The 144,179-nt window shown below is 36.8% G+C and overlaps 1 long non-coding RNA gene across 5 annotated transcripts; it reads left to right on the forward strand.

Annotated features, from left to right (window-relative positions):
- The first annotated feature begins 15,543 nt into the window (after positions 1 to 15,543).
- Positions 15,544 to 97,509, forward strand: LOC120300227. Of its 5 annotated transcripts, XR_005554605.1 has the most exons (5): positions 15,544 to 15,626; positions 91,462 to 91,644; positions 94,260 to 94,529; positions 95,567 to 95,709; positions 97,296 to 97,509. It is a non-coding gene; the product is annotated as an uncharacterized LOC120300227 (long non-coding RNA). The 5 variants fall into 5 exon arrangements; XR_005554603.1 differs by lacking the exon at positions 97,296 to 97,509 and having other exon boundaries at positions 95,567 to 96,277; XR_005554607.1 differs by lacking the exon at positions 97,296 to 97,509 and having other exon boundaries at positions 15,569 to 15,626; positions 91,506 to 91,644; positions 95,567 to 96,277.
- The last annotated feature ends 46,670 nt before the right edge of the window (positions 97,510 to 144,179 follow it).

Here is a 144,179-nt window from a genome sequence, read left to right on the forward strand (position 1 = left end):
TTTAAATCCTTCTGATGAGAGTATTAAAGAATCTGTAAAGTTATTAAGGTCACAATTTAATATGTTGATAGCAGACCAAGCTGCAACCAACTTATTATTTATGAAACAAAATACATTTTGTAATGCGATTAAGCCTGGGAGATGGTTGGCTTATCAATTAAGAAAGAAACAGAGACAAAGAATAATAGAGAAAATAAACTATAAGGGTAAATTAGTTTCTCAGAAGGAATTGATTAAAAAATCTTTTTTGGATTATTATCAAAACCTATATAAATCTACTAATGTACAAATGCTAGATATAAATAAATATTTAGCTGAGGTAAGTTTTCCTAAACTGACTGAGGATCAGAAATATGAAATTAATGGTTTAATCACTAAGGAGGAAATCGCCTCAGCAATTCAACAATTGAAATTAGGGAAAGCACCGGGTACGGATGGGTTAACAGCTGTTTATTATAAAGCTTTAATGGAGGAGATGATACAACCATTAAATGATCTTTTTAATGGTCTCTTACAGGGTTTAGAGATTCCTCCTTCATGGCGTAGTGCCTTTATATCATTGATTCCAAAGGAGGATCAAGATCTTACTTTACCAAAAAATTATAGGCCTAGATCTCTTTTAAACGTGGATTATAAGATATTTGTAAAAAATTTGGTAAATAGGCTTATGAGGGTGGTGCATCATCTTGTGCATAAAGATCAATCAGGATTTATAACAGGAAGGTATATGAAAAATAATGTCAGACAAATTCTTAATTTACTAGAATATTTAGACAAGAACAACCAAGTTCCTGCAGGGCTCATATTTTTAGATGCTGAAAAAGCATTTGATCAATTGAATTGGCATTTTTTGTTAAGAGTAATGGAAGAAATGAATTTTGGTGAAAAGATATTACAAGCCCTTACGGTAATATATCAAAAACAAACGGCACAACTTATTGTTAATGGAGGTCTGTCGGAGGTGTTTACAATAGAGAAAGGTACTAGACAGGGGTGTCCTTTATCGCCATTGTTGTTTGTTTTAACATTGGAAATATTATTGATCAAAATTCGAGAGTCTCAGGAAATTAAAGGAATAGAAGTTAATAAAAAAGAATATAAGTTGAGAGCTTTTGCGGATGACTTGGTTGTTACTTTGTCGCAACCTGATTATTCTGTAGTAAACTTATTACAGTTGATTCATCATTATGGTTTGGTCTCGGGTTTTAAGATTAAAGTAAATAAGACTAAAATTTTACCTAAAAATATGTCGAGTCAGGAGAAGCAGATTTTGGTCAACTTGACGGGTTTTGAGATTGTTAATAAGGTAAAATATTTGGGGGTGATGCTGTCTGTTTCTAATGCAAAATTATTTAAAAATAATTATGAGAGGTTGTGGGTCAGGGTACAGAAGGACTTGAAGAATTGGGAAAAGTTGCAATTATCCCTCATGGGAAGAATTGCAGTGATAAAAATGAATATTCTACCCAAGTTTCTTTTTTTGTTTCAAATGTTACCAATTTTGAAAAATGAGATTAATTTAAATGAGTGGCAGAAGGGTCTCAACAAATTTATTTGGGCAGGGAAAAAACCAAGGGTTAAGTTTAAAATTATGCAAGACTTCCGTGAGAGGGGTGGACTTAATGTACCAAATTTGAAATTATATTATGATGCGGTGGTTTTAACATTAATTAGTGATTGGGTAAATTTGACAAATTCTGAGATACTTTACTTAGAGGGATGGGATTTACTTTATGGGTGGCATGCCTATTTAATATTTAATAAAAAAATAGATTGGGCTTTTAAATCTCATATTTTAAGAATTTCTTTACTTAGGATTTGGAGAAAATATTATAAAAGTGATTTTAAAGTACCATTATGGGCTATACCTTGGCACTTGATAGAAGGAATAAAAAGAGGGGTTAAAATGGATATGGTGTCTTATAGACAGTTACTTAAATGGGATGGACAAAACTGGCAATTAAAATCACGGGAAGAGTTAGCACAAGAAAATTTTACTTATTCTTGGTTCCAATATAGGCAACTATTAGATAGATGGAAGATGGATTGTAAGGTGGGTTTTCTTAGAGAAGATGAAAATCTTATTAAGCAACTGAAGGATCAAAGACAAACCCACATTAAGAGAATTTATGGGGTTTTAGTTGAATTGGACTCAGAAACGGAACTAATTAAAGATTGTATGATTAGATGGGCGCAGAATTTTGGTGAGCCAGTTTCATTGGACACCTGGGAAACTATTTGGGTGAGAAATGTCAAATTTACTCAAGCACAGAACTTAAGGGAGAATTTTTATAAAATGTTTTATAGATGGCACCTTGATCCACAAAAAATGTCTTATATGTATCCTGACGTGCAACCCAAATGTTGGAGATGTGGTTATAAGGAGGCTTCCTATTATCATATTTGGTGGTCATGCAGAGAGATAAAAGCATTTTGGATTAAAATATGGTGGAATATCCAGAGAATTTTTAGAAGGAGGGTAAAATTTACTCCGCAATTATTTTTGTTAGGTATTGTTACAGATTGTGATACAAAGGAGGTTGTATTGATGTTAAACTTGATCACAGCCGCTAGGCTGTTAGTAGGACAATACTGGAAGAAGGAATCTTTGCCTACATTGCAGGAATGGTTTCTTAAAGTAGCTTATCTGGCAGAAATGGCAAAGATTTCGGCTTTCTTAAAGCAACAAACGCAAGAGAAGTTTTTTGCTGTTTGGGATAAATGGATAAAATTTATACAATTTAGATTGGGTATACAAAAATATTATATAGTTTTTTCATAAGTTTTATTTTCATATATATTATAGATAATTTTTTTATATATATAAATATAAAGTTTTTAATTTAATTTTTATTTTTATTTTTTAAGCCTATATTCTGCTCTGGGAAGCTCAGGGGGGGGGGGAAGGGAGGGTTTTTTTTGGGGGGGGAGGGCTGGGGGATGGGGTTTTTTTTATTATTTAATATATGTATTGTTTAGTTTTATTTTTCTGTATATGTTGTCTCTTGTTTTGTATTATTTTTCCTTTTTTGTAAAATTTATAAAACTTTTAATAAAAAAAAAAAAAAAAAGAAGTACACATCAAAGAACAACACAGGAAATATTTAGAGTTCTCCAAATTAGGAGTATTATACACAGCACTAGCTGAACAAAAACAGAGAGGATTAGTGGTTTATATTAGAAAAGAAATTAATGCCAAATTGAAATACCAAGATACAGATGGAAAAATATTAGCAATAGAAGTACAAACCGAACAGAAATCATGGCTGCTAGTGGTAATATATGCACCAAATGAGAACCAAAAAGAATTTTACTGCAAATTACATGAGAAACTTATAGAAATTGGACAGGGAAATATTTGTATAGTAGGAGATTACAATGCAATAGTGGATGTAAAAAAAGACTATATTAGTGATATGAAAAAGAAAAAGAAAACATTACCAAGGATATTTTTTGATTTGGCCCATGAATTTAATTTATCAGATCAGTGGAGAAAGCGGAATCAAAAAAAAAAAAAAGAATATACATTCTTCTCGAATCCACATAAATCTTGGTCTCGAATAGACATGGCATGGACAAATGAAGAAGTAGGGCAAGACTTTGAGACAATAGAAATAATGCCAAATACATGGGCCGATCACAATCCTTTGCAAATAATTTGGAAGGGGTAGAAAAAAGTAAGGAGAAGATGGATAATGAACTCTCACATTTTGAAAGAAAAAGAATTTATAGCAAGGAGTAGAAGGGAAATGGATTTTTTTTTAAAGAGAATATAAAACAAGAATCATCAGTACAAATTATTTGGGACACTGCGAAAGCATATCTAAGAGACTTAGTAATAGCTTACACAGCAAGAAAAAACAAGGTGAAAAGGCAAATGCAAAATATACTCCAGGAAGAGATTAAAAAATTGGAATCTAAATTACAAAAAGAGCCCCAAGATGAATCGATTAAACGGAAATGGTTTTGGCTAAACATAAATTAAATATGATAGATCAAGAGGAAAGAACAAAAGAATTGAAAATAGCAAAACAAAATTTCTTTGAACACGCAAGTAAACCTGGGAGATGGCTCTCTTATAAACTAAAAAAAGAGAAAGAGAAAAGAATTATTCAGGAATTACACGACAAAAATGGAGAGTCACAATATAAAATGGATAAAAAGAAAGAAATAATTCAGAACTATTTTGAGTCATTATATAAAAAAGAGATAGATGTGGAGAGCATTAAACAATATTTAAAGGCGAAGGGCTTGCCAGAATTAAAAGAAGGACAGAGAGAAATATTGAATGGGAAAATAACAGCCTTGGAATTAAAAACTGCTGTGCAAAAACAAAAAAATAATAAAACCCGGGGCCAGATGGCCTTCCAGGGGACGTATACAAGACTCTTTACGAGGACTTTGAAAAGATATTGTTGGATGTGTATAATGATGTGTTGGAGAAAGCTAAATTACCAGACTCCTGGATAGAAGCCACCATATCCCTGATCCCAAAAGAAGGCACAGACCCCAAACAGATCAAAAATTATAGGCCAATCTCATTGCTAAACACTGATTATAAAATTTTTACTACCATAATGGCAGAAAGATTGAAACTAATATTACAGGAGATAATACACCCAGATCAAAATGGCTTTTTACCTACAAGACAAATTAGAAATAATACAAGAACGGTGTTAAATGTTTTAGAATATTACAAAGTACACCCGGGAAAAACAGGTAGCACTATCTTTTTTAGATGTGCAGAAAGCATTTGATAGTCTCAGTTGGGAATTTATGTTCCAACAGATTGAGGACATGAAATATGGAGGGAAATTTGAGAATATGATTAACTTACGCTAGAATTATACCGTAAATGCCGGCGTACAAGGCGACCCGGCGTATAAGATGACCCCCGTCTTTATAGCCGGGCCACATTCCTAGAACGTCGTCTTATACGCCGGAAACTACCAGTATTTCCGGCGTATAAGACGACTCGGCGTATAAGACAACCCCCATCTTTGGCGCCGATTTCAGCGCTCGCGGAAGTCCCCTTATACGCCGGCATTTACGGTAAGACAAGGAGGCAACAGAATTTTATGAAATATGGAACAAATGTTGTGATTGGCTAGAACTAAGAAAGAAAAAGACATGATTACTGATGTAAATAAATTGTAAATAATATATATGAGATGTATAACACAGTTTTGTTAAGGGAAAAATGTATTTTTCAGTTTTATTTTGTTGTATAGTGAAAAAAGGAAAAATATAAATTAAAAAAAAAGAATGGGAGGAAAGGCTGCAGGGATTTGTTTTGCAAATAAATTATGTCCAGAAGATCTGTAGAAAGCATGCAGACAATAATAATAATTGCACATGGAAGTGGAGAAAAGCTGATGAGGAAGATTGTTAAAAGAGTAGCAACTCCCTTGAAATCAGAATTGGATAAGCCCTTGAAGAATGAGAGAATGAGGCATAGGGAGAAAAGACAATGGCATCTATCCCTTGGAGAAGATTAAAAGTAACACTTTTGTATAAATTAAAAACACATTTTTGAGGAGATATCTTTAAAAAAAAAAGTCCTTCAGGGAAACAAATGGATTGATTTTTCTTCTTAAAGAATACATGATCAATATATTTGGCCCAGGAAGAATTTTCCTTAAGCTATTATTTAAGGGTGATTTATTTATTTGTTTGTATGTTTGTTTGTCAAATTTACAGTACATAGCATCTGTATCACAAACAAGTGAATCTGGATAGAGTACAACAGAGCTATAAAAAAAAACACCCTACATATACTAAACAGATTGGTAACCAATGCAGAATTCTAGAAACATACAGTCCATGCCACTGCTTTTTGCACAAACTGAAATTTTTGGAAACTCTTAAAGGGCAGCCCCATGTTGATAGAGCACATTACAGCAATCCAACCAGGAGGTGACAATTTAATTATATTCTTCAATCTAAGAATGGGAGGAACTGATGCGCAATACAAAGTTGAGCAAAGGCCCTCCTAGCCATGACTGCCACATGCTTTTTGAGAAGGAATTGTGAATCTAGGAGGATTTTCAGATTAGGATCTGTTTAGGGAAGCACAACTACAACCAGCATCAAAGATGGCATAGACCTAGAACTGGCAGGCCCCCAAAACCAAAGTCACATGGTCTATTGAATCCTGTTGTTCCCCATCTGGACCCTTACAGCCACCAGGCACCTGGATAAGACATCCACAGCATCAATTAATTCACCAGGGGCAGAGATTATAACTGGGTATTGTTATCATGGCAATGATGGCATGGAAAAAGATGAGTTCACTTAGTGGTCACTAAATGTCTGATAGGAGTGGAGAGAGGCTCACCTTCAGCACTCCACACAGTAAGGGTTAATGAGGATTTCTTCTCCATCCCATCACCATTGATTGGAATTGACTATGGAGAACAGAGAAAAATCAGCACAACACTACACAACCCACCCTCAATCTTCTGAGCCAATCTAGAAGGATACCATGGTTGATGGTATCAAATGGCACTGAGAGGTCAAGTACAGTGAAGATGCATGCATAGTCCCTATCCTTACCATACTAGAGATCATCTAATAGCATGACCAATACATTTCCATCCCATAGCCATGTCTGAATCCTGACTGAAAAGGATCCAGATAATTAATTTTATTAAAAGTCCTTTGAAGCTCTTCCATGGCCATCTTCTCAATCACCTTCCCCAAAATGGGGAGGTTAGATATTGATCAAAAATTATAAGCTTAAACAAAAGGCTTAAACCAAGGTCTCCTTAATTGTTAAACCCCCTCACTCAAAGAAGAATTTACCACTGCTAGAACCTACTCACATGATACTCCCTAGGCTGCTTTAATAAGCCAGGAGGGCAAAGAATTAAAGACCAGTTTGTTGAGCTCAGAGGCCTAAGTACTTTGTCTATTTCATCAAGCCCAACATGTTCCCATATAGCTAGGCAAATCACCTCTACAGGCATCTCCTCTGGACCTGCAGAAACAACAGCATCCAACTGTGAATGAATTTGAGCAATTTTGACAGAAGCTGAACAATTTTTTTCCCCATGACCTTGCAAGGGTTCTTCAAGCTCCCTATATCCAAGACACATGTTACCCAATACAAGGCCACAGAATGACTATCCACAGACACAATAAGGGTAGAGAAAAATGCCCTTAATAGCAGCTCTAATGTGCGTCTGATTGATTTTGTCCCCTCTAAAATGCCAGCAATGCTCTAGATGCCTCTTCTTTTGTTTTATCTCAATTCCATCATGAACTACAGATATCTGTAGTTCTAGGAGAGGATGCATAGACATGATTGATCTAAGGCCTCAGATGCCCTCTTAATCTAAGCAGTGACCAATATTTCAAATGGATCATGCAGCAGAACAGCAGAACAACCCCCAACTGCCTTTGAAACATATTGCATGTGGGTCCACAATTGGGACAGACAGATTTAATTGGTTCAGCCTCCCTATAGTGGGTAGCAGTTCCAGAGAATGGCAAGTGGACTGGACAATTTGCTGGTTCTGTGAAATATCTGGAGTGACTAGGACCACCCGATGGACTGATTATTTGGGGAAATGGCCTAAGTAAGATTGGACCTTCTTGACATTCTCGGATACCTGGAAAACTCATGAGGGATGAGCCTCTCCTAATCACCTGGTTCGGAGAGAGGTTGGTGGGGCGGGAGTTGAAGAAGAGTCATTGAAGAAGGTGGTTGGTTCAGAGAAAAAGGGGGAGTGGGATAGGAGAGCCTGGCTATTGCTGGGATGTGGAATGCTAAGCAGAAGAGCTTCTGATTAAATCTATGCCTGTCTACCTCATTCATTTATAAGTGAATGCTGTGGATTCCTTTGCATTGGGGAAGAAAGAAGGGAGGGAGGGGAGGCTAATGGATGAAGGAAGGGAGAGGACAGGGACTGATACTACATTCTGGCCCCCTGTGCTCATTTCCAGGATCTGGTTTTCAGAGTTTTGGTGGCTCTGGCCTCTGCTGCTGCTAAATGCCAGGTCAGTATGTAAAAAAGCTTCCTTCATCTACAACTTAATCATGAATGAAAATTCTGACCAGCCTTGTATCACTAAACCCGGTTGGGTTGAGTCCCCTCTCTGAAATGTGCCTTCTAGGGTTTCAAGGGTGGCACCAACCATGGGTCCAGAAAGAGATGTCTGTGACTGTTGTCTTTGAGTTTAAATTCCAACAACATTTGACACAGCATTACAAAAGGGGGCTTGATCCCTGTGTTAGAAGTAAAGTCTTCATCCTGGTTCATCCAAGCCGGGAATAAATAAACAAACATGGCGACTGCTTTGGGAAGAAGGTTACAGTTTATTGCAGAAAGATGGTTCTTCAGGAAAGTGCAGAGAAGAAAGAAGGAGCAGAAGGGAGTGATCTTTAAACAGGGGTTTTTATATCCTTTTGTGGTTTCCAAACTTGTCATTTCTGATTGGTAACAAACTTACCATTTCTAATTGGTGAGTTAAAATTTGTCTTTCTTGATTTGCTGGTTTGTGACTATTGTTAGTTCCTTTTTCTTGCCTAAAAGGTGTTAATTACTTTTATTGTTGTGTCCTGATTGCTGCTAGCTGGTTCCTCATTGTGTGTGTCAAGTGTTTGCCATTTAGCCTCAGGCTGCTGTTGACCCAGTTTAGTTGGGGTTTTCCTAGGTTATTTCTTAGTTGGGCTGGGGAGGGGGTGTCCAACTCTCATCAATTCCCCCATTTTGGGCTATTACTGATGTATCAGTGATTAGCCCAACTGGTTCATATATACGGTAGTGGTGATCAATTTGGCACATCATGAGAGATGTTTTCTTGCTCTGTCCCTTGCTTCTGATGGGAGTTGTGCAGACCTTTAGGCATTTTAACCCTAAAGGAATTAATTGGCATAGGCAACAAAGGAGGGCCCCACCTATTATGACTGTGATTATACTACCAATAAGAATTTTCAACCAATGGAAGTCTGGTAACCATGAAAAGAGCCAGGAAAGGTTCCAGGATGACTGGTTGTGCCCAATGTTTTGTGCTAGTTCTCTTAAATGTTGGATGTCACCTTTAGCTTCCAGTCAGGTTTGCATACCCCCCAAAATTCTTCACAGCCATGGTTCTCCTTAGTACATGACCACTGGCTGCCCAGTTTCAAGGGTTGTTTCCTGCCTTAGCTCTTAATTCAGTGCATCCAGGTTTGTAATGCCCAACTGCCAGGCTATTAAATTTTCTTTAAATTGCACATAATGAGTTCTAGGAATCCCAATCTGAGCTCAACAGTGCAAAATATTCAGGGCATAAGTTTGGGATTTTTCCTGTTGCTTCCTTAGTCAGGGCATATGAATTGCAAATCACCTGAGGGGGCCTAGTTCCCTCCCCTTTGGAATCTGTTGGAAGTTGGTCCCACAAAGCTTTGGTGCAATAGAGCAAAAATCAGCCTGGGAACTTTACTAAAGGTAGGTGGAGGGGATAGACTCTGAATGGTGTGAATGGTGTATGTGTGCATATGCAGCTATTTCTACAAAACAGGCAATACAAACATTCTGGAAAAGTTTTCCCTCCCACCAGATAGAAGTCCAAGGTGTTCAGTACTTGTTCTGCCACCTATTCCCAAATGCCATCTCTCCATTAATATATTCAACGGGCTTGTTACAATACAAATGGGGCAAGAAAGAAAAGTTTACAATGAGTTTCCACCCTCCCCCCACAGTCTAATTCTCTCTTCTGAGGCTTCACATGGCATCAGTGGCTCCAGGACTCCTTCCTTCTGCAGCTCTCACAGGCATCTGGGTAAATGGTAGGACTTGGGAAGATGTTCCATTTAGATTGCATGGTGGCTTTTTAGTGGATGGCTGGATTCAAAACTCAATTCCATGGCTCAAACGGATGGAGGCAGCATCTGGGTCTGTGTGTTCTGCTTCCAAAGGTTTGGGAGAGGATTGCAGGGCTGAAAGATACAAGAACAAGGTCTCCCCCGCCCTTTCTGGATGGACTCTCCCAGGAGAGGAAGACAAAAGGTATGGAGAACAAAGGACAGGAACAGAATTGGAAGGGGGGTAGCTTGCAGGCAGTTTGAAAAGGGCATTAATACTGCAGTTATTAAACATAGACAAATGGGGAACAACAAAATGAAATGTTTCACCTTTGAACTTGACCATTTGCAACATATTATGGACAAGAACTTGCAACTTGAAAGGAAGAGGAGAAAAAAAATGCTAGGCAGCTTGAGAATGCTGAAAACTCCAAATAATTTTAAAAGCCTAATATTTTAATATGTGCACATTTATTCTAAAATAGACCACATCATTTTAGAGATTGAGAAATGCTTATGTTTCAGAAAGCTTCAAAGTAGTTTCACCAGTAAGTGATAGGATAAGAAAAGTAACTTAAGAAAATTATTTCCCCACACAATCAGACTTGAACTTCAAAATGCTCTTGTAGATAGACACACATTTTTCAGGAAAAGGATAGATAAAACACATACAGTAAATGCAAGTGAAACTTTTCCAACAGATAAATTTAAAACAATCCCTCCTGGTAACTTAAGGCTATTCTTTAGCGTACACAGAGAGAAAGAGGAAAACAAACAAACAAACAAACAAACACATTTTTTTTTTCTTCACTCTGTTTGTTGGCCAGACAAACAGAGTGAGGTATTTCCTTTTTGTGGCTTATTTTTAAGCAGAATTTCTAGCAGACTTTAAAATTCTTTTTCCTTTGGATTTGAAACAGTTAACAGTCACATTTACCTCTCACGCACAGACTTTGACAAACATATATACACAAAGACAAGAGAACAGAAGTCTTAGTTTTACACATCCTAGTCATTCCCACCATAAATTTCAGATAACTCAAGTTAGGGAAGGCACATATTTTAAGCATACCACGTGGTTGCATAGAGAAGAGAGAGAGAGAGAGAGAGAGAGAGAGAGAGAGAGAATCACTATTTCTTATTTTCCCTTTTTAAGTACCTTTATTTAGCCAAATTGGTTTCTCAGCAAGGCCCTAAGCAAAGTCTATTTTTCTTTCATACGCTACACAGTTGAAGTCTCCTTGTGAGACTTCTTTCCTAACACAGTCGAAGTCTATTTTTCTTTTTTTTCATATAGTTTCTTTACCTACCTCTTTTCCATTCCGGCCTGGACAGGAAGCTGATTCCTGTCCCAGGCTATGAGCAAGCTTTCGACTGGGAAACCTACCTCAGCCCTTGAATTGGAATCTCCCATTCTTATTTGACGAGATTTTCCCTTGACGCTAAAGGGCACTACACAGTCAAAGCCTCCTTTTGAGACTTCTTTCTTCCACCATGATTCTTTGTGAGTCTGGTAAAAATGGGACTCACGGAGCACTCTGGATCCCTCACAGAGTTCGTGGGCTCCTCCGAGGGATCCTCCACGTTTTCAGACCAAAAAAGGGTCTGCAGAGACCTTCCAGTTTCCCTCAGAAGGTACGGGCTACTCTTCCACCGGCCAGCTTTACCCCACCGTTTACGGACGCCTCTAATGTCCGTGGGCACCTCCACTTGCTCTCGGAGGTAGGTGGTCGCTCCCTTCTTGAGGCTTAATTTCCTAACTTTGCTTTGCTTACAGGGCCTTACCAGCTAGTTGCCCAAATCCAATTCTTTCATTCACTCATTCCATTTCATTTTCACACAGCCTCTCCCTTTTCCCTAACAAAAGGTTCTATGCTCTGGCCAACCCCCATGCTTTCCAGGTTCTGCCAATTAAACAGATCCTTTCTGTGGCTAGGAAAGACCAGAAGCAGAAAAATCTAACTGTGATTGTAAAAAAAAGTCTTCTCACTCACACAAACAGAAATACACACATTTTCTTTGTTTCCCTGGGCTTTAAACTTAAAATTTAGAGGTACTCACCTTCACCTTCTTTCCAAAGCAGCCCTTGAGCTCAAACTCTCAAAACTCCCTTTACTACCCTAGCTCCACATGGGCAAGGCCTGGGAGACCCATCCACAGACACAAGGGGGTCTGCTGCCGGCAAGATGGGGCTTACCAGTCTCAGTCCATTGGAGAGGTTAGCTTGGAGTCCCATCTCGGGGTGCCAAATTGTTAGAAGTAAAGTCTGTATTTTTTTTTTTTTTTTGGGAAGAAGGTTACAGTTTATTGCAGAAAGATGGTTCTTCAGGAAAGTGCAGAGAAGAAAGAAGGAGCAGAAGGGAGTGATCTTTAAACAGGGGTTTTTATATCCTTTTGTGGTTTCCAAACTTGTCATTTCTGATTGGTAACAAACTTACCATTTCTAATTGGTGAGTTAAAATTTGTCTTTCTTGATTTGCTGGTTTGTGACTATTGTTAGTTCCTTTTTCTTGCCTAAAAGGTGTTAATTACTTTTATTGTTGTGTGTTAATCCTGATTGCTGCTAGCTGGTTCCTCATTGTGTGTGTCAAGTGTTTGCCATTTAGCCTCAGGCTGCTGTTGACCCAGTTTAGTTGGGGTTTTCCTAGGTTATTTCTTAGTTGGGCTGGGGAGGGGGTGTCCAACTCTCATCACCTGGCATCACTGGATGTGAGACCTTTTTTGTGAGGTTGAGGATCAGTGGAGATTGCTGCTTACATATCTTCCTCCCTGCATTGTAGCAGCATCCCTGCCTCCACTCCTGGACTCTGTGTCTGAGCTGGCCATGAGTTTCCAAAGCTTATGGTTCTGGGGGACTTCAATCTGTCTTCTCTGCACTTTGGGCCTGGGGTCTATTTATTTATTTATTTATTTATTTATTTATATCCTGCCTTTATTTGTACAAATAACTCAAGGTGGCAAACATATTCAACATACCTTCCCCCAATTTCCTCACAATAACAATCCCGTGAAGTGTAACGCAAAAGTTCATGGCAGCCATGAACCTGGCCCAATGCAGCACATTGTCTGGCTCCCCTGCCCGCCCCCAGGCCCTCAGGTAGCCAAGCAAGTGCAATTCTGTTCTCTTTGCTATCTTACCAGAAATTCTTACTTATCTTTTAGTCAACTGAATGACAGATGGTCTTTAATAAATTTTAAGTTTATAGTGCATGATCTCCAAGGACTGGCAGAGAAGAAGTGCTATGACAGGCATCATGTAATGAAATTTCATTTTGTTACATTTGTCTGATATGTCTAGTTCTAGATTTATGGTAAACTGTGACTGTGTGAAAGTATCTGCAATGCTGGCCATCATGTTGGACTGCTATATTGTTTGAAGGATTAGACAAGTTCATGAGAGGTATGATTGTCAATAGTGATAGTCAGGATCAGAAACAACAGGAGACCATGGTCATATTAATATTGCATATTAATATTGTCACTGAATTGTATTGATTAGAGAATGTCCAAATGCTGTGTCAGCAAAGCAACTTGTGCACCACTTCAATTTATAGACTAAGAGCAAAATGGCCCTGTGAAAAGAAGCACGTGGATATTGTAAAGTTCTTTATGTATGCTAATATTACCTGATAAGTGTCATTTGTTTCTTTTAGAATAGTGAGCGCTACCTGTTCTGAAGTATTGCAAATCTCCAAAGTAATGACTGGTTCTCACATTGCATGAAGTCATAATCTGATTTTGAGTTTGCTTCTTGTTGTGCAATGTGATAATCTAGCCATTGTGGTTTCTAAAACATGTTTATGTGCTATTACTTCAGGTATTGTTTATGCATAGTGATTCAGATCTTTCTATCACATTGTAAATAAGTTGCTTTGTTTGGAAGATGGGCAACCTCCATATTTGATAATAAATAAAATAAATGAAAAATAAAAAAGTCTCCTCTGGGTAGGAATATACATACATAGACACACAAATATTCTCCATATAATTGAAATGGGATTGTTTAAATTGCACACAATGTTTTGACATTGCATTACAAAAGGGGAGGTAGCAGAAATCTTTAACTGTTATTAGTCCATGAATATGTTCTTCGAGAGCACAATGCCCTTTCTGATTTGCTTTTGTCTCCTCTAACTATAGGATTTGCATAGGCATACATATGCTGTTTATTCTGCTGCTGGTATGCATAAAACATTACAAATATATTCATCCTCCAAATGAACAAATTCTAAACTCCTGATATCCTTGCAGCTAGTCTTCTCCAGTTATTGAGCTCCAGACACATGTTTGAAGACAAAACATATTCAGAAAAAGTAACTTGAGCAATGGAGTGGAAAGGAAAGCTAAAGAAGGCCTTAGATGTCTCATATGCCTTTTTAATCCACTGTTGTTCCATAACTGCTGTTTCTAAAACATGTCCATGCAATCTGCATGAAATGTTATCAGATGCCAACAGATGGCAGTAGAAATAACAGGAAACAGCCCTAGAAATACAGATTTTTTTAGAGTAAAACAACAGCACGTAGGCATCATATTCTATTGTCTGCCAATAAATACTTCTTGGCGGATGCTACAATGGCTAATGAATACATATTATGTAGCATTTGAATAATGCTATGCTTGGAAAACATATTAATGATGTTCTTTAGATTACCACATCTGTATCTAAAACAAAAGTGTAGCATGCTAGTTGCCAGTTTCTGCAATCCATTAAAATAATAGTGATCAGTTTTAAGAAAGGTTTGTTCCTATCCAAAATCATGCAACAATATGCTTTTCATATTATTATATTTTTAAAAGAAAAAGATTATCACATGCAATGAGGAAGAAAGGAAGGAAGGAAGGAAGGAAGGAAGGAAGGAAGGAAGGAAGGAAGGAAGGAAGGAAGGAAGGAAGGATATACCAAGCTTGCCATTATATTCTGACATCAGATAGTATTAATATCACAGACTACTAGTAAGGAATCATGCAAAAATGCATGGTCCTAATTATGGGGGGGGAGGGATGATGCAGAATTCATATATATAAATAATTGGAAAAACATACCAGTTATTTTTTTGAACTGGAAAAAAAGGCATAACATAGTGTAAAAGACTAGACAGACCAAGGTAAAGAAAAATAATGTGAAAAAAAAAACATTCTTTGCATTTAAATTAAGGAGAAGCAACTCCCATTCCTAGCAGTATCCTGCTGACATACCACTTTTGAAGATCATTTTGTTCATAAAGGCAGCATCACACACAGCCCTTAATAAGGGATGGCATTTGCCTATGGGTTTTATTCCTGCATATTACAGTAGCATTTCTGTTGCAATTATTACAATTTTATTTTTTTTATTTATGCTCCTTCATAATATAATTAAGGTCCTTGTTTCACAAAATAAATAAAATTGAATGCACATCTAACAATACTTCTTAGATTAATGATAATTGTTGATTACCCTACAAAAAGCAAATATCATACAGGAGGCCCAAAATGATATGATTAGAAAAAGCTCTTTAAAGCAGTAATTTACATTGGACTTTTAATATTTTACAATATTCCATGTTGCTCTTTCCAAGTCATGAATATCAAGATTTGTTACCATCTCTTTCCTTCTCTCTCTGTATGTTTTTTTTCTTTTCCTGCTGTACACAGTATTTGTGGGCTATGGCAACCAATCCCCTTGGGCTTTCTTTTGCCTTAATTTGCATAAACACTGGCATCATATGAATATTCAGTGAGTGGCTTTGCATTAAGTAAGTGCCCTTAATCAGCTTTTCAGTTCAGTTTTATTGGTTGCACTACACTCAGTTATTTCATCCAGAAAATGTGAGGGCCCTACAAAGCTAAGCAGGTAAGGATTATAATTCTTTTTATGCATATAATGAAAGAGTATTATCATTTGATTATATAGGTTTTGGGGGAATGCTTAAAGATTGGTGCTTGGCTTTGGGTTTTGTTTTTCATATGCACGCTTTCGGGTTTCTGCCCTACCCCCCCTTGCCCACCCGCCTTCTTCTTACTATTATTAACCCATGGCAGTCAGGTGGGCATACGCTTCAGAATTTGCATAAACATCAACTCTCAATGAATAATTCATCAGGTTATTTTAAACACTAAGCTAAGCTTCTACTTTTGGATAGCTCTATAATACAGCAGTATGATTGGCTGTATGGTATTTTCATCACCCAACAGAATTCCTATAACATAAAAGCCACCCCACCCAAAAAAAAACCTAGATTGAATGTATCATTTAAATATGGGTATGATTGTGTCCATGTGGTGTCTATCTGTATAGAATTACATTTTTCTGTTTCTCCCTTCCATTGGGTTTTTCAGCCAGTTATTAGTATATTGTATTTTGTTGGAGAAGGAGGGACGTTTAAAATGGAAACAAGCCTTACAGTATTGATGTGACTGCTACTGGTAGATTTGTCCTAAGTCCATGATTGCAGTACCCACCATATTGGCCTTTTGAGACTCCTTCTGAACTTATGTTGCATAGTTCTCCCCCCCCCCCAAAAAAAGTGCTTTTACATTCTGCATGTATGCAGTGAGATCATATTTCAGCCATTCGGTGGGTGTCCTCATGATTGGGGTGGCGAAAAGGCAGAGTAATTATTCATAAAAATAATTGTTTTGGTACAGAGGATGTCACTAATAGAAATGGGTTAATGAATTTAGAAGGCACTGATAAATTAGAGGAAAACACCACCACTCATGTTTCGAGTACTGATTTGCATATATGCACATGTTCTTCTTTGTTGTGTAAATCAAAATTCATCAGCTGCAAAGCTGCAAGCTGATTATGTGAAAGTTTCTGATCCAAAACATAAATAAGAATAGTGTTGATGTAATTCAGATCTAAAGCATGTTGTGTGTGCATATATGTGTATAGATATGCATACTCATACATCATTTTGAATAAACCATTAGTCTTATTTTTCTGTACAACACAGCAAAATATGTAGATCTAGAAGGTTTCATCAACATAGTATTTACATTGATGTTGGTAGATAAAGTTGTTACTAATGTTAAAAGGAATTACATATGTTTCAGTAAGCTAATGTACTGGTGTAATGTAATACAGTAGATGCAGATGCGTGCAAATGCATTATTGTGTCCTTTTTTTTTTAATACCAACCTCACTCAAAAAGGTATAGACTTAATTTGCTGATAGAAAGAATTTTCCAAGATTGGAAATCACTATTTTTAAACAAATCTAAATATAAAAAAATCAATTCCCAAGAAAAACAATTGTTGAATTGATGCTATTGTTCATATATCAGTCACCTGGAACAATATTCTTTTAACTTTTCCTTAATGAAATTAAAATATGTGTTTCCAAGACATTTGACTAGAGATTTGTCATCATGATGCTATTTTAAAACTAATTACCTGTTTTATCAGTTCGTTCCTATCATTCCAAATACACAACTCATTTCAAAGAATATTAAGAAAAAAATAATTAAAATTTCAAATGTTTAAAAGAAAATAATGCAAATATCCTCTAATATTAGAGGAAAGCAGTTACACATTACGTTAAATGCTTAATTTAATTCAAATTCATTCTAAATATATTTTTCTTAATATGTAAATGTAATTCAACTTTGCAAGATTTAATGAGCCTTGTGCATTTATTTCTCATTCATTAGATGTTTACATCTTTAATAAAACACTGTCATTTTACATACATTAAATGAAAATTTTGCTCATGATCTTTTATACCCATATCTGCTTTCAGTTTAGAATAAAAATGGAAATAATCTACAAAAAAGATCAACAAATCTTGTGTATAAATATTATGCATATTCTCAAATTTATTAATCAAGATTTTTGTTTTAGATCTCTAAATCTCCATATGACCTCTTTACAATTGTAAATTATGAGGATATGTGTATAATGAAATCTAAAAGCAACACCTTCAAATTTTATCAGTATAAATCTGCAAACAGGTAACATTTTATTTATCGTATATAACCTTCTGAAAACTAACTGAGAACTAAATGTAGGTTAGGGGAAAGAATGGGCCATTATGATACTCAATCCTGCCATTTTTATGGTGAACCATGCACCTCACCCATGTATCTGGTAAGCTATTGCATATCAGATTTAGAAGGCTCACAATGAAATTCTTGTAGTTCAAAGGAAACTATATTAATTATTTTATTTGAAACATTTTAATATTTACTCTATAATAACAAAATGTTAATTCATAATCAATTTCTTATTACATAAAGTACTGTTAGCATTGCATCATAAGAACATTTCTCTATGTAACTAATGTATGAATCCTAACGTTGTCAGATGTTTTTCCCATATGGAAACCTTGTAGTCCTAAATTCATATTCCTAATTAATAACAGAGCTCATCGGATGAATTGGGCTGGACTATCCAAATAAAGCAAGGTTCTTTTTGTAGAAATCAAGATTTCTTCACAAATCACTTTGACTTCTGAGAGAAAATGCAATCAATATGATAAATAATAAAATAAGAAATACATTGTCTTGTAAAGTTGTTAAAAATTCATAAGAAAAGTATAAATGCAAATAATAATATGAAAAAAGGATAAAAGGTGGGGAAAGGGGCCGGGAAAATGATGCTATAAAATTAATTCTGACCTTATATTCAAAAGTTTTTTTTCCTTTGGTCTTTTGCTGAAAAAAAGGCTAATTCAAATGTTGACAAACAACAGTGAATATTCTTGTCTTTCTCATAAGCTATATTGGAGCACTTTCTACCATACAATTTTAATTAGGGGAGTGATTTCTCAGTTGGAGGTTTTCAATGGCTTTAAGGTTGAAATTCTATGCTACTCCTTGGTAGCATGTGCTTATTAAGGAATAAACTCAATTGAAGACATTGGAGCTTCTGAATAAACATGAATAAATCCTGAAATAGCAAACTGTTTGGCATTCACATGCAGCACTGGCAAAGATATAATGACTAATATCTTCAAAATGGGTCTCTGTATTTCTCCTTTGTCAGAACTGTCATGTTTCTTTATGAAGAAAAGAAAGCAACATATCCAGATTGTATTGTTTAATGTTTGTGGGGATAGTTAATTTATCAGTAATTAAATATTAGTCTTTCATTAAAAGATTATCAAACTCTATCAAGCACTCTATTCTAAGGTTAGAAATAGACGCCATTTAAAATGTAAGTGTGTATTTGTGTTTGTGTGTATGTGTGTAGACATATAATAGTTTGTTAAGAAAGACTAGAGATCAGCTAACTACTGAAGAAAGACCTTTTTTTTATTTTCCTAGTAACACATATATAACAGCTAATCACTACTGTGAATCTCTGCTCCAGATGGAGACAGCAAACACCATAAAGAGAAGTCAACCTGGGCTTAAGGAGGCCTCAGTTGTACAGAAAATATTGTATTAAAATATTTGTTGCCATTGTTAGAAATAAACTCTGAGAGATATCTAACGCAGGTATATTATCATAAACAGATTGAACTTAACTAATTTAGAATATTATAGATTAAAACAAACATTGGTTGTGGTTAGCCTTTGAAAACTATTTGCACGCGCACACACCCCTCACCATAAACCACTTTACTTAAAAGTTGTAGATTGTCATAGTGTATACAAAATGCACAAAAAAAATTGGGGAAAAAAATCAAATGCCTAGCATTGCTTTCTTCATCTATTTTTAATTCTATTTTTTTAAAAAGAAAAAAATGAGATTTAATAATATCTTAATCTTAAGATAATAATGTCTGATTATGACTAAGGCAGAAAGAACCTATATTTTTGCTAAAAACTAATGTTGAAAGGGGATTATTAAACTGATTTTTCTTTAAATAATAAGACTTTTGGTCCAATCCTCATCAACCAGTTGTCTTCCAGATGTAGAAGAAATTAACATATATACAAACAAAAATATCAGCTATACCATCTGTGGAAACTAACATATCTGAAGGGCAGTAGTGTTAAAAAGAGGTGTTAATTAAAAAAAATCATTGGATTGGTTCCAGATTTAGATAATTTCCACATTAGTCTTGGAGAGACATCCAAGTTCAAAATAACAGTAATATGAACCAGCTTTATATCATTTGAATAATAGCTAGATAAAGATATATAAGACACTAATGTGGAAATCATTTGCAATACTTGCTTTTGTTGCATTCTGTAATAAAACAATAAGATATTCATGTAATTCTATTCGCAAAGATAATTATTTCATTTTTTTCGTACAAGTTTGTCCATAGCCTTTATTGTCTTCCTTCTTTGCTGAGTATGACAATTTATTTGCTGTTCATGAAAAAGAAAGGATTAGAAGAAAGATTCCACTAGTTGTCGTCTGTTGCACACGTGGCCTGGTAATAGCATATTGAAATCCATATCATTTCCAAAAATCAAAAGTTGTTCACTTAGATTTATTCAGGTTTTCCAAAGCAGCTTTTGAATCTGAAAAAACATTGCAGCTTCCATTATTGCATTAATTTTTTTACTAATAAGTCAACACTTTAAAGGAGAGACACCTTTTTTTCAAATTCAGAAGCCTGAAAAGAGATAGGCTGTGTAAACAATAGCAGATAGGTACTGCATTCATCAAAGATCTAGGCACTTTTTTCAAACCACTGATTAAGTATCCTTGGCCCTGTTTTTCACGTTGTAGGTTGGTGCTCACATTCATTGCATACAAATACATTTATATACTTTCACCACTGAGAAGATTACTCTGACAGGGGAGATTTTTCTTAAATGCAGGTTCTTGCGACATTGGTTATACATAGATAGCATAACACAAATACATACGCACATGTTTTAAAAACATTCATGGATCTGCTTGAAGACATTAAGACACTTCTGGAGCTGAATTCCTCACACTGAAGAGGTTAGACCTGATGGACTACGTTGCTCCTCTGAGATACCTAAAGGTGCCTGGAGTGAGGACTTAACAGCCTTTTCTTTTTATCGTTGTTAATCTGATTATGATGAGCTACGTTAGATTTATTCTCAAGAGAACAAGGACATTGTTTTCAAAATATTTCTAGTGACCCCAAATAAGTGATACAAATAAGCAGCAAGTACAATAGTGCCAGGTAACATATAAAATTTGGGTGAGGTTTCCTCGCTTTTCCTCCCCTCCCCCCCTCCCAGCACACACACACTTAGGAAAAAAAGATTATTGGCATGTAGCAAGCATTTTCAAACCATTAACACCATTTTATTCTTTCATAATGCATTTGTAGTCATTTAATTTTCTGTTTAAAAAAAAACCCTCTATTTTCTTCTGACAGGATCAAAAATCTGAGTACCTTTGAAGACATTTTTCTGCAAACTGCTGATAATCAGGACTGAAAATGAAAATGCTGACAGATTATTAACAATGGAGAAATAGCAATGATGGGATGGGGAGGGGACATCTTACCATAATGAATGAATTGTTAGCATATCCAGAGTTATATAGCAGATCAGACTAGTATAATTTCAGTTTTTCTAAATACCAACAGTTCAAATTATTATTAGAGCTTTTCTTCTCAACAAGTAGAATAGGTCTTATTAAACAATATTTCATTTTAGTATGGGTATAATTCTGGAAAAAAAAAAGAAATGCAGAACTAGACCACCTAACAGACAAGCTTGCTATCTACCCAGGAAAAACAGAAATGCACTGTAAACTTCAACATGCCACATATTTATTTCCTTCTATTGTATATTTCAAAGGTTTACAAATAATGATATATAACTGGGAAAATGTACAAACACAAAACTAGTATTTTCTTGAAACATTTAATTTTAAAAATGCTACATTTTCCATGAGCCATTTCTACATCATTTGTTCACCTCATTTCTGGAAATATCTCTTTTTCCATTTTACAAATGACTATTTAAGGTTTGCATATAAATGCTCTTCTATGGGTGTACTTGAACTCTGACACTACATTTCTCATCTTTTACCTGCCTCTCTGAACAGTTCATCTACTCAGATAGCCTAATATCTAGAACAGGGGTGTCAAACTCAATTTCATTGAGGGCCGCATCAACATTGTGGTTGTCCTTAGAGTGGTGGGTAGGTGTGGCCTACTGGGTGGGCGTGGCTGGACTGGGTGTGGCCTACTGGGTGGGCATGGCCAGCTCTACATCGTTTACGTCAAGGTGCCTGTGGGAGTCTGGGCTGGAGTGGGACAGATCTGAGGGTCTTTGGGAGAAGGGGGTGGGACCAGGGCAAATGCCAAGACATGGTCTACTGGAAGAGCCTGCTGAAACCCCTGGCCCAGAGCCCATCAAGCCGGATATATGAAGTAGGCGAGGGCCATTTGCTGGCCACTTCCAGGCAATGGTGCATTTCTTCATTCCTCACAAAGGGTGGCACCTCCCCAGCGCGCGCCCAGGAGGTGGGGCCAACGCGGCAAGGGCTGGTCCCTTGCTGTTTCTAGACAGCCTTATGGAGCCAAGAATAAATGCATTTCAGCATAGATGGCCACCACAAAATTGTACATTGGCTCCTGGGTGGCCTGGGCTGGGGCCAAGGTAGCAGGGGCCATTCCCTCACTGTTTCCAGAATGGCTTCGCGGCCCACATGAAACTATGTCGCAGGCCGCATCCGGCCCCCGGGCCTTGTGTTTGACGTGTCTGGTCTAGAATATTGTTTTTGTAAGCATTGATTTATTGAACAGTTGCAGGATACTCCCAAAGCCCCAAATAGGCTTTTTTAATTATTTGACCATATCATGCATGTATTTGTTGACTTATACTAAAAACAAACATATCTTTAGTGAAAACTATGTCTAATTGGTTGTTGCATATGTTGAGGTATGAAGCTTTAATAATTTGGATGGATTATTTTCACAAATTCTGAAAGTTCTCAGGCTAAAGAAGTTAAGATGAAAGGCAAAATTATGAGGGGTAGGTAACATTTTCTTCTTTACACCAGTAAGAAAGACAACTTAGAATCATAGGGAAAAGTAGAAGGTTGAAAACAAGGAACTTCCAAATTTACCTGTAGAACTATCTTAACAAAATTTTAAAAAACTACTAAACTTTTGTTATTTTTGCAGATCACATTGTATCAGTGCTGGCATTTTTACTTTTGCATAAAGCATGATCAGATTAATAGCATTAAAATGCATCAATTTAGGTAGGATGCTAGCTGTTTAAGCATCAGATTGCAATATATTTAATGTAGTGAATCTCAGTTATTAAGATCACTTTCACTGATGTATTATGAGTATGATACTAATTAGCGTAGGCCAACATAGTAGCGTGTTTAGGTCACCCTTCGCCAAGTAAACTTCAAAGAGATCTATTCTACCTCTGTACCATCATCACACTTTAATCTTCAGAAATCTGTACATCACAGTTCAGATATAGCCATAGTATAAAAATATTGGCTAACTCTTTGAAAATAGTTCCTATTTTAACAATGGGACACATATTTTACACTCTCTTTGAAAATAGTTCCTATTTTAACAATGGGACACATATTTTACATGTAGAAGATCCCAATTTCAACCTACAGATAGTAGGTAATGTAAAAAAAAAAACCTTACTAAAAAGTGGAAAGTCAATGCTAATATGGGTACATAACAATGGTCTAAATACCCTTTCCTAATAGACTATTCTGCTTCCTATAATATCTCTCTAGTTAATTAGGTTAAAACTGTAGAGTGACAGAGTTCATTTTCAAAGATGAGGCTTTTCTTATACAATTGGCCTATTCATTCACAGACTCTTACATAGGGTCCAGACATAAGTCATTTCCACACTTATTACATAAGCTATCCAGTGTTCATGCTGTCTTGAGTCTAAGCTGTCTTAAGAAAATCCTATCAGGACCGAGATACTTTGCTAAGATGTTCTAGGCTACCATGTTCTCCCATGGACAGTTGCCTGCTACGTCCCTCCCAACATGCTAGTTCAGGAAAGCAATGGCCAATCCCATTTTTTGATATAGGTGGATCTTACTGGGCATATATACCCTTATATGTATGTATACAGGAAGAATAATAGATACAACAAAGACATATGAACACATATATACACATACACTAAATTAAATACACATATGTATACAATATATGAGACACAAGTAGCTTTAAAAAACTTTTTCAATCTGCATTCTGACATTTCAATTTCCACATCTACTTTTAACAGTGCTGCTAAAATAGCACAATGATTAAGATATTTTCTTAGCATAGAGAAAGTTGCTTCTTCAAAAATTTAAAAAGCGAATTTTTAATTACTTTTTTGTAGAATTTTTTTTAAAAAAATAGCAGAGAGGGGAAATTAAATCTAGGGTTTTATTGTTCTGTTTCTGAAGTTACCTGAAGTAAAAAAATAAGGCCATAGGGGAACTGGTAAATGTATTGTGCTAAGTAGTGCTCTTAACTATCATATATTTCATCAACACTACTGAAAGAAAGTATAAAAACATTACAGTGCATGATACGTATTGGTTTAGCTGATGGGGTAGTCTTTCTTCTTCAAAACAGCCAGTGAATTACTGACCTTACTTTGCAGCACAAACGGACAGGAGCAATTGAGCCAACAAAGAATGTATTTTGGAATTAGAGCAGAAAAATATGCTGTTTTGAAGGTAACTAGGGGATTGATTTCTGTCCTGCAGAAATGGTTCCTGATGGGTCAACTAGCTATGGCAAGTATTATTGGCTTGCATTGTAACTGGGAACCATTTTCAACACTTTCGTATTTTTTCTTAAGGATTGAATTATGGCTTTGGATCACTGTCCCTAGAAGATGTCCACATTAATAAATCTGATGGTTTATCTAATCTTTCTTCTTCTCTCCCTGATTATATTGTCTACTGTTTAGCCAAGTATTTATTGGGTTTCCTTGTTATATTGAATAAATTACTGTACTGTTTTAAAGTTGGTGAAATAAAAAAGAACCTAATTTGGTGAATATTCATGTTTATTAGAAATAAGCTGCACAGTAAAACATAGAATCAAGAAATAACATTGCCTTCTATGGCTTATATTCTCTCACTAGAAGTAAATGAAAATGTTCACCTATTTTTATTAGCCATGCAGATTTTCATAATTAGCACAGTAACACAAGGATTCTATCAGACTATTGTCACATAATCTTTATGTAATTATTTCTCATATTAGACACCATAGACGTCCACATTACATTCAATATGAATATGATTTCTGACATCTAAAGTGTAATATATTTTCTAGGAGCATATCTATTCAGAAATATGTATTTAAAATAATGTATTGATATTGTCTGTAGTTGTATCATTTTTTATTACAATATGCATTTTATAATATCAGTTATAAACTCTAAAACCTGTTTAAAGTATTCCTGACTGACCTAAGAAAACCTGTTTGTGCTTCCCTGTGCTTTAAAAAGAAATGTATTCAATTAATGCACACAAATGTAATCCCATATATGACCTACGCCTAAATTTCTTTATAATATGAAAAATGAGTAAATTACAATTAGTAACATTTACAACAGCCTTTTCTCAAAACTAGTGTCTTCCTAAAAAAATTGGGAATGTATTGCCTGAACAGATCAGGGCCATAGGAGTCTCATGTTGGAAGAGAGTGGTTTAAGACTTTCATACCTTCATGCTTTCCAAAACAAAGCAAAAATATATCTATGGTAATGTTTAAGGTCAGGGGTTGTGGGTAGAGCATTCAATAATAAAAACCTATACTGAAATATATTTGATTGATTTAAATGAGTATTAATTGCAACTAGTTCTACACTTGAGTTTGATTGTATTAGGTTTGGTTTTAGTAAAAATGCAGCCTACTCTAAAGCAAGATCACAATACAATACAATATAATACAATTTTATGCATCATGCTAATGGTACATACACATAGTACATATGCTTGCATTACCATCAGACTGTTATATAATAATAATAGTAATAGTAGTAGTAGTAGTAGTAGTAGTAGTAGTAGTAATAATAATAATAATAATAATAATAATAATAATAATAATAATAAAACGTTGGAAGGTACCTTGGAAGTCATCTAGTCCAATCCTCTACTCAGGCAGGAAACCTTATACCATTTCAGACAAATGGCTGTCCAGTCTTTTGTTAAAAACTTCCAATGTTGGAGTATTCACATTCATATATGCCTCTCTCTCTCTCTCTCTCTCTCTCTCTCTCTCTCTCTCTCTCTCTCTCTCTCTCTCTCTCTCCATGTTTGTGTTTGTGTGTATGCTAGATGTCAACAAATATACTTTCTAGAAACAATAGCATTGAGGAAGACAAAGCAAAAGTTGATGGTTAAAAAATTATTTTGCTAGTTGTTATTATATTATTGTATTTATTTGCTTCTCTTTTTGTTCTTTTGACTTTTTGCTGGTCATTGACCTAATAAATATTATTGAATATTTAATTGCTGAAGTGGTAAAAAACCTAACTAAAATAAAATTATAATTATTGAAATGATTATTGAATGTTATCTCAAAAATTTGCTCCAGAAAAAAATATCTTTGGGATGACCCATAACATTTTTTCTTCTTCTTGGCATTCTAGAGAATATAGGCAACTCGACTAAACTCTTGGCAAAATGAACTCTTTACTATATCATGTCACTATATCTTTCTTCAAGTTTCAGGTTTCAGTTTTGCAATCTTTGGGAATGTATATATTTTATTTTTTTTCTTTATTCCTTGGGATGTTGCAAAAGCCTTTGGCTGGTGGAATCATGAACCATGTGGTAGTATTGGGATAAAATATGTTAATAAAAGTTTATGCTTTACGTTTCTACATCTTTTTGAAGGACAATATGCCATGCCAGAGAACTTAACTGCAGCACTGTGTGCAGATAAACTGTCTTTCTCTTTTACATGCACCCCTATTGAAATAGATTGCCATCCTTGAACACTGGCAGATTTGAAATAGAATGGCATATTTCTCAAGTGAGTTATCTTAGAATCACTAGAAATGTAGATGTTGTGCGTGTGGGGGGGGGGAGCATATTGGGAAATTGACAGCTTTGTGGATGAACTGAAAGCAGGATGATATATTAAAAGAGATGGAGAAGAAATGAAGCACAGAAATGCAGAAAAGTTAGAGATTAAGGTATTGTCAGCATAGTCTTGACAGTAGGTGAGCAAAGAAACTAGAATATTTCATATACAGATGCTATTATTGTGGAAATGTAAACATTCATCTATAAGTGTCTCATCAGTTTTGACTAAATATAAGACCTGAAGTCAGTGAGATGTGGTATTAAATAAATACAAATTAATTAATTAGGCCGTAATCTGAAGAAAATATGATGTCATCTATAGCTACTGCTATACTTGTAATACCTAATAGTGATATTCTTTCCTTGTTGAGATTTTGGCTTGGGAGTCTTTCAACATTTAAAGCAGAGCTGAAGAACCTGGTACCACTGATTAAATAGTTGGCATCATTTTTTATTTTATTTTTTTATTTCACAATTGGGAAAATTACTAAACCCATTACTATTTAACTTATTAAAAATTTAATAAGTATGTATACAGATTTTAATCTACTTTCTTTTGTATTGGCCCCACCTATTATATTTTGCTGTGAGATCTTCAGCCCAAAGGGGAAAAGATGGATGCATGAGGGAAAGTGAAAAAAGAACTTGATGCAAAAGTCAAATGCCCTGTGTTTATCTGGGTTTAAATTTATGCTTTAATTCATTCTGTCCAAAAAGGATGATTGAACTACAAGAGGAGAAGTATACATTTTGTTTAAGCCATATTCTGCTTTAGATGCTAATTACTTACTGTCTGTTATAATGTAGAATCCTACCTCTGGCAGGAACCAAGTAACATTGGTTGCCTGAAGGTATCAGAAGAACACCTTTCATAATCCATCTAGCCAACTGAGTAATGACAAGGAATATATTCTGGCTCACCCCTGCTGCTAATCAGCTTCCTGCTTAATGCATTTGGTCTAAACTCCCTGATATCATTTTATTCACCGACATAAGAGCAAATGGTAAAAGCTTATAAAATTATTTCCACTTCTTTGAATTATTCTTCAATGACCTCACATGAGCCAAGCGTAACAAATGGGAAATTCCACAGGACTAAATGGATTTCCTTTCTTTTTCTCTTATTTCTTCCCTTCTTTTCTTATCACTAGGAAAGAAAAAAGGAAGTTTTAATCAGAGTACAACAGCTCTTATTCATGTTTTTACCTTCATCAGCAACACCCTCTTTTTCTTGACAATAAGCTTCTTTCATTATGAATAAAATCAGAATCTTCATTAGTTTTTTTCCCCAAGAGTTCCTACCATGATGCTGAAGCTCTGGGTTCTTTAGACCTACCCTTACAAGACTTTTGTTAAAATACACCCTATCTTAAGACAAGCTGGTGACAGTGAACCTTATGCAATTCATCTGCCAATGTTTTAATACATCAAGGGGTTATACTTTTGATTCATTCATTTCAAAGATTCATAAATTATCTAAATGAGGGGATTAAAAGGGAATTCATCAAATTTGCAGAGGATACCAAGCTGGGAGAAATAGACAACCCTTTAGAACAGGGGTGTCAAACTGCCAGCCCACAGGCCGGACATGTCATGCAGAAGCCGCATCCACCCCATTGCCAGCAATGGCAAAACCGTCCCGATACGTTTGACATGTCTGCTTTAGAAGATAGGCTCAAGATCCAGAAGGAAATTGACAGTTTTGAACACTGGGCCTTAACTAACAAAATGCAATATAGTGGTGAGAAAAGTAAAATCTTACACTTAGGCAAGAAAAACAAAATGTGCAGGTATAGAGGTGACAGTTGATTCAACAGCAGTGAATATGAGAAGGATGTAAGTGTTCTAGTAGACAAGCACTTAAGTATGACCGGCAATGTGCTGCAGTGGCCAAAAAAGGCAATGCAGTCCGAGGCTGCATCAACAGAGGGATAGCATGAAGATCACATGAAGTGTTAAAACTACTTTATACTGCACTGGTAAGACCACACTTGGAATACTGCATCCAGTCTTCATCACAATATAAAAAAGATGTTGAGACTCTAGAAAGAGTGCAGAGAAGAGCAACCAACCGGTACTGGAAGCTAAAGTGTATGATGGACTGCCGTAGGAACTGGGTATGTCTAGTCAAACAACTACAAGAATTAAGAGTGACATGATAGCCGTCTTCCAATATTTGAGAGGCCATCACAGAGAAGATGTCAACCTATTCTTCAAAACACCTGATAGAGCAGGGCTCTTCAACCTTTTCACCCATTGTACCACTTTTAGGATATAGCAATATCCGAGTACCACCAGTCACCTAGCAAGGTGTCAAAAACTTGATGACTAAAAAAAAAAAAAAAGGAAAAAAGTGATGAAGTACAGGTAGTCCTTGACTTACAACAGTTCGCTTAGTGACTGTTTGAAGTTACAATGGCACTGGAAAAAGTGTCCCCCAAGCCTACCTGCCCGCCCGGCGGCGCTCTTCCTTCTGTCTGAGGTTTTCATTGTTGTGAGCATTTCTTTTGAGGATTGGCAGTGGGAGTGGAGCGGGGGGTGTTTGGTTTTTATTCCCCCCATCTGCTGGGTGGTTGCAGCAGGTTTTGGTCACTTCAGATATGAATCAGTTGCCAAGCATCTGAATGTAAATCACAAGACCCTGGAGATGCTGCAACATTCCACCTGATTGGCGCTTCTTCTGGGCTCAGCAGAAGCGCCAGGATCAGTGCCAAGCTCCATTTGGATCCTGGCACTGATCCTGGCACTTCCACTGAGCCCTGACAGCCCTCCAGCCATCTCTTGCTCAGGCTTGTGTGGTGCTGCCACCGGTTCATCTCATTCCCCTCCCCTGCTACCATTTTTCTAAGATGGTCGCATACCACCTGGCAGGTGCCAATGTACCACAGGTGGTACCTATACCACTGGTTGAAAAGCCTTGTGATAGAGAACAAGAAGTAACAAATGGAAGCTTATCAAAGAGAGATCCAAGCTAGAGATCCAAGCTAGAAATTTTTTATCAGTGAGAACAATTAATCATTGGAATGGTTTGCCTCCAGAAGTTGTGGAGGCAAGACTTTAAGAAGAGATTGACAGCTATTTGTCCAGAAAGGTAGAGGCCTGAGCAGGGGGTTGGATTAGAAGACCTCCAAGGTCCTTTCCAACTCTGTTATTCTATAAGATAGATTTCTGTCACTTAGAATCCTTCCTGTACATGGTACACCTGACATTCATTTTTTTCTTACATGACCATTCTTTATCCTATGGAGGATAATAAAATGTAAATAAAGTTCAAGGCCAAGCATCTGTTTTTCTTCTCTTTACCCTTTCTTTTCTTTTTCCTTCCTTCCTTCCTTCCTTCCTTCCTTCCTTCCTTCCTTCCTTCCTTCCTTCCTTCCTTCCTTCCTTCCTTCCTTCTACCCACCCATTCATCCATCTCTTAAGGTTTCACCCCATATCCTAGGTATGGAAACCTAAAACTTTGAAGTATTGAGATAGACGATTTCATCCTTCCTCTCAGGATGTTTTTCTCTCGGTGTCTTCTGGATCCTATGACTTTTCAGATTGCAAGTAGAGAGGTTTGCTGTTATGCCAAATCAGTTGAAGCTTGGTATTTGATTGACATGATCAGCTGTCTCAGGGTATGGATTAAATGGTTTGTGAAGGATTATCTCCCTGTTTCCTGAGCACATGGGTCTCTTTGTTCATTGAGGAACTGCAGGCTCTAACTAGATTACTGGTGCCAGAAATCTAAATCTATTTGACTGGATAGAACTTAGAGTTGGTTGGAGAGCCAATGCTGAGGGAATAAGGAAACCTCTGCATCTGTAAGAAATTGCCCAATTCTAAAAGATTTGGGACTTGAAGTTATCTTTTGAGGGCTGTGGTCTCCTAGAAAACTGGGAGTTCTTTGTGAACTTTTTCATGGATAAAGTTTCTGATATCCACTGACAAACTAACAATACCATCAGTAGAAATATCAGGAAAAAGGCTTGTGCATCTGCTTGCCCAGTTTTATTGTATTAGTTTTCTTCTATGTACCTTCAGCAAAGGGACATGGATTGCCATTGCTAGTTGGGCTCAGTTTTGTTGGAATTCTATTCTTATCTTGTAGAAAGGTCCCAGATGCTAGTCTTTAAGAAGTACTCCCTGAAAATCTTCAGTCAGATAATTATTAACATCAACATGAAGCCACTGAAAGCAATAACCAAGGCTAAGGCAATGGAGTAACAGCTACATGCTGAGTATCATCTATATGATTGGCTCTACTTTTCATTTCCACTTTCAACAGATGTGTCAGGCTCTTGGGCTCTGCCTGTGTTTGATTTAGTCAAATAGGCTAAAGACAAGATTAAGGTTTTAAGAAGTCTTGAAGTAGCATATTTTCCTGGGAGAAACTGACCTAATGCTCATTGCTCTGGTTACCACCCAGTTAGACTACTGTCTAACAATAGTCTAATAGTCAATAGTAGCGACATTAAGGGAAACTTGAAAATTACAACAGATCCAGAATGTGACAGCCAAGCTTCTATTGGTGTTCCTCTGTGAAGCAACTGGCAACCGACACCTGCTTGGAAGCACTGCATTAGTTTGTCTTATGGTTCAGGATTAACTTCAAAGTGCATGTTTTGACAATTAAATCCCTAAATAGCTTCACCCTTGCTTATATGAACGAATTTTCTTCTGTATGTTACACCATAGAGCAACACTGTTAATGATCAACACTGAAAGATTTATTGTGAATACGACTGAGAGGGTGCCTAGCTGAAATTAACTGCAAGAGCTTTTTTCTTGATCCAAGCTATAAGGAAATTCTCATCCAGCCCTAGTTTATTTTAATAAGACACTAAAGACATTTCTCATCATAGTACTTTGTTTAAAATTTTATTTTGATATTATGTTTAAAGTTAAATATTTTAATGTTTTAATTTTATTGAAAATATTTTTATTTATATTTCAACTCTCTTGGGCTAGCTTACCAAATGTTCATGGTTATAAATAAGACATTGAAGCAGGTAGAAAATTAATGATAGACAAAAAAGATAGGAGTGAACATTATAAAATCCCTACTTTCAATTGGTGGCCATTTTCCTCCAGAAACTTACAGAAGCTTCTCAGCATCACTTAGCCATCATTGAAGTGTTATTTGGCACTACAATGGTAATTATTATAAAATGCTATTGGTTACCTGTGGGAAATGGCCATATCATCTGCAATTCAAGGTGCTGATCATTCTTAGTTTTAAAGCATTATTACTGTTGGAGCTAAAGTTCTTCTTGTTTGCCTATATGTATTTGCTTGATCTTTATGTTTGATTGAAAACAGCCTCTTGTACCTGCTTTTGTGGCAATGCATAGAAGGGTTCTCTCTATATATTTTATGTGGAATCCCTTATCATAGATGGTTAAATTTCATGCCTAAGCATTACTGATATCAGAAGACATACTATTTTTAATAGTCTTTAGAGGTTACTGTTGCTTATATGATAATATAGTTGCGGGAGTTGTACATTTCAATCTGGCTATTCTATCTTAATATCTTATTATGTTATTATATCTTAAGTGATCAAAGGATTTTCTGTTGAATGTGTTGATTTGAAGGAGAATTAAAATTTTATAAATAAAATCTATAATTTTTTTTAAATTAATCATGAAATAAGTAAGCTATTTACTTTGTGAGGGAGTAAAGTTGGGATTGCTGTCTGCCTGTTTGAAAAGCAGCTGCAGTCCTGCAGACAAGTTTTCTTTCCAATGTCCTAATGTTTTCTTGGACCTGCTGATGTCCGAAGGCAGCCTCTCCCCCCCCCTTTTGAGGTTACAAAAGTAAATATGAAGATAGAGTGGGAAAAGGTGTGTGTGATAGATGGAGGAAATCAGGAAATCCGGAAAAGGAGATAATGTTTGGAGACTAGCAATTATTGCAAGCAGGCAAATGCATTTTCATTCAACTGCCAGGACCACAGTCTATGGTGGCAGCATCTCCTGGTGGGAGTCCTGCCTGGAGCTTGAAGATTTACCTGGAATTCAGTAGCAACTAGAAAAGGAGTAACCACAGAGAAACAGCAACTCACCCCAACTAATGCATGAACATTTGAAAAAAGGCAAAGGTTATATGCTACTTCAAAGACTTTGAAACTTTTGCTTGAACAGAATATTAACAGACCGAGTACAAAGAATGGAGCATTAAAAACATAGTTTACCTTGCAAAATCATGGAACACAATAGCCTCTTGTTGGGGAAGGTGTGTGTTGCAATAAAACATTTTTTATAGATTTGCTATGAGGTGGTGTATCCAATCCTGGGAGAGAAAATAACCCTTATAGATATATTTTTTCCTTGGTCAGATTATATACTGAGTATAGTACTCAGAAATACGGAAGAATAAGTTCATATTTGTTCACCTGTACAATTATTCATTGAATTATCTCTTATATGACTGGCCTCTGTGCTATCCTCAAATACTATTGAAGAATCATTAATATACAATTACTTGAAATTATATGGCATGTATGAGCATGCATACACATTTATCATACCTATTGGTCATCTCTTATCTGTTCTATATGAATTTGAAGGTGTCATTATGTAATTTGATAATTGAACATCTCAATTGTTGCCAATCTGCACACAAAAAATATCCCAATGTGTGCCAAGAGTTCTGAACAAATGTATCTTTTTGGAACAGACTTTTAAATCATGGAAATTTACAGGTTTTATAATGATTGTCAAAATGTACTCTTCCTTCAGTTACCTTTGCATTGTCTGGGTTATACTAAACTAAAAATACAGACCAAATTATTCAGTCCTACTGTTTTGGAAAATAAATGCTTGAATTCTTCTAGGTATAGCATGGCAATGTAAATTACAAAATAAAGATACTATCTTTAGTATGATGCTGCTTAAGTAATAGAAAGTTTGTTCCATGTCAAAAGAAACTAAATTTTCATTTAGAAAGAGTACAGACAAGAGCAACAAAGATGATTAGGGGATTGGAGGCTAAAACATATAAGGAACGGTTGCCAGAATTGGGTATGCCTAGTTTAATGAAGAGAAGGACGAGGGGTGATATGATAGCAGTGTTCCAATATCTCAGGGGTTGCCACAAAAAAGAGGGAGTCAAGCTATTCTCCAAAGCACCTGAAGGCAGGATAAGAAACAATGGATGGAAACTAATCAAGGAAAGAAACAACCTAGAACTAAGGAGAAACTTCCTGACAGTTAGAATAATTAACCAGTGGAACAACCTACCTCCAGAAGCAGTGAATGCTCCAACACTGGAAGTTTTTAAGAAGAGACTGGACAGCCATTTGTCTGAAATGAGCAGGGGGTTGGACTAAATGACCTCCAAGATCTCTTCCAACTTTATTATTTTTATTATTGTTAAATGAATATTTTCTCCTCAAAAAGGCAATGAAATGATATTACATCAAAATTGTAGTTAGTAAATATATAAATACAGATTTAAAATCTACAGTTGTACCTGTACATGTACTGTACAGATAAAAATATTTAATCTTGAAATAATACTACAGTTAACTTAATTTATGTGGGATGCAATTTTTGCTTACTTACTTCAGAATAAGCCCTTCAGAACTAAATAAGTACACCCAGATCAGATTGTTCTAAAAAATAATTTTGTAATAATTTATTTTTCAAGCACTGAATAGACTGTTTTAAATACAATCATGTACAAAAGCTTCCAGCCCATTTTTTTAATTGCAAAAAAGAATGGCCCTTGTAAGTTGACTGTTCACAATTTTTCAGAAACTTTTTTCATAAAATGCTTTAAGAAAAAAAACTTTTTAAATAGGGTATGACATGCTATCTAAATATAAATAGTGCAAAATTCCTGCACGAGCTTTAGAAGCAAGTATAGAGAACCAGTTAAGGCAGAAACAACGCAGCTGGAAAGGAGAAGGCATGACAAAGAAATTCAAGATAATCCCATCTTGAACCTGTTTGGTATAAAAAAAGGCAGAGGAGAATTCCGGTAGGCTTTCAGACTGCTATGTCCTAAACAAAAAAATATCATTCCTATAATCCTTATGGTGTCTGCAGAATCCAGTCTGGGTTGGTCACTGGGAACCAGAGCTTTTGTTTTCCGAGCTTTCGGATATTTGCTGGAGCTCATCTTCAGGGAACTTCTCTTTAGCAGAGTGTGTGCTTATGGGCCTATTTCCTGATTGGTCTACTTCAGGGGCTGATAGAAGTCTCCTGTTTTTGGCCTTATTCTTATGAGTAAAAACAGGGGTGGTGGGGGAAGCAATGCTCCCTACTCCAGTAACTTCATACTTGCCCTTAAAATCTGATCTAGATCAAAAAAGTGTGCCAGTGGCTACAGAAGTAGCCTTCTCTTCCCCTTATCAGAAGTTGCCTCTAATATAGTCGTCAAGGAGTTGATTTCCTTCTACCCAGCAATGTGGTTAAATACATTATGTAACCTGCAAATGCATTAATGTAATATAGTTCCTTCATTTATAGGACATCCATAAAAATAATGACATCTATAATAAAGGAAATAATCCTGGTTAGCATCTTCTCACCATTTTGTATTTGGTGTACTATTTTAAAATCTTGTTAAAGCACTTGGATGGGATAACTGTGGCTCTATCTCAAATTTAAAATAATGTGTTGCCAATTTTGTAAAAGCTGTTTGTAAATTAAGATGTGCATCTTGTAATACAAATATATCATGATTTTTTTAAAAAAAACTATAATATTTGCCATTAGTACACTGATATAACCTAGCATTTTATCTGTAGGCTTTCAGCTGTATTGCATTAACACCTATTGTGCTTTTGATCTCTTGTATTGCAGAGAAACTCAGTGATTAGAAAACAGAATATGCTAAATTAAGGTAAATGGTAGAGGTAAGGTAAATAGAGCTAAATGATATTCTATTTTAATAGAAATTAATGTTAATAAGCAAACACAAATGCATGGTGAGAAGAATATTTATAACAGCTGACTGCTGCACTGTGAATAAACTGATAAGAAGGTAACCAACAGTTCATCTAGAGGGATTTTGTATTATTAAATGGTGACTGACAACTGATAATGGGAAATTTGATTTTAAACAATTTGTATTTCTATTTTATGGCCTTCAGTGCAGTAAATCCTGTGTTGTTGAAACACTATTTTTCTGGAAAAGAGAGAGAATACTTTTAGATTTTTAGATCTATTGTTCCATTATTGTTATTAGTTGAATAAGTTGTATATTCTGGAGGTTCTCCTAGACAGACGCTATCACACTGTGCTGTCAAATGAACACTTTAACATGCTTGACCATGAGATACACTCGGTAGCACAAAACGCACACTTGAGAAAGATTGATACGCTCAGACACAAAACTGAGACGTTAAACTCACTGGAAAATCGAAAAGGGAAAAAGATACTGGTACATAATCTGTCGTCAAAAACACTCACTGATAAATAGGTTTCCATCTTACAATGAGATGCAGGCTTCAATTTGACAGATATCAGACCAATCGACTTCACCGCAGCCCTCGAGTCAATTATTTTTAAAATCGAGACAACTGAAGAGGCAAAGAATTCTATCAGACAATGTCTAACGGGGCTTCTTACCAACCACAGACGGAACTGCACTCTATCAAAATTAGAGGCCACTGCCCTTGAGGAGCTGAGAAAAGATAGCTTGATTGTCATTTTGTCGGCCGATGAAGGCAGGGCGACGGTAATTATGGAAAGGTCGGAATACAACCAGAAAGTCTGTGATCTCAGTGATGGAGGTTCGTACCAAATTGTTGACAAGGACCTGATGACATTGCTCAAAAATCAGGTCAACAAGGTGGCCAACAGGCTTAAGAAGCAAAAGAAAGTCCATGATGAAGATCTCAATCTAATTCGACCTAAGGATTCAGCCATAGCACATATCTGTGGTCTGCCAAAAATTCACAAAATTACTCCCAATTGTCTCCCTCAGGGGCACACCAACCTTTGGTTTGGCAAAGTGGCTAAGCAGACGATTTCAACACCTTATTGAAGGCTTCATGACCACAGTAAAATCCTCAGAAGACTTTTTGAGGAGGTTGAATAACTAACAGTCGAAGAAGATGAGATAATGGTATCCTTTGATGTGGTATCATTATTCACCTCGATCCCCCAGGGGCTGGCTGTGTTGGTCATATGGGAATTACTACAAGGTGAAGAACCACGGAACCCTGATTCGCCCAGTTCAGAAGGCCTTCTTCAACTATTGAACTTCTGCCTCAGAACTTATTTTACATTTGACAGTGACAAATATGAGCAAATAAAGGGCACACCCATGGGATCTCCGATCTCAGGGATAATTGCCGAGGTGGTCCTACAGAAACTGGAATGTGAGGCGATGAATGATTATAAACCCATGTTTTGGGCAAGATACGTCAATGACACTTTTGTCATCATCAAACGCAAAGGAAGGAAGAAGAGACCAACAATGCTCTGGCGTTTCTGGATGAATTGATCAGCTGCGAATCCAATGGCAGTGTCTCTACAAGTGTCTATCGGAAAGCCACAAACCGTATTCTGCATAATGACAGCAACCATCCCACCACTCATCAGATCAACTGCATCCAGACGCTATTCAACAGAATTGACACCCATTGCAGCACGCTGGTGGTGAAATCCAAAGAACGGATGTATCTCTGCCACATATGTATCTAGAACGGATATTCAGTGGATTTTGTTCGACGCTGCTGCCGGCACCGGGAATTGCGACCAGTTGACGACAGGTACACAACTACCACTTGGATGACACTGTCATATATTAATGGGGTGTCTGAGACAGATACACATATACTCTCTAGCCATGGTATCAAGGTGGTGCACAAATCCAGCCAGACCCTACAAACTAAGGTGATGCGCCCCAAAGAATCCTTACCCAAAGGAGAAATGTCATCTGTAGTTTACTGGATTAGTTGCAATGATTGCACAAGCAACTATGTCGGGGAAACTGCGAAGGTCCTATGGACAAGGATTTGCAACATGAGATGGTAGTTAGGCGGAATGAATGATGATCCCAAGTTTGGACACACATGACTGAAAACAACCACACGTTTAATTTTGCAGGGACTGAGGTCATTGCCCAGGATTCTACAAAGGGCGGCCATCTGTTGAAGGAACCCTGGCTGTCTGACCAGTATTCTATCAACCTGGCATATCAGGTGTTAAGGCATCATGAGCAATTGCGCAAGGGGCCAGAAGGTGCAAATCAATAACCACCCTCCTCCTGTGTAGTCATCCAAGGTAGAAAAGTGAGGGACCCTGGCCACATAACAACTGATATGCCTGCCCGATTAAAAGCCATGGCAATTAATGATACAGGAGAATGGACTGAACCGGCTATGAGATCGAAGATGTGACTAATGCTGTAAGCGTGACTGAGAAGTCACCAATCAGTATAACCACATGAGGTGACAACAACATATTGGACCACGGTAGTAATAGAAGCAACCATGGGGCAACATCGGCTAACCTATGTTATATGATAAGCATATTCAGCCTATAAAGGGGTGGTAGGAAGCAGAGCAACGGGAGCTAGGCAAACATTGGCCATCACAACCGAATCATGGTTGATACAGCCAATCACATGTGGGCGGCAAATTGACGGACCTATTAAGCACTCGATGACCAAATTACCAACATTTAAAGGGCTATAAAAAGCAATGTTTTTCCAATGTCAGCTTATACTTTGATAATGTTAGCAGTGGCTAACAAAAACTTAGTACATAATAAAAATTCTCTGTCCCGGAGATCAGTATGTCTTTTTTAATATATATATAAATTACAATGCAACTGACAATCACAGCAAGTCATCCTTGACTTCTTTTTCAGTTTCTAATATTTTGTATGACCAATTTGGAGTTTTTAAATCTGCCATTTATGGAAAGAGAAATATTTACTTTAACTCTTCTGAGAAATATTCAATCATTACAATAAAGGAGATTGGAAAGTGAATTTGAAAATAGTCCTTTATGTTCATGGACAAAGACAAAAGATCTTCCCTATACTTTAGAGGATTATTAGCCTATGAAAGGAAAAGACTTATACTGGTTGTGAAGCAAAGGAAATCTGTGGAATATGTGATTATCTTTAATATACATGGTGTCACATCACATTTATCCTAGTCGAGCTGAGACTTGTTTCAGAATGAATGGAATGGATGGTGGACTTCTGGGATATTAATGTTATTAACATTTTTTAAACAAACTGAATCATTGGTTGACATACAGAGCAAGGCAATTCTTATAAACTTCCTTTCTTCACTCATTCATAACCTGTTATGTATGAATTTTTGTTCTTTTATGTGTGCATTTTCCACTCTCAAATTTATAAATATTATAGATAATATGTAAATATGCTACCTATTTTCAATATTAATTACTTCTTTTTAAAAAATGTTTTATTGATTTTCTAATTTTACATTTAAGTATTTAAAAAGCAATGTGGGAGCTGAGTTAATCGATAATTCAATGACATACAAGTATCTTTTAGTACCAGTCTCAAACTACCACATTAAATATTTCCTCTCTTTTCCCCTTAGTATTTACTGTCTCAACTAATACAATTCTTATTATATCAATTAAATAAAAATAACATTCTTATATTTATCAATAATTTTTAGTTTATACATATTCAGATTATTTTAACATTCAGTATTTATAGACAATCAATGTCCTAATTAGTTTTTCCCAATTTTTAATTTCCCGATTAATATTTAAATTTAACATTTAATATTTATAATTTCCAAGTTTTAAGTAACCAAAGTTCCCTTTATCACAATTCATCACAAAGTCTAATATTCAGGATACACGTTTTATCTATTTGAATATATTCTATTTCTTACCATCTTACATCATCTAATTAATAATACAGTGTAACATTCTTATTTTCTATTAATTTCCAAATGTCTTAAATTTAATAACTAAAATTTCTCTTGTTTCAACATCAAATACTTCCTCTCTTTTTCTCTTAATGTCTACTATCTCATATTTAAGCTAGTATAGTTCTTATTATATCAGTTAAGTAAAAACATGTTTATTACATTTATCAATATATTTTAGCTCATATATATCTTAATTACTTTTGCATTCAACCTTTATAAGCAAATCAATATTCAAATTTAACTTTTAATATTTATATTTCCAAGTTTTAAATGACCAAAGTTTTCTTTATCTCAGTTCATGACAAAATCTAGTATTCAAAGTACACATCTTGTCTATTTGAGTATATTCTATTTTAATCCTTGCTTGTCGCCCCTACAAGGTGACTTTCGACTCTTTCCAGGTTCCCCCAGCGGTGTGAAATCGGACATGGAAGATGGAGCTTGCCTTCCAACGACCGCAGCAGCCGCAGCGGCAAACCAGAAGCTCTCAATATTAATTAGTTCTTAGTGGTATATCCACTAAGAAGCAATTAATATTGAAAGTAGGTAGCATTTATTGTCTGCTTATTGGTTTTAGCTATCTACCAGCAAGAGTATGCCAAATATTCTGTCATCCTTTTCTATTCTTGATTATCAAAACCTCATTTAAATAAAAATGGGTCACACCATTTTTGGGAGAGACACAAACTTGGGCTGTAAAGAGCATGTTAAATGGACAAAAGCTATCAAGAATATTTTGTCTCATTTCAAGTTTGGTTCACTTATATAAACAGAGGTATTAATCTAAGGATTCCTGTGCAGTCTTAATGGCTATAACTGAATCTAAAGATGAAGGAAAATATTTAGTTATGTTGGCCAGACTTCAACAATGTATGACTATGTGTTAGGTGTTGAATCCTACATTTATTAGTTTGGGAAACATGAAAATAGAAAAACACAGATATGCCTGCCTGCCTTTTCTTTTATGCAACTGAACAAATGAAAGGTGCATTTACAAGGAATGGTCTTTATTTGTAAAACATCAAGTTTCCAGATGTATAATATAGCCAGGGGAAAGTTGTATTCATCTAAGGTCAGGAAATGTGACAGGTGAGTAGCTGAATATGGTTAGACGTGAATCGGGGCAGTATATTTTGTTTTGGTCATATAAATATAAAGTCACACTTTCATGTTTATTAAATTGTCATTCACATGTTACTATGATGTTTAAATTAGAATAACAAATATCATACCTTTTTGGTAGGATAAAATCTGAAAAACCACTACACGGAAAATATAAGAAAATCATTTCTTTGAGTTTCAAATGAGATAAAAACTTGGAACAAAGAACTTTTCAAGTATTAAAAACATTTATGTTTGAGGCACAATTCCTAATTTCATTGACTGGATCAAGCATTTAATAGCCAGAGAGAAAATATTCACAGCGGGATAAGTTATATAGTGAACTCTAAATATTTTAGACTACAAGTTATCTATCAAAACACCAAAAGTGTGCCTTCTCTGCTGTAGCACCTGCCCTCTGGAATAAGTTGTCCCAAGTATATGAATGGCCTCACTCTGCTGGTATTTCACCTAGGCCAGTGATGGCGAATCTTTTAGAGACTGAGTGCCCAAACTGCAACCAAAAACCTACTTATGCATCATCAGGTGCTGGGTGGGTATGGCCCATTAGGTGGGTGTGGCCCATTGGGTGGGCATGGCTGCGATGGTAACTGCAGACTGGGTGGGACTAAAAAGTTCAATCAATCAATTCCAACTTTGCAGATCTTTTTTTTCCCTCAAGAAGTTGAAATTGACTGATTGAACCTTTTTTTTTTTTTGCACACGGCGGCGATCTAAAGTGAAAATGTTTTATAAAACCCAGCTGAAGGCCTAGGACTGGTGCAACAGGGTACGTGCCCACAGAAAGAGGTCTGAGTGCCACCTCTGGCACCCGTGCCATAGTTCGCCACCACTGACCTAGGCGTTTGGCAAAGGTGACTAAAAGCCCTTTTCTGGGTAACATAGTTTTGTTTTTTTTACTATTGTGCCTGTTTTGCAATCATTTGTTCTTTATTTTTATCATGTATTGTTCTATTATTCTCTGTGTTTTTATTTGTGAATCACCCAAAATTTCTGGAAATTAAGCAATGCCAAATATAACAAATAAATAAATGACTCCTGTTGTGTCCTGAGCCTGCAAGAGCTGAAAGCAGGCTCAGAAGTGTTGCAAATGATCCCGGGCAATCCAAAAGCTGCCCGGGACCAGACAGGGTGGCGCCAGACTTGTGCGCATGCACAAGGCGTGAAAATGGTCAATTCCTATTGGTTCACACTGTCCGGGTTTCAGGCACTATAAAAGGCCTGTGTGCCTTTTGCTGTTTGCTTGGTTGTAGGAGAGATCAATAAAGAGCTTGTTGTTTTTCACCATGTGTCTTCGTCAATTGCCAACAAACTGGGTATACAACACTGGCAACGAAGGTGGGATCCCTGCAAGCAAGACAAAGAACTAGGAACTAGAAGTCTGCAAGGAGTTTGCTGATGTGTTTAGTTCAGAGCTAGGATCCTACAAGGGGCATTGCATTGCGTTTAGACCCAACTATCATGCCCATCAGGGTATAACCTAGACGGGTGCCTTTTGCCCTCAAAAGCAAGATAGATGCACAGCTGGACAAATTGCTCCAGCAGGGCATCTTAGAACCTGTGGACTCTAGTCCATGGGAAACCCCCATAGTAACGCCTCTGAAGGCTAATGGGAAAGTTCGCATATGTGCAGATTATAAGTGCACACTGAATAAAGCGTTGCAACAGCACGCATATCCAGTGCCTGTTGTAAGCCACATTCTGGCCTCCCTCAAAGGGGGGTGCATTTTTGCGAAACTTGACCTGGCACATGCCTATCAACAGCTACCTGTTGATGAGGCATTTGTAGAGGCCCAGATGATTGTAACACACAGGGGGGCTTTTAAGGTCAAAAGACTGCAATTTAGGGTAAATGTAGCCCATGGCATATTCCAAAGTGTCATGGAATGCACACTTCGTGGTATGCCTGGGGTCTGTCCCTACTTTGATGACATCCTCATTGCTGGGGAGTCATCTCAAAATTTAGCAGAAAGGATAAGGGCTGTCTTGCTTCGTTTCCACAAAGCAGGCCTTAAATTGAAGCAGGATAAATGCAAGATATGAGTCACCTCCACTGACTTCTTAGGGTTCAGGATTGATGCCCAAGGCATTTACCCTGCTGAATCCAAGCTGCAAGCAATTCAGCAGACCCCAAGGCCCAAGTCCAAAAGTGAGCTGCAAGCTTTCTTGGGGCTCTTAAATTTCTATCACACATTCCTTCCACATAAGGCTGCAGTGGCTGAGCTGTTACACCGGCTCTTAGACAAGCAGGCTTCATGGCAGTGGACTAAAGTCCATGAAAGGAGTTTCAATGAGGTTAAGGCCTTGCTCTCTTCAAATGCTGTGTTAGCGCATTTCAATGAGCAACTGCTTGTATGCATCGCATGCAATGCATCTCCTTATGGGGTGTGAGCAGTACTTAGCCATCTGAAGGCTGATGGGACACAAGTCCCTGTGGCCTACTACTCAAGGACTCTGTCATCTGCAGAGCGTAATTATGCTCAGATTGACAGAGAAGCCTTGGCCATAGTGGCTGGCATAAAGAAATTCCATAATTTCTTATATGGCCGCCACTTCACGGTCTACACAGACCATAAGCCTCTGCTGGGTTTGTTTATCACTAACAAACAGACCCCACATATTATTTCTCCACGTATGCTGAGATGGTCCATTTTCCTGTCAGCATATGACTACACTCTAATTCACAAACCGGGAAAAGAGATGGGCCATGCAGATGGCCTCAGCAGGTTACCTCTTAAACAGATAGAGGCAGATCCTGCTCCTGCTATTAATATTCTTTCCATTCAGGAGTTGCTAGGGACGTGGCTGCAGAAACTGCCACTGATCACACGCTCACACGCGTACTGACCTGGGTGTTGTCAGGATGGCTTGACACGTGCCCAGATATTGAGTTTCAAAGCTTCTGGTGAAGGAAGCATGAACTTTCCACTTTAAAGGGGTGCATGTTATGGGGTAGTAGGGTAGTGATCCCAGCCTCATTGAGGTCTAGAATCTTGCTCTCTCTGCATGTGCGACATCCAGATATAGTAAGGATGAAAGCGCTTGCGCGCAGCCATCTTTGGTGGCCTGGGCTCGATAAAACCATTGAGGCTCAGGTGCATGGGTGCCAAGCATGCCAACAGTCACAGCCTGAAATGCCTCAGGTTCCAGTTCACAGGTGGGAGGAAACTCAAACCCCATACAGGGGTACATATAGATTATGCCTGGACATCTCTGGTCACAGCAGTGGTATGCAAGGTCTCGGGGCCGTTGTCATACGAAGTAGCCTTGGACGATGGGCGTGTCATCCAACGGCACATAGACCAACTGCTCTGGAGGCTGCCCAGCAACACTTCCACTCCTGACTCTGCTCTGGGGGGGAGGAGGACCATAATATAGGTTCTGGGTCACAGTTCCCTAGGCCTAACAGGGCCTTACAAGCTGATGAGGCTGTTTGGGGGGGTCATCACAAGTTTCCACAAGTGCGCCAAACATGAATTCCCAGGAAGGGGGGGGTCACCCCACACATCCGTTATTGCTCCAGACAGGGAGTTACACTGGGGGTATCCACATTATCCAAACACGCCAGATAGTGCTCCCGACAGGAAGACACACTGGAGGTATCCAAACAATTCAAACACAACCCCAGACAGGGAATCCCATCAGGGGCACTCTCACAATTCAGCAATTGTTCCAAAAAGGAAGTCTGAAGCAAAGGGAGTTGCCATGGAGGCGGCACCTGACTCTGGCACCTCTGGCACATGCACGGGGGATACAGAGTACTGGGGCACTTCCACCACTCAGGCCACTCCAACTGCTGGCTTTGGGCTCGAGGGACAGAGTTCCCAAAAGGAGTCCATTGTGGACTTGAGGACTGCTACCCTCCAAGGTACATTGGCTTGGACTCAGAGGTTCCAGCCAGTCAGCAGCTGGGTGGGTCACCTGGGTATTTGGGGCATCAAAGCCCTGGCCTGCCTAGCCTGGTAGGCGAGGAGGTAGGCCAGGCAAACTCACTGGCCTTTAGAAGGTCGCAGTGGGCCAAGTGCCCACCAAAACATCTAGGAGATTATGTGAGGTTTCTGTCAACACATGAGGAACCTTGCTATGAGGTCGCTGAATGAGGGGGGTAACACTCAGTAAGAGTTTCATGTACTATTATGATTTTGGATACATTTTATTTAAGTTAATAATTATTTTGTAAGGTGTTTGCCTGCGTGCAGACCCGAACATTTCCACTCTCCTTGCATTTCAATAATGCATCTGTGTCCCACTCTCCCCGCAATTGAACAAGGCATCTGTGCATAAGCTAGGTGTGTTTTATCTAGGGGGAGGGGTGTTATGTCCTGAGCCTGCAAGAGCTGAAAGCAGGCTCAGAAGTGTTGCAAATGATCCCGGCCAATCCAAAAGTTGCCCAGGACCAGACAGGGTAGTGCCAGCCTTGTGCGCATGCGCAAGGCGCAAAAATGGTCAATTCCTATTGGTTCACACTGTCCAGGTTTCAGGCACTATAAAAGGCCTGCATGCCTTTTGCTGTTTGCTTGGTTGTAGGAGAGATCAATAAAGAGCTTGTTGTTTTTCACCATGTGTCTTCGTCAATTGCCAAAGAACCAGGTATACAACAACTCCTATAACCCTGACTTTTAGACAAGCTGGCAAGGGATAATAGAATTTTTTCTAAACATTTGGAGGTTATCCTATTGCCAACCTTTTCTATTTAAATGTTGCTTCTTGATCTGAGATTTTTTTTAAAAAAAAAAATGCTCATATTAAGATCACCATTATCATCATTCATCTCTGATAATCAGAAAGGCCTTACAAGATATTAAATTAAAAACAATAATCAGAATCAGGAATGGCTTTACCTCATGCCATTATCTTGATTCTAATTCCTCTTCCCCAGCAGCTGTAAAAAGACTCATCATTTTTGAGAAGGGTTAGCTTCTCATACAGTATATGATTTACTAAAATTTATTACAAAGAACAGAAATTATTCATTGAGTAATAGGTCTGATTGCAATGTAAGCAGACTTGGATCCAGGCAGAAACTAAGCCAGACACGTATCCTCTTTTATAGAGAATCATCCAAAGGGCTTTCAGGAGACAGCCCTTACCTTAAAGCTTTTTCTGTTTGAATGTTCACTTGAAATTCAGCTTAAGAGCCCAAAGAAAAATGAACAGTGGAAGATTGAGGTTCCATTTCAGTTTGTAACACTAAAACAGGACACTGAAATAACACATATATAATTTTGGTCTCAAACTTTGCTTACTGTAGAGAAGCACATTGTATTTCTATTTATAAGTTTATTATTTCTAATATATATATGTGTGTGTGTGTGTGTGTGTGTGTGTGTGTGTGTACATATATATATGTAGGTCTTTGGTTTTCTCCCACATAAAATTGGAAGTGTCTTGGCGATGTTTCGACGAAGTCTCATTCGTCATCTTCAGGCTGGTGCTTTCGGCTTCGTGCTTCTAGGAGTAATTTGCCAGAAGAAGCACGAAGCCGAAAGCACCAGCCTGAAGATGACGAATGAGACTTTGTCGAAACGTCGCCAAGACACTTCCAATTTTAGTGGGAGAAAACCCGAATAACCAAAGACCTACATACAAACACCCGCGAAAACCTCAGAAAACATATATATATGTTCAATGATGCAATCTTTGATCTCCGGGAAGAGTATACTCCAGTTATTTATTGTTAAAACAACATTTAAAACAATAAAAACAGTTATATACAAGATTAAAACAACTTAGCTTTCGCTGGTCCTCTGCCAGCGTCCTCAGAGTGGGGCTTAGGGGGTGGGAAAGTTCTTTTTATCCCCTTGCTGATCCGATTGCCTACTCATTGCCCTCGTGACAGGGCCACTCTTCCTGATTGCCTGTAACTGCAAAGGGCAGTTACAGGCAAAGCCCTCCTTCCATACATAAAAGGCACCACAGACAGAATCAGTAAGATCCTCCATAAACACAACATCAAAACAGCATTCTGCACTAACAGAAAAATATCCACCATCCTTAGAAACCCCAAAGATAAAATTGAGTTAGAAAATCAAGGAGTATATGAAATCCCATGCACTGCTTGTCCCAACACATACATCGGACAAACCAACAGAAGAATAAGTGCACGCATTGAAGAACATAAGAACTCAGTCAAAAAAGAGGAACCAACATCTTCCCTGGTCCAACACCTTAAAGCCACAGGACATGAAATTGACTTTAAAAATACCAGAACCATTGCCAAAAGTGAACATTTTAATAACAGAATAATCAGAGAAGCCATCGAGATAGAAAAACGCCCACACAGCATGAACAAGCGAGATGATACCTCCCGCCTACCAGCCATTTGGAAACCCGCCCTTATTGACAAACGACTCCCTAACACAAAAAATGATACCAGACCCACACGCACAAAAACCACACAGGATGTCACCATCACACATCCACGCAAAAAGCAAACCCAAAGCCACACCGATGATGAGGCACGACCACAAACCAGAAGCCAGACCACAGCTGCATCATTAGCCACTTTAAACCCCTCCAATCCATACATGAAGCAAACTGACACCCTCCATGAAGATGAGGCACGACCACGAACGCGAAGCCAAAAAATAGCAAGGCAGCCCAAAATCTTAAACCTCCCTGCAACTCAGACTAACCTGAGCATAACCAAACAGAACACTCCCCCAGCCAATCAGAGCACAGCCAACCCCCCAGCCAATCAGAGCACAGCCACGCCCCTAACCAATCAGAACACACCTCCACCCAATCAGAACACCGCCAAGCTCCCACCCAATCAGTTCATACCCCCACTGGCAGTTAAAAGGAAGAAACAGCTAAGACCACACATTGCTGCTCGAAGCACGAAGCTGAAAACACCAGCCTGAAGATGACGAATGGGACTTCGTCGAAACGTCGCCAAGACACTTCCAATTTTACGTGGGAGAAAACCCGAACAACCAAAGACCTACACACACACACACACACACACACACACACACACACACACACACACACACATATATATATATATATATATATATATATATATATATATATATAAAATTACATTAAAAATTGAAGAATAGCGATTCCTGGGTACATACATTTCAGTAAAAAAGGAAGCGATCACCAAAAAACCTTGGTTGTTACAGTATGTATAAATTTTATGCTAATAATGGCTTATTTTGTTCATACCTTGTCCCTTCATACCCCAGTCTATCTTATTCCTGAACTATCATTCTCCAGCTCACCAAATGTTTCAAATTTGCTTCCAGGCTCTGAGTAATGAATTCACAGAATCTTGGAGGTTTTTTTTTTTTTTTTTTAAAAAAAAAACATATTTCCAAATTTTGATATTCTTGGCACTATTGTAAAATGATGTGGTTAAAGTCCGAATAGAATTATTTGAAAAAAGATATCTGCTTCTATTAAAAATTTCTTATATTTCATCAACATTTCATGAGAAGCTTTTCCAAGCAGCTGTCATAGCAAGTCCTTTAAGATTTGGTCTTTTGTTACTGTCCTAGCTCAGTCAGAGAAACTATGAAGATATGAAAGTTGGCATGATTGAATTGAATCCTGACAGCACAGATGCTGATTTCCAAACTATGGGCTTGTTTTTTTTTTTCTCCCTCCCTGACCCCCTCCCCCACTTTGGTTGATATGCAATTTCCCCACAAGAACCAGAATATCATTTACACTTAAGACAAATTCATTTGAAGGAAGTGAATGACACAAGATAAAGCTGATAATGACAGAATCTAACTTCAATTAAACAAACAAAAGTGCAGGTATTGCTGATGATTGAAAGATGCTTACCAAACTGGCTGGGTTTGTGCTGCTCTAGAGAGAACCATGTGTTGTTTTGTTTTCATCTTTTCCATGTTGCTTTGTTGTCTGGTGATTTGGAATAGACAATTCTTAAGTTCTTATTCATGAGTTGATTGTGACAGTTCAGATTGTAGAACTGTGTTGCAGAAGAAATACAAAGTATACAATGCTGACAAATGTGTTTAATGATTGCAGTAAATAGGCCTGTTACTGTAGCAAAGAGATATCCCAATTACACCTAGAACATGCTTACAAATGACCCTGAGCGTGCAAGGCATTTATCTGGGAGTAAACTTCATTGAACTCAATTGCTGCATGGTTTAGGGCAGTTGCTTCATTATTTAATTATTTATCCAGCTCTTCCTATGAGCAAAACAAAACAGAATTAGTTCATGAGAACATTTTTAGATTGTACTGCTAAGCATACTTTTTTAAAGAATAATCTCATTGGACACAAGTTAGTCTTAGTTCCATGAATATGAGTGGGATTTCAATCATCCAAAGGCTTATATAATATGGAGAAAACAAATGTGTCACTTTTGTTAATACTGCATTTGATATTGCAAAGTGTGATTTGTAATTCAAATGTAGGAAATTTGAAAATAAATATATTTTAGAATAGAACAGAATAACAAAGTTGGAAGGGACTTTACAGATTTTCTAGTCCAACCTGCTCAGGCAGGAAGTCCTATACTATTTCAGACAAATGGTTGTCCAATCTCTTTAATTTAGCTGATCATGAAATAGAAGTACAATTTTGAAATATGAATATTTCCTTCCTCCCAACCCCTAGAAAAATATTACCTGGCTATTTTTTCTAATTGTATAGCTTGTCCTTCTCTAGAAATCATGAAGCTAGTATTTTTAAATAAAAACCCAAATTCCAAAACATTGATATATTTGTTGATGTGATACAGTAAATGCAGATGAACTGATTTAAGTGGATGCTTGAGAAGCTGCCAAAAAGAATAATGTGCAAATCCCTGACTGACAGTGGGTTTGAGGGCAAGTCAGCTCTCTTGCGGTCTCATTTTCTAGTCTGAATACAGGACTATGAAAGGTCTGCATTACAGGCTTATTTTGAGAACAAACAAAATAAATGCCAGTTTTGAGCAAATATGCTTCACTCAACCAAGTCAACTGCAGAAAAAGTACTTACATAGAGAATACACATAGATGTTAGAATTGTGCTTTCTTCAAAAATGATTCAGAAGTATCTTGGACCTCATTTAAGAACTGCTATTCATTACACCTGTCATGGTTTTTTTCTGACTTTTATGTGAACCTGCTAAAAAAGATGCAACTGCTTTAAGAAATGGATATCTATATGATGGTCCATATTCAAGGAATTTTTGTTAGGGATATAACAGTCAGAAACATGGACATACTTTTTGCCTCTATCTATGAGACCAACACCCTCAAAGACCCCTGAATACTACCATTTTAAAACGTATAATATTGAAGGTATGCCTATTTTTTTACAAGTTTGGAATATATTTATTTTATATCAAGGAAGAGTACATCTGTATTTGTTTGTGACCAAGAAACTCTAGGAACCCACTTTTTTCATTATGCCTTTGATCAACCTTATCAGTGGGCTTATGAAAAACAAATTGCTAGTTTCCTCTTGTTAACAGTAATGGGATACCAGGGATTTTTAGTAGGAGGAAAGGGATGATAGCTAGAAGGAGAATCACATCTTAATTTCACATCTTAATTGAACTGTTCATCACTGATAGGCAATTGGTTTTGAAACCAATACATTTCCACATTTTGGGACAAAATATTTGGTAGACTACTTCTGAGATGGATGTCAATGTAATCCCACCATCCAATACTCTGAATAAAAACTCACTGTTATAGCTAATCTTACACTTTCAAATATCTACAGCAAAGGAGTAGAGCGACATAATCAAGACATCTAATTAGGCATATTTTTGATGAAAAACATTCTAGGTATCATAGCTAGGAAAGCTCTTTGAAATTGAGGGTTGACTCAGGTGTCAAAGGTGGAGTAGGCAAAATATTTAAATACTGGATTATTTATATGTCAGTTAATATGCTGTAGTTATCTTTAAATAGCAGATTTATATTAAAGAAAAAATGCTTTGTTACTATCTGTTGTAGTCTTTAATTGGAACTTTATCATTAATACATATTTTAATTATTATTAATTTATCATTTATATTATATATAATATCTATATAATACATAATATATAAATTAATTAAATAAAAATTATGCTAGTGATATAAAATTCCAACTGAAAGGTTACAATAGGCAGCACAAAGTATGATTTCATACACATACACATAAATACATACATACACGAGAGTCAATTTGGGAACTAGTAGTACTTGATTTACAATCACAATAGGGACTGGAGTTTCTATCATAAGTCATTGTGGTCATAAGTTGAGTTTTTATTTTATGACATTTGTTAAGTGAACCATCATAATCATTAAATGAATCCACAGTCAATAAGCAAAGACTGCAGTCCTAAATACAAACCCACTGTTACAGATGGATTTTTACTGACAAAAAAGCTTACAATTCATGATCACATGACCAGAGGACTCTGTCACCAATTATACATGCAAACTGATTGCCAAGCAACCAAATTGTGATCACATGACCATTGTGCAGTCATAAGTGCAAGGAGCAGACTCTATTCAGCACATCATATCTTCAAATGGTAATTAAATGAAAGGCTGTAAGTCAAGGAATACCAATAGTGGTTAAGACATCAGACTACAAACTGGGAGACTATCAGTTCTAGTCCCATCTGTGACACAGAGCTAGTTAGGTGATCTTGGGCCAGTCATTTTGTCTCAGACCTAGGAATGAGGCAATGGCAAACCACTTCTGAAAAACTTTGCCAAGAAACTGCAGAAGCTTATCCAGGCAGCCTCTGAGAAACAAACACCATTGAATAAGGATGCTTTCAGAAACAAGTTGCAATATAACTGTACAATAAATTAAGTAGGGCACATCATTAGGGACAATGACATAGACCATGTGTGCTCTTTGTTTTTTGTTTTTTTATATAAAGATTTTATTGGGTTTTTTTCATCAACATATGTTAATTTTTCCAATCAACAAGTTGTCTGGAGTTTGCTATGCTAATACATGTTCAATTCCTAATCCTTCATTCTTTCCTCTAGCCAAGAATAAAATAGGTTCCAAATTTGATAGTAGTCTGTATCTTCTTTATCTTTCAACCTCATAGTTAATCTGTCCATCTCTGCACATTCCAATATTTTCCTGGTTATTTTTTCTTCTGATGGCAGTCCTTCATTCTTCCAGTATTGTGCAAAAATTATTCTCACTGCTGTAGTGATGTGTAAGATTAAATATAATTTCTGCTTATTAGTCTTTTCAGGCATAATACCTAGTAAAAAAAGTTCAGGTTTAAAATCCACTTGTTCACCCAATATTTTTTCTAACCACATATGTATCTTTCTCCAATAGGCCTTTGCCTTACCACATGTCCACCAAATGTGATAATACTTGCCTATGTTATGTTTACATTTCCAACATCTATCTGACATATTTTTAAACATTTTTGCTAATCTTGCTGGCAGCAGGTGCCATCTATAAAACATTTTATACAGATTTTCTTTGTATGAAGTTGACATTGTTAATTTGTAGTTTCTCTCCCATAACGTTTGCCATTTTTCTAATTCTATATTATAGCTAAAAATTTTTGCCCATCTTGTCATTGTTTCTTTCACTTGTTCACTTTCCATATCCAAAATTAACAAAAAGTTATACATTTTCTTAATTAATTTCTCATCTGAGGTTAACAAAATCTTATCAAACACAGTTTGATCCTTATAAAATCCATACATTTTTACATCTTTTTATATCTACTTTGTATCTGTAAATGTGCCCACCAGGACAAATTCCCTGATTTTCCAGTTCTTGTTTACATTTTAATTTCCCATCAATATCTAGAATATCTTTATATGTCCATATCTTTTCAAAGTCTACCAAGTTCAGATGTATAAATGCCTCCATCGTTGATGACCACCCTGGAATTTTTAAATATATTTTAGCTTTAATTTTTCCCCATACTGTTGACAAGGCATTTCTTATAAAATTATTTTGAAAGTACTTATGGACTCTGTTTTTCCCATACCATAAGAAAGTGTGCCACCCCAATTGTAAATCATGTCCCTCTAGATACAATAACCTTTTATTTCTAAGTGTTATTCACTCTTTCACCCATATTAACACAGGTACTTGGTAATACAACGTCCATTCCGGCAACCCAAAACCACGTGTGGTCTTTGATTGGTAGGCCAAATGTTGCACGCAAATATAGAATGGTGAGAAAAACTAAACTTTGTATATGTCTTCTATTTTTTTTTCTGGATATTTAATAGCCAGCATTCACATTTCCAGGAATTTTTTTTAAGTTAATAACTAGAAATTAGATTTTTTTTCATTGTCTTACCTAACAAAATCTAAAAATCTCTGGTTGCCAAATAGTATTTCATGCCTGCATTGTTTTTTTATATTGTCTGAAGTGTTCTTTCAGCAGATTTTATATGCTGGAACATGTTGACCCAGCCAGTTCTAAATAAGAGTAGAAAAAAACCACAAATCAAAGCCTAGAACCAGCAATTATTGGGAAGATCATTTTATTTCGCCACAGCATTGTTGGTTTCAGCATTCAGATAAAAGCTGGAACATGAAATTGCTGACTTGGAGTTCATTAACAAACACAATGCTGTCTCCACTTGACTGAAAAAGCATTATGGATGGGTTTCTCTCTATGGATTTTAATTGTCCCTATATGAAGTTAATATTATTTTTCCAGATAGATGAGAGTAATTAGCAGTAGCTGTGTGCCTTCTGGCTGCAATAGGAATGGTCCCACATATCAGAATAAAACTCAAAAATAATTTATCACCTTGAAATCTGATAAGCTGAGAATAATCACTACAATATATATAATATACTCTCTTGAGCATTCTTTGCAAAAAACATTGTATGTGTATGTGTTTCTTAGTTGTTTATATCAAGTTTATATGCTTGATAACTTTTCAATCTGTCAGAAATATCTGACAAGAAAACTGTGGCCTATGGAAATTTGTTGTTAAAATGTGGTGCATGATTATTAGGATAGCTTCACTAAATATAGTGAAATTTACTCCTGAGTAAATAGGCACAAGATTGTGCTGATCTTCTTTAGGCTATTTGCAAGGCTTTGTAGTTGTTTTACGTTAAGATTTTACCATGAAATAAAGTATGAAATATGAGCAATGGAAGAAAGGCACTACAACTTTATCATTAATTAAAAGGAGAAGAAGAAAATAAAATTCAATGAGTGTATGTCTTTAGTTTATGAGGCAGAATTGAACACTTCATGGAAAGCTCACTGACTGTTAATGTTAGAGCAAGAAGGAAGGAAGGAAGGAAGGAAGGAAGGAAGGAAGGAAGGAAGGAAGGAAGGAAGGAAGGAAGGAAGGAAGGAATTATGTGATACCTAATATATATGGTAGTAGTCTTGCTGCTGCTGCTTTCCTGGTGAAGTATGAGATGTGGTGTAAGTATCATGGAATTATTGTACTATGGGTTTAGTGTGGCTTGACAATTGGGTGTTATGTAGTATGTTTTATACAAGAAGGTCTTGATTAGTGAATGAATCAATCCACAAAATGGTCATATTATTTGAATTTACACTATTCAAAGTGATATTTCTATGGAAAACAGGGTAATTGGTTGCAGCTTGATGAAAACAGGCAGTTAAAATTTTTAAACATAAATTTATATGTACATTAGAGCAGGGCTTTTCAATCTTTTCACCCATTGTACCATTTTTAGGATATGGCAACATCTGAGTACCATCAGTAGCCTAGCAAGGTGTCAAAAACTTGATGACAACCCCCCAAAAAAGGAAAAAAGTGATGAAGTACAGATAGTCCTCGACTTACAACAGTTTGCTTAGTGACTGTTCAAGATTACAATGGCACTGAAAAAAGTGCCCCCCAAGCCACAGCCGAGCAAGACACCTGCCTGCCCACCCGGCAGCGCTCTTCCTCCTGTCCAAGATTTTCATTGCTGTGAGCATTTCTTTTGAGGATTGGCAGCAGGGGTGGGGTGGGGGATATTTGTTTTTTATCCCTCCCCCATCTGCTGGGTGGTTGCAGCAGGTTTTGGTCACTTCACATGACCCTTGGACACTGTGACCGTCATAAATATGAATCAATTGCCAAGCACCTGAATGTAAATCACAAGACCCTTGAGATGCTGCAACATTCCAGCTGATCAGCCTTCTGGGCTCAGCAGAAGTGCCAGGATCAGCGCCGAATTCCAGCTGGAGCCTGGCGCTGATCCTGGTGCATCCTGGCTGATCCTGGTGCATCCACTGAGCCCTGACAGCTCCAGCCATCTCTCGCTCAGGCTTATGCAGTGCTGCCACCGGTTCAGCTCATTCTTCTCCCCCGCGACCACTTTTCTAGGATGGTCGCGTACCAACTGCCAGGTGCCAATTTATCACAGGTGGTACCCGTACCACTGGTTGAAAAGCCTTGCATTAGAGAAATACTGTATAATAGTTAAAGAAGATAAAGTCATATCAAAAGTATATTGTACCTCCTATCTCCTGTATTCTGCTACAGTTCTTCAAAATGAGCGTCTTCTGTTTTAGCTCTCCTTGAACAGAACTTTCCTTTTCTCTATTTTGCACAAACAATTAGTATCTAAAACCTTAATGGCAATTACACATGGACTAGCCTCATACTTACTGAATTTTAAGCTTTAAGCTCTTGAACCTTAAGCTCAACCTGGTATCAATTTAAAAATCTCACTAAATCAAATTTTGTACTATTCAAGCTGACACTGATCTCAACCTACCTCTACATCCAGTTGTAGGTAAAACACTGTAATGCATTACATATCAATGTTTTAGCATTTTTTGTTTATTATGGAGAGGTTAATGTTATATATTTATCGTGGGCATGCTATTATTTTATATTGTTTGCTTGTTAAGAGGCCATTAGTTGAATAAAATTAGTAACACACATATTTGATAAAAAATAATACATTTTTGATTATATTGTATTTATTTATTTATTTATTTATTTATTTATTTATTTATTTATGAGACTTATATACCGCTTTAAGTGCAAGCACTCTCTAAGCGGTGTACACCAGTAAGCAATGTATATACATATTTACATTGCCCCCAACAATCTGGGTCCTCATTTTACCTACCTTGGAAGGATGGAAGGCTAAGTCAACTTGAGCCGGTGAGATTTGAACCACTGACCTGCTGAACACAGTCAGCTAAAGTGGCCTGCAGTACTGCACTCTAACTGCTGCGCCACCTCGGCTGCTGCTAAATTAGAATTTAGAATAGAACAGAATAGAGCTGGAAGGGACCTTGGAGGTCTTCTAGTCCAGCCCCCTGCTCATCTCAGACAGGTGAATGTCTAGTCTCTTCTTAAAAATCTCCAGTGATGGAGCACCCACAATTTCTGGAGGCAAGCTGTTCCACTGGTTAATTGTCCTCACTGTCAGGAAGTTTCTCCTTAATTCTAGGTTGCTTCTCTCTTTGATCAGTTTCTTGTCCTGCTCTCTGGTACTTTGGTGAATAATGTGACTCCCTCTTTGTGGCAGCCCCTCAAATACTGGAATATGCTATAATGTCTCCCCTATTTCTTCTTTTCTTTAGACTAGCCAAACCCAAGTCCTACAGCCATTTTTCGTGTGTTTTAGTCTCCAGGCCTTTGATCATCTTAGTTGCTCTTCTCTGAATTCTTTCCAAACTCTCAGCATCTTTTTTGTGATATAGTGACCAAAATTGGCTGCAGTATCCCTGCACTTTCTTCTAACATGCAGAATTATAGATACAAGCATATTGTGCAGCTAAATAGTTTGTTAACTATAAAAGCATACAATTGGAGGATTATAGTGAGCTTTAGCTCAAATCCTTTTTTAATGCATAAAGTCCAGACATAAGGACATCCATAATAAATGGGTATCTTTGCATGTAGTTTTTCAGTCAAGGAGCACCAATCATCTGCCCAGTGAACTAATTTTACTGTTGTGGAACTGTGCCTACAATGACTTTTTTTTTTCTTTTTTCTCACTTAGTAGAATGGAGTCCTTTGTTACTCTTTGGTAGCAAAGAGCAAATCTTTCCCCTCTTCTATGAAACTGTTGCTTAAAGTTCAATGCAATGATTTCCTTACTTTACATTTGATGAGATAAGAGCAATTAAGGGAATAGAGGATTTAGAAGTTGAAAAATAAGTTGTTGCTTCATGAATATGAGTCCATATTAAAAGGGAAAATTATTAGGTTCTTTATAATATCTCCATTCTTTTTCTTCCTTCTCATGATGCAAATGTGAACAGTTACAGACAAATGTTTTTATAAATTGTTGACCAGTACAGAATTCTTCTAAATTTGATTTGTCCACTGCATTGAGTACATTAAAACAGGTATCACTAATGCATCCTGCAACAGGAAGTTAAGAATCTAAATTATGTTGGCTACCTGAAAGATCTTATGTATTTATTCAGCTCAGATCAATGCTTCTAAAATGAAAGTCAGTAGTAAATTATAACAGGTATTCCCAAAGCCATTTATTTATATCTTACACATTGTATTGGCCTAGATATTTTTTGTAGTTTATACATATTAAATTCACTTGAAATGTTTACCAGCAAGTTCATATTCACCCAATATATTGGTTCATATATTTTATTTGAATCATACATCAACCTCTAGAGCGAGGATTTTTTCTAAGACTGTGGGTATCTTTATACTGTACATTCAATTCAACATACTTTTATAAGCCATACAATTAGATATCTTCTTTATATAGAGTTGATATTGTTTCTAGTTCCAGGATTCTCTGAGACATCAAGAGATAAGAGAGCCTGAAATCAACAGTTTTACCCAAATTTGTTTTCCTTAGAATAAGATTAATGCCATTGTTGTGATGTACTGTTTAGCTGTCCATATACAGAGCTTGAGCAAATGGCAATTCACTCCAGCAGATGCTGTTCCCAAACCCTTTTCTGGAAATCAAGAAAACTTCATAGGACTCTTAAAGACAGCCATTCAGTTCACTTTCATTTCTGCTCCAAAATCTGCTTCTTTGATTTTTATGTATTTCTAAATAAGACTTCTTTGAGCATTCATTTAGCAACATATGCACAGACTGAAGAGTATGGAGGATTATCTGTGTCCCTGACATAATGTCCATGCTATGGCAATCCTTCAAGATAACATATGAGTAGGTTAAGTCTGAAATAGAAAGACAGCTTTTAGCTCACTTAAGTTTTATGACAAGGCATCAGGATCCTGGAAACAGCTCATCTCTTCCACAGACTTATACACATATCACAGATGGACTACCATTAATAATTACCATTATGAGTCATGGCTCCCACTATCTATTATGTGATATTTGATCCTTAACCCTGAGTACATGTATCAGCAACTAAAGGCACCAAAAAGTTGATCAAGAGCAGTCTGTCTTTTGGTTGGGAAAAAAATGTATTGATACTGAAGAAGAAAACTGGTCCAGCCTAATGGGATTGGGCATCCATCTTTCAGTGCTGAAGTAATTTCAGATAGCTACCAATTCTGTAGATCTAATATTCCAGAGTTTTAATTTTCAGCAAATAATCCTATATTGATAGTTCATAAATCTGGATCACGGTATATTTAAACATTGCATTTCATTGAAGTTACATAATTACAACTGAATTTGAAGGTTCCCATGAATGTATCAATATCAAGTATAGTATCTATTGCAAAACCAACTTTGGTACATATGTTAATACTTCAGTTTCTTTTTTTGCATATTTACTTTTGCCTAACTGAATGCCTGTACAGGACTTAAAGTTTACATAAAACTATGCTGAAATCAACCTTGTAATTTGTCAAAGCATTTTTTTCACTGATGTAAGAAGTATTACTTTTCTTCTTTATTACTAATGTCCCTACCATTTCCTTTAGATATCTCCTGTTGGTTTTCTAAAATTATTTTATGACTTAAAATAGGTGTCACTGCTGATATTATTTCTGTTACACACCTTTCCAACACTCTGAATCCCTTTTTTCTGATGATTCTTCCCAAGCCCATTGAGAGAAGTTCTCTCCCACTGAAGACTATGAAGCTAAGAAGGCTGCAGACCACTTCACCCATGAGAATTGTTTCTTTGAAGGAAATGTCAAAAGCAAATTCTCTTTCATCAGACTGAATGAGAACTGTTATGAAGAAATGCCAAATATTTTTTCCTGCATGGCATCAAGTTTTTTGGCACACAGTATATTCATTTTGCTCAGTCAGAAGCATCTACAAACTCTTTAAAACTAGCCTATTCAGGCAAAATAGGAATAAATTGTAGTCACTTATAGTAAAAGAAGTGCCACTCATTACTATAGACAGAAGAAGAGATCAGTGAAATACAATCACATAATAATAATAAACCTTATTTACGAATCTTAAACCTTAAGTCAATCCGTGTCTGAAAAGCCTTTTTAACTCATTGCATACAATTTTAGGTCACACTCTTAAGTCTTATTCTAGCTTTCTTTTTGTGCCAAATAGGTTTCCATAACAGAGCCTCTATATCAACAAATAAACTTCTCTTTATCCCTCATAGTGTCATTTGAGTCAAGAAAAAACGTGTTTTAGGAAACTGACTCCTTTGTAGTTAATCCCTTGTTGTTTTAAAAGGTCAGGTCTCGACATTTGATTGTGCTAAGACACTCAATTATGTCCAATTTTATGGTTGGTAATTGGTTATCACAATTGTCATAGTTCTCAATCAGTTGTATTTGCACATCCATTTCTGTTACTTTTGAAATTATATATGGTTTAGTTAAAGTCACTTTTTGATCCTGAGGAGTCTCAGTAGGTTGTATATAGAATGGCGTAGAATCTTCTTTAGTGTTGATTGCCTCTTCTGTTGTTTTTTGGTCTGTAGGATAGTCAAATGAAGTCTGGAGGTCAGTTTGTAAGTTCAAAATAGGGTTTCTGTTTTTCATTTCTGTACTAATCTCTTTTATTTGAATGCATATTTGCTCAGTGGCTTCATAGATTTTTTCTAATATAAGTTTAGTTTGAATTGTAAATAGGGTTTCTCCATTTCAATGGTAACTAGAAAAAATCCTGTTGTCTTTTAGTGGAGGCTATGTTTAATAACATTTAACCAATGTCCACCCCACAAATTTAACAACTGTTGAATTTCTTTGTCTTTTCCCTTTTATAATGATCTGAAGGTCAAAACCAACCTCAGCATTCAATAAAAAAAACAGTTGCAATTTTAAATTTCTCCACAAGGTGTCCTCAGTAGACTATGAAATCTCTTCCCAGACACCAAAAATAACATTGAAAAAAATCAGGAAAAATAGTATTCTTCACATATAAACTAAATCCAGTAATAAAGTTCAATCATAAGAATTTTTTCAAGACCCCAAAGTAAATAGAAGTAAGAAATAGTCAATAAAATTAATTTTCATTCCTTTTTCAAAGCTTCTCTTCCCACGCTGACAAATGCCGCTCTCTCAAAGAGGGAAATAATTCCAAAAATTCTTTTCACAGAAAAAAAGAGAGAAAAGGGCTAAGAGAGGAAAAAAAGGTCTCGCTCAGATCAACCATGGTGGTTCTTTACATTTAGATGTTCTTCTGACTTTTGGTTACTGTAGCAAAGTGATTGGCCATTTTACTGACCGATCTGTTCTCTGTTGGCCCTAACTAGCAATCTCGGACTGTGAAAGGAGTCGACCAGGGCCTCCTCAATGGTAGTCGCCCCTCCAGGGCAACTTTTCAACCCAATTAAGGGTCTACCGGCAGAGGGAAAGCAGCCAGCAAAGACAGGAGTCTCTTTACACAGCTGCACATGCCGCAATCTGGAACTGGAAGTCCTAACGGACCCCTTTTAGAAGCCTTGTTCTTTTAAAATTGACCTAAAACTTTAGCCACAGTTATAGCTGCTTATATAAAGCATGCACTTTGATACTGGCTATTGAAAAAATTATACAATCACAGAAATGTGATTTCAAATATAAGCTAATTCCTGGGTTCCAAACTGATACCTGGAATTGCTTTTTTGGCATTTAGCAGATTTTACATTTAATGATATTATTTTATAACTTTTAATCTAATGATTTCTTTTTAAAAAACAGGAAGTAGCATACTACAAAACTTCAAACTTAATGTTTGAATGTTTCTGGATATCTGTCATCCATCTATCAGTTGTTCTGACAAAATAAACATACAACGCACTACAGTTCTGTACTTTGTTTGGAAAGGTGCCTCTTTGCCAGTGGTGGGATTCAGCCAGTTCAGCAGAACCGGTAGCTACTTGTTGCCCAGGCCCAGAATGGACTTCTGGAAGTGGCATCCACCCAGAGAACCAGTTGTTCACATATTTGAATCCCACCACTGCTCTTTGCCCAATAAAAGAAAAAAAGAGACAAAGATAAGAAGAGATAGTAGAAGCATATTAGAACACTAGACACTGTACTGGGGACAATCTCATCAATTCATCTTTCTTTAAATTAGGTTTTATGTAAATAGTCAGGCTAATCACTGTGATCACTGCAGCCATATTGTGAATAACAGAGTTGGGAGGGACCTTGGAGGTCTTCTATTTCAACCTCCTGCTCAAGCAGGAAACTCTATACCATTTCAGACAAATGGTTGTCCCATCTCTTCTTAAACGAGGACTTTTAGTATGTTCTCATTGAAGGTTATGAGAGTCCTTATAGGAGGACTCCTAGTATGCTCTTAAAGATCCAAATATATCTACCAGTTCAGAGGTATAATAATCTCCTAATCTAATCAATACCATTGCTAATGCAGAAAATCTCTTATTACTGTAGCATCTTTAATGGCTTGGAAATTTCAGCTGTTAGAATCCATAGCCTTTTATTTGTTCTGCTGATGAACAATTGTTAGAAATTTCTTAATATCTCAAAATCTCCTTTCTTTTATTTTAAGCTTGTTGGTGTAAGCTGTAACTCTGGAGGAACTGAAACAAATTTGCTCTCTCATCTTTATGACAGTCCTTCAAATATTTGAAAATGGATAGCATGCTGCCTCTTGGTAATCTCTACCCCATGCTAAACATGCTGATATAAAGCTTTAGTTGTATTTCTTCTTCCAGGACTGAACTCTCACTCATATGACATATATAAAATAGAGATACAGAGATACAATAGAATTGTCCTTATGGATCTTAATGCTTTAATCTTTGGTGATACAACATGTGAATCTGAGCTTGCATAAATGCATGCATTAATAGAAAGCAGTGTGCTTTGTTCATACTAAAATGTTACACTGAATTACTAAAACACAATTGATCCCCAACAGCACACGAGAGCATCATAACAAAATATTCTCATATGACCAAAATAGTTTACAAAATCAAAATCTGAAAGTGCACTACTGCTACACACTGTAAATATTGCTATAAACATACTTCCAGCTTTTTTTGTGTAGGGTATCTAACAAATGCAACCCTTGTTCATATTTCTAAATATATACTTGTACATGTGTGTACAAGCAGGCATGATGAACAATATGGAGAGTTTTGAATGAAGACTAAGGAACACAACAGATACAATGTGTGTATCTATACTAGATGGATGCATATAAATTTGCAATCTTATACTCACAAGAGAGATTATATCTAAGGTAGACATGTAGAGAATTCCTTTTTTAAATTACATTTGCGAGCTACAACTTTTTTTTTTTTAAGAAGAATGGCAGTTTAAGAACCCTTGATTTAGCAGCAGTATGCATTAAAAGGAAAAACAAGGAAAATCCTAGTGGTCACATCTGTTATTTAGAATGTGGAGATTTTCTCTTTTATTAATTTTTTAAAAACCACATAGCCTCTTACCAAATGGTAGGTTTTCAGCTGAAAATTAATAGACTCTGAAGAGCCAATTAACCATAACTTCCGTCTCTTGGCCCAGATTTAATGTCTTCATTGCCCATTCAGTTTTGTTCTCCCTGCACAATCCAGAGATATGGTGTAATCGGGCTAATTTTGGGACAGTTATCGTGCTAATGCAGTCTTTACAATTATGTGACAGACCAGGTGGCAAGACAGCATTGGCTTTGCTTTGCCAAGGTGCAAAACAAATTCAGTGTTCAATCAACCTGAGAGAAAAAGGACAATTCTCATTTGCATAAACATGTAGCCACGGAAACTGGAGGCACAGAGGTATAAGGAACAGAGACCTATTTTACATGATGTGCATAGAATATTTGACAGTTTAGATTGGAGGCGTCATTGATGTGCGTAGGAATGGTACGATTGGTTGCCATGGATATGGTTTCCCTACTGGCAGCACAAAGATTGGCAGGGATGGATGCTGGAGAGAAAAAAGATGTGCATACACATACAAACACCTAAATCGCTGCAAGTCCCTGGCATAATCATTCTTTCTTTTGTTGAAAACCTATGTATCTTTTCTATGCTAATGACAGCTCATCTAGCATGCTGTGTAATCTAGCAACATTGATATTTCAGTAATAAATCATTCATGTTTAATATGTATTTATACACTCCATAAACATATATAAGGTCTAATTTTATACATACATATTTTCATAAGGTGCTGACATAGACAGAGATAGTAAGTGAGCTCTAGTCTAGATAACACACTTATTTATTTAATTTGTTTCCCTGATTTGCCATATATAACAGTAACATACACTCATATGTTTTCCCCATTTTTAAAAAACAAATGTCCATACTAATATAAGCAAAAATCAACAACTATTTACACTAAAGTAATCATGTTAAAGTGTTTATAAAAAAACAAATATGTTATGGATTGGATAATATCCAATGACAATATAATTCTATAAAATACAAGTAATGTTAAGGAAATAACTTTAACCTTAGCTAGTTACTATAAAGCAAAACATGCATTAGAGGAGATTTCTCTAATTCCAACCCAGCCAATGGATTTAAACATATTTTTTTGTTCTCAAATTGAAAAGCTGATGGAAGCTGCACAGAATTATTCATTGCATTGACATATGCATTGATTTTGGATGTCCTGATCTACAGCTCAGTTAAGCAAACATATCTCAGTTTAAAGAAGATAAGTCAGTTTAATGGAGTCATAGATTATTTAAAAAAAATAAAAGTAGCACTTATTAGGATTGGATTCAAAGTTAATAGAGCTTAATCCAATACTAAGTCAAAAATGAAGTACAGAAAACAAACACCATTCTTGATAAATCCATGGCAAATACATAACTTGTATCTTTTAAAAAGCCAACGGCTGTAGTTTTTCACTTATTTGTACATGAATTGAGTGATGGTCATTTCTGTTCATATATCTGTCTTTACTAATGTTTAGTGAGTCCATTAATTGCATAGTGCCTAAAGCTGAGTTAGAACCATGTACCATTTTAGTATTTCTTTATAGTAAATGAAATATCAGAGTGAAACAGTAAAGAATTGTGAATATTTATTAAACAGCAGCATAAAAAATATTTTTTCACACATTTTCTGACACTTTCTATTCTATACAATCATTTTTCCATATAAAAAGTGTTTCTTCACTCTCTCATACTTTGAAGAAGAAAGGGATAATACTTCTTTAGCAATATTATACCTTTAGTTTTGAGTAGAGCTACTACAGCTCACTTTTGGACATCGATTTGTAAAACCAGATTTATCAAAAGTGTCTTCTCTGTACTGTAAAGACAGGGACAAAGGTTTTTGCAAAAGCACTCTAGCTATCCAATATATCCTACCTAATGAAACTAAACAGAGCACATAGTTTGATAAGCCAGTGAGAAGACAATAATGTTGTCAAAAGTTGAATTCAAAGGTCAAAATAAAGGAATGGAACATAACCCAGAGGTAAACCAAAATTTAGTAAACCTGAAGACAAGGCAACTATAGCTACATACTATTCTCAGCAATTGTTTGCTTTCTGTTGAAGATTCATATACAGAAGCTTCCAAATAATTTAACTGAATGCATTAGAAGCCAATGGAGCACAGAGGAAAAAGATTAAAAATCACTGATACATCAGTAAACCTTTGCTCCCAGAAACCTGGCCTTGAAGCTATGCATTTCTTTGCCATTTTCTATATTGCTGACAGATGTCAGGAAAGGTTTTTGAGATTAGGTATGTGGAGGAAAGTTCCTGAATTCCTGGAGGTTGGGGATAATGGGCAAATAAGCCTTCTCTGAAGCCAAGCATTTTTTCCCAGCTTTTCTTTTCCTTATTCAGATATAAAGGTTCATCTCCACCTTTTCTTCACCACAGATCCTCTTTAAATACCTTTTGTGGCCACAGACCATGGTCATAGACCACCAAGACTTAACTCAAGATTTAAATCATAACATTTCTTCAAGCCTTCAAGGACTCCCTGTGATGACATCACTGCCTCCCAGGGATCCACAGACCACAGGTTGAGAATCACTGATTTTAGTGATCTTAGCATAAGCAACAGTAAAGAGTATGGTAAACTTATTACAGAAGAAATGATAAGAATTGGGATTATTCATGCCTTTGAACCAACTTTTCTTTTGTATGTAGCAATTCAGTGTAAAGCATTGCCAACAGAGACTTTACCAACTGCCATTGAAATGCATCTAGAAAAGAGGAAGGTAATTTATTCCCTTGTCCAGTTGCTTTTGTTACAACAGAGTAATGGAAGCTACAATGATTCTGAAGTCTATGAAAACGCATTCTCTTAAAGTTACTTTTCTATCCTAATGGCATTGTCTGTCTTAATATCTTCCCAATACAGTAGCCTTCATCTCCTACAACCAAAATAATCGATATTAACTCTCTCCAAGCAGGCAAAACAGGAAAACTATAGGATACAGTAGCATATAGATCACAGTGCAGTGGCTGACAATGAAAATTATACATAGCAGAATTCCTAGTGAAAACTAAACATGGGTCAGTGGAGCAGCCCATGTTATAAATGCAGTAAGATCCTAGGTTCATCCTTGGCATCACAAACTAAAAGGTTTTGATGGTAAATAATGGAAATAATTTCTCTTTGAAACTATAGAAAGTTATTGTAAGTCAAACAAAATAATACACATCTAGATGGACAAAATCTGCTCTGGTATTATAAGCAAAATAAACAGAATCCCATCTGTAGAGAACAGTTGTACAAACTTTTATTCTTTATAAAGTTATGAATTTGAGGGAAGTGGAAGGACTAAACTCTCCCAGTATTTTTCAATTTTCCATCTTCACAATTCCTAGTTGCCAAAAGCTAGTTCTTTCTGTTTGTTTCTCTATAAATCTTTACAGGATTTAAAATCTAGGAGGTGTGGGGAGGAGCATGTACATGTCTCAATAAACCAGCATGCTGTGACCAAATTCCTAATTCCATAGGAACACAGCAGGAATGTCCTCAGCCTGTTGGATAACCAGCTCCAATATTTCAAGCTGTGAGCGTAATTCTTAGCCTTCAGAAAAGAAATTCTGCAAAACTCTGCTACTCATGGACAAGCATATGCTTGCCTGAATTGCCATTTATTATCATGCAGAGTTCCAGCAATCGTTCTCATTTTGGGAATGGCATAAATATGAATTGACTTGTAGAAAGGCAGTCCTGGGCTTTCATTTAAACATTAGGATCCTCTTTATCCTTCAAATTATATTAAGTTAAATTATATTAAGTGAAATTATACCTGGATTCTTCAGAGCCTCTGTACAAATTAATACCATATTAACCACATCCAGTTCATACACAACATTGTCACTTGGATAAGGAAACAAAAAGTCGATGCCTTCTCACATGGCACTGGATCCGAATTAAGTCTAGATTTAAACCTCAACATAAACCACATTACTAATAGGACCGAGCACGCTTTAACAATGATCTAGAAAAAAATTTAGCATCTAATGCAATGCAGCTTGCATTTTATCTCCTACTATTCATAGTATTTAGAGAGAAAGTGTGTGTGTGTGTGTAAAAAAAAAAAAAAAGAGAGAGAGAGAGAGAGAGAGAGAGAGAGATCATCAATAAAACCTTTTGTGTTTCAGTTCCATCCTCTTATGTTTTTAATAACACAGACATTTATAATCTAAATGTTGTTTTCTATTAAAATGTTTTTCATCCTAAGGGAGCTTTAGAATTTCTTTATAATTTATTTTAAGTGGTGATTCTAAGCTTGTTATATTATTACTGTAAGGTGATTGAAACAACTGGTAGTATTCTCCCCTATCCCATCTTCCTTTCCACCTCCTACCCAAGTAGTAGAGTTCTTCCACAATCCTTTCCTTGGGATATTGATTGTGGGAAGCAGGACAACTGCAAAACGGTAGAAAACATACTATGCAGCCAAGGCAAGAACATCTCATATATATCTCTCAGCCACATTGTAACTAAGAATGGAATCTTAGAATATCCTTTAATATTTGCCTTTCCTTTGGGGAAGAAAACAATGAAAAACAACTTCTTTTCCATCAAATTAAATGACAATGGTTGGGAAAAAAATACTAAAAAGATTTTCCACACATCACTACTTTTTAACACAACAGCATATGTTTGCTTGCACAGGCCCCAATGTCTATGGGCAGGAGGAGGGGTTCATATTAGAATATGGATTGAATTAAATATATTATCTTTATTCTTTTTAGAGAAAAACAAGAAATATGTAAAATGGACATTTCATCAGGCATAGCAATTACTCTATGGACTTCTGTGATGTCATTATCTTTGATATCTACAACATATTTTCAATAGTCTGTCATTTGCAAGAGTTTCACAGTTTTACCAATTAGATGTCAGGCAGGCTGTCTTTGATGATGATGCTATCCATTCAATCATATCTGATTCTTGATAATTCTATGGATCAGTTCTCTCCATGTTTTCTGTTCTCCCATAATTTCTTTCAGTTATTTTTATGCTTTGGCTGGTGTCAGCTTTGATGGTGTCAAGCCACTGGGTTTTTTGGCAGCCTCATTTCCTTTTACTGCTGACCATTCAGAGCATAACTGCCTTTTCCAGTGAGTTTCAGCACATGACATGGCCAAAATAAGTAAGGCGGAATTTTGTGATTTTGCCTTCCAGCAATATGTCTGGTTTTATACGCTCCAGTACTTGCTTGTTTGTCACCTTTGCTGCCAAGGAATATGCAGGAGTCTTCTCCAATACCACGGCTTGAAAAAAGCTGATATTCCTCCTTTCTAGTTTTTTTCATAGTCCAGCTTTCAGAACTATAGATAGCTATGGGATATACAGAACTAATCTGCATTTAATTGCCAGACTGATGTCCTTGCTTTTCCATACTCAGTTCAAGCTCATCATTGCTGCATAATCAAATGCAATCCAATGCTTTATTTCTGGACTGTATTCACTGCTTTAATCAATGTGTGATCCTAAGAAAATGAATTTTTGCACATATTTGATCTCTTCTCTGTCAATTGTTATTTCGACGTGTCTTTTCCCAATGGTCTTTTTGATGTTCCAGAACAGACCAAATTAACACTTTCTTCTTTAATATTTGTGCAGTAATAAGAACAAATCTTGGAGTTGCCTTTTTTTGTAAAGAAGTGAACACTGATCATTTTTAAATCTATGGCCATGTGGTCATTTCCCAAATTTTCTAGCTCAATACTGTGCTGGTTGCGGTTGGTTCTAATTTTGCTTCCTTTCTCATCATTCTGAGAAGGCTGGACATCTGTTTCTGGCATATAGCATAAACTGCACTTATAAACTTTTTAAAATTATGGTTCCCAAGAACACATATTCCATTAGGAGAATGATACTGCCCACAAATCCTAGATAATGTTTACATCAAAATTCATTAATTGGGTCAAAAATCCAAAATCAGGATGCAGGGATAATATTCAGATCATCCAAGAGAATTATCCATTCAATCACTGTTCTTCAGCTGGAGATTTCAAACTGGGGCAATGGGGCATCATCATAATGTTTATTTTAGGAGTACAAAACAGAGACAGAAGAGAAAGAAAAGAGAGGAGAAAGAGGAGAAGAAGAAAAGGGAGAAAGGAAAATAAGAGAGAGAGAGAGGGAGGGAGGGAAGGAAGGAAGGATAAAAATTGTACTCCATATTAAAAGGCTAATAGTTTTAAGTTTGACAACTGATTCCTGAATTAAAATTCATTCCTAAGAAATAATATCTTCAAAGTCATATAGATCAGTGAAAAGTCAGAATGTTAAGACAGAAACTTTAGCGTTTAAACTCCCAATCATCATAATCACATCTATTGTCCATGGTGACATTTGTGATGTCTTCCTATTAGATAGAATACTATTCTGAAATGATATTAATACAATATGTTTCTTTTATTGTCCTATTTTCTTTTGTGACACAAATGGCTCCTGTAAAGTAGAATTCCCACATTGTGCCAAAAAGTCAAAAGCAGATAATAAATTAGTTGTTTTACAGTCTAAATGTTGTTAAATATATTTAACATACTGCAAATGAATTTAATTGTGCTTAGAAGTTACATCTGTAAAATCTTAAGCTAGACTAAAGTAGTACTTAAAATGTTATATAATTCATTCTTATTTATTTTGCCATCTTCTCTCATGGCTAATTCCTAGGAATTTATCTATACTATTCAAAGTAAAGTCTCATTTAAGTTGAGCTTATTTACTGACAACTTTATGGAGATGTTCATGTAGAACAGGGGTCCCCAACCCCTGGACCATGGCCCACTATTGGGCTTTGAGCCTTTTGGAACCAGGCTGTGGAAGTGGTGGATGGGCCCGTGGGCATTGCATCCTCAGTTGTGCAAGCAGCAGACAAGCTTGTGAGTGTGCGCGCTCCATTGGTGCAAGTGGCGGGTGCACGTGCCTGCTGCTCGCACAAGTAGAGCTCCATCTACGCATGTGCTTGCCTGCTGCCCGCACAAAACCATCCCCTCTCTCCTCCCCCCCCCCCGCCAGTCCACAAAGCCAGAAAGGTTGGGGAACACTGGTGTAGAGATTTTCTGACAACACTATGAAAGCAGTTTGCTATTTCCTTCTTTTTGTTTTTTTTCCCCCAGTCTAGCATGTAGCTCTGAAATTTCCTTTCCAAATATGAACCAGTTCACCTGCACTGAAACTAGCAAACACAGATGGATGCTGCTGTTTAGCTGGTTGTCCAGTTGGGATTTTTATTAGTCACTGACCAAAATAAAACAATCAACCAGCAGAGGGACAAAATAAACAATTGTTAATTAGTTTACAACTAGATAATTGATACCAATAAAGGAGAATATGTGTAGCTCAGGGTTGAAATGAGGAATCCTTGCTGGTTTCTGAGCTTGGTTATTTTCTTGCAGATATTTCATTACCAAAACTAGATAACATCATCAGTGCTACTAAGGAGTGCTGTTTGCTGTCAGATTATATTCTGGTGGCTTGCCCTGTCAGTGTTGGTGGGGGAGATTTGATGGTTGGGCTATTTACTGTTGGCTCTTTGGCAGTTTCTTAATTGGGATATTGTTTACTTGGTTGTTCGTCTGACATTAACCTTGGAGTTAGTCTTTGCTGATCTGGGTGCTGATTAGTAGTGGAGAGGTGCTTGAGTCTTTTGTTCTCTTTTGGGCTGGTTGATTGTCTTTTTTGCATAGTCTATAGATGTTATTAATGTCTATGTGTCTATTGATGGCTAATTTGTCAGAGTGCCAGGCTTCTAAGAAATTCCCTGATGTTTTTGGATTTGGCCTGGTCTAGGATTGTCACATTTTTTTCCAATTGAAAATATGGTTAAGTCTGTCTGTATAGAAAATTGATGTGATCAAACTGTGTCTGGTTTTACAAACAATGTATCTTAATCTGGTGACATTCATAAAAGCTGAATCATACTGGTCTGATAACAGTGATGATTGATTGATTGATTGAGTGAGTGAGTGAGTGAATGAGTGAGTGATTGAGTGAGTGATTGAGTCAGCCTTGACTCTTGGTGAATGCCTGGACTAGTCCCTGCAGTTTTCTTGGCAAGTTTTCAGAAGAGATTTGCCATTAATGCCTTTCTAGGCTAAGAGAGAGTGTTTAGCCCAAGTTACCCAGCTGGCTTTGTTCCTAAGGTGGGATTAGAACTCATGGTCTCCTAGTTTTCTAGTCTGGTGCCTTTAACCACAAGACTAAACTGACTCTCAATAACAGCTGTACATAGAATAATTGAGAAATATCTGAATACTTTGTTAAATAAGGAAAAATAAAAAAGCAATGCAGCAGGACAAGGGCTATGATTTCAATGGACCCTTCTCCAGAAGGACTCAGGCCAATTCTGGCAGTTGAAGTCCACACCTCTTCAAGTTGCCAAGGTTGAGAAACACAGCACTGGATTGTCAACTGAAGTATGTAACTGGGAAGCTGTTCAACAAGCTGAAAAATCTCCTTCCAGAAGCTGATTTGTGTGAAGGCCATCAAACAGTGGATGTACTCAGAAAGCATGCAAACATCCTATGTATTGTTATCAGCAAGGACAACTGTAACATACTCTATATGGGGCCATCTTTGAAGAGCATTCAGCAGTTTAAGCAGGAACAAAAATCAGTGGTGCAAACAGCTATGGACACCTTTCATTTGGCATACATGACATCAGTATTCTGCAAGCTGCATTGATTGCCAATATGCTTTCAGGTACAATTCAAGATGTGATAATGACCTATAAGGCATTTCATGGCATAGGGCCATGTTATTTGTGGGACCATCTCTCCCTAAGAGAAGACCATGCTCTGATTTGGCAATCTGATATGTCCATAGATAATCATTTTTGTCATGCACCCATCCTCTGCAACACCATTTCCCTAGAGATTAGCTTGACTTTACTAGCTTTCTGCAAGGCCTTACAATCCTGATTTTGTTGTCAAACCTCGGGGGGAGTGTAGTTGAGCCTATATCTTGGTCATTGTTGGTTTCATTTCAGCTTCTATATTTATTTTTTCTTTTTATAAGGTATTATATTTATAAAATCTGTGAATCAAATCTATGAAAAATTCATACATGCAATGTATTCAAAATAATTATGTAAGTAAAAACGTATAGTACAATAGGCAACATTATTTGTATTAAATGAGAAATTTCTCTGTTATCTTAGTAATAGCCAGGAACCAATTAGTTCTTAAGAAAAGTTTAGATTAATGATATTTCTTCCAAACTAATATGTAGATAGGTGTATGGGAGGCGAGATAACACATAGATCATAATTATAAGTTAAAGTTTGCAAACCTGTTGGATGCCCCATTAAATAGCTTTTCTGTCTCTAAATGGTACACCTAAAATTTCATGTTTATATGAAGGCAAAAATTTTCCTTTTCAAATTAGTGTATTTGCAATTATATTGTATTTGCTCTAGTTGAGTTTGCTCTACTTACCTAAAGTTTTTGTAAAACTGCTAGAAACTACAAATCATGTCCACATCCATGTACTAAGAGACAAAACACATAAGTAATATTAGAAGATATCTTTCCATGTTTACTAACTCACTAAGCTTAAATCAGCACTTTGATTTCCATTATGTGCAATCATGGGCTGGCATCCTAACAGTTGAATATAGTTGCTGAAAGCTTTATTTCTATTAGATAGAGAAATATTTAGAATGACAGTGGCATGATAACATGCAGTTCTGAATATCTGAGTTACTTAATCTAAAGAAGTAAGTACAATGCTTTCTGCAAATTTAAAAAGCAGGCTGGAAATATCTAGACTCAAATGTCCTCATAATAAGGTGGTGATGTGATCATTTCAGCCTACTACGCTTTGACAGAGGAGAAAAATTGGGTTGGATTATTGTAGGAAAAATAAGGGTCATGTTGTAAAATAGTGCCCAGAGTGGAGTAATACAGATAATCATTTATGAAAAGATAATTTAACATGGTACATCAGCGCTTGGCACATCAACTGCTCGTTTTGTCCTGTTAAGTGGTAAAGAGAATGTATTCCATTTTCACAATTGATCAAAAATCAAGAACACTAAGGGAAGTGATATAGCAATTGTCACCATTTGGCAAGACAACACATATACGCCAAGTGGTTATATACACACTGTGCTAAGTTATTACTAGGTAAAATGTTGTCTCTGTTCCTCCTCGGTTAATTTTAAAGATGAGAAACATGTTCAAATTTCCACTTTCTTATGAATCATAGCAAATAGCCATGGAAAAGTCAATATTCTCTACTACATAGGATTATTCCTATAAGAATATTAAGAAATAACCATATGTATATTCTGAGTTCCTTGGAAGAATATAGGGTCTTTCAAGAAAAAAAGAGGTGAGAATCATGACAAATACATCAAAATAACAAAATAGATGTGAATACACCAGCAGAGTTAGAAGGATCAGCATTTAGAAATACCTAGACTTATATCTTTTTTGGTCCTAGCAACTCCAATAACTTGCTTTTAACTGTGTCTGCTCTTGGGAGAGAAAATTAACAAAGAGTTCTGATATGAAACTCGCTTCATAATACTACAATGGGAGAGGCCAAGTATGATTAAAAGATAAAGCAATCAGTTATAACACCATATCCCTTTTCCCACTTTCCTTCTAAATCTCTTGTAGAGATTCAATAGCATCTTACCAGTTTGTTGAAGATGTGGAATTCAGTCAAATCTATAGGGCACTTAAACCCTCCTATTGTCTACCAGCTTACTCATGGCTGGCACATTAAAATTAATTATCTAGTCATCTTTTAAACGTGTAATTATGGGATAACAGCAGTCATTGGAGAAAATCAGTTTGCCCAAAAAACTATCCTTCATATTGGATATATACTGTATAAGCTATTGTGACTTCTTAAAAACAAATTGTTTTATGATGAAGGATGCTCTAGCCCACGAAGTCATGTGCCTTTGTTTTTAAAATATATTTACAGATCCTCATTGTTTCTATCCGGCCCATTGTAATATGGTGATTCTAAAATTTTTGCACCAGCTGATTTCTGTACCTTAAAACCCTCCATCTTTTGATCTTAGCATTTCTACTCTCCTGCTACTCCAGGATTTAGTATTTCTCATTACTGTTCTTCAGATTATTTTACTTCTAATCATTGCCATTTTAAGTGAATGGGAAATCTCTTCCTTCCTAATTTGTAGAAAATTCAGAAAAAAGCATTAAAAATTGATCACTGTTCAATAATTCATTGTTCCTCAAAAGTGAAATCCATCACCTAAATTCAAAGGCTTGCTCTTCTCTGGTAACAGCAGTGATGGGTCTAGAGAAGCTGCAGGCCAAATTTACTAACACTGGATGACAAATTATCAGTTTTCCTCCAGCTTCTACATTGTAGCAGTGCTATTCAGAAAGATTCTTCTAGGAATGATCGGAAATTGTGCATTTCCCAGCTGTTCCATTGGTCCTTAAAGATTTCTGTGAAGTTCATAGACACTACAATCCCAAGATGAGTTTTTAAACTAGGCTGAAAGTATTTGATTAATCTACGTGATTAATTGATTTAAGCAATTTTGTGAAGTCGCATGTTATTTTAGTTTTTCTGTTAATTACACAATTTTTAACACATGTGAAAACCTAGCTTCTTTATGCCATACTCATTATTTGAGTGCTCCTGTGTGTGTGTGCGTGCACATGTGTACATCCACGTGTGAGTATAAATAATCACATTTATTATTGCATACAGTATCTACTCACCTCCAGGAAAAATTGCTAAGAGAATATCTCCCTTCCCTTCTCTTCTCTTTCCTTAGAATTGGGTATGTCCAGTTTAAGGGAAAAAAGGACTAGAAGTGACATGGTAGCAGTGTTCCAATATTTAAGGGGCAGCCACAAAGAAGAGTGGGTCAACCCATTCTCCAAACCATTTGAAGGTAGAACAAGAAGCAATGAATCAAAATTAACCAAGGAAAGAAGCAACCTATTACTAAGGAGAAATTTCCTGACTGTTAGAACAATTAATCAGTGGAACAACTTGCCTTCAGAAGTTTTGGATGCTCCAACAATGGAAGATTTTAAGAAGAGATTGGCCAATAATTCGTCTGAAATGGTATAGGTTTCCTGAAATGGTATAGGGGATTGGACTAGAAGATCTCCAAGGTCGCTTCCATCTGTGCTATTCTGTTAGTCTGTTATTCCTTCATTTCCCTTCCATTCCTATCCCAGGATTTTATGACTGTTAGAATACAGATTTTCGTACTTGGCACCAAAATGAAATGAACAAAAATCATTTTCAAATAAACAGTCCAGAGTTTGATTTTCCCTGCTAATTTTTTTATATACAAGTTGTCTTCTTTGTTTTGAATATTTAACACTGCACATACATAATTTTGGACTACTTGTTTCTGAGATCTTTCCAGGCTTGTTCTTGATTCATAAAACTGAAGACGGCCAAAATGAAATTGATAAAAGACTAATATCCCATCAATGAGTGGTAGTTCCCCTCCACTTAGAGTGTTTGGTTAGATGCATGCATATCCAGGTAAAGAAATCAATTTCTTGCAGAACTAAAGGAGTCACCTTTAAATTCTGGATACAATTTCTGTGTTTAATTTTAATTTTAAAAAACCCTGTCCTTCCATTTTGATTACTCCAGTTATTGGTGGTTTTGGGGCTCCAACAATTGAAATAAATCATAAATATACTATATTGCCTTGATATATACAGTGGGTAACTTTTTAAATTATATTATTTCTGAATGTATTATCATATTCAATTACATTACTGAATATTTCTGAAATAAATCTAAAAAATGTCATCAAGTAGAAGTTTTTCCCTTTTTACAATGTTTGGTTTTGTTTACATAGTAGCCCAACTATTTGTAATGTTTTCCAAACACTTAGATTTTACATTGTCCATATTATATTATCTATATCTGTTCATAACATCTTGCACATTAGTTGTATGTTTAGATAAAGGCACAGCCAATTTGTAATACACTCATTTCATTTGCTTGAATCTATTTGCAGAAACTAAATGTTCCATACTATATAAAGATTATTTTTGGTTAATATTCTCGTATTCTAGCTATAATATCAATAATAATAATAGTATGTATATGTTTGTGTGTCTTTGTTTTATGTGTGCATGTAAGAATATCATATGATTTGAATGAAAATGTACTGCATTTTCATACCCAACAATTAATTCTATTCAGAGAACTTTGCCATCAATTTCCCCTTTGTGATATTTTACTAGGACAAAGAAAGGCTGGGCGGGGGAGCAAAAACAACAAAAAGTGGCAATCACATGAACCAGATGTATCTTCCTATAATTTGAGCAAATATCCTTGAGTATTACTTTGCAATATAAGCTTTTCTGTGGGGAAAGCGTTTCATGCCAGATAATCATTGCTTTGTGGCTGTATCTGCAGATAGACATGTGTGGGTGTGAAAACAAGAGAAGATGGTTACTGACCAGTCTCCATTTGTGGTTAGGCGCTGCTATTTTAAGATGTTTTATAAAGTTCTATTTTTGCAGTGTTAAAATATTATGATAGATGGAGGTTTGCCTCCATGAATTGCACTAAAGGGGGGGGGAATCCATTTCTTAGGAAAAAGTGTGACTGTAAAAATACAACCCTTTTACTTCCTCTCTTTCAATATGTATTCTAAGCCTCTGTTAGTCTAAAGGATAATTCTGTCTGCAGTCACAGTCCTTGGTAAGCTGCCAAGCACAATAGGGCATTAATTAACATGTGCCAGGTATTCATCAACATGCACTGTGGTGGAGAGCCATTGCAGCTGCCCCCTCCTCCCTACATATCTTTTCCTTTGTCCATGTAATTCATGAAAGATCTTCTTCAGTATGTAAATCACTTTTTGCAAAACACCCCACAATATAATTCCTTTTTATTTTTTATTTATTGTCAGGTTTCTTCAACATCCAGAAAAAATACTGACTCTTTCTGTGGTGTTCTAAACGGGATTTGAAAAAAGAAAGAACATTTCAAATGTATTTTAAATACTTGTGAGAGACGCCAAGTCCCACCCATTCATACTCCAACAGTACAAATGTGTTTATTTGCTGTTACTTGGCTAGATCAATAAATCATTCAATGAGCTATAGGTTTAAGGAGGGGCAATCTGTTTTATCTTGTTAAATGTTGTGCCATGGGGAATTGTGGAATTATTCTTCTCATTAGCTCAAGGTGAAAGTAAACTGACCTGCTAACTTAGGGAAAATGCAGATGAACACAATAGCAGCCTTACTGTATCAATAGCTCACCCATGACCGAGAAAATAAATCAAAGAAGTAAATTAAATTTCAATTAGTTGTTAGATTGACCTCATTTCCTTTTATTGCCAAGGATTACCCGACTTCCGTCTATCTCCTGAGCGGCTATTAATGTTGTTTCAATAACGTATCATCTGCATTTAACTGAAATACATAAGGCTGTTGACTAAACTGTACCATTACTTGATTGTTTTATTTTATTATTATTTAAATCAACTCCACATTTCTCATTTTAGAAATTCATTTCAATGAGAGAATATACTGCAGCGGATGTTGGTTAACCTGTCATATGTGGACAAAGCATTGCCCCAGATTTGAGTTGATAATACCCAGAATATCTTGCCTGAGATAAAGGTATGGGGTGTGTTATCATCAGGTCAGCTTCTTTGGATTTCTTGAAATCCCCAGAAATCTTTTTTCATTATTAAATTGTGAACTTCACACGGAAGCAGTGCAGGTGTCCCTCATTCTATTCTCAAAGGGGCAAACTAAGAATAGCACATAACCCTGAAAATATTGGTAAAAGTTTGGAATTCTTCTTTGCATCCATCAGATCAGTTGACACTTCACCCACAAATCTATTAACACAAAATAATTGTATATGAGACAGTCAAAACTAATACAAAGCAACTCATTATTTGAGTTGGAAGATGGAACAAAATTACTATGTGTTTTATAATTCACTGTCTTGCCTTCAGCTTGCTGCAAACCTATGATCCAGTGTGTCACCATCATAAGCTTTATTTGGTCTTCTTTGTGTACACATACCCATGCCAATCAAACTGGGAAAAGCACAACCTCCTCAGTATAGACTTTGAATGGTGCTCCCCAAAATTAAATTAATTCAAGAAATTATTATGAATACTTTTTATGCTTTTACCAATTTACTTCTTGTTTTAGTAAAAAAAAATTGATTCAGCTGCAATTTTTGGAAGAGCTTTAGAAACAACTCTTAATGCTTTTTGGGTCTGAATGAAGAATGACACCTCAGATTTCAAACATTTTTGATAGAGAAATGATATAATAATGGGGTTTTTTTTAAATAAAATGTGCTATTTGTACATTGCCAATAAAAATTGTGTTTAGGAATTCTTCCTTAAAATTAAAAAAAAAGTGGCAATATTTGAAATTCCAATTTTTTTTAAAACACTGTTTTAATGCTGTTTTATTACCCTCTAAGGAGGCTATATTATCTCATATGATTAATCTAAAATAGAACATTTTATCATAAAATGATAACAAAAGTAATGTCAAAGCTTACCCTGAAGCCAAAAAATTATTGAAGGGAAAAACATTAACATCTTTGCTAATGACATAAGAAGATGCAAATTATTAGCCATAAACATACTTTCTTAAACATTATTTCAGTCAATAATATGGGGCTGTAATCGTACACACAAAGATTTCTGGAAACATTGACATAGATATGAGCAAATAAGATAGTAGGTACTGCTGATTTGCTTTTTCTATAAGTACAGTAACTAAGCAAGCTGCAAAAGTTTTTTCATTATGATGTGCACACTTGTAATTCAGGGTTGGTGCCTTTTAATAAGTCAAAGTCAAAAGCTTTGTTGGTTAGGGTTACAATCTCAACTTATATTTCATGATAAGCAAACCATAGATTGACTTCCATAGTTTGTTTTGTTATTTGCAATGGAGATAAATTATTAAGCAGGATGTAATACAAAGTTTTATATCAGTATATCTGAAGCCTTGAAAATTCTGGCTTACTATGAGGCATAAATGGTTTCCCTTTATTGGACTGAGGCTGGTGAGTTTAAATCAGCCTTCTTAATTGTGTTGTCCTCTAGAATGAATTGGACTGTGACTCTCATAATTCCTAACCAACATCAACAGAGACTGCTCAAAGATTTTTTTCAAACTCTCAAGCAATACAATTAAAGAATGGCAATGCAACTTATGAATAATTGTGACTGTGACTGAATTTTCTTAACCCAACTGTTTGCTGTAATATCAATAAGCTTCACTAATTTTCCATGATGTCAATGTCCTTCAGTAAACTTTTTAGGAAGTAAATTCAAAGCATACAAAAAAGCTAACAAATATTTTGCCAAAGTGGCACACTGTGCTATATTTATTACAAGAAGATGGTGTACTGTTGACCCCCATTTTCTGCCACAGTTTATTTCAGGTTTTGCTGCTACAAAGTCAGTGTGTGCTTTCATTTTTATGCACAGCAATATATGGAACATAATGCCAGATTCTTTTGTTTTCACTCTGAATAGCAAAGATAACCGTGCAACGCTACAGCAGCAATGCTTATTTAAGGATATAAGTTTCCTTTGGGATGGGAGAATGGAATTCATGGTGATTTCTAGCTTCAGTATGTAAATATAGAAAATCAAAATCAATCTTAATCATGCAGTCTATGAATCTAAATTTAAGCATACCTTCCTGTTTTTCTTTATATGTAGAGGGACATTTTTGAGAAAGCAACCAATACTCTTGCTTAAATTGATTCTGGATCATGCTGTTGATGATCTGGAGCATCTGAGGAGAGGAAAACTTAAATTCCCTACATAAAAATGGCAGTTTTCTTTCCCACATATTCTTTCTGTAAAAAAAATGGTTATCATCCCTACACAGGAATTCTGAATGTGAGGTTACAGCTGTTTTGTTCTCAGCAATTCTATACAGAAGAAAAGAGGGCAGGCATTAATCTCCCCCTATCTACCCCATCCTCCTTCAGCAATCCTGATACCAGTAGTTTCCTTACTGTTTATCAATAAGGGGCCCAGTACCAATCTGATAACTTATCACCTAGGTCCTAGGAGGAAGAAAAAAATTAAGCATAGCCTCCTAGAAGTAATAATTAGAGTTGCTGAGGAAGAGATCCAAACTTTTTTTCTCAGCAGTCTTGGGAGTCTGTATGCTCTGCCTTTTCCCCATATTCTGTTCCCTACTATATATAGATATACAACTCTGTTCCCTACTATATATAGATATACAACTATATATAGATATACAACTCAAGAAGCTTGGGAAATTTTGAAAAATGAGATAATAAAAGCCCAGTCTAGCACAAAACCAACAAAGAGGAAAAATAACAGCTCTCAAAAGAAATCAGCATGGCTGCATAAAGAACTCTCTGACAAACTGAAAGATAAAAAGGATAAGTATAGAAAGTGGAAAGAGGGGCACATAACTAAATCAGAATATCAACAAATAGCCCGAGCCTGCAAAGATGAAGTGAGGAAAACCAAGGCTCAAAATGAACTAAGGCTTGTGACCAAAGTCAAAAATAACAAAAAAAGCTTCTTTCAACATATAAAAAACAAGAAAAAAGTGAAGGAAATGATTGGTCCATTAGTGGCAAGAAGGTGACAAGCAACAGGGAGAAAGCAGAACTATTTAACTCATTTTTTGCATCTGTCTTTACACAAAGGGAAAAAACAGACCAACCTATCAAAAATAGTGCCATACAAAACAGAATAGAAACACAAGTTAAGATAGGCAAGAAAATGGTAAGTGAGCACCTGTCCAGCCTAGACGAGTTCAAATCGCCAGGACCAGATGGATTACATCCCAAGGTTCTCAAGGAACTGGCAGATGTGATCTCAGAACCATTGAACTATATATTTCAAAGATCCTGGAGCACAGGGGAACTACCAGAGGACTGGAAAAGAGCAGATGTAGTTCCCATCTTCAAAAAAGGGAAAAAATGGATCCAGGAAATTACAGACCTATTAGCCTGACCTCAATACCTGGGAAGATCCTGGAAAAGATAATCAAACAACAAATCAGCAACCATCTAGAGGCAAACAAAGTCATTACTAAAAGCCAACATGGGTTTGTCAAAAATAGATCATGCCAGACAAATCTTATTGCATTCTTTGACCAAGTGACAAAATTAGTGGATAAGAGGAATGCTGTGGACATAATTTACTTGGACTTCAGTAAGGCATCTGATATAGTAGATTGCAACCTACTACTTGACAAGATAGAAAAATGTGGGTAGACAGCATCACCCACCAGATGGATCCGTAGCTGGCTGACCGGCAGTACTCAGCGAGTGGTCCTCAATGGAACCGCATCTACATGGAGGGAAGTTTGTAGTGAGGTGCCCCAGGGCCCTGTTCTGGGCCCAGTGCTCTTCAACATCTTCATCAATGATTTGGACGAAGGGATAAATGGGGAATTCAGACGACACCAAGCTGGCAGGAATAGCCAACACTCCCGAAGACAGGCTTAAGATACAGAAGGATCTGGACAGACTTGAACACTGGGCACTATCTAACAAAATGAAATTCAATGGTGAAAAAAGCAAGGTTTTACATTTAGGCAAGAAAAACCAAATGCACAAGTATAGTATAGGGGGTACCTTGCTCAATAGTAGTAACTGTGAGAGGGACCTCAGAGTCCTAGTGGACAATCACCTATATATGAGCCAGCAGTGTGCTGCAGCTGCCAAAAAAACCAACACAGTGCTACATTAACAGAGGGATAGAATCAAGATCACGTGAAGCGTTAATACCATTTTACAATGCCTTGGTAAGGCTACACTTGGAATACTGCATCCAGTTTTGGTCACCACGCTGTAAAAAAGATGTTGAGACTCTAGAAAGAGTACAGAGAAGAGCAACAAAGATGATTAGGGGACTGGAGGCTAAAGCATATAAGGAACAGTTGTTGGAATTGGGTATGTCTAGTTTAATGAAGAGAAGGACGAGGGGGACATGATAGCAGTGTTCCAATATCTCAGGGGCTGCCACAAAGAAGAGGGAGTCAAGCTATTTTCCAAAGCACCTGAAGGCAGGACAAGAAGCAACGGGTGGAAACTAATCAAGGAGAGAAGCAACCTAGAACTAAGGAGAAACTTCCTGACAGTGAGAACAATTAACCAGTGGAACAACCTGCCTCCAGAAGAGGTGAATGCTCCAACACTTGAAGTTTTTAAGAAGAGACTGGAAGCCATTTGTCCGAAATGGTATAGGGTTTCCTGCCTGAGCATGGGGTTGGACTAGATGACCTCCAAGGTCCCTTCCAACTTTACCTCCAAGGTCCCTTCCAACTTTATTATTATAGAGATCCATGTTGTCCCACAAATTAAATACTCTTTTTAAAAAATAAAAAGCTACTATTACAGAAAAGCCCCTCCTGTCCATAACTGTACATTCTTTGGTAGACCATAGAAAAGGATTGCTTATTTAAAAAAATAGTATCTTTTCTCCCCAAAAAAGGAAGGACAGTGGTCTGCCTAAGTACTGATACAGAGCGAGATTAGCTAAAAGGATGTTATCTGTTTTGTTAGTTAGATTTATATACTGCATTTGTTCCAAGAGCTCAAGATACCCCACATAGCTGTCCTAATTTTTCAATTTTTTCCCCCCACAGTACAACCCTAAGAGACACTTTGGACTGAGAGAGAATGACTAGTCCAGTGAGCTTTTGTATTTAACACTGGAGCTGCCCATACGTTCATGGTTTTAGTTTTGCACCTCCTCAGTTACATCACAACTGTATCACACTGGCTTTTAATAAAGATAAAGATGATGTGGTAACCTTAATTTTAGGGGTACAGGGGAAACACTGAGAACAGTTATACACATGACAATTTTACTGAAGGGTCTTAGAATATCTTAATGCCAGTTTATGTCCTTTACAACCGTGTGGGTATGTGCATGGGAAATTACATGTGTACATTTTAGTGTAACAAGGCAGTCAGTTAAAAAACTGGTTAGAATAATAAGCATTGTTGAAAACTTGAAAATTATTTACCAGAAACAGAGTGGCTAAAGTAAGGAAATGCGTGGTATTATAATGTCCAGAATGCAAAGGAATTTTGATGTTTAGCCAAAAGAGTACCTGCAGCTGAGATGGGAAGACTATTCTGGAGAAGTCCATTTGTCAACATGGCCCTGTTATGATAATTGAGAAATATTGAGTAAGAACACCCTGCCCGTGATCTTGTGCTGGCAAAAGAGATGGCATGGTCAAAAAATAAATATAAGCAGAGCACAAGGTATAGGAATGCATGATTGCTAAGATAAGAGGAGCTGAGGAGGAAGGAAGGAGAGGCTTGAAAGAGAAGTGTAAGCATACATTTTTTTAAAAAAAATAGCAAAAATGTCAAAGGAATAGCTAAACAGAAAAGCAATATAAACAGAACAATGATAGCTGGAGATATTAATCTGTTGTAATATTTATGGAAATGTTGCTGTTGCTTGTTGCTGTTCTCCTCTTTATGTGAACTTCTCATACACTGGAGCTTCCTAAAGACTTGAAGTGTTTTAAACTTTGTTGAGGTCAATTTCAGCATTCTTCACCTTTGGCGAATGAGAGTTTTAGTGAAGCAGCTTCTGAAGTGCAGACATGTTATTATAAAAATCCTAACAAGAACCCTGTAAAGTAAGTTCTAGAATTAATGTTCCTATGTTGCAAAGGATTTATGAATAAGTCCCCATATAGGAGTACACGCCTGCATTGAGGGAAGAACATGTCATGGAGTCATTTCCCAATTTCATTTTATTTCAGTCATAAAAAGTTAGGAGCTTAGTTTTATAACCATATATATCAGGAACTACCTTTTTAAAAGAAAAAAATACACTAGCCAAGTACCTACTATTTACTTTATAACTTGGAGGAAACTCTCTTAAACTCAGTGACACCAGAGAATATTAATACAGCATTCTTCCATGAGGGTAGGTAACAAAATGACTGCAAGCAAACAGCCCAAGCTCCGAGAGCACCAAGGACTCCATAAATTCCTTGTGTGTCTAATCAAACTTGGCCCATCACTCTCTACATGTGTTAAGACTTGAATCCATGGCCAAAAACTGATGGTCATCTGCCTGCAGATGATAGGAAATTTCCTAGAGAATATGATTTAGGACAACCGGCAAAAATTAAAAACCAGCTTAGATTTGATGTAAATTTGAAATAATCTGTTCTAATTTCCCAGTTATGTAGGCTTTGTAAGGTATTATTGAAAAGAGGATCATTTCAGATTTAACTTGGTGAAAGTAAAGGACCCAGCAAGGTTCAAAAGTCCTCGGTGGCTGTGCTCAGACTGCAAACAGATATTTACTTCTGTTATCGCTGCTATTTTTCATAATAATAAGATGTTCTTTAGATTTGCCTCATATGAAAACAGCTGCCCTTGTTCTTTCTAATTGTGCTCCCATTGTGAGTAAATTGGATTTCTCATACATTAATACACATTTTAATTAAAAGTGTTGCTTGAAAAGTTTTGTCTTCATTGGATCAACCTAAATTAAGCTGATTTAATTCCCATTGAAATCAGTGGGATTTGTTGAAAAGCTATTTCATGGTGGTGCAGCTATTGGCAGGCCAAATGAAAAATGGGGAGACATACTTTAAATCGACCCCTCAACAACAAAGCCTGCTGGATCACTTGTGTTCATCTCTGCCTGATCTACCTCATAAGATTGTTATGATGATAAATTGGGGAGAAAGGGTCTTATATATGCTGCTTATATTAGATGATTACACCTTTTATTCAAAATTAGTTAATTTAAATGCTGATAACTTAATCTACAAGAAACCTATAACCTGTTATTTTGATTAGAACATATAACACAAAATATCAGAATCAGAATAGAGCTGGAAAGGATTTAGAGGTCTTCTAGTCCAGCCCCCTGCTCAAATAGGAGACCCTATACCATTTCAGACAGGTGGGTGTCCAATGTCTTCTTAAGCCTCTAGTGATGGAGCACCCACAACTTCTGAAGGCAAGCCATTTCACTGGTTAATTGTTCTCACTGTTAGGAATTTTCTTTTTAGTTATTGGTTGGATCTCTACTTGATTAGTTTCTATCTGTTGTTTCTTGTCTTGCCTTCAGATGCCTTGAAAAAATAGGATGACCTGTTCTTCTTTGTGGCAGCTCTTCAAATATTGGAACACATTTTCATGTCTCCTCTGGTTCTTATTTTTACTAGACTAGATTATAAGTAGTCTAAATAATTTTGTCTAAAAATTAGATTAGCAGGTATAGTCATTGGTTTTTCATTGATTTCATTAATCTATCTTCCTTAGTTCCCTCAGTTCATGCATTCACATCTGATTAATAGACAGAGCCTTTTAAGTACAGTATCATTTGTTTACAGGCATACCCTTAGTTTACCCATTTCCAACCAAGAAGTCACCTCCCATTCACAAAATGCTTCGACACCCACCCAATCCTCATGCTCAAAGATCTTTCACACAAATTCCAATAATGATCAAAATGCATTGGGCATGTCCATCATATATACATGTCATACTTCTTAAGGTTTTTCCAAGTCAGGTTTAACAAAGGCACGGCCCTCAGGACATATAACCTCTAATTAGCAGTCTGTACATCGGTACTTCAACAACTTTGGAGCACACAGTTTGCAAGGGTAATTAGAATACAGTAATACTGTTGTAAGTGTTCTCTAAGTGTTTGGTGAACTGCCTGGTAATCTTCAAATCTTCCCTTGCTTCATTTGGAAGTCAGATCACAGCAGTGTTAAGTGCTCTGTTAGGCATATATGTTCACTGTGCAGTGCCAAACAAGCCTTTCATCTGGATTAAATATAGCTGAAATACAAACAATAATCAAAAAGAATATAACTAATGAATCAAGAGTGCCCCATTTAGAAATATGAATGACATATTTTAGAAGGCAGTGACATGAATAAAACACAGTACAGACTCTGTGCCATTTTGTAGGCTTAGGTTTCCAAACATGAAAGTGACAGGATAATTGGACCCTAGGACTTTGAGGCTAAAGAAGAATCCAGCAACAAGAACAACAGGCAATAACTGTAAACAGTTTGCTTTGAGCCTGCAATGACACTTTCCTTAGAAAAGTGTGAGCTTCCATGAATAAATAGATATCCTCATGACCAAGACAGAGTGGCAGAAGCAAATCATAAGAATGGTATGGCTGAAGCACATACATTATCATAAAAATTGTTTTTAAAAATAAGAAAAGGATGGGAAATATTTATTTCTGCAGTGTAATAAAATGGGAGTAAGAGAAAATGAAATCAGAGTCAGAAATTGGAGAGAAATAGAAGTGGACCAAATTTTAATTGGAAGTAAGTCCATTAAACTCAGCTGGACATCTTCACAGATAAATATAAATTGATTTACTGTGCTAACTGCTGTATTTTGTCTGTATGAAAATAATTAATACTTTTAAAAATTGTCCTTAAAACAGGTATAATCAGTAATAGCATAAATGAAATCTTTTAAAAATTACATTCTTTAGCTCAATGATAACTGCTAAAGTAAGCCAGGAGATTCCTCCACATTCTTTCACTTATTCTGTGACTTTAAAATGATTGTATAATAGCAAATTGCTAATTCCACTTACAAGGTCACTCTTATTAGAACACTTCCATTGTCAAGACAAGTCACTTTTCTTATTGCTTTTAGTGGAAAACCCATGGCTCTTCTAAGTAATGTCTCCTGTTCTTTTTGCTCTTTCAATACTTTGAGTGGCTTATAGGAACTAAAGATCTGGCATAAAGTTGCCTTTCATTTCAATTCAAAGGAAGACCTTGGATTGTCCAATAGAACAGTATCTTTCATACATCAATATTAGTATTAGAAAATAATAGCATTACATAAGCTTAATATATTGATAAATATCTAAAGACATTACGTCTAGATTCAATGCCACAATGTTGTTCATCAAACACAACTAATATATATTTTTTTAATTTTCAGATGTTATTTAGGAATATCATAGAATTTGGTTACTTGATTGATTCAGTGACTCCTTAACAGTATAATCCTATATATGTTGACTTGAAGATAAATTCTCTTTCAGCCACTTCCTCAATAAGTATGCTCATGAATGCAATCTAAAGGGAGAATCCAGGTAGTTTCTTTTCTGAAAGAGATTTTCATTAGAAAAACAAGAAGAGAATTATAGAAGACCCTGTACAACAAAATGAAATTTAATGTGAAGAAAAGCAAGGTTTTACACTTAGGTAAAGGTACAAGTACAGATTAGGTGAAGTCTGGCTCAAAACAATAACTGTGAGGGATCTTGGAGTCCTAGTGGACAATCACTTAAATATGAGCCAGTAGTGTATAGCAGCAGCCAAAAAAGCTAGTGCAAACCTTGTTTCCATAAAGAGAGGCATAGAATCAAAATCATATGAAGTATTAATACCACTTTATAAAATCTTAATAAGACCACACCTAGAAAACTGCATTCAGTTTTGGTCACTACATTACAAAAAAGATGCTGAGAAGAACAACTAATGATGGAGTCTAGGATGGAGTCTAAAACATATGAAGAACAATTGCAGGAATTTGGTATGTCTAGTCTAGTGACAAGAAGGACTAGAGTGACATGATAGCAGTATTCCAGTATTTGAGGGGCTACCACAAAGAAAAGGGGATTAACATATTTTCTAAAGCACCAGAAGGCAAGACAAGAAACAATGGATGGAAACTAATCAAGGAGAGAAGCAAACTGGAATTAAGGAGAAATTTCCTAACGGTGAGTACAATTAATCAGTGGAACATCTTGCCTTCAGAATTTGTGGGTGCTTCATCTCTGGAGATTTTTAAGAAGAGACTGGATAGCCACTTGTCTGAAATGGTATTGGGTCTCCTGCTTGAGCAAGGAGTTGGACTGAAAGACTTCTAAGGTCTCCCACTCTATTCTGATTCTGATTCTGATTTTGAGAGATAGATAGAGATGTCACCTTCAGCTCTGCAGGCGAAATTTTGGAAAACAGGCCAAATTGCATGGTAGTTGAAAATTACTGAAAACTGAGCACCTCCTTATTCCATCGTTGGAAGATTTCCTCCCTTAATTTATTTTCTGTGAGTCAACATCCTTCTTATACAAGCCTATGTTTGGCTCCCAAGAAGAAGATGCTGTTTCACAAATGATTGTACAAAAGTTTATATTAGTATTCCTGTAGTGCTACAATCGACCAAAATAGATTTCACAGTGGCCCTTATGATCTTGCTTGTTCAAAAATATCTTACACTAGCAGAGAAATATATTTAATTTTTTTCATGCACCCATAGAATAGGAAGGGAGGAAAAATCCTTTAAAGATAGGAAGCCACATTGTAGAAAAAATACTGTATGTAGAAAATAATACTGAATTTTGTTCCCTTTGGTCACTCAGCTATGCTGTTGGGCCAAGTAAACAGAAGTTTTTCCCCCCGACATGACATATCTGAATTAATTACATTAAAAAATAATGTTGCAGAAATCCTGGTCTTAAGAACAAATAAACACCATTGTTTTTCTATTTTTTTCCATAATTTCACAAAGTTGCTTTGACCTTCCCTAGTTCTGGCACTTGGTTCATCCTACTTTAATAAAAGAGGTGAGAGAATGTAATAAAATCTAATAAAATACAAGATTAGCAAGAACTAAGAGTAGTATATTATACAAGCTACAATTATTTCTTCTAGAAATCAGAGCTAGCAAAATATAGTATTCTGGTTAAAAAAAATTGAGATGGTCCAATTGTGTTAAGACTTTAGATCTTCTCTTGCTCAGCTATAACTATTAAAAGTTTCTTTTCTTTCTTTTGGAAATATATTTTTAAAGGTCATACAAAAGATGAATCAAGTCTTTCTTTAAATGAAGAAGATTATAAATAATCTAATGAAGAATAGTAATATAATCAATGGATGCATGGTGGGATAAGGTAGTTAAAGAAACCCTTAAATATGTCTATACATATTGTGCATTAAAAATCTTTGCAATATGTTTAATGTTTGAAAATGTCTGTTGGTTTTGATTATGTCAGTAAATTTTCCTGTTTTTGATCCAACTTGTCACCCATTATCTATTTCCCTGGTTTAAAATGCTATGTGACATGAATGAAAAGATTATTTTTTTCTTAAGGATCTAAACAGTATGAAGTCTGAAAGGACATTTTGCTACAAAAGTTTTTCCATTTAAATTTAACTGTAAATTTTCAACTCTTGAGATTTGAATTGCTACAACATGTCACAATAACTGTGATCTTTAAAAATAACATAGAATATGGAAATCCATATTAAGGCAGTGAAGTCTATGAAATTTCCAAATACCAATTCCTTTTCTGCTGCAACTGAGAAACAATTGCATCAGGGTTTATTTCTGAAAAAGTTGTTTTGATTCTAATCTAAATAAGATTAGTACTAAATTCACCAATATCTTAAGTGTTCAGAAGATTTGGACTTGAGCACTATCAGTATTCATTCATTCATAAAAAGTACTGTCATGAACAGGTAATGTAATCTGTAATGTGTTTAATTACAAGCTGGTAAATGTAAGATGATCAATGAGGTGCTAATTACAATAAAATAATTTTAGGCATATCCATAATCCATCCATCAACAAAATAAGAGGATATAAATGACAATCATACAAAGAAATAAATTAAAAAATGATAGAATTAAGGCAAACTTTAAAAAAATTAAGGAATCCCTTAAACCCTGGGATATCATTGTGATTAGATGAATTGGACATAGAATCCTTTCTGCAAGCACTTCAGATGAAGCTATCGCATTCTAGAGCAACTGCATTTTACTAGATCATCATCAAGGGCAGCCCCATGTAGAATATGTTACTGAGGCCTAATATAGTGGTGATAAAGCCATAAATCATTTAATAATGGATTCTTGATATATAAAAAAGCACAACTGGCATACAGTTGACAGTGGTCCTTGGAACAAGGTCTTCACTTACTCTAGTAGAGTCTTAAGTCCAGAAAAATCTCTAAATTGTGGGTTTTCCTGCTCAGATGAAGTCTTACCCATTTTCATTAGGAACCAGAAAACAGCCAGATTGATTACTTACATACAGAACATCTATATTTTTGTTTCTACCGTACTTTTATTGTCCCAACCAGTTCATCATAGCCTCTAGTCCCCAAGTAAGAACCTCACTAGCTTAGAGTGGTGATATATAATTGGGTATCTTCAGCATATTAAGAATAACTCACCACAAGTCAATGGATGACATCTCCTAGCAATTTCATGTAAACATTAAATGCTATGATTGTCTTATCCCATTCATTTTAACTGGATTTAAATTGATTTACTTTAGCCAATTAACTATATTTTGCTAACATTATTGTTCTGAACCTCCATCATTTCAAAGGTGAAAACAATGTTTATCTTATGAATTTATAACATTTCTATTCTCAAATCAAAGGTCACTGCCTAAAATGTCATTCTCCCTCCCCCCCATCCCAGTGTAAATGAAATATATTCCCGACCTCTTGTATGTGAGTATGATCACATGAAGTACATTTAATCTCATGTCAGAAATCATATTCATCAGCAAATATTTTTCATTCAAAAGAACCCAGCAGGTAATAGAAATTAGTGCTCTCATGCAATGTCACATTCATCTGTGCTAAATTTGAACTGTATTTCTCCCCTCCCCTGAGCTGTGTGCTGTGCATTCTATGGGACAAAAATGCTAAATAATAAGCTTTGCAAAGTGAAAAGAAAAAAAGAGATTTTTTTTTAAAAAAATAAGAAAATGGAGATTAAAGCGGGACCACATATACTGTGTAAACTGTAAATGAGAAACCCACGGTTTTCCAAAAGTTGCCACTAAATTGTAATTTTGAAATGATAGAAACAGGAAATTGTCAAATATATAGGGGAAAAATCCTTAGTGACATTTAATAAGTGACATTTAATGTTTATCCTGACCTCATCTCCATCTTTCTCCCAATTCTCCCTAGTTTTTCTGAGTACTGCTTCAAACATGTCATTAAAAGGCTAAGTGTTGTCCCTGACATGAACATACATACTCTGATGCATAATTTAGAGGAAAAAAGGATAGTATTCTTTATTCCATAAAAAGCAAGTAACCTCTGAGTACTTAACTTTCTACAGTAGTGGAATTATAAAGCAGATAGGTCCACCCAATTAAAACCTAAAAAAAAAAAAAAAATCATGTGGAACTGTGTTGTATTATTTTATAAAAGAAAATAAGCTACTTTGGGGAATTGAAATAGTAAAGGCAGAAAAATCACAGCAAAAAGATGTAAAGGATTAATTTCATCTCTGAATCTTAAAATATATAGTAGCAGGAGTCACTCAGACAGAGCTAATTAGAGGTCCTGTATATATGTTTCCTAGCAACAGAAGGGAACACATAAAGTTTGTTTTGATCTGGGCTCATGTTTAGAAAAAAATGTGTTCTTTTTTTATGAAAGTATACATTGCTCTTAGGCTTTAATGTTATTTTTACTCCAAATAATATTTGCCATTTTTTGGCTGAGTTCTTTTACCTTATTTACATGGGTGTCTCAACAAACTGAGCCTAGCTAGTAGTTGGATGAAGATCAATGGAGGGGTCATAGGCTACTCTGGAAAGTTGAAGAAATACCCTGGAAGAAGGCAGTGGCAAACCACTCTATATTGTGCATACAAGGTCCTCACCTGTCAAGCCTGTTTTGAAACAGGCTTTTTTAATAACATGGTGGCTGAGATAAACTGTGTTTTTTCTGGTTTGAGTTTCAGTTCCAGGTCCTTTGACATATGTACTGTTTTTGTTCTGGGAAAAAGTTATTGTGTGAAATTAAATAATATGTAGCCCCTAAGTAATTTAGTAACTTGCCAGGGCTTTCTCCTCTTCTTCTTTCCTGAAATTCTTGGGACACTGTTTACAATATCTTTAGTATGTTGGCAGCTGGAGGAAAAATGGGCAATCTTATTCCATTGTCAGTTCCACCAGGACAAGCCATTACAGTCCCAAAAACTACACTGGTTGCCCATTGTCCTCAAGACTACAGAGTATTCTTGCACAATTTTTAAACTGGTAACATATTACAAGTACAGCTGGGCACATTTTCTACCATATTTATGGATGGATGGAATGAGTCTATGCCTTTTCCATGTGTTTTGTAGGAGAAGGAAAACCATTTTACAAAGGCAATCTCCTTCTTTGGCAGTGACAGTAACATTGTTCCAGATATCGCCCAATGGGAGTACTGCTGTCAAGACATATTGCATAGGAGTTTAATTGAAGTGTGGGAAGCCGGGGAGTTTGCAGACAGCTGGAGATGTAGTTTTTCAATGAATCTACAAGGGGTAAGTACAAATATTTTATAATTTCCCACAAATATTAATAATGTGGTATTCTATCAGTGGCTTGAGTAAGAAGAGGAAAAAAAGCGACATTCTGACATAAATGTAGATGTGGCAAATTGCAAAGGTAATTTAAGATGTTATTTTTAGAGACAGGTTTGTGGCATCTTTCACCAAGTAGTCCTTCTCCCCAGAGACTATTTTGCTCAAACATTTTTACAGATTCTGGTCAGTGACACACAAACCCCAACTTCTAGGCAGTCTGCCATTCAACGAGAATATTTTTGCAAAGAAAGAAATGAGGAAATGTAAGCATTCAAGTGAAAATTCAATCCTTCACAGTACAGAGCTTCTGCGTAGTCTTTTAAATGACCCTTTTTATCATGGTGCCATGTCTTTACCTTTCTGAATAGTGAGACCTGGTAAAAAAAATAGATGTATGTATACAAGTGGTTGAGTAATGTATTACTCATGTGCACTTTGTTCTTTTTGGCAAACTGACCTTATCAAAGGAAAGAAAGCTATACATTGTGACAAGAGCCTTACTGGGAAGACTGAATTAGGAGCCAGAGAGATTTTACTGTTATCTTGTTTTAAATTAAGATGAGTTTGAAAAGATGATAATGCTACTGAAATCTTTTCCTTTGTTTTCTTTTCTTTAAAAAAACCAGAACATGTAATAACAATATAAAGGAAACATACTGTATGTTTTATGTTTTAATCATGATTTGGGTGGCAAATATAAAATGGAGGTTTTTTATTAATTATACTTATCTGATGTATAATATTTAAGGTAATATGCAAATTTAGAAGATTATGAAGTCATTAACTGATCAGTGACTTAAAGATCAATAAAGCAAACCACAGTTAGAAGTCACTCATTACCCTGTTCCCCAGCATTTCTACACATACTGCAATAATCTCATGTCAAAATCACTTTGTATTTAGAAAGATAGCATGTCAAGGAAAGGATTAGGTAAGTAGTTTTGCATTTGAGCAGTTAACTTTTCTCATAAAGAGGATGTCTAAAACAACAGAATATGAAAACATATTCAAAGTAGACTGCTCTGAATTTTCTTTTTCTAAATATTTAATTTGGTCGTAAGTATCTTTCTTGCAAATATCAGTAGGATTTTAGTGACAAATTATGTTGATTCTACAGTGCTTCTAATGTGCAAGGATTCCAGAATTACTCTGAATGTGTTAAAGAAACAGCAACAGAAAAAGGACTGTACTTTCCTTTAATTCCACCCCAGGTTGGCATATCTCCCTGAAAATTTTAGGGGAAGTTGACAGCAGCTTCGAAAATGATTTACCATATTGTAACTTTTGAAGTGACAGAAATTCTAAATAATAAAATGCACAATTGGAAAGAAATAATAATAATAAAATTGGAAGGGACCTTGGAGGTCATCTAGTCCAAACCCCTGTTCAGGCAGGAAACCCTATACCATTTCAGACAAATGGCTGTCCAGTCTCTTCTTAAAAACTTCCAGTGTTGGAGCATTCACCTCTTCTGGAGGCAGGTTGTTCCACTGGTTAATTGTTCTAACTGTCAGGAAGTTTCTCCTTAGTTCTAGGTTTCTTCTCTCCTTGATTAGTTTCCACACATTGCTTCTTGTCCTGCCTTCAGGCACCTTGGAAAATAGCTTGACACCCTCTTCTTTGTGGCAGCCCCTGAGATATTGGAACACTGCTATCATGTCACCCTTTGTCCTTCTCTTCATTAAACTAGACATACCCAATTCCAGCAACCGTTCCTTATATGCTTTAGCCTCCAGTCCCCTAATCATCTTTGTTGCTCTTCTCTGTACTCTTTCAACATCTTTTTTACATCACACTGACCAAAACTGGATGCAGTATTCCAAATGTGGCCTTACCAAGGCATTGTAAAGTGGTATTAACACTTCACGTGATCTTGATTCTATCCCTCTGTTAATGCAGCCTAGCACTGTATTGGCCTTTTTGGCAGCTGCAGCACACTGCTGGCTCATATTTAGGTGATTGTCTACTAGGAATAAAAGATCCCTCTCACAGTTACTACTATTGAGCAAGGTACCCCCTATACCAGTGGTTCTCAACCTATGGGTCGGGACCCCATTTGGGGTCAAACGACCATTTCACGGGGGTCGCCAAACAACACAGTCGCCATTTTTCCCCCTTTTCCTTAGCTGTGCTACTCCCTTTTATTCTATTGGCTTTTGAAAGCCAATAGAATAGACTCTTTTGAATAGAGTCTAATTCTATTGGCTTTCAAAAGCCAATAGGAATTGTCCAGGCTGTCTCTGCCCTGCTGAACCCGCCAAAAGTCCCATTCTGCAAACAGTGCTCAACTTACGACTGGTTGGAGGTCGTGGCATTAAAAAGGTTGAGAACCACTGCCCTATACTATAGCTATACCTAGTGACTATATTTAGTTTTAATTAAATGCAAATAAAACCAAATAGGGGTGGGGGGTTTCCTGGTTTTTCCAATCCACTCATTTGTGTAGGACACCCCTGGTTAATATCTTCAGCTTGTAAACATTTATTCCTTCTACTTTAGCAAAGTGTCTAGAGAAAGCGAAACAATATTAATATATATACCTAGTCTGACACAGTCTTTCTTTCTCCATACAGATAGACATATGCACCCATCCATCCCTTGCCTTCAAGTCAGTATTGATTCCTGGTGATTGCCTGGACAAGTTCCTGCAATTTTCATATGTGGCTCGCCATTGCCTCCTTCCTAGGCTGAGAGAGAAGGATTGGCTCACTCGGCTGGCTTTGTGCTTAAGGCCGGATTGAAAGTCATGGTCCGGTCTCCCAGTTTCTGACCTGATATCTTATCCATTACAAGCTGTCTCTCATTACATTACATTGATACATTTTGTTTCCATATCTGATCAGGTTTGTACAAAATATATGTGTTTCGCTTTGTGTCCTTTATATTCCTGAAAAAGAAAGAAAGAAAGAAAGAAAAAAGAAAGAAAGAAAGAAAGAAAGAAAGAAAGAAAGAAAGAAAGAAAGAAAGAAAGAAAGAAAGCTAAATTGGAGATGGGGCTAGTAAGACTCACAGCTTAATTTTATTTTATGTCAAGGCTTAGTAACATTGTGAAAAAGATAAATAGTATATGTGTGTCTTCTTTTTTAAGCAATCTTTGTATTGAACTACTAGAACCTATAACGTGTTCCCCAGCCAGCTTTCCTCCTAAAGGCTGCTTGAATAAGATCAATGTCCCCATAATCTGGGTGAACGATTGTGAAATTGTGTTTTTAAGTTTTTTCACTTTAACTTAAAACCACAGTTCCACAACCATTCTCCCAGACTACTTTTGATATGTTTAAAAGATTTCCTTTTAACTTGTTTAGTTTAATAGCAACCTCTGGGCCATCTGCTACCTGCTTTTAGTTCCTGGGAGTATTTGGGAAGCCTTTGGGACTCCTGAGATACTTCTACAAGAAGGATGGCAGTGAAATCCTGCACATTTAGTCTGGAACACACATATGCTGTTCAGCTAATTTATGGATTATCCAACTTCAAAGGAAAGAAGAATTTTTATTATAAAAAAGACCAGTAAAACTCACAAGAATTCTGCCCCAATGTTGATGAATGATAACAATAACAACAACCACATTACCTCTGTGGGAGAAATGCAAATATTTCTTAACTTGCCTCCATGTTACTTTAATGGAAACCCATTGGAAAGGAGAACAGGGGAAGATGACCACTTTTTAGTTATAGGTATAATCATTACCTGGAAGGAGATATTTCAAATTTAGTAATCTGATGGAAAGCAGCTATTGCAAGACAACTGTAAGTCTTGTAGCATGGCTCTCATTCTCCTTCTCCTCTTTCTTTCCGCATATTACTTATTTGGTGTGATTAATTGTTAAATCTTGTGTTGTGATATGCATATTTCTTTGATTTATTCTTTTCTCTACAGGATTTCAAAGCCATCTACCATGAGATTCTTCACTAATTTTATCACTACTTCTTATTCCTATTACAAGGAATAACTTCATAACATATATGATTTGAAAGAGAATTACTGATCTAAAGTGACCCAATAACTTTCAATGGATAAAGGTGGATTTGAACTTCAGACTTCCTGAACCAAGAATATCTAGTTTTCTTCTCTTAAATGTTGTTACTTACTGTAATAGGATGTAGTAAATCTACTTTTTCCATGTCAGTCCCTGCCCTACAGAACCCCATTCCTCCCCACCCACCCCCCAGTAATTGGTTAAGAGCCTACTTCCTAGCCTTCCATAAGGCCTTGAAGAGTTGGTTCTTCCTTCAAGTGTTTCAGTGGAATGAGACTGAAGTTGAATGCTGACTTGGAGGGAAGTGTGGTCTTTGAGGTTCTGGAAAATTTTGTTGTGTTTTTATGGTATTTGGTGTTTTTTACTGTTGTTTGTGAACTGTTCAGGTTTATGGTACATAAGATGGGCAGCCATATTGTATGTCTTTTAGAAAAACAGATAAATCAATCCTAGTCAAATATCTTAACAACTACACCAGATTTACGACATTAGAATGTCTATACAGTCATCTAGGTGATGGTTGTCCCAAAGGTTCTTTTTCAAAAGGATTTTGTTTTTCCTTGAAGACATTTCACTTTTGATCCAAGAAGCTTCTTTAGTTCTGACTGAATGGTGGAGGATGAAGGATCCATCCATCCTTCACTATTCCATTCTCCACCATTCAGTCATAACTGAAGAAGCTTCTTGGATAAGATGTCTTCAAGGGGGAAAAAAATCCAGCTGCCTTTTGAAAAAGCATCTTTGGGACATTAGAATGATGAATATTTGATCCATTTTTCTTCTTCTTTCTTTATCCGTTCTATTATACTTTCACACAGAGGAGCACCTGTTTTTTTAATGATAAATATAGTTGTTGGTTGCTACGGTATGTGCAAGAACATTTTTATCATAATATAATAAAACAGAAAGATGCTAGGCTTTTTAAATAGTAACAATGCTACCTTCTGACACAGAAATACATAGAATCAAATCTTCATAGTTATTTTGTTAAAGCTGGGATGTCACTGTTATTAAACCCTTCTGGTTTCTTTTATGAAGAGAAATAGTATTTAAATAAATGAATGCATAAAAATACATATTTAGAGTTCATTTTTAAATAATATGAATTTTCCAATTTACTTAAATAGTTTAGATTCACAAAATGTAATCTTCTTTATTATTTGGAGGTTCTACCTAACAAATAGTTTCATATAATAATGCATATTACATAATAGTGGCAAGCAGGTTTTTCTCTTAAAGGGAGAAGTTATAAAAGAAAAAATGATAGCTCTGCTGTGCCCAAATTGGCACCAAAAATGGCAGTAAAAATACTTACATATTAAAGAAGCTAATTGGGTGGTTATTCAGCTATTCGGGTTTTCCTGTTGATTTTTCTGGATGAGAATCCAGTGCAAATGAAAGTCATGCTCAGGTATTATCAGGCCTGGAGCACAAAGTATGCTTGGATGCCAGACAACCCTTGCCCTCCTTCCCATGTTCCTCCAATCAATGTAGACACCTTCAGAAGAAATAATTTTATGTTTATAAATATGCAGAAGGATTTCCACATGAACTAATGAAGGTCCTGGCTTGTGTGGAAGTCAGTCTAGTGTACATTCATATGAATAGAAGCTTTTTTTTTTCTTGCAGAGAGTAGCAGTGAAGCAGAAACTTGTCTCTGGAAGTCCAAAGGCATTTGGCAGGTATTGGGTGGGATGAAGGCTTATATAATACACTGTGGAATTAATTGCATAAATATGCCCATAGACATGCTCCCACAAAGTCCTTGAGATAACAAACGGACTGCTCCAGACACGGAACACATTCATCAGCCATTTGGACAGGGTCTGATAAGAACACTGGAAGCAGGATGCATGAATTATCACCCACCTGCATAGCCTTGCATCTGGAGAGTGCTGTTATGTGATACATTGTAACCACTCCTATATACGTCTTTTGATTACGCTGTGTGATGTAAAAACTATAGTAACAATAAAATAGGGTGTTGGAGTCAGCTCTGGGCTCCCATCCCGAGATACCTGCGTGCGTGTCTCATTCTCCATGGGAGACCACCACATCTGGTGACCCCGACGTGATCCACTGAGGGATACGTCCCTGCCGACCCTTTACTTATCACCTGGAATAGGCTTGGTGCACCCGACGAAGTTGCTGGCAACTGACTCCTCTTCGTAAGTATGGGGGGTGGAATGTCTCACGCTCAAAAGCAGCATGTGGAAGAGCTGAGGCTACTTGGCAGGAAAAAATATCTTACTGATCAGGAACAGAAATTAACCCGTCACCTTTCTAAATCTGAGGCTGTTAAATTGCTTGCTTACGTATGGGCTAACTGCTCATCCTATCCGGAGTCTGGATCTTTAAAAGTAGATACATGGAGGAAAATCGGAGCTGTCCTCCATCAGTCTCCAAGAGCCCCCCCAGAGATTTTGTGCCCTTGGAAAATTGCCTATACCCTGATTCAAACCCATGCTGACTCGCCTCATCAGCCTTTATTAGACCCTCCACCGTACAAAAGTCCGTCTGTTATGTTGGCCACTCCCTTGCCACCTGGAACCGGTTTTAACCCTCCTTCTGCCCCTGCAAATTCTATGGATCCTGATAAACAACAAACAGCCTCTCCTGTTCCTGCCACGTTGCCGCCTGTCTCCCGGCCCGGAATCATCCGTGGCGCTTTTCAAAAGGCTTTGAACAATGGTGATTTGAGTGTTTCTGAACTATCCGAGACAGAGTTGTTCCCTGTTACTTATCAACAGACCGCAGCAGGCATAGTGGTTGATTGGGAAGCACTTCCCCTGGCTATGATCCGAGAATTGAAAAAGGCTACAAAAGATTATGGCATAACCAGTCCCTATACTAGAGGACTGATACACTCAGTTGCTAGCGCATATTGAATGTTGCCTCAAGATTGGAAAGATCTGTTCCGCATGCTTCTTAACGGAATGCAATACGTAGTTTTTGAATCTGAATATAAGAGAGAGGCACAAAACAGAGCTAATCACCCAGGTTCACAATGGACAGCAGAACAACTCTTCGGAGAAGGCAATTTTGCTACCCTTAATGCTCAGGCTCAAACTTTCACCCCCTTTGCATTTCTGATCATTAATACTTGTGTTCTTTCTGCCATGGCTCGTGTTGATGAGTCTGGCACCCCGATTCAATCTTTTTCTGCCATTCGCCAAACTGCGACTGAATCCTATGCAGACTTTGTGAATCGCCTGCAAGTTGCCATTGAGCGTCAAATTTCAAACAGAGATGCAGCAAATGAAATCCTCATAAAATTGGCTTATGAACATGCAAATGCGGACTGCCAGTCCATTCTTAAACCACTTGTTTCCAGTCCCACGGCCACCCTAGCGGACTATCTTAAAGCCTGCCGCATTGTGGGAACCAATGTTTTTCAAATGGACACTCTTGCAGCCGCAATACAAAAGGGGAATCAACCCCAAGGCACTTGCTTCAATTGTGGAAAACCTGGTCATTTTAAAAAGCAATGCAGAGCCCCAGGAGGCGGCGCGGCTCGACCCGCTGCCATCCCCGGAGCCAAGCCCAAAACTGTGTGCCCAAAATGTAAAAAGGGTTTTCATTGGGCCAATCAGTGCCGTTCCTCTCAGCCCAATTGGGGAAACTAACAGAGGGGTCTGCAGCTAACCCCTCTCCAAAGGCTGCATCCTTTTCAGACTTTACTCCTTCTGCTTCGCAATATTTTTCTGGCATTGATTTAAAATTGGCTTCTGATCTTTCTGTTACTTTTCCTAACCTACTCACGGTTGCTGAAACCCTTTATTCCGGACCCTTGCCCGGAAACGGAGGGAATAATCCATCCCACACCTGTTGCTCGGGAACAAAGAGTGTTTGTGCTTCCAGGTATGATAGATCCCACGTATAGAGACACCCTAAAAGTCCAATTTTATACCAATCTCCCTGTCACAATGAACCGGGGGGATACGGTGGCACGCTTGGTTTTATTACCATGTGCAGCACCATCCATTCCAGAGGCTGCATATGCACCTCACTCTGGGAATTCTTCCTCTGATTTATTGGCACTAACAAAGCAAATTACTCCCCAAAAACTGGTGATGCCTTTTTTAATCAATGGCATTCTCTTCTTTGGTCTTGTAGACTCTGGTGCAGATGTCTCAGTCATAAGAACAGCTGAATGGCCCTCTAACTGGCCCCTCAAATCCTCACCAGCAGTCAGGGGAGTGGGAGGACTTCAACAAGCAAGCTCCAGTAAAAATTGGCTTACTGCACAACGAATCACAAAAGGCATTTCTGCTAAATTTAAACCTGTCGTCCTCCCTCTTCACACAAATTTATGGGGCAGAGACGTACTCTCTCAATTTAATGCAAAGTTAACTCTGGAAGACTAATAATGCCTCCTTCACCCATGAAGCTTACGCTCCTTTCTGACACCCCCGTGTGGGTAGACCAATGGCCACTCACTTTGGAAAAACAGGAAGCATTGCAGAAACTGGTATATCAGCAAATACAATCTGGCCATTTGGAACCAACTACCAGTCCTTATAACACCCCAGTATTTGTAGTCAAGAAAAAATCAGGCAACTGGAGAATTATTCATGATTTACGCCTCATTAACATAATAATTAAACCCATGGGTCCGCTACAGTGCGGAATGCCCAACCCAAATATGATCCCCAAAGACTATGATTTGGCAATTATTGATTTAAAAGACTGTTTTTTTTACCATTCCTCTACACCCTGATGACAAACAACTTTTTTCCTTTTCTTTGCCTCAAACTAACATGTCCCGACCTACTCCTCGCTATCAATGGACTGTTCTTCCCCAAGGCATGCTTAACAGCCCCACCATATGTCAAGGTTTTGTGGACGCTGCCTTGTTGCCTTTTCGCAAATCCTATCCTAACTTTTTGCTTTATCACTATATGGATGACATTCTTCTAGCTGCACCGGGTCCTCCTGGCACGGTACAAACTGTCCTTCCCCAACTCATTCAGCTTTTAGCTTCTTATGACTTTATTGTCGCCCCGGAAAAAGTTCAGACCCAATCTCCCTTTTTATATCTGGGACACAAAGTCTTAGCCTCTCATTCTGTTCCGGTGCTCCCTGCCATCCACCTTCCTTCTCCTCTCACTTTAGTTGCTTTACAACAAATCTTGGGCACCATAAATTTTATGCGTCCATTTCTTGCACTGACCACTGCCCAATTGGCACCCTTGTTTTTGACTTTGCGAGGCCACACTTCCCCCTCCTCTGTTGTTGTTCTTAACCTCACTCAAAAATATGTTTTTGCCTTAATTAATAGTGCCCTCTCCACCCGCTGGGTGGACCGAGCCATTCCCAATGAGCCTTTGTCTTTGGCCATATTTAATACTCCCTCTATTCCTACAGCTGCCCTTCTCCAACATCAAAAGGGGAGGGTCTCCATTGTTGAATGGATTCACCTCCGCAATACCCCTCGCAAATCTATCAATCCACTGCCTTATATGTTTGCTCTTTTAATTACGAAGGGTCGTTTTCGAGCAAAATGTTTAATTGGATTTGATATTGTTTTTTTATATGTCCCCATGTCTCTTACTATATGGGAACCTTTATTTGCCTCTTCAGATATATTGCAACTTTCTCTTGCTGACTGGGCAGGATCTGTTTCCTGTCATATTTCCTCTGACCCTCGCTTCCAACTCCTTAATAATGTTTCAATTTCTCTGCATTCTCCCATTTCCTCCTCTCCCATTCCTAATGCTGTCACCCTGTATGTTGATGGCAGCAAGACTTATGGTTCATGTGTATGGAAGGAGGGTGAACAATGGCACACAAAAATTACTCCTCCTCAAACTTCTGCTCAGCATGCTGAACTTGCCGCTACAATATTGGCTTTACAAACTTTTTCTTCTGAACCTTTTAATCTTATTTTAGATAGTCTTTATGTATATAAAGTTCTCACCTCTTTATCTGACTCATATGTGTCACCCTCACTGGATGACTCTCTCCTCAGTCTATTTCTCACACTCCAATCCCTTCTTCATTCCCGCTCTACTTGTTTTTTTCTGCTCATATTAGAAGTCACCAACCTTTCCCTGGTATTATCTCCGAAGGCAATGCCAAGGCGGCTGCTGCCGCTTCGGCCACCTCGACTCACCAGGACGTCTCTGTCCTTGTTTTATCTCCCATAACCCCATGGGACAGCCATTCATATTTTCATCAAAATAAGAAGGCTTTAATGAAACAATTTTCTTTAACAGCTATGGAGGCTGCGGCTATCATACAACAATGTCCCACCTGCAGCCTCCAAGCACACTCTGTCCCTCAAGGGGTCAACCCAAGAGGGACGCAGAGCTGTCAACTTTGGCAAATGGATGTTACGCAGTATTTGCCATTTGCCCCCTGGAAATATTTGCATGTTTCTATTGACACCTATTCAGGTTTTATTATGGCCACCCCTCAAAGGGGTGAGTCTGCTAAACATGTTATTAATCATTGTATTTGTACCTTTTCTACCCTGGGCAACCCAAAAGAAATTAAAACGGACAATGCTCCTGCTTATACCAGCACCTCCTTTGCGCAGTTTTGCTCTCACTGGTCTATTGTTCATAAATTTGGCATTCCATATAACTCCACTGGTCAAGCGATCGTGGAACGAGCCAATCAGACCATAAAAAGGGATCTAGACATGCATGCAAAAAAGAAAGGGGAAAATACCCCCGGCTTGCCTGGGATACAAAACACTCTTAATCTTGTACTTTTTACCTTAAACTTTTTGAATGTTTCTGGCACCCTGGCTCAACTGCCGAAGGCAGGCATTTTTCTGCTTCTCCCACAGATTCTTCACGCCCCCAGGTATACTATCGACGTTTGCCTGATCCCACCTGGAAAGGGCCTGCCTCCCTCATTACCTGGGGTCGAGGCTACACTGCAATAGACGACCATGGCGAGATCATTTGGACTCCAGCTCATTGTGTTCGTCCTTATATGGCTCAACGTACACCACCTCAGCCAGGCATATGAGGATCAGGGACTGTGGGCCTTTAATGCTTTTGTACGGGATGCCAGGCACACTGCTCTTACACTTAACGTCACGAACTGTTGGATTTGCATGCAAATTCCTGGTGACAGTCGTGGTGGCCTCATTTTCCATGCCATCCCGTTCAATGAAACAGGATGGAAGCAGCTGTGGAACGTAACTACAGAGACTTTGAATATGACATATGCTGTGGGCGCTCGTATAATGGAACCTGCCAGATTTTATTTTTATAGCACAGGACTATTCCTTGGGAAATTATAGTAATTGTCAACAAGTTATTATATGGAATTCAGCAAAGAAATGCAAATCCATCAAAAGCAACCTTACTAAGATAAACAACACTTATCGAAGCAATCAATGGACAAACGTCAGTACCTACATGGCTTGCCTTGACATGGAATCCATAATAACATTTGCTAATGAGTCTCACCAGGGTTATTATGAGTTACCCAATATGTGGCTACTATGTGGCCATAGAGCCTATCGCCAGGTGCCTAAGGATTGGAAAGGCACCTGTACACTGGGCCTTTTGACCCCTGCTGTATATGCCTTGCCTCATCTCCCTGATGGACGCCTGCGGAACAAACGTGATACTGGCTCCTCGGATCCACCCCTAACATTGGGTGGTAGTTTAGAGACTCAAATCAGCAGAGGAATACTACCCAATCTAGGAGTTGCCATGAACTATAGGGACCTTCATTTGCTTAACAATTGGACTGTTCATATGTTTAATGAAACAATCAACAGCATTAAAATGATTAATCAAGAAATGGGGGAAATAAGGGAAGTAGTTTTGCAAAATCGGTATGCTTTAGATATTATTTTAGCAGCAAAAGGCGGTGTATGTGCTTTAATTCATTCTCATTGTTGTAGGTATATACATGATTTTCAACCTAGTATTTCTGCTACAGCAAGGAAAATGGAATCTATGATCCAAAATAATCCCTTACGCAGTGATGGATCAGGCACTGTGGATATCTGGGGTGCCCTTTGGTCCTGGCTACTGGATGGATCCTGGCTACGATCTTTGATTTCTATTATAGTAACCATTTTGATATTATTTGTATTGTTATGTTGTTGCATTCAATGTATTCCCTCCCTCCTGCAAATGTGCAAAAATGTTACGCCCTCCACTAGGAAGGACGCCTTAATCAGTGAATCAAGATCCCTTCTGGAACTGGAAGTGAGTAGCATTAAAAAAACACAAAAGGAGGAGATGTGGAATTAATTGCATAAATATGCCCATAGACATCCCCCCCCCAAAGTTCTTGAGATAACAAACGGACTGCTCCAGACACGGAACACATTCATCAGCCATTTGGACGGGGTCTGATAAGAACACTGGAAGCAGGATGCATGAATTATCACCCACCTGCATAGCCTTGCATCTGGAGAGTGTCTGTTATGTGATACATTGTAACCACCCCTATATACATCTTTTGATTATGCTGTGTGATGTAAAAACTATAGTAACAATAAAATAGGGTGTTGGAGTCAGCTCTGGGCTCCCATCCCGAGATACTGCGTGTGTGTCTCATTCTCCATGGGAGACCACCACAATACATTCAAATGGTAAATGTTCCGGGTTTAATAAAACCAAAGAGAAATGCTAATCATGATTAGGATGATAGGGAAGGGAAGCGAGGAGAGGGGGAGGAGGAGGGGGCATGGGGGAGGGAGAGAGGGATGGAGGAAGGAAGGAAAGAAGGAAGGTAGGAAGGAAGGAAGGAAGGAAGGAAGGAAGGAAGGAAGGAAGGAAGGAAGGAAGGAGCCACATAACTGTCATGCAAGTATGCATGTCTTACAACAATACTACTTTCTGCATTTCCCAAACCTTGGAATAGCTTCCATTACCAAAATTGCTGCAGATCTTTGATTTTTCATTTTTATTTTTTTCATGTGATAGAAATGTGTAGTGTATATCATTCGCTAATTTTAAAATACATTAAATAATATGTCCCATGATATATTTTGCTGTCTTCCTCCTCATCCCATATGCAGAAGCTCCTGAACTGACAATTGACAGTATAGCAGCTTCCACAAAGCTGAAGGCAATAGATTAATGGGGAGGAGAAGCTTTTGGCCAAGAAATGGAAACCTGCCCTGCTCCGTTCCCTTTTTTTTCTGGTTCATTATAAAGCTGACCCACAGTAGCTTTACTGTTCTGAAGAAAATATTGGCGTGGAGGGGGCATTTCAATCTAACAGTACTATCATTTTTAATCATGATAATTTTATTCTTCCAATCATTTTGATAGCAAAAGTGTTACTAAAAGAAGTGCAAGTTGATCCTGAGAGGAAGGAACATTAGTCTTGTATTTCTGTTCAATCCTTTCTCTTAGAATATACAAGGAAAATTAGATGAGGATATGGGAAATGCTTAATTCCTTTTATAATTATCCTAGGTGTGGGGGTGGGGAGCAGTGATTCTGTAAAATCTTATGTGAAATCATCGAAGACAGGAGTCCCCAACCTGAGGGCCATGAGCTGGTAGTGACTGTCTAGCCAGTGTGCGTGTGTGTGTGCCTACACCCACTCACTTGCGTTAGTGCCGCGGTCACAGGGCGCAAAAACAGGATGCTGTGCCACAGGGCACAAAACCAGGACACCACTGCGTTGCAGGATGCAAAACCAGGACACCGCCGTGCCTTGGGACACAAAAATGGGATGCCGGCCTGACTCATGGTGCAAAAATGAGATGCAAAAACAGGCCACCAGCACACTGCAATGGGCAAAAGCAGACACTGTTGCACCACGGGGTGTGGAAACAGGACAACGCCGCACTGCAGGGTGCAAAAAAGGGTGCCAGTGCATTACAGGGTGCAAAAACAGGCCACCACCATGCTGCAAGGCACAAAAATGGATGCTGCCACACCACGGGGCATGGAAACATGATGCTGCCTCACCGTGGGGCACAAAAACAGGCCACCGCCACACTGCGGGATGAGGAAATGAAGCGCTGCACCATGCAAGAACGGGGCAGGACTAGTATCACGCAGCTACTAGCCCCACCCTGTTTGCAGCACTCACGTGCTCATGGCCCCATGCACATGCATGCGTATACACACCTGTAAAATGCTTCCCCCTCCCTATTCCTTTGGTCCGCCAACTGAGAAAGGTTGGTGATCTCTGGTCTAGGATGCCTCTGGACATAAGCCCTAAACCTGCAGTGGGCTGGGTCAAAACTGTACTTTGCAACTGTCATACATTACTCATATCAAGCAAAGAGATGGAATAGATAGAAATCAGTGAATGAATGTACTTTGAGTGTGGAGTCCTTGGTGGTCTCTGAGCTTGGTTGGTTGTTGCAGAAATTTTATTACCAACTAGATAAGATCAGTTTGCTTCCTGTTTATTTAGCTTCACCTGCCATTTTGTTGAGGATGTAGTTTCTCCTTAGTAGTTTCTTGATTGGGGTATTGTTTTCTGCTTGATTGTTTCCCTGGTGTTAATCCCTGCTTATCTGGGTGTTGGCTGCTGATGAGGATGTGTTCTAGAAATGTTTATTGGAAAGCAATGTATACGTTCCTCAAATACAATGAGTAACTGAAATCAAAAACAAAGCATCTGTGTGAGTTGGTATACAGTATTATGAAAGTGACATGGTGTCTTTGTACCTTTTTAGTAGCATGTCATATATACCCCCTGTATTATTTATGTAATGTCTCTCTGAGCAGCCCTGAATATGTAATTAGAGTTGTGTGCTATGATCAGGCTAATTAATATGTTTTTGTCATCATCCTGGAACAGTATGTATAATATAGTACTGATGTATTTCTATTAGGATACTCCTAATGCAGCAAGGTACATCAATTAATCAAAGCTATTATTCAGTAAATAAATTCCACTGGAATTATTTCCAAGGTTTGGCATTCTCAGGTACACTGACAACATGCTTTAAACTAAACAAAGCTAAAGATTAGATTATAAATTAGATTAAATTCTAGTACTTAAATCATCCCAAAGTGGATTGAGTTCAGCATGCTGTATTTGCTGCACTGCAACATTTCACTGGACCAAAACCTAATTATAATGATTAGTACTAATCATCACTGCACATACATGATTTCAAAAACCAATTGCCTTGACATAGATGTTAGTTTCATGAAAGCTGTTGGAGGAGAATCCACAAGGATCCAGCAAGATATGTATAAATTGCTATTAACCTGCATCCTCTGGAGTCTGCAGTCAAAATTGGCAAGATGATAGGCAGACCATTGTGATGTAAGAGCTACCCCTTTTGTACATACATCAACATCACATGGCAGTTCGTAAGGGACAGGCTTGTCTTATGATGGTACGTCCACCAACCATTTTATTTTGACATTTACCAACCTGTTTATTGTTCTTGTTGTCATCAATTCTGTGTTAAAAACTGCATTTCTCAAATGTTTTTCCTTTATGAAAGATGCTTCCATTTTCCTGACTTATTCAAAGAGTGCCTGAGAATTTATTTTGAACTCGATGGTGTTTCTGAATGTACATTAGAGAGGTGATAGGTGATGTTACTACTATTCTTTTCTAGTTCCCGTGATACTGGAGCCTTCCTAGCCTCTCAAAATGCATAGTAGGCAAGTTCATTTCAGACAATTTCTTGTGTGGTGTAATGCAAGTGTGAGATTCCCAGGGGCTACAAACCACAGAACAATTTTTATAGATGAAAAAGCAGGATAGTCACACTTACCTTTGACCCAGCACTAAAGAAATGAAGAACACCCATAAAAACTTATCTTTGAAAGTAATTTGAGAACAAATTATCCTTTATCAAATCTAATGAGTATTAAGAAAATAAACATAGACTTGTTCAGCATATTAGTAACAGTGATTAAAATAGAGGAGGGTTTCCTGGGTCAGGCTTCGAAGACACTCACTTTCTTAAGAGAAAAATTAGGTTTCATTTCCCTTTGAAGATCAGGTGAGGACTCATAGGCCCACTGAAATTAGCTTCACAAAAGTGATGGGTCATCTTACCCTTCCAATGAGGGAGGTTCTAATGGATAGTGGGTCAAATATAGATAATGAAATAAAATTGAAATCCAGTGGAAAAACCAAATGAATTTTAGTAGGCCCAATCCCAGTGGTTTGTGAAATGTATTATTTGTTTTATTTGTGAGAAGAAAACACCATCAAAGCTAACGCCACAAAGCATAGAAAAACTCAAAGAAATAGAATGGATAGTAATATCATCATCTTGAAATAAAACACTTATTAGTAACCACCAGTATTCTATTTAAGCTTTAAGGAAATAGCATGGGGAGCAGAGGAAGAAAGGGCAATTATTGGGTCTACTATATATCCAATCCTATTGAACATAATCAATATAATCCCTACTGCCTTACTGAGGAACGTAATAGTGTTAACGCTTTGACTATTTAAGCTTTTTGTGAATGTACTCAAACATACACAAACACTGCAGGACAAGTTATGATAGCTTTTCATGTGCTTCATGCAATAAATTTAAACAGCTCCCTGAATGCTGACTAGGCTCCTTGCTGAGGGAGCTTTGGGAAGTTTAAGGATTTTGCAAAATATCTTGCCTGCTTCCACTAGATGGCATGAAAGCACTGCCCTGGGATTTCTCTGCATGCAAATTCTTTGAACAGCATCCAGTAATCTGTAATTCACCAGGCTTTTTGATAGCCCTTCATTTCCTAGGCTTGACTTAAAGCACACTCCTATATTTATAGAGAAATAAATAGAGAGAGATAACTATATAGCCATATTTTTCATAGTATCTATAATATTTTTATTATCATTATGTTTTAGATGATTTTTAAAAATGCAACAACAGATTTTTTTTAAAAAAAAAAATAACAGCCTAATTCTGTTTCAAAATAGTTAATTTCCAATCTGGTGGATTTGAATTTATGCAAATTTCCTCCTTCTTGGGAGAATAGAGAGATCTGATGTTTGACATATAAACTATGCATCAGTCAAAGAATACTCAAGAAATCTAGCATTTGTTAACCCAAGCACTTTACCAGCTCTTTTCTATAACACCTGTACAGTGGCCTAGGTGATGACAGCAAAGTATATATTTTAGTTTTGATAGTTGAGAATGCAATTCATTTGCATACCTGGGATGCTGGATCAACATCTATTTAAAATGCAGCCATTACATTTATTTCATTGTTTAAGTTTAATTTCCATTTAGGAACCAAGGAAGTAGTATCTATGTTGCTGATTCTCAGTCTACGCTGATAGAGACAAATTGATTTTTTTCTTTAGGCTGGATGCTGATATTTAGATTACAGGGAGAATTAATTTAACCCGTAGTAAATGTATGCTCAGAGCATACCTATCAGTTCTTTATCAGTATCTCTCTCACTGTAGAAAAATTACCATATTTCTACACATATTATCATTTTCTCTATCACAAAAATGTCCATTTAAAAGCTGTTTTGATCTTTTAGATAAGTGCCTTGATTTAAAATAATAGCAAAAAAAGTAAAATTAAGCTTCTAAGCTCAGCAGTGCATGAATGACAAATCTGTTATAGTTTGGAGTATATTTTAAGAAACTCCTTTTTAAACCTCTTAAAGTAAATTTACATATGCTCAGAAGAGATATTACATCCTGGGAAAGTGAGCAGAATAATTTATTTCCCTATGCTACTGATACTGTTCTGTTTATACAGACACTGCATAATAAATTCCTTTTTTCCCCCAACTGTTATCATGTGATTTTTTTTTCATTGTAAGAATTTTTTAATGCACTGCTATTTAAGGATTTTTGAATTCTACATGCAACTTCAACTCCTTTTCCATCTTATTTTGGTTAATTTTTTATGGATCAAGTTAGAATGAGATAAAGCACATCCATGAAAATATACAGTGGATATGTTCAACATTTCTGGTTTTTTTTAAAAAATGAGTGCTCTATTTTTCTAACAGTAAGAACAAATGAAATAAAACAGACAACATAATACAGATGCCCATGTAAAGGGTCAGCTGTTCATTCTCATATAAATTATTTGGCTGCTGCTTCCAGCTTGTTGGTCCCTGTAAGCCTGTCTCTGTTCCCACCATCATGGCTCCTTTGCTCTGTTTAACTATTAAGAGGATACTCTCACCACAAGATGCGATTTGGGGGCTCAGTTCAGTGATTTTGGAAGCAGACTTAAGCCAAATCTGAAGCTGCTTGAATCAACTCAGATCCTAAGTCTAAAACTGGGAAAGAAAAAAAGTCAAAATTCTTGAATTTTCAAATAAATAAATCGGTATATATTTTATTTTTTTAATCTGAAAAAATGAAATTTTAAAATGAAATCCCCACGATTCAGAAGCAGAATTAGTTAAAGAATGTATGGTTAAATGGGCACAAAATTTTGAGGAACCGGTTTTATTAGATACCTGGGAGATTATTTGGGTGAGGAATGTTAAATTTACACAAGCCCAAAATTTAAGGGAAAACTTTTATAAAATGTTTTACAGATGGCACCTTGATCCACAAAAAATGTCTCGTATGTATCCTGACTTGCAGCCTAAATGTTGGAGATGTGAATGTTTGAATGCTACTTATTACCATATCTGGTGGTTATGTAAAAATATAAAAGCTTTTTGGATTAAAATATGGTGGAATATTCAAAGAATTTTCAGAAGAAGGATAAAATTTACCCCACAATTGTTTTTGTTAGGTATTGCTTCTGATTGTGACAGTAAAGAGATTATATTGATGTTAAATTTAATTACAGCGGCCAGGTTGTTAGTAGGGCAATGTTGGAAGAAGGAATTTTTGCCTACATTGCAAGAATGGTTTTTTAAAGTTTCTTATTTGGCGGAAATGGCAGAGATTTCGGCTTTCTTGAAAGATCAATCGCAGGAGAAGTATCTCCTGGTATGGAAAAGATGGATAGAATTCATACAATATAAGTTGGATATAAAAAAATATTACTTAGTTTTTGAATAATTTATAATTAAAGTTTAAGATATTTCTTAGATATTTTCTTTTATTTTTATTTTTTTTTATTTTTTCTTTTTCTGTTTTTTCTTTTCTTTCTTTTTGTATTTTTTTTATATATTGTTGTTAATTATTTTATAATTTGTTTAATTAACGTATTTAGATTTGTTTATGGTTTATAAGTGTTTCAAGATTCTTTTAAATTTTTTTTTAATTAAGCCTGTATTCAGCTCTGGGAAGATTGGGGGAGGGTAGGGGAGGGGTGGGAGGGTGTGGGGGAGGAGAATATTTTCTTTTTGTAAAACTTAAAAATTTTCAATTAAAAAAAAATGAAATCCCCACATAATCACAAAAACAAATGGACAAAACCAGAGTTTTAGAATAAGAGGTGTAGGGTTTTAGAAAGTTGTATTCTTTTAAAGTCAGTTATGAATACAATTACAGTTGCAGGCAAAGTTGCCAACTTGGTAAGGATTTTGTATCAGTGTATATAATAACAACAACAACAACACCCCAATTAACAATTATCAATAAGAAAGACAAAAAAGTCTGGATAGTGGACATGGCAGTGCCTGGAGACAGCAGATTAGACAAGAAAGAACTGGAGAAGATAACAAAATACAAAGACCTACAAATAGAAATAGAAAGACTGTGGCAAAGGCAAACAAGGGTAGTACCAATAGTAATAGGCGCCTTGGGTGCAATCCCAAAACAACTAGAGCACCATTTGAACACCATTGGCATTGACAAATCCGCTATTTGTCAATTGCAAAAGGCGGCCTTACTAGGAACTGCTTCCATCCTGCGACAATATCTGTAATACTATCAAACATCCACATCTGCCTATGCCAGGTCCTTGGGAAGGACTCAATAGGTAGATAAAAATGCCAAATCCAGTCTGAACATCTGGCTGACTGTGCGACGATCAATAATAATAATAATAATAACAACAACAATAATAATAATAATAATAATAATAATAATAATAATAATAATAATAATAATAATAATAATAATAATAGAGCTGGAAGGGACCTTGGATGTTTTCTAGTCCAACCCATTGCTCAGGCAGAAAATCCTATACCATTTCAGATGGTTGTCCAGTCTCTTCTTAAAAACTCCAGTGTTGGCGCATTCACTGCTTCTGGAGGCAGGTTGTTCCACTGATTATTTGTTCTAGCTGTCAGGAAATTTTTTCTTAGTTCTAGGCTGCTTCTCTGCTTGATTAGTTTCCCTCCATTGCTTCTTGTCCTGCCTTCAGGTGCTTTGGAGAATAGCTTGACTCCCTCTTCTTTGTGGCAACCCCTCAGATATTGGAACACTGCTATTATTCACCCCTTGTCCTTCTCTTCATTAAATAGACATTCCCAATTCCAGCAGCCATTCTTTATATATTTTAGCCTTCAGTCCCCTAATCATCTTTGTTGCTCTTCTCTGTACTCTTTCTAGAGTCTCAACTTCTTTTTTATATTGTGGTGACCAAATGTATGTGCCTTCAAGTTACTGTTGATCTCTGGAGACTGCCTGAACTAGTCTCTGCAGTTTTCTTAGCAAGATTTCAGAAGGGGTTGCCATTGCCTCCTATCTAGGGAAGAGGGAAAGGGACTGGCCCAAGGTCACCCAACCACCTTTTTATCTAAGGTGAGATTAGAATTCATGGTCTCCCAGTTTCTAGCCCAGTGCTTTAGCCTCTATACTAAATTGACTCCCAGTAAGGATTTTATCTACCATTTCATTTGAAGAGATAGACTTAATAATTTTGATGAATGTTGAATCTTTAGCCTATTTTGTGTTTTTTAATTACAATATGTATCAAACATTACAGACCGTGCAGAGCAGGTACTGAGAAACCTGTATTATCACAGAAAGGTATGAAGAGAAGATTTTGACTAGTCTTTTTTAAAAAAGAAATTTTGCATTTTTAGAAAAAGTGGCCATTGTTTTTGGATAGGACTGGGTTAAATTCTGCAGGTAAAGGATAATAAATTTTTACCAAAGCATTGTGATTGGAAATTTCTAGTAGACTGACCACAAGATTATATTCTTTCCCACCATTTCATGAAATCTTTTCTTCATTTTTGCAGACACAAATGCTCTTCAGTCCTTAATTAAATAGAGAGTATTCTATGTGTAAGCGGGGAAAATGCGCTAGTTCTACATCTCATTCAGCATACACAGAATGTCAATATGTAATGAAAAGGTTTTCACTGCCCCCTTATTTCATTCGACTCTTCTCCTAAAAATTTTCTACATTGTCAGATGGTCTAGTGCAACTGCTTCAGACAAGTAGAAAAAACCATGTTGCTACATTTTTAATCATATTCCTATGTACAGGAAACTAGTGTTTATGAGGTGATATGTAAGAAGGATTAATATATTTTAAACATTTTGGAATATACCTTTCCCAATTCTTTATTTGGGATTATTCCAGTTTCATGCTTAAAAATAAGAAACTACTACCATTATATCTGTTGTGGCCATTCTACAGGACAGCAAGGTTTTATAAGGTTTGGAACAAACGATTGTTTCTGATGCCTGTCAGATCAGTTTAGTATAGCTTCAAGATCCCATAAAACAAACTAAGGATATACTTAGCACACCAAGAAAGGGGAGGAGACACTACAGAGTTCCCCCACCCATAGCTATCATGTCCTTAACTCTTTCCATGCCACACTCTTCTTCAGTCAATTTTTTGTAATGCTCCTTATCTATTGTGTCATGTTTAATCTGAATTGTTTAAAAAAACCATTTTCATTGGCACGATGAGTAACTAAATTTTTTGGGAAAATGTAACATTTAATAAAGCACTCACTGTAAGACAGGGGTGTCAAATTCAATTTCATTGAGGGCCGCATCAGCATTGTGGTTGCCCTCAGGGGCTGGGTGGGTGTGGCCAGGGTGGGTGTGGCCTAATGGGTGGGCATGGATGGAGTGGGTGTGGCCTACTGGGTGGGTATGGCCAGCTCTACATCGTTTGTGTCAAGGGTGCCTTTGGGGGCCTGGGCAGGAGTGGGACAGATCTGAGGGTCTCTGGCAGAAGGGGGTGGAACCAGGGCAAGCGCCAAGGCATGGTCCATTTCTTCATTTCTCACAAAGGGTGACACCTCCCCAGCATGCACCCAGGGGGCGGGGCTGATGTGACAGGGGCTGGTTCCTCGCTGTTTTTAGACGGCCTTGTGAAGCTAAGACTGAATGCATTTCAGCATAGATGGCCACCACAAAATTGTACATTGGCTCCCAGCCAGCCTGGGCCAGGGCCAAGGCAGGGGGGCCGTTCCCTCATTGTTTCCAGGATGGCTTCTCAGGCCTCATGAAACCACTTCACTGGTCACATCCGGCCCCCAGGCCTTGTGTCTGCTGTAAGAAATGTCTCATCAAAATTGCAGTGCCCTTTTAAAATATTTTTGGGGAAAGAAAAGTCAGTAGAATCATTCTGACAGGACAATCATATGCCTTAGAAGTAAGTAAGTGCCACAGAGTTGCATGTAATTTAAAAGATTCCATTTTAGTCTTCCATTCAGATAAACAACCTTGAGGAAAATGTTCTTCAGGGAAATGCTCAAGAGAGGTTTCCCTTCTCTTTTTCAATCACAAATTCATAACTTAAGAACCCAACCAGATCAGACCAACAGCCTACCCTCTTCCGGTGTAAAATCTCCTAGCAACTAGCATTGCAGGGAATGTGCAGTAATTCTGGATGTACCAAACAACAATACAATTTGTAATGATTGGTCATCTGCCTTTCAATGAATATTTTAATTAATTAAATGAAACCATTTAAGTTGACAGCCATTACTATTGGTCAATATGCAAAATCAAAAATTGCTCTTAAATACTACAAAGGTTTTTTGGGGGGGCGACAGTTGCTTTATAAAATATATGATTACATAGTGATGACCTGGCTATGCAAAATATATTGATTTATTATTATTATTATTATTCAGGAAGTGGAGCTGGATAGACTTCATTACTTTTATTTGAAAGTCAGATATTATATTTGTTTCCATTTCATAGTGTGAGAGTTTTGTTTATATTGAGGATATCATTACTGGGCTGTGTTTAGGCACCAGTTGGCCTTTATTTCTTTATTTAAAAGATTTGTATGACCTCCATCTTAAACACAACACTTGACAGCTTGTAATCTGGGCCTGCTATATCCTTTTAGTTTGTGCCAGTCCTAAATGAGATTATTTCAAAACAAATACTGATTTGAAGACTTTGTTACCAATATAGTAGAAAGATGTTAAAATGTACATACACACAGACACACACATATACCGTATATGCCGGCGTATTAGGCGACCCGGCGTATAAGACGACCCCCGTCTTTATAGCCAGGCCGCATTCCTAGAACGTCATCTTATACGCCGGAAACTACCAGTATTTCCGGCGTATAAGACGACTCGGCGTATAAGATGACCCCCGTCTTTGGCGCCGATTTCAGTGCTCGCGGAAGTCGTCTTATACGCCGGCATTTACGGTACATACTGCAGAATCATAAATTCATATCCTTCTGTTAAATGAGCATTGGATTTTTTTTCCTGTAAAAACTAGGTGGGATTCCATTGCTAAAAAATACTTAGAAATGTTATATAGCTAATCTGAGACTCCTGACTCCTGACTCCTAATTGCCTTGCCATCAATATATGAGAAAAAGTGTACATTCGAACTTATTTAACTGTAACTTATATTGGAAGGCAGCAACTGTTGGCTAATATTTGTCTGTAAGACAATGAGAGTCACATCTGTAGAGTTATTAACCTGGCCTTTGATTAGAAATCACTTGCTCAGTGACACAATCAATTCAAAAATTCATCATATCAGCAAATCTCAAGTGATTCTTTTTAATGTTTGGCCTAGGCATATAATTCTGCTTTAAAAATTGGATGACAGTATGAAGAAGAATGGGGTATGATTCCAGAAATATGAGAATGCATATTAAAAAGATTACCTTGTGTATCCATATTAATTCTATGGAATACATTGTACTTTTTAAATAAGGAATTTCATACAATATGCACAATGGCACTTATGCAATAATGAGGTATAGGATAATTTATTTAAACAAGAATAGAAAACATGTAAACAGAAGTAGAATTTTGATGTCATAGTTACAGCCATCATCTTGCCTTTTTTGAACCCATTCCTTATACATCCCTTATTAAGTACCTCCTCTACTGCTTCCAAAGCTGTGGAATGTGTTGTCAATGCAACTGTAATTGGCAGTTATCTTTAGTGCTTAGAAAAAGTGTTAAGACTTTAAAAGTTAATTTCAAATTTATTTTCTTTTAATATTTTTACATTGGTTTGAGTGGACAGGTGTGATGTTGTTTAAAATATTTGACTTGAAGTTTTTCTAAGAGAAAGTTAGTTTATTAATAACAAATTAGTAAAGCATTATATAGTCACTGGGAAGAAGCCTTTATACGATGTTAGTAGCCTGTATCCAGCTTCTAGAACATGTTATTGGATCCAGCTGATTGTGCCGTATCTCAGATACACTGCCTACGTCAATGCATGATGTTTTCCCATACCTCCTCCATGTTTTACTGTAAGCATTCTCCTTATTAACTCCAGAGCTAGAAGGAGTTCTTTTCCCTTTACTTACCGATGGTGATTGCCCCCCTCCCCCCTCATCCTCCTGTATGCAGTAACATACTTTGGAGGGGGTGCAGTTCTTCCTTAATCCCACCGTATGCCTTGACCCTACCGTTTCCTTTTTACAATGTATTCCCCTATCCACGGACACCACCCCCATCCAATTGTTATCCTACCCCATGGCCCCCTCGCCATGTCCATCTGAGTATTTGTTTATTACACAAGTGACAGTGCGTTGACGACCAATATGCAACCGACTAGCCTCTTGTTTGTTCCTGCCTGCTGGGGAGCTTCCTCGCTCCTGACGACCAACAACTGATTCGACAAAGGGGGGGCGATTCGGATGTCGCGCTCCCAGCATTGAGTATGTTGGGCGTGCGTTCCCGCAGCAGCTCACAGGATCTTTACTCGTCCCCTCGTCTCTCATTGCAGATATTCCATCCCATTTGCCGGTAACAATCTCCTCCTCCCGCTGGTCACGAAAGCCATCTCCGTTCGTCCACTGGGAATCCCTTTCCCTCTTCTGGCGGGATCGGGTCATCATGACATGTTTGCCCTGTTTGCTATCTGGGGAGGTTTTGGGGAGTTTTTTGAGTCCGTTGGTCCATCACAGAGCAGATGGGTGTAGCCCACAGCAGAATGTAAGAGTCCATGTCAATCCAGTCATACAATGAAGCAGTAGCAATGTTCTCTTTCCAGTCTAGGCATGACCTATGCATCAACCCTCTCCGGCGATTGGGGAGCCGGTTCATGTGCCATGTTCTTAACACTTGCTGTGCCGGGCACATATCTATATGTCGATTGATGAAGTCCTTTCCAGAGAACCATGCCTCTTTTAGTGATGCCCCTTTGGTGGCATCACTCGCTAAGACCTGAACATGGTCAAAATCAAAACGGTGACCACTTTCAACCATATGTGACCAGACCTGTAGGTGCTGCTTGCCCCTCTTAATTGCCAACTCATGTTCGTGCAAGCAAATCTTCAACCTCTTGGACATTTCTAATTACGTGGGCAGTCCATGCACTTAATCTGATATACCACCACTGATCTTTGGGGCACATGATCTTTGACCGCAAAGTCTGGTCTGGTCTATGAGCCACCTTGATGTTATATGGGGCCAACAATCTAGCTGTGGCCTCGGAGACATTGTTAATGTACGGTAAGGTGATGTGTGTGGTCTGGCTTTGAGATTCTTTTTCATGGTTTTGTCGGGGTCCAAGTTCCCTACTATGGCGTCTTATAAAACCCAATGGGTATCCATTCAACCGGAAGATACGGTACAGATGTCTCCTCTCTTACATTCTAGATTTCATCGTGCTGCAGTGCGAATGTATATGCCCAAACAGCGTTTTGATGCAGCCAACTTTATGGGCCACTGGATGGTTACTGTTATAGTGGAGGATTCGATCCATGTGGGTGGGCTTACGATAGACCTTCGTGCTTACAGAATCATCTAGTAAGCATTGGAGTAAAACATCCAAGAAGGCTATCGAGCCCCGGTTCTCCTCCTCCACTCCTCCAAACTTAATGTCTGGATAGACTGAGTTCAGTATCCCCATAAAGTTGGTTTTGTCGCATTGTTTAATGACGACAAAAGTGTCGTCCACGTACCAAGCCAAAACTTGGGCCGGTATTGGGACATAGCCTCATGTTCCAACTGTTGGAAGACTGCCTCTGCTATCACACTGGATATAGGGGAGCCCATGGGGGTGCCTTTTATCTGCTCATATACGACACCTTGAAAGGTGAAATATGTGGTCAAACAGAATTCTACGAGTTTTAACAAGTCCTCTAAGCGCAGGGAGTCTCAGCACTGAGTGCCTTCTCGTGCCTTCAACTGTTCTTTAAGAACAGACATCGCCAGGCCCATATAAAAAGAATTTACAATGCTTTAATAGAATTAGACTCGGAAACAGAATTGGTCAAAGACTGTATGATTAAATGGGCTCAGAATATCCAGGAACCGATCCCATTGGACTTATGGGAGATAATTTGGATCAGAAACGTTAAATTTACACAAGCTCAAAATTTGAGGGAAAATTTTTATAAAATGTTTTACAGATGGCATCTAGATCCTAAAAAATTATCTTGTATGTATCCAAATTTACAACCCAAATGTTGGAGATGTGGTAATATGGATGCGACATATTTTCACGTTTGGTGGAATTGTAAAAAGGTGAAGGCTTTCTGGATTATGATTTGGTGGAACATTCAAAAGATTTTTAAAAGGAAGATAAAGTTTACCCTCAATTATTCCTATTGGGTATTTTTGTGGATTTAAATGACAAAGAAACTACTTTAATGTTGAATTTATTAACTGCAGCAAGGTTACTAGTAGGCTCATATTGGAAGAAAGATTTGTTGCCTAATTTAGAAGAATGGATATTTAAAGTTTCTAACTTTGCAGAAATGGCAAAAATTTCTGCTTATTTGAAGGGTCATACACAAGAAAGATATATTATTATATGGAGAAGATGGATAGATTATATTCAGAAAAAGTATGGGACTACAAAGTTTCATTTACTTTATGAGTAAATTTTATAGCAGCTGTTGTAGAGATTTGTTTATATGACTTAATTTAAGGGGAGTTAAAGGTTAAGTATGATTTTTTTTTCTTTTCTTTTCTTTTTTCTTTTCCTTTTTTTTAAATTATTGTTAACTTTCTTATTAATAACCCTGTACTCTACTCTGGGAAGTGAAGGGGGAGGGTTGAGGGTGGGTGGGTGGGTGGCTGAGTGGGTGGGTAAAAATAAAAAAATATATTAAAAAAAAAGAAAGAACAGCCATCGCAAGACCCCGAGGGATGGAGGTAAAGAGCGAGGTGACGTCAAACAACACCATCACGTCGTCCTCCTCCACCCTAAGGGTCTGGATTTTACCCAAGAAATCCTCTGCAGATTTAATTGTGGTAGGACTATCCTCCACCAAAATTATATATATAATTTTGCAATGATATTTGCATCTGATCCTGCATAATATTCTTCTGCTCAACATATGCAGAAAATCCATGTTAATGTGTGCATAATTACCATTTCTGGGAAGGAAACAAATAGAATGTCTGCTATGATACAAATGAGACAAATTCAAGATTCTGAATTCAGATGAATACATTCAGTATAACGTACAGAAAATTAAATGAACATGGTGTTTGTATGGAAAAATAACAAAAGTTACTTTCTTCGATGCTACCTCCTTTTATGGTGCTGATGAAAGCAGAAAAAACGTTGAAGTAATGCAATTTATTCCTGTGAAGAATAAAAGCAGTCCTAGGAAGTATGTCACTTTCCAGGCGGCCATTTGTATGACCAGAAATGCTGCACAACATGAACAAAATTCTATTATCCTTTCTCCCATTCACTTCTCTACATTGAATTAATAGTAACATTTGACTAACAACAGCAGTTGGTCCCCCATGCCTCAACCTGAAACAATCTGTCAATCATTTTTTTTGTTGAAGGGTACAGAAACTGACAGGGACTCAAAGGCAGGGTTGGGATGAATGAAACTGAAACCATAGCATGTCTTACTCCATCGTGATCATGGTTTCTTGTGGAAGGCTATCCTTACAAAGATCTATCAGTTTCCCTAGAGCTCAAAATCCTACACACATTTTATATATGTTGGAATTTAGGTAACTTTGATGTTGTTTATTCAGATTTTTACACAGCATAAAACATTTTCATTCCCTTCTGTTTTAAAAAAATGTGTTTTGCCATCCTTATGTTTTCTTTTAGAGAAATAAAAAAGAATGTCAAAATAAAAACTAGGATTTTAATACAGCATTTTTATGCAAATTAATGTGTACATAAATCATTCAGTATATATATTTGCTAGAGAATAAATGGTAAGCAGTTCATCTTTGACAGTTCTGTCAATGTTGGACAATGATAAAAACCTAGGTTTAACTTCCTATCTGCCTAGTCTAACTGGAAATGCTTAAATAAATTGTACTAAGCATCTGAAATAATATACATGTCTTTGTGTATGCAGCTGTGAAGGTACATACAATTCACATATAATTCTTTCCCTAGGCATTTAATATTTTTCCAATTTTCATTCAGCGTAGGCCACTACCTAGCAATTTCCTAAAAAATATTAAAAGAAAGCGTTGGCTACAATGGATAAAATGGGTTCTTTGATGAATTAAAGTGGACTGATTGTAAGAGTGATGTCATGTCATAATTTGTGGTTTATCATTGGGGGGAGCAGTCATAGTAAGATTTTGTTTTGCTGCAGAGCAAGTCTTAGTCCCACCGAGTTCATATGCAGCTACTCCCAGATAAAGGGTGATTGGATGCAGCCTAAGACAGTGAGTAGTACTTTCTAAAGATTCACTGAAATCTACAGGATGAGACCTTGAGCAACATAGTGGATACGGGTGGAATGGGATGAATGAGGATCCCATCTACTCTAATCATAGAAACCTAAGATAGTCACTCTCTCCCTTAATCCAGCCATTTGCATAGAGATGATAAAATAATGAGAGATCCATATGGAAATCAGAGTGCACTCCTGATTACATGAGATGTCTAACAATCAGATGATTTAGCACTGATTCCTAGAATTTAAATTTAATTGGATTGAATACAGAGTTTTATATCAAGAAATATTTAGTGTTTGATGTATTTATTTACTTCAAAATAATACTAAAAGAACCATGACTGTACAGTAAAGGCTATTGTGGCTCAACAAACTGAATTTTACACTTTGCTTCCTGAAAAAAGTGCTATCTTCCCTCCATTCATTGCCACCGCAGGGCCTGACCAAAATAATATTAAAGTGTTGCCTAAGCACTATGTTTACTTGCTGATGGGAATGCACTCTGCAACTTCCTAAATTTAATTCTTGATAAGTTGTTGCATCTGAAATCTATTATGAAGAATGGTTATGAGTTTGTAAGCTTTGTGGCTCAAATGAATGGAGGATTTCCATGCCTAAAGAAAGAGACCAAAAAAGGATGAACTGGCTTTTAAGGTAGAACAGTAAGGGGTGTTCCTCTCCATTTAATGGGAATACAATTATCTGAATAACATTATTTAAATAGTTGAGGATTCAGTATTTTCTCACTAAAATCAAAGAGAGGAAATCTGTAACTCAGATGGGAGAATAATATAGATGTGAGAAATAATTTTCAATATAAACATGGATATTGATGAGATTGTTATAGATAATGAAGTCTTTGTTGCTGAACTGAATATTAAAATTTTGAGACAGAAAAATATATGTTTTGAAAATTGAATTAAAATATATTCTATGCAACATCTCGGTCTTTAAATGTAATTCAATACAAGAATATTAATGAAATTAAAACTAAAACTAAATTAGATGTCATACAATAGCTCTGATGTTAACTTTAAAAGTCTCTATTAAGATACACTGTTTTATCTTAATAAATAGGGAGTTAGCAAAATATTGCGTAAAAACTTTTTTTCCTTTGCTCTGATTTACTAAATGTGCAATTTTAAAAAATAGTATCAAAGTCACTCACCTTTTTTGTCAAATTTTTTGGAAAACTGCATTTTAGCAGTTCTGTCTCCTGGATTTGTATGCTATCAGCCAGTAATTATGGTTCACATATACTGTAGTTTAGTGAAATCATAAAGGCCTTTCTCCTCCCTTTCTTGGCAAAAGAGTATCCCATTACATCATTGCTTCACATGCATTCATTCTTTTCAATATTGTTGGCTGCTTCAGGTTAACTACCAAAATTATTTGCCTGAGAAGCAAGATTTAATTGTCTTACAACTACCTCTGTGAAATACAATAGGGATAACAAGTACCCATTGATTATGCTATTGGATAGAATGAGGGCCCTTATTCTTGCATTTCTCATTCATTTTGTCAGTACATTTCCTTTGAAAGAGACCAAATGGGTCCCAGCAGGTGAAAGCAAAGAAAAGTGAAAGGGGTCCTTTGATGAATGACAATAATGGGGCCTTCCCCCTCCTCTCACTCCTCCCATTTTTGTAGATTATAAAACCTTATTAAATCATGCCCTGTTAGATGTTGATTGAGAGGGAGTTAGCTTTAACCACCAATTGTGGCATTGATCAGAAAACTGCTTTCCTCAGTGAGAACTAAGCTCTTCTAAGCTACTTCCTTAAGCTTTGTATTCTAGATACTTTTTTTATAAACCTATGAACAACCGCAAACCAAGATAGAGAAATTGTGTTCCAGAATAGACAGTTATTTCAGCCCCAATGTCTTTCAGTCCTCACAGTAAGAAACTGTAATTGCTATGCTACTGCAAGAGCAGTCAAACTCTTCTCTGAGAGAAATTGGGATAGTATAACACCTGTTGCTAATTTCAAGATCACCGCAAAGGACATGTAAAAATAGGGTGCCTCCTTCATTCGTTCAGAGTTTGAGAGTAAGAAGAATATTTCTAAGATAATAGTTAATATTAGACCACTTGGGTTTCAAAGCTTTTTATATCAGAATCCTAAATCTTACTTCAAATATCAATTCAGTGACAACACATCTATTTTAAATGTGTGCTTTCAAATAGTACTTTTTAATGCTGCCATTTGGTAATCATTTACTTCCAAGTATGGATGCTTGCTCTTTTTAGCACTCTATGTGTGTGTATCTGTGCATGTGTGTGTATATGGTCATACAGTTACATTTGCCAGTGAGTTATACTCAACTGTATACTTGTTTCCATAAAAATATAGTTTTGTTCTAATGGGAAATTAAAGGTAGCCTCCTACAAAATTAAGAATATAATTTAACTATAGAAACAAAGACATAAATAATTATAATTCTAAACAATTATACTATTTGATGCCTACATGATAGACTGGATTTAAGAAATATTTCTCAAATTACCTGTTATAGTGGGATAAAATCATTGTCAGATAATCACTGTATCTTATTTAATCTCTTCATATAAAATAAGGGATATATTTTAATAGTCTAATCGAAACATTCACTCACATACACAAAGCAAATGAAGCAAATGTGATCTGGCAGTCAAAGAGAAACTTGTGTCACCCTTTTTAGTCACTGAAATGTTTTGATGTCTGATGGTTTAAAAACTTACAGATATGCACCATCAATGAGATGGCTTACAATATCAGTGCAAAAAATGTATTAGGGTTTTTGCTGTTGCTAATATCTGCATGTTTAAAATATTAGTATCAAAACCCATCTGACAGATGAAAATCTTTCTGAGCAGGCAAAATACTGCTGTGATAAAAGAAATGTGATGAGACATGAAAGAGATGCATAGAGAGTGAATCTTTTCAGAGGGAGGCATACAAAAGAAAAGAATTAATTACCTTTTCATCATATGTTTATGCCCATATTGATTCTTTTGATTGATCTATATGCTTTTTACTCTAATAGTTGCTTTGCCTCTGTTTATTTGTCTCCCTCATGTGATGTCTATCAATGTTCACCTTTGATGTTGTACAATGGCTGCTGCAAACCTTCCATTCAGCAGCAGAATCTCCATGGAACAAATGCAGGAGATAAATATTTTGATTTAATTGTAAAGTTAGAAACCATTCACAATTTTATTTTTAAAGGTATACATTGCATTGAGCAGCAGCATTTAGCTGGGAGGAGTTGTAAGCCTATGAGCTATATGACAGTTCCCCACCAAATTTTCTAAATATAATGCACCAACCAGACAACTATTTTTTTTCAAATGCCACTCAGGATGAACTGGCTGAATTATAATGGCATTACACTGTTATTACTTGATTTTTATTACTACATTGGAAGTGAAGATGGAGTTGGGTATTCTCCTTATATTTAAGCCTTTACACAAATGTCCTATTTTATCCAGAAATCATTTATTTTGGGAAATGTACCTGTATATTATATAATGAAGCCAAATAAATGTTAACAGATTGCAAAAAGAAATGACATTATCTTCTTAAGAGTTCATTGTCTTGAAATAGATTCTTACACACCTTTCCTCCAAATTACATTATGTATGCTGAGAAATACAGTTGTCAACTAATTGAAGATAAGCTATAATGAACTATTGTGGTTGCCCTTATTGCTTACCAATTATCTTCATTGATTATAATTATGACCAATATTTTTCTTTTCTTGGAAGCACTTGGGCAATAATTTGCTTACAGTTATATTATTGTACTATACAGTATTTTTCTGCAAATAAATTGATCTACATTCTGAAGTGGGATGAATACAAAACCACTGAGATTTTTTAATAAATACCAATAGATTTAAAAGAAACAGCCTCTATGTTGGATGAGATAGATGTTTTTGATTTCTTCAACTATCCAGTATCAAATTGTAAATGAATTTATGTCAGCTACAATATCTGTCAGTGCAAAACCATGAATAAGCAGATTGTCTTATATTATAGGCAGCCTTTCACAGTGGAGATGGAAGCTACCAACTACATCAAACACAAGTGTTTACTACAGATCTGATCTAGGAACCAGCTCCCAATGATACAGAGTGAAAATAATCCAGTTCCAATAAGTCAATACCAAGAAATATGGATTGGAAAAAAATGAGACGCCAAATAAATTTGGTTTCCTTTTCCCTTTTATTGTTCCTAGTAACCACTTCAAGTATGTGATAGTAACTTAGACTTATATACCACTTCACAGTGCTTTACAGCCCTCTCTAAGTGGTTTACAGAGTCAGCACATTGCCCCCAACTACCTGGATCCTCATTTTACCAACCTTGGAAGGATGGAAGGCTGAGTCAACTTTGAGCCAGACAGATTTGAACTGCCAGACTGCTGGTAGTGGGCAATCAGCAGAATTAGCCTGAAATACTGCATTCTAACCACTGCACCACCACGTCTCTGGTGATGGGGTTACTGATACCTTGCAAGAATGCTGTTCTAAAACCAGGGCCATTCACAGTGCATGGCAGAATATATCAAGAAGGCTGCCACAGTAATATTTGGCCTGCAAATAAAACACATATTAAAAAAAGAGGCAGATTTTAATAGTTCACATTGTCAATTACATTGTCATGACCTCCATCTTGGCTTTTTTATCATAATCTGGCAGACAACCCTGCTCATAGCCATGCACCTTCTTTAAATTATTATAATGTACAATTTTATTCATTTAATATTTTATTTAATTGGATGCTGCCCAACTCCAACCAATCCTGGGGGGTGCTTATAAAAATAAAATAACCTTAAAGGAAATAATCTAAATTTAACCAAAACAAGCACAAAAATAATTACAAATATGTCTGTTAGGAACATTATCATTAGCTGTTTGGTTCTCATATAACTAAATACAATTTGTTGTGATGAACATTTTGGAATTCATATTCACTGCTTCTCTAGACCATTGCATCATGGTCTAGACCATTGCAAAAGTGGTCTAGATGTTCTTCAAACATTTTGACTGTGCTTAGAAAGACATGAAATATATTGCAATAGCAATAAACAGTTTGCAGCAAAATTGGAAGTGTCTTGGCGACGTTTCGACGAAGTCCCATTCGTCATCTTCAGGCTGGTGTTTTCAGCTTCGTGCTAAGCAGCCTGAAGATGACGAATGGGACTTCGTCGAAACGTCGCCTAGACACTTCCAATTTTACGCGGGAGAAAACCCGAACAACCAAAGACCTACATACAAACACCCGCGAAAACCTCAGAAAATATATATATACACACACATAAAATATATATACACACACACATAAAAATAACCAATGTCCACTTGGAGGTTTCCCTTTTATAATGTGTTGCATATTTATGGTACTGTGCCAGACAGTCTTTATTTTGCCTACAATCCTAACATTTCAGCTGATATGAGCGTCAGAGAGGATAAATGTACTGTAATCAAAATATTAAAAATAATAATAGAGGAAGCTGTTGCCATACTGCAGTGGACTTCCAAAAGTGCGAGCCTAAGATGTTCCTATATATCATTTTGTGTGATTCAAACATGTTCCTGTGCATTCCATAACAATTTGAACGAGGTATTTATTTGCATTAGATTCAGGCACATGATAGAATAAGATTGTTATACATACTTCAGTTATAATTACTGTAGGGGAAGACCTCATTCTGATAATTTAGATATAGAATGAAGAGTATTAATTCAAGTAAGCTGGTGATCAGTTGAAACTTGATAGGCGCTGATGGTAGAAAAGAGCAGGCCTGTGTCAGTGTGCAGGACTTACAGGCAATCCACTTTTGGGGACAGAGGAATAGCAGTAGAGGTAGCTTGGGACATTGAGTTAGGGCTAGGGCACTGGAGGCAGGCAACCTTGGCTTCTCGATTGTCACTTCTCAAAATCAATGTGCTGTGAACAGGCTGAGGATGGCACACTCAGTCTCAGTTCACTTCTATCTGCTACTCCATTGAGCCCTGCCAGACAACTTCCTAGGTTGGACATATGAGCACACCATCTCTGTGTCTCCAAGGAAAGAATGGAAAGTGGCAAAGGAACTTAGACAGGAGTATTGTACAAAACAGATATTTAAAATAATTTATCTACTTGATTTTCAGGATTCCATGAAATTTATTTAACCCTAATCTCAGTGGTTTACAATATATTCTTCACATACCTAAAACAGTATGACACTAAAACGGAAGTACAATGTAAACAAAGTATATTGTTCTCAACAAGAATAAAAAAAAACAAGGAATCCCAATCATTTCTATATAACCAAATACATAAACAAACCAGTAAGTGATTTGTTAACATTGTTTGGACCAGCAGCAATTTCAGTTTCTGACACACCTGAGATACTAGAACAACTTATTAATTTTTAAAAAGTAAAAAACAAACCTATTATTAGTTGTTATAGATATTTATTATTAATAAATAAATTTGAAATTCAGGTGTTAAGAAATGAAAGGAATAAAGAATTAGACATTCTTATATTGTCCCTATAGCAAGGGTGTTATCTCATATTACAACTTATAGAATAAAAATACTTTTTATAATTTATTGGACTTTGTTAGGTTTGTATAGGAAAAAACTGTCAAAAATGGCATTTTGTTGGAGATGTTTCTTCAACATCAAATGGTTCTTCAAAATACTTTTTTTTACAATGTCCTGTAGTTACCACATTTTGGAGAAAGTAAATTATATAAGCTTGATTGTGCAACAAAAGCTAAAATTCACAGAAGATAATTTTCTCTTGAACCTAGTACATGGAATTTGACAACTGGACAATATAAATGGATTCTCTGTGCCTTTATTATGGCCAAAATACTAATATTGCAGCTTTATAAAAATAAATTTACAGTTCCCTTCACTCAATAGATTGATGACTTCATTCAATTTGCCATCTATGAGCAGGTTGCTTATAGATTAGTATGTACTTTGTGTAATAAATATATGGGATTCATTTATACAGAATACAATAAGTTAAAAAAGATAATCATATAACTATATCAGAAGTATACTGATATTTGGATTAGATAAATATATATAGAATTGTAAGTGTTTATTGTTAGAATGACATCATATTATATTTTTGTTGTATTTTTTCACTTTTTCCTATAGCACTTTTATGTATTATAACCCCCGGTAAATGATGGCAACAATTTCTCCCTGGAAACTCCCTCTCTTTTTACTAACATGCAAAGATAACAAAACCTTTATTGTTAAAGGGCAGTGTGATGGCTCAGCTGTTAAGATACTGAGTTTGTCAGCTTTCCAGCTGACAGCTCAGGTTTGAGATCCAAACACCATATGACACCATGTGACACCATGTGACCATTACTTGCCCGAGGTCCTGCTAAGATAATAGTTCAGAGTAGATAAATAGGTGCCATTTTGGTGGGAAGGTTACTGTGTTCCATATTTTCATGCTGGCCATATGATAACAGAAGCATTGCTAAGACAATGCAGGGTCCCTCAGCTGAGAATTGGGGATGAGCACACCCCTTGAGTCAATAATGACTGAACAGGGGTAACCTTTAAACCTTTAAAAATAACAAAGCCTTGAAAGCATAGATGTAGCTATAGAAAAGGAACCCAATGAGTTGCCACCACCATCATCACCCCTTTCACAAAAATGGGAAAGCACTAGGTGATTTTCCCAGAATTAAATGAGTTGAAACCAGTTAGAGATTATCCTTAAGCACCGTAGAGCCACGTTTTGTAGTTTTCAAAGGTCAAAAGTAGCATTTGAAATTGCATTTGAAAACCAGTTGGAACCATTGCTCATAATTAAACTAATTGAAGCCTCCAAGTAGTCTGCAATAGCAACAAGTGATGTAGCTGGGAAAAGGTTTCCCTCCTCCTCCTCTTGCTGTATCCGTGAATCCAGAAGAAGCCCCAAGTTGCAGTTCTCTCCTTCAAAGTTAGTACCACTCCATCAGTAAACTACATTGGAGTTGTCAGAAAACTATGTTAAATAAATAACTCCATCTTTCTTTGCTTTATTCCATTTAGACCCTACAGTTTCCCTTTAGTACTATATAGGCTATGTGTGGTTCACCAAGCAGCCTTGTGAAGCCTGCCAATATTTTTTTTTAACTCAATTAAATTCACCACGGCTAAATGTTACCATCAGTAGGAATAATCAGCTACTGCCTAAAGGACATGCTGTGAAGTGCCTCCGATATCACTGGACCTCACTGATTCTGTCAGATTTAGCACTACTAAACTCTGCTGGCTGCCAAGTAGCTTATCAGCACATCCGATATTTCTTTGTGGCCCACAACTGTTTCTAATTTATCAATGTGCCCCTTTCTCCTCTAAAGATTCTGAAGGCTACTTCAGATACTGGGTCAAGACATGGACAATTTTATATATGGCTTAGGAAAAAGATGTTCAACTGGATATTGATGATATTTCAACACAAATTGACAGGTGACCTTCCCCAGTGGCATCAGTTAATCAGTAAAGAGGAGAGGAAAGGGCCAAGCTCTAAGGCTCCACACAAGGCAACAATTATTTGGCTGAATTCATCTCTCCCAGCATCAGTGACTATAAGATGTACTGAGAAAGGAACAGAACCACTGAAGAACAGCATGTATGAGCCATGGTAGTGGCAGTGATTAGAATGCAGTATTGCAGAATACTTCTGCCGACTGCGATTTTGAATTTCACTGGCTCAAGGTTGACTCAGCCTTCCATCCTTCCAAGTAAAATGAGGACCCAGACTGTTCAGGGCAATATGCTGACTTTGTAAACTGCTTAGAGAGGGCTATAAAGCATTGTGAAGAGGTATGTAAGTCTTAGTGCTATTGCTATGATCTCTGCGGAGAATCCATGAGGATATTATAGTCAAAGGTATCAAGGGCTGCCAAGAAATCCTACAAAATAGGGGGAAGTGGAGGGAAGGAACTCCTTTCCCATTCATGTCAGGCCAAAGATCACCCCCAAGGGTTGATTGAAAGGATTCTTAAAAAATCTGTTTATTCTGGAATGCTTACCACATAAAAGGGGGAGCTTTCAGACAGGAACAGTTACCAAACAGAGATGGAAAGCTTCTGTTTTTAAATCCTTTTAACTTAAGCTCTCAAATGAGCATCTTTTTGAAGCATCTTTTTGGTATCCAGTGAAATTCCTGCAAGAGCAGAAGATAAATGTGGAAAAACCGAAAAAGCTATGAACAACATAGTGTAGAAATATTGTACAAACCGCTAGCATTTATGCTTCCATCATGTAGTTTTCAGCTGACCTAACTTAAAAATCACATTCAAGAATCCTAATCCTAATACATATATAATTCTTCTGATTATTTTTCCTTTAATGATTCCATACAATCACCCAACCATTGCTGAAATGATGTGAAACATGTCCTCATTTGTTCTACTTAGGTACAACATACTGTATTTAGTTAACACTAAATATGTTCTAGACTAATCTAGAACTCACTAGTGGGGAAATTATCCCTGTTTGTCTCATTCTTGTTCACTGAACTCTAGTACTTTGGCAGTATCTACTTCTTTGTGCCCCATTTCAAGATCTATGGAATATGCTGGTTCATACCTTCCAATTGCTAAAATTTACTTTAAAATGAGTTTATGTGGATTTTTTCATTCTCTTCTGTGCTCCTTAGGGTAAATAGTAACAGTTCTACTTATGGCAGTGGTGGTGAACCTATGGCACATGTGCCAGAGGTGGCACTCAGAGCCCTCTCTGTGGGCACACGCACCATGCCCTGGAGATGGCAACTGTCCCTCTTCAACCAGCTGCCTGCTAACTCGTCGAGGTCCCACGTGGCCAGATGCATCCCAGCATGGCTGGTTTCCCTCCCCCTGTTCCATCCCTCCTAGCCTCACATGCTCTCTTTTTCCCGGGCACGACCCACTGCACTGCCTCCTCAGCTGTCCGCCGGCCATCCAGCTCAGAACGGCTTCTCTGAACTGCTGGCGGTGGGCTGCGGAGCCCCAGAGTGTACTGTTGAGGGGCCGGCAGGCTATGGATGGACACTGTCAGCCCCCATGTGCTCGCTGGCCTCTGTGTGCAGGGGACAATGGTTTCGAGCAGCAGCCCCTCCAGCCCCTGCCTCATCTTGCTCTATGACAATGGCACCCCGCCCTGCCTCGCCTTGCCTCACCCCACAGGACGAGCCTCCTGCCCACCGCCCCACCTTCCAGAGACCCCCAGGATCTCCCCCAACCCTGCCAGCCTCCACAGGCGTCCCTCCCCATGAGCAACATCGAGGCGACTATGCCCACCTTGGCCACACCCACCAGTCTGCCATGACCACAGCCACACCCACCCAGTCTGCCATGACCACAGCCACACCCACCCAGTGGGCCACACCCACCTGGCACCTAGCGATAAATAAGTGGGTTTTGGGTTGCAGTTTGGGCACTTGCTCTCTAAAAGGTTCGCTATCACTGACTTATGGTATAGTTTAAATCCATGATAGAATTTGATGTGTTCAATAATTGAATTTATAATTTTATTACACCAATTATATCCCATCTTCCTTCTCTAGATAGTAATGGTTACTGGCAACTGCCTGGACAGGTCTATATAGTTTTCTCCCTATGTTTTTTTCAGAAATTGTTTGTCATGCCTTCTTCGTAGGATTGAGACTAGCCCAGTGTCAGTCAGCTGGCTGATTAGGTTTGGGACAGGGGAGAATGGGGGAGAAGAAAACATGATTCTGATTTTGCTACTTTTCTGTTAAACTTCTAGACTACACCACTACATTAGTACAATTTGAACATTTAATTTTCTCTGTTAAAAACTAAAATAAAGTTGATGATACTTTTATAACATACATTTAATGTGAATGCTAAATTATACACTGTTATATTCAGTTAACATGTTTCACATTGATATATTTTTATTCACTTGTTAAAAGTTCCTCTTCTATGAATGCTTGCAACAATGAGGCATTTAGCTGCTACTTCTGCATACCAGAGAATGGTTATTCTAGGCAAGAAACTCAATTTCCATACATTACAATTATTTGGGATTGTTTCTAATATATGATAAAATAAGGGAGATGTAGGCTTTCTTCTTCAATTTGTTGGAGTTATTTTATGTTATTAAGTTATAGGACTTTCACTGTGAACCAAATTCCTGAGATCAGTGAATTTATTGCTAGGTAATTATTTAAGCAGACAAAGAAGAGAGGGATATCACTAGCTTATTTAACTCCAAAATAGCCATCAGCTATGTTCTATTTGAAATAACTCAAATAGCAAAACAATAAACCATGAAGACAGCTCATATTTTGATCCTAATATAAAACCTTGTTTAAGTGGCTACACACAACACTTTGAATATGGACAAGTGACACCATTATAAAATCAATAAAAGGAAAGCACTTATGTGACCTCTTCTGGAGATGCTATAATGTTTTCAGATTGATGCTAGAAGATTCTTTCCAATTGTGCTTGCAAAGTGGAATAAAATAGTACAGTATGCTCTCAAGAAGAGAGATTTCAGTTTTAACTAATAAGGCAAACAAAAAGGAAGTCGTATAATCAGATCAGAATGGCTTTACTGACATCTCAATCTTTCTCTTGGCAACATATTCTATTGCTTATTTTTGAGAAGGACACCTTTTCTTTATACTCAAATTAGACCAAGGATCTCAGTCTGATATTATTTTTGGATGCTCTCTCTCTCTGTTAGGGTGATCATGTATTGGTCATGCATGGCCAATAAACAAAGGGAAAGGGAAAGGGAAAGGGAAAAGGAAAAGGAAAGGAAAGGAAAGGAACTGTCAGAACCCGTCTCTTTGCGGGGGGGGAGATTGCTTCTATTCTTTCCTTTCATACTCCTGGGGAGAGGGGGAAAGCTTTGGGGTTTTACATGTTTATTATTTCTTGCACTTTGCCGCTACAATGTATCCTCTCTGCTTCTTCTATCTGCTTGCTCTTTGAACTGTCTCCCCTTGATACCAGCCTGGGGTGAGAACGGAATGTGCCTCCGGCTATCTGGCTTATCTCTCGCTGTGGAAGGAGAGATGTGAAGACCCAACAAAGTTTTCACAGCCTTGGGAATGGAGTCTTATCAGCCCCGTTCCCATCATGGACTTAAAATGTGAGGATTGGCTCGTTTGAACTGACCAGATGAACTATTGGGGTGGGGTTTGCTTCTTGCTCCTTTAACCTATAGATTTGAGTGGGAAACCTTCAGATCCTGCCTTCTATGCCTGCTGTCAACTTCTCCTAATAAAAGTTCCTTTTGGGATGATTCCATTCCAACAGTTCTGCTTTCTTGGGAAGGGATTTTGAAGCAGGTCCTTACAGTAACACTAATAATTGAGCCTTGCATAGAATTTGCATAGTTGAATCAATAATTGTGTCCATATGTTTGGAAGCTAACTTCAATTCTAGTACTCTCTATATCTGTCAAGATACTACACATTTTAGGTTATATCATTTTTTTTAAAAAAAATCAACATCTAGAATTGTAACAGCTTTATAACCCAGCAAATGGTCTTGTAATTCAAAATGAATTTTTTTTGGTGTTTCCTTTAATATTTTTTATGCCTGGCCAACAATAGGCATGTTGAATGATGAGTTAAAGCTGTAAGAAGATGACAGATAAAATCTATATTTTCCGGGTTAATAGAATTCTTTCCCTCATTTCTCATAGAATTCTACCTCTATATGGCACTTCACCATTTTATCTGATTTCCCTTATGAAAGTACAAGTTCATAACACATTTATATTTGAAAGTATATGTATAAATATATTGTTTTCTATTACTCCAGAGAAAAATTCCATTTCAGTTTAGTTTTTAACCATGTAAAAAGGATGTCCTTGAAATGCTAGCATATGTATTTTTATAGAATGATTTTTATTTTGTTTCCTGATATCATTTGCTGTTTTTTTACTAGTCTTTCCAAGTGTAGGAGAAGGAATGATAGAATCTATAAACTGAGTGAAAAGAGAGATCAGCCTAGAATCCCTATGTAGCCACAGGTGACTTAAGTCCTTCAGTGCCATTGTCCCTTATCTAATGCTAACCAGGTGCTGACCATTAGATGAGAAGATTCCTGTGCATAGACCTTTTAGCAATAAATCAGCTTAATTGATCCTTCACAATGTGGACCTGGTCTTTTGCACCTGACAGCAGCTGTTTAAACTAAAGACTGGCTATGCATAATCTGTCAGAAAAATCAAATATATTACCAAATAGACAGTTTTTGTTTTCTTTTTTATTGTTATATGCATAAATACTTAACTATGCCAACTGCATTGGAAATGTGGCATTTTTCTGTTCTTCCTGTTAAAAGCAATCTTTAATGCAAATTTCATCCTGAATTAATCATATGATTTTCACTGAAGGCCATCTATTACTATTGTTTAAAATGTTTATATCCACTCTTTTCAGAAGGCTCTGGGCAACTTACAAATTTTTAGGAAACCAAAATAGCAGCTGGAGTCCCAGGAATCCTGGGAAGTCAGTTCAGCAGCCAAGGTCAAAGTGCTTCCTGAAAACAAGTTCATATTGAATGGATGTTTATTTGTTTCTGTGCCTTTGTATCCTATCCCTACAAATCACAACTGAAATAGCTTAAAGCAAATAAAGCAAGATGCAGAGTGAAATAATGGTGACATGAAAAATAAATATCTCAGCAACCATCAAGGTGGAAATCTAGATAAACTTCCAATTGAAAAATGAAGAAAAAAGATGGGATACAAACTTGTTATCAGTGCAGTCCTAAATATGACATGACCTAATGAGGTCTTCCAAAAACAAGGATGTGGCCAATATGTTAAATATAACATCTGGATTTATCTGTGCAGAATAGGGAACCATCTGAATCCAAAGGAAGAATTCCATTAATAGGATGCCACTGGTCACAGAGAAGGCCTTTTTATTATCTATTGTACTTTAATGGAATGGGAAATGATGAGAAGAGTTGATCCCAAGGATCAGGAGATGGTTCCTAATGGAGGATACAATAATAGAACTATTACAAGAGGCTCTACACAAAATGCTGGAAATTTTTTTCCCACATAAACAAACATCATTGATGGCAGCTTTTATAATGTTGTTACTTATTTTCCTTCTTTTTTTCTTTGCAGGTGTTTTTCCAGAGTGCCAACAATAACAACAACAACAATAACAACAACTATAATGGAACTCCAACATCGGTAGAATCAAATCTATTACATGATTTTGGCATTTCTATAAATGAAAAATTGTAGCTTTGAGGTTCTTTTTCCTCTCTTATCTTACTTATCCTAAACTTTCCCTTTCTATTTTCTTTATGTCTCAAAATTTTTCTTAAAATATGACACATAATTTTGATCTCATAACTTCCATCTCATTTCCATTTCTCCACCCTATAATTAATGGAGGCCTGACTAGCACAAGTAATACATACTGTTTACGAATTTCAGATGTATCTTTCTGAAATTCACTTTGTGATGACCACAAAGTTCACAAAAGAATGTGCCCAAGAAATATACATGTTGATATGACCGAACTCCATTTTGGTGAAAGTACAAAAAGAACCAGCAAGTTCTGTTCCTGAGTCACAAACTATTATTAGTTTTGTTAGCATGGAAAACTAGCATGCATTGATCTATTTTACACCTATGGGTGGTGAAAGTAACCAACATCTGGAATGGGGAAGGCAAGAAAAATAGTAGAAGAAGATTTTTTTCGTAACTTCTGTATATCTGAAAAGTGTTATGGAATTCAGAATTATTTATCAATATGAGTTGGTGCAACAAAAATCAATGAATCAATAGTAAAGGAACAAACAGTAAAAAATACTTATGGTAGAGCGGGCATGAAGGCTTTGGAAAAAATATTCAAATGCTGTGATGTGTCTATACCAGTGCTTCTCAACGTTTGTGTGACGGCGACCCCCGTCACACAAACGCGCCGCACATGCGCGGTGCCGCCCCCATGCGTGGCTGCGCCCCATGCGTGGCAGCGCCCCCATGCGCGGCACGCATGCGCGGCACCGCCCCCGAGGGGGGGAAATGGCGGATCACCTTGTTTGGCGACCTCCGAGAAATGGTCGATCGACCCCCAAATGGGGTCACGACCCATAGGTTGAGAACCGCTGGTCTATACATACAAAGATTAGAACTGTGCAAACCATGGTATTCCTGTGATAGTTTATTGGACTGAAAATGGACTGTAAACAAGCAAGATAAGAAGAATATTGATGTCTTTGAATGTTGGTGTTGAAGAACACTTCGGAGAATACTGTGGACAGCCAATAAAACAAACTAATGGATCATTGAACAAATCCAGAGTCCTTATTCAAGGAACAAATGATCAGGCTTAATTTGTCCTGTTTCAGACACATTTGGTGAAGAGCAGCTCTCTGAATAAGGCTTTAATGCAGGAAAAGATGGAAAGAAAGACAACAAGAGAATGACAAGGTAGATAGACTCAGTTACAGAGGCAATAAGTGCACTATTGGGAGATTTGAGAGAACAGATTAGGAATATATTATAATAGAGAAAATCTCTCTATGTGGACTCTAAAAGTGAATTTAGGGTATTATTCCTGTGAGGTGTGAAATCTCAACCTGAGCAACCAAAGTTTCAGGAGAAAGTGAGAAATATTGAGATCTAATAAGAAAAGTAGAGATATAACAATAAGACATCTGTAGAGTGATCAATGCCATCTCTCTACCATGTCAAGGTCTGAGTCCTAACATTAAAATGCCTATGTAATCCTCTACCACTAGACATATTGTAATTGTTTCTCACTATCTCATCACGTCCACAACCAAAGAGAAACTATGAACCCAGGTCTGCTTCTGAAAGTGGTCTGTCAGGATCGCTGACAGCATCCCCTCATGAAGCAAAGCATTAACCTCCTATATTCAGCTGACCACAACTTCACTCTGCTTCTAAAGGATTTTAAAAAACACTATAGATCAAGCCTGTAAATGACAGGTGTCAATTTGAAAATGCACTGTATTTATAACACAATTAAGAAAGCCTAGTTAAATAATTGAAACATAATTGTGTAAAGTCTTTAATTGATTTTTCCTTCCTGTGGATTGATGGCTCTTAAAGAAAGAGAATTACATCTCATTTGTCTACACTGGAATTTTTTCAAGAAAGTATAGTACTAGGGCTTTGAAATCAATGGGAGTTTTACTAGTGAGGTGTAAATTGCATTTTGACTTATGTAGGTTTGCTTAAAATGTCCTACTGTGTTCAGGCTGACTGCTATCCCACTATCCAGTTATGTATGCATAGGACAAATGATCCTAGTAGTATTCATGTGATTTCAGAAATAAGCCCCTCTAATTTCAATGAGAATTACACCCTGGTGCTACATGGATGTAAGAAACTGCTTGCCTGGACCTTCACCTATATCTTTGTCTTGAAGGCAATATGCTGAACAATTTCTAATTTATAATGATAAGCAAACCTAGTAAATCAATGTTTAGCTAAATTTTTCCCTAATTTCATAATTATTTTTCATCATTAAAAACATTTGACACATTAAGAACCTCCTATTATTCCATATTATTTTCTATTGCAGAGGCTCTTCAGCTCTAAACTCCTGCTGATTCTTTTTATTTTGTCAGCTAATTAAACACACAGTTCTCTGGAAAGCAACCAGTGAAATCCTCCATGCTAACAAAGGAATTTCTCAATAGAGATGTTGTCAAATGCACTTTGAGATGTGTTATGAAATCTCTCCATGATGCAAAATGTTGAACGATTCTTCCAGCACTTGAGGTTTACGATTACCCAGAATTTACAAGAAGGAACTTGATGGCTGACTGCCTCTGCAAGCATTTTGGGCAAACAATTTTTCTGCAGTTCCAGCTGTTCTTCTGAAAGATGTCATGGTGGCACACTGGTCTCTGATTTCAGCATAACAAGTGATTTTTTACAGACAGACAATTAGTTCACTTGCTCTCATGTCTCTTGCTTGGAGGAGACTATTATGGTTACATGGAATTGATAGGCTGCATGTTTTGGAGTTCTAGCTACACATCACATAGGATTCTGGACACAGCCAAATTATCTCTTCTGAAATAAATATCATTTATTTGTTATACCCTCCCCCCAATCCTTCAGGTTCTTATGCACAACTGCTATTAAAATAAGTTCTCAAATAAATGCTTTCCTAAATAAATCATAATTGTTGACACAAGTCTATCAATGATGATACCAACCTCAGCTTCTCAGGCAGGGAGTTCTAGAATGCAGATGTGGCTTTTAAGAAGGCCTTTATGTTTCTTCAGTCAATTATGCCTCCATCATCACAGCTGGGAACATAGGAAAGAATCTATCAAATCTTATGTTAGGATAAAGATATATTTCCCATATACATACACACACATATTTTACCGACAAAGAATTAAAAGGAGACTAGTATAGCTATTTAATCTAAATTTAACACAGAAATAGTTTATCACAGTAGCGACTTTAGTCTGCAAAATGCTCCTAGAGTGGGGCTGGAAGGCAAAAGTAATATTTGGGCAGACCAGGTGTGTATATGTATGATGTGTGTATGTGTGTGTGTGTGTGTATACCAGTGTTCGACTATTTTTTTCAACATACAGACAGACAGACAGGCAGACAGACAGACAGACAGACAGACAGACAGACAGATATAGAGATAGAGATAGAGATATATGGAAAAAGGCTGACCCAGAGATCTCCTAAGTATTTGAAATATGCCAAGAAACAAATTGATAATCTGTGCATTTTTTTCCAGAACCAATGTAACATGGTGATTTTAACAACAAGAACTGTATTCTTGCACAACTTCTATTGCTGTATTCTTGCACAACTTCTATTCATTTTAAAGGTATTTATGCAGGGTAGATTCCCAATGGATTATGTTCTGTTTAAAAAAGCATCTAATAGTGAGTGTGTAAGTGGAAAGAATATTTGTGTTAATATGTATGTTTTTCCCTCCAGTCATGGTCTCCTCAAATAGGTTTTGGACATTTTCCAATTAATGCTATTTTAAAAACATAATTATAATATGCAGGATATTTATTTGTTTTATTTATTATTCTTTGGACTTAGACTAAACTAAAGCAATAGCAATAGCACTTAGAATTATATACCACTTCACAGAGCTTTACAGCCCTTTCTAAGTGGTTTAGAGGGTCAACATATTGCCCCCAATGATCTGGGTTCTCATTTTACCAACCTCAGAAGGATGGAAGGCTGAGTCAATCTTGAGCCCTTTCAGGATCGAATTCCAGGCTGTGGGCAGTCAGCCTGAGATATTACATTCTAACCACTGCTCAATAAAGGCAGATTATATGCTTATAAGCAAAGAAAAATAGTTATAAACAATGGAGAGTAATCTTGAGGGAGTGAGGAGTTCCGCATTTAGTGTTTACTTCTTTACCATTATTCTTTGCAAACAAAAATAGCATGTTAGGAATGATTTTGGTACTTAGGAATGATTAATTGTTACTTACTGATGGAGTTCCAAAAACCTGCCAACTACACATTGCCAAATTTAAAATCAATTACAGAAAACAGAAAAGTACTAAAGAAGTGATATGTAAAAGATATTTTGAAATATGGAAGTTAGTGAGAAACTGAAATTTAGTTTGGCATGACCAGCTTTTTGAAGAAGGCATAGTACTAAGTATTTGTTAACCATGGCAAGCCAAGCATAATGGCAGGCAAGGGAGGCAATTAGAAACAAGAAATATTATTTAAGTGGAAATTTACTTTTTTATTTTGGACCAAATATTGTTATTCTCAGAGTGAAAATTTAACCTCATCATAACCTGCTGAGATATAAGGGAGCCTGCCAGTGGTGGGATTCAAATATATGAACAACCGGTTCTCTTTTGTGGATGCTGCTTCCAGAAGTCCATTCTGGGCCTGGGCAGCAAAAAATTTGCTACCGGTTCTGCTGAAGTGGTGCAAATCAGCTGAATCGCGCCACTGGAGCCTCCAGACAGTTACTTCTGTTCATCCCTTCAAACTATCTGATGAACTTTCTTTCCTGTCTCTTCATCCCACACAGAGTTCAGATTTTATAATTTGGGGAAGAAAAAAAGGAAACAATTAAGTCCTTTTCATCATTCAAGCCCTCTCCAACCATATGCTGCATACCATTGTGGGTTATAACCACACCATCACATATACACATTTCTAATTATTTGGATCTCTGGAAAAATCACAATCTGTCTCCTCACCTTCTCTTCCCAACTATATTTTAAAGCCTAAAAAGGATTCTAATTATCCACAAATTCCTGCTATCCCATTAGTGGCTAACAATAATTGTAAAAATGAGTGGAATAATTGTGAACGTAATTTGATAATTACTTAGCTTTGAAAATCCAATATCATCTTCCAACTGAATTAACTTTCCGAATTGGACTATGAGTTTGGAGAGAATTACACAATCAAATCAGATGCTTCCAAATCATTTAGATGACTTGACAGTGATTAATACATGCACATCTTGTTTGTCCAAATTGATTTTCCAAATACTATTGACTTTATCCAACCATTCAGTTTAGTTATACAAATTTAATTTGCTTGGAGTTCTGAATCAAAATGATGGTTTTGTGTAATTATCAGTCTGTACCCCTGATAATTATACTTCATTTATATAATACATTTTCCATCATAATATGGGTACCACCACTGTCATCCTGAACTTGTTCCTTCATCGGTTCAGTTTGCAATATATATATATATATATATATATATATATATATATATATATATATATATATATATATATATATATATATATTCCCTGACAGTAAATTCCAACACTATCTCTAAGTGTACTAATATAAAAACTATTTTTTTTCTAGCAAGCTTTATTCCTACTTTACTTGATAAGGCTTGATTTCTACTCTATATCAAAAAGCTTTCTCTTTTTCTATCTCAGAATAGAACTAAAATAGACAGAATCCCCCCACTGATTTATAGTATCTTCTGGTATCCACTAACCATTGTTGTGATGATATAATATGAACAGGCTTCATATTGCCTTACAAGTAGCTGGCTGATACTAGCAAATGCTTTAAGTCACTACTGTGAAAATAGTAAATAATTTCTAGATCAGCTTCTTTTTTTTCTTCCTGGCCGTCTTTTCTTCTACTTCTGGCCTCATAAATCAAATAATGAAATTTGGATTGTTTCTTTTTTTAGACTAACTTGTAAGTGTTCACTTTTGTACTTATTTTATAATCCACTTAAATCAGTGTGTTGGTTTTAATAATCTAATGGAATGCAGATCTCTTTCCAACAGGGTTGCAACTTCTATGAAACAATCTCAAGTAATTGCAGGTTCTGTGGAAATCAGAGACTCACATAGATGGGGTTGAGCATGGTCTGAGTAAATAAATAGTCATGAGTGGTGTTGTGTCCTGAGCCTGCAAAAGCAGGCTCGGGACATTGCATTGGTCCCGGGTATTCCAAAAGCTGCCCGGGACCAGACAGAGCAGCACCGGCCTTGTGCGCATGCACAAGGTGCGAAAACGCTCTGTTCCTATTGGTTGTCACTGTCCGGGCTTCTGGCCATATAAAAAGGCCTGCAAGCCTTTTGCTTTCGCTTGGTTGTTGTAGAAGGAGAATAAAGTGTTTGTTCGGCATCGCCATGTGTCTTCATCATTCACACGCGAACGAAGTATACAACAAGTGGCATCACATAATTATACAATTACAATTTATAAACAATCTGCACAAAAGTTATTAATATGAAGTAAACCCACATTTCTTATTAATTTCTGCCCTAGATTTTACAAGCTGAATAGTTAATTCCCTTTTCCCCCAATCAGTTGCAGAAGCTTTTAACAATATTACATCTGAAGTACATAGTGGTGTCTAATGAATTACAGATGTCTTGATTAAAAGCACTTGTTTCACATCATGTAAGTGGAGTATGAAATGTAGAAGAATGGGACAGAGATAAAGAAATGATATTGCTATCCAGAGTGGTTTTTTTTCCTTTGACATAAACCAGCTGCCATATTGGAACTAGATTTTTTTTAAATTACCTTCTGGCCATCTGCCTTTTAAAAATATTCTATGCATCCTGGGATACATAGATCAGTACCCATTCTCATATTCTTAACAATATGACTGCTGGGTGATCATTCAGCATTCATTTGAAGCTATAAATTGGGTTTCTGAACCCTTCACAGAAAATATGACACACAGCACATACTGTAGGTCGTAATAGTACAACTACAGATGCAACATTCAAGTTTATGCATCCTAATTTAGCCAATGACATTTGAAACTATGATTGGTAGAACAAGCTAAATAGAAGCATCCAAAAGACATGACATTGTATTAGCCATGTTTTGGACAAAAATATATTAGTTCCATGTTTTTAAATATGACCTTTTACTGGTTTATCAGAATAAAACATTTTAAGTTTGCTATTCCAGAGATCATATAAATTATTAATATCACTTCTACTTTGTTTAACTTTCTATAAATCTAATAATTTATTATAAACCATAAAAGATAGAATAATGGTAGCTTCTCATCTAGTAACATTCAAGTAAATTCAGAAGTTATCTCCCAGAAATGTCTATCAGGAATTCCAGACACTTGCAGCCTTAACATACAGATTTTAGATTAGAGAATCCTGTATTATATGTTTGCCTGCGTGAAAGAAAAGCCCTGTGAGAAAACACCTAATGGCTGATATGCAGTTTTGGGTTAAACCAAGTGGACATACTTTGGCTAATCAAAACTGAACCAGAACACTGCATCTCCTACTTTAAGTCATACATTCTACTTTAAGTTATACATTCTGTTGTGTCAATTCTAGATTGTACTCCATAAGTCGGTGAATTTACGGACTCCAATTGAATTGTTACCAGTGAAAATGAAACCAAACTGTAGAGTTTAATATTTAACTTCCCTGTACAGATACCCTTCAGTTATATTAATGCAAACATAATATTTAAAAAATAATAATTTCTACCTGGTTAAAATGATGAAATATCGTAGAATTTTCAAGCTGATTCCTCACTACAGAAGTAAAAATGATGGAGCTGCTTTTGTTATATTTTAGAAACATAAATCTCTTCAGAGTCCTGGATATAGACTTTAATGATCTAAATATAAGGTTTGAAAGCCTCAAAAATCTTTCTGCACAAACTATCTAGGGCATTTGAGAATGACATGATCATGTAATCAATTTGACCAGGAGCCATGGCACACTGGTTAGAGTGCAGTATTGCAGACTGACTCTGGCCACTGCCAGAACTTCAATCCTGACCTGCTCAAGGTTGATTTAGTCTTCCATCCCTCCAAGGTTAGTAAAATGAGGACCCAGATTGTTGGGGACAATATGCTGATTCTGTAAACCGGTTAAACAGTACTGTAAAGCGCTATGAAGTGGTATATAAATCTAAGTGTTATTGCTATTGATATCAGACCAAGTCGGTCTGTTATTGAAATTGCCTTTCCCTACTTGCTAGTCAGTATGTCTCTGTAGCCATTCTGGCTTTTTCTGTAAAAGAGACTGGACACTTCGTCTTTCTCCAGCATGATTGGATGGAGAATCCACGAATGGGTTGTCTTAATCTTCCTGCTCCAATAAGACTAAGTCTGAAGTGTAGAACCGCCTCTGCTGTGCCATCTGCACCCCAGTTTAGACTTAGTCTCTTTGCTCTATAGACGCGTTGGGGACAATATGCTGATTCTGTAAACCGGTTAAACAGTACTGTAAAGTGCTATGAAGTGGTATATAAATCTAAGTGTTATTGCTATTGATATCAGACCAAGTTGGTCTGTTGTAGAAATTGCCTTTCCTTACTTGCTAGTCAGTATGTCTCTGTGGCCATTGTGGCTTTTTCTGTAAAAGAGACTGGACACCTTGTCTTTTTCTCTTGATATGAGCATATCAAACTCCCAGGAAACTGCTATATCTGTCAGCCAGGAATCTGTGTGGTGGAGATTGTAAATGTGGAATGGGGGACAGGAGAAGTAAAAAGATTCTTTGACTAAAAATGATTTGCAATAAAATTGGTTTCAGTAGGGAGAAGGGAAAGAAAGATCCAGAGGCACAAGAGAACTGAGAGTGGCTGAGGCAGGCTTCTCTACTTTATCTTTCAAATCAGAAACTTAAATAAATAAATAAATAAATAATTTATACCCCAACTATTTTCTAAACTCAGGAAAATATAAATGGGGACATTTGGGCTTTCTTTTTTATCTCTTTTATTACTTGTGTACCTTTAATTGAGAATATTTTAAGTAACTGGCCAAAATAAATAGGAATTATTTAGGTTCAATAGTTCTTAGAAGAGAATATTTTGTACAGCTAACCACAACAATGGAAAAATATAAAAAAGTGTTTGCATATAGCAACATTGATTACTTCCTAAAGCAGTTGGGCCACCTCTATAGCAATAAGAATAATGGGGGAAGGGATGCTAATGAGGACAGTTTATTGGGATGCTCCTTTTTTAGTAAGATATATAGCATATTTGAGATTCTCTAAGTTTTTATTCAATAAGATTTACATCAGTTACAATAACAGCTCATATTTAATGGCTAAATGCAAAATATTTTGGCTGGTGAGGAAATATGGATTGGTGTATTATTTTTCTCCTACATAAAATATCTGACAAATTGGTCAAATATTCATATGTAAAAAAAATTCTTGCTACTCACTATCATCAAGATTCTATCACACCAATTTTTTGTTAGTATTCCTATTTATTTCATTGCTGAA

The sequence above is a fragment of the Crotalus tigris genome, unplaced genomic scaffold (assembly GCF_016545835.1).
Source record: "Crotalus tigris isolate CLP2741 ecotype Arizona unplaced genomic scaffold, ASM1654583v1 scf7180000017613.987060, whole genome shotgun sequence".
NCBI lineage: Eukaryota > Metazoa > Chordata > Lepidosauria > Squamata > Viperidae > Crotalus > Crotalus tigris.